Consider the following 118,810-nt stretch of genomic DNA (forward strand, 5'->3'; position numbering starts at 1 on the left):
GAGGGAAACCTGTTTCAGTCTTCCAGAGATTTGAGACTGAGACGGAGGTTCACCTTCCAGCAGGACAATGGCCCTAAGCATACTGCTAAAGCAACACTCAAGTGGTTTAAGGGGAAACATTTAAATGTCTTGGAATGGCCTAGTCAAAACCCAGACCTCAATCCAATTGAGAATCTGTGGTATGACTTAAAGATTGCTGTACACCAGCGGAACCAATCCAACTTGAAGGAGCTGGAGCAGTTTTGCCTTGTAGAATGGGCAGAAATCCCAGTGGCTAGATGTGCCAAGCTTATAGAGACATTCCCCAAGAGACTTGCAGCTGTAATTGCTGCAAAAGGTGGCTCTACAAAGTATTGATTTGGGGGGGGTGAATAGTTATGCACGCTCAAATTCTTATTTCTTGTTTGTTTCACCCCCAAAAATATTTTGCATCTTCAAAGTGGTAGGCATCTTCTGTAAATCAAATGATACAAACCCCCCAAAAATCAATTTTAATTCCAGGTTGTAAGGCAACAAAATAGGAAAAATGCCAAGGGGGGTGAATACTTTCGCAAGCCACTGTAAACACAGATCAAATGCACGCACGCACGCGCACGCACACGCACGCACGCACGCACGCACGCACGCACGCACGCACGCACGCACGCACGCACGCACGCACGCACGCACACACACACACACACACACACACACACACACACACACACACACACACACACACACACACACACAGAGGGGTGCAGGGTGGCGGAGGGGGGTGGCGGAGGGGGGCGGCGGGGTCACAGCTGGGCGTGCAGGATTAGAACAGATCAAAACAAAGTTAATAAGTACTAATGAGGGACTGGGGCCCCGTGGAGACACGCCACTAGTCCACCTCTATCTCTCCTTTTGTCTCTCCATCTTTTCTCTTTTGTCTAGTCGTCTCACTCCATCTCTCCCTTCACTCACGTGGGAGATTTGGGTTTGTGGGTGACTGTAAAAGCTCTTGGTTTAACCTCTAGACAACCTGGTTTCCTCATGGTGGTTGACTCGTAGTCTTTCAACTTGACTCATTCAACCAAACAAGGGCATTTTCCAAAATCACGTCAAAAGTCTTCATGGCAGAAAATAAACCACTTCATCATGTTGCTGTTGTACTGTGTTCAGTTTGTTTTCTTTGAGGGCGTAAGTGGTTATGGTCTGAGGAAGTTCTGTCCTCACTCTGCTCTGCTTGTTATAGAGAGAATGAGCCTGCTTCTTGATTCCTGCCATACTGTCATTCCTGTCATACTGTCATTCCTGCCATACTGTCATTCCTGTCATACTGTCATTCCTGTCATACTGTCATTCCTGTCATACTGTATATTTGATAATGAGAGAAAGAGAACAGACCCATTTTTGTTGTTTATTGAAAATCCACGTGTTATCGTCAAATCACTGACTATACCTTTCTGTATCTCTCTCTTCTCTCTCTCTCCCTCTCTTTTCTCTCTGTTTCACTCTCCACAGTACCCATCTACGTTCCCTTCCTGATCGTGGGCTCTGTATTCGTGGCCTTCGTCCTGGTGGGTTCCGTGGTTGCCGTGTGCTGCTGCCACTGTCTCCGCCCCAAACAGGAACTGTCATCAGGGGGCGGGGGAGGCGGGTCTGGCGGCGGCCATCTCCTTGAGACCATTCCCATGATGGCCAGTGTGGGCACGTCTCGCGGTTCCTCCTCCCGCCAATCAAGCACGGCCACCTCGTCCAGTTCTTCTGCCCCTCCTGCCCAGGCACCTCGCCCGGCTCCCCAGCCCATGATGCGCACCCAGGCCTCCTGCTGTCTGCCTACAGACGCCAGTGTGTTCGTCAACATGCCCACCAACTTCTCTGTGCTCAACTGCCAGCAGGCCACCCAGATCATGCCCCACCAGGCACAGTTCATCCACCCCCAGTACATCGGCTACGCCACCCACCACATGTCCCCACCCCAGGGGGTCTACCTGGACCCCACCCAGGGGGGCTACAGACAGCTGCAGTCCCCCTACCCCCCACCCACCAGTGCCACCAGTGAGCAGAAGTACCCTCCAGTAACAGTTTGAGGAAGGGGCCATTTTGTGGACTGTGTGTAACAGACCTTGTGAGGACTTTGTGGAACTCTGCCAGAAAATCTTAGGGGGATTGCGTGAGAAAGCTTATGGAGATTGCATGAGAAACCTTATGGGGACATTGGGAGCTCGCCAGCTTGGAGAGAGAATGATATGGACTCAGGCTCACACAGAGGACTTGTAAAACCCAAGCTGGGATCTGTGCCTGACCAGCCACAGTGAGTTGTCTGTCTGTCCTACATCCCACTGGGCACACACTGGTTGAATCAACGATGTTTCCACGTCAATTCAATGAAATTACGTTGAACCAACGTGGAATAGACGTTGAATTGACGTCTGTGCCTAGTGGGATATGTATGATATGTAAAGGTTTGGCAAACATTGCCTCAGGGTAATGATTCTGACTGAGTCGACCTCACCCCAAGATAGAGTATGCGAGGACAAGAAAGGGGTATATCTGTCTGGTTGTCCTCATTCAAGAAAACACAATCACATAGAGGGGTGATGCTACTCACCATGGCCAACGACTCTCAGCACGTACGTATGCGTGTTTAACATCGGTGTAGCATTGTTGTATGTGTAAATGAGTGAATGAGTGAATGTGTGTATGTACAGTACAGCACAGTACGGGTGGTGAGGGTGCTGTGTCTAGTGTGTGTGTGTGTGTGTGTGTGTGTGTGTATGTGAACTGTGAATATATGAAGAGTTTATTTCCAAAACGCTATATCAACCAATTTTTCACATTTGTGTTTTTTACAATCAGAAATGATTGCTTATGGGTACCTTCATGTGTGTGTAAAATATTACTGTTCTCATATTTTTCATGAATAGATTTTAGATGCATATGATATATGTTTTTTCTTTTTCTAAACGCTTTATATCCATTGTTTAGCTGGAATGGAATGTTGGTGTGCTGTTTATTTGACTGTGATATGGTTGTCTCACCTAGCTATCTTAAGATGAATTCATTAACTGTAAGTCACAATGGATAAGAGCATCTGCTAAGTGACAAAAATGTCAAATGTAGATGTTTTACATACAGATCTCATATTACTGTATAGATTTTTTTTTATAGATGTATAATTTGTACAGTTCTTATTTTTTAAAATCTAGTTCTTTGTTACATGTGACTGTGTAAAAACTAGCAGTACTACTTATTTCTCTGAGTGAGGTGGATATATAGCATTTGGCCAAAAAAAACATGATTATTTGTCTCTCTGAAATGAAGCCATCAAGTGATAGATTTCAAACAAATACATGTCTGTCACTGAACAACCCCATGCCCTGATTAGATAGTGAAAAAACACACCAATCTCTTTCATAGTTTCTTTAAACAATAAAAGCTAATTTACCAATATTTCAGAAAATGGATAGCGCTTTGGAATTAAACTCTTCATATGTACAGTATGTGCTGTGTGTGCGTGAACACATATGGTGGTGAATGGATGTATGTTAACAGATGTACGTGTGTGAGGATGTGTGTATATGAGTATATGTAGTGTGTAATGGGAAATGCAGGTGGTGGGATGTGAAAAGCAGTCCCTCTCTCCATGTAGACCAGTTAAAGTCCAATGAAGTGAACACAGGAGGACACAGACTGTGACGCTCCACCCCTACCACACACACACACACACACACACACACACAACCTAACCACTGCCCTGAGCAGAAATACACACACGCTCACACACTTGCATATACACAGGAGAACCCACAAAATGAAAATACACAAACACTCACACAAGGACTTGGAAATAAATGTGCCCAAAAGGTGAAAGGAGGTGTGTGAGTGTGTGAACAGGAGTGCCATGCTTTCTCCCTGTGTAGCTGCGATCGGCAGCCTTCTGAAGAATGCTGAGTTAATAATGCAGTAAAAACTGTCTGCCAACTGTTCCCCTTCACTAAGCCTCCCCCCTGTGAAAGAGGTGTGTGTGTCCCTCTGTGCTAACTGAAGGTAGACTGGAGTTGTGCTTGAAGGTTTCAGGGCATTTCCAACATTTTTTGTCAGTTCTTTTCACCTCAGCAGATAAGAAGAATACTTACAAAGTCACGACTGCCCGCCACATTGGGAGCTAATCTTAAAGGTGCCTTTTGTACTCTGGAATCCCTCTTGCCTTGTAGTTTAGAACTGGCTCTGTACTGGGACAGTACACACAACCCAGCCGTAAGTGCCAGTTCATGAAATTGCAGAAGTGCATAAATGTCCCAAAGCGGACTAATCTGACTGTGTGTCATGGATTTTCAAACACAATGTCTGTATGGTCAGCTGTCTGTGCGTGTGTGTATATCCTGAGGTTGAATGTGTACCTGCTCCCTGTGAAACAGGTGTGCCATTTTTCATATGAATTATAATAAATAAATATGAAACAGTGTCCAAACTGTCATGGAGTTATCTGTCCATTCTGCCTGAAGTTCAACTGCTATCATTTAACACGTTTCTAGAATAAGGAAAACACACATTGCTGAGGTTTTGGCTGGCTTAAGAAAGTCTATCTAACCTCACAGTCGTTTGGGCCATATCTGTTCTTAAACCATCCATGTACAGGACCCAAGTTCACACGACACTCATGTTCCATGGTTAGGTTAGAGAGGCGATGTCTGTAGCCATGGTGCTAGTCTTATGGCTGACTCGGTCCTGGCAGGAGCTGTGAGATTTACACACGCTTAGAGGCGAGAACCAGAACAACAGAAACAACACTCCAAGTGTAAAAACTGACAGCCAGCGGGGGCCGAACCACAAAACAGTCTCGGGGAGTGAGCAGCCAACATACACAGTACATATACCACAAACACTCTTACACACACTCTTTGCCTCACACTCTTGATCTTTCTCACATTCTCTTGTTCGTACACACAACATACAAATCATACTTAGTTACCATACCGTAATGCCTATAAACACACTAATTACAGACAGAGACAGCCGTACCACCCAGTGTAGACAACACAAATACCCATCACATCCATCACCAGACACGTTACGTGATAATAACAAACCACAACAATTACAGTCCCTAAACCCCAACTATTTCCTCTGTGCTGGGGAGGTGTATTCTTGGCACTTCTCTATGGAAACTTGGGGACTAGAGGGGGAAGTGGAGTGGAGTGGAGAGAGAGAGAGAGCGAAAGAGAGGGCTGACGGGGAGTCGTTGGAGGAAGGTAAAATGGATCTACAACTCCTGCTGGGGAGGAGAAATGGATTCCCCATATTGGAGCAGAGCGGCTGCAGGCTGCAGGTTGGAGCTGGAGCCAGGCTGCAGGCTGGGAGACATCCAAGAAGGTGGGTGTGGCATCCCCATGCTTCTTCACACTGATCAGGGACGGGAGTTTAATGGTGATGCTAACAGGACTGGCTTGTACAGCATTCACAGCTTACATTTATAATGTACATTCATCACATTCCAGCTCTCTTTGTGAAACAGGCCGTAGGTTTACTATTCTGAGTGTTCATCTCGTTCTCCTTCAACATGCTCTTAGCCTTCATTCACCTTGTGAATTTATTTACTCTACCCTCATGTCACAATGTTCTCGTTGATCAAGTAACCTAAACATGAACCTACACTGCCTAATCTGTCCTGCAGAACACCATTCATTTGTGCATTTTTTAAAGTTCAGATTTAGTAAGAGTTAAGAAGCATTTAAATCACTGATTGATTATATTTAATGATTACATCTGAAATGTAGTAAAATTCCTTGACCCTTGCATTACTTCCCTGAAGTGTCCTTAACACAGTTTACAGACACACCACATTCGCACAGACCATAACACACCACATTGGGTTGAAACCAACTACATTCTGCAGAAGATTTACTGAAATGTTATCTATGTGGACTCCATATACTGCTTATTGATGAAGTCGAAATGGAATTGACCGCAACCCTAATATTAGTGAAGTATATGTAGCACCTGTTATTAGTTCACATCATAGATAATCCCTTTGGCCTCCAGGCAATATAGTCTATAGTCCAGTATGAGAGATTATATATACAGTGGGGGAAAAAAGTATTTAGTCAGCCACCAATTGTGCAAGTTCTCCCACTTAAAAAGATGAGAGAGGCCTGTAATTTTCATCATAGGTACACGTCAACTATGACAGACAAAATTAGAAAATAAAATCCAGAAAATCACATAGTAGGATTTTTAATGAATTTATTTGCAAATTATGGTGGAAAATAAGTATTTGGTCAATAACAAAAGTTTCTCAATACTTTGTTATATACCCTTTGTTGGCAATGACACAGGTCAAACGTTTTCTGTAAGTCTTCACAAGGTTTTCACACACTGTTGCTGGTATTTCTGCCCATTCCTCCATGCAGATCTCCTCTAGAGCAGTGATGTTTTGGGGCTGTCGCTGGGCAACACAGACTTTCAACTCCCTCCAAAGATTTTCTATGGGGTTGAGATCTGGAGACTGGCTAGGCCACTCCAGGACCTTGAAATGCTTCTTACGAAGCCACTCCTTTGTTGCCCGGGCGGTGTGTTTGGGATCATTGTCATGCTGAAAGACCCAGCCACGTTTCATCTTCAATGCCCTTGCTGATGGAAGGAGGTTTTTACTCAAAATCTCACGATACATGGCCCCATTCATTCTTTCCTTTACACAGATCAGTCGTCCTGGTCTCTTTGCAGAAAAACAGCCCCAAAGCATGATGTTTCCACCCCCATGCTTCACAGTAGGTATGGTGTTCTATGGATGCAACTCAGCATTCTTTGTCCTCCAAACACAAAAAGTTATATTTTGGTTTCATCTGACCATATGACATTCTCCCAATCCTCTTCTGGATCATCTAAATGCACTCTAGCAAACTTCAGACGGGCCTGGACATGTACTGGCTTAAGCAGGGGGACACGTCTGGCACTGCAGGATTTGAGTGTGTTACTGATGGTAGGCTTTGTTACTTTGGTCCCAGCTCTCTGCAGGTCATTCACTAGGTCCCCCCGTGTGGTTCTGGGATTTTTGCTTTGTGATCATTTTGACCCCACGGGGTGAGATCTTGCGTGGAGCCCCAGATCGAGGGAGATTATCAGTGGTCTTGTATGTCTTCCATTTCCTAATAATTGTTCCCACAGTTGATTTCTTCAAACCAAGCTGCGCACCTATTGCAGATTCAGTCTTCCCAGCCTGGTGCAGGTCTACAATTTTGTTTCTGGTGTCCTTTGACAGCTCTTTGGTCTTGGCCATAGTGGAGTTTGGAGTGTGAGTGTTTGAGGTTGTGGACAGGTGTCTTTTATACTGATAACAAGTTCAAACAGGTGCCATTAATACAGGTAATGAGTGGAGGACAGAGGAGCCTCTTTAAGAAGAAGTTACAGGTCTGTGAGAGCCAGAAATCTTGCTTGTTTGTAGGTGACCAAATCCTTATTTTCCACCATAATTTGCAAATAAATTCATGAAAAATCATACTATGTGATTTTCTGGAATTTTTTTTCTCAATTTGTCTGTCATAGTTGACGTGTACCTATGATGAAAATTACAGGCCTCTCTCATCTTTTTAAGTGGGAGAACATGCACAATTGGTGGCTGACTAAATACTTTTTTCCCCACTGTATATATAATCTCTCATACTGGACTATAGATTATATTACCTGGAGGCCAAAGGGATTATCTATGATGTGAACTAATAACAGGTGCTACATATACTTCACTAATATTAGGGTTGCGGTCAATTCCATTTCGACTTCATCAATAAGCAGTATATGGAGTCCACATAGATAACATTTCAGTAAATCTTCTGCAGAATGTAGTTGGTTTCAACCCAATGTGGCCTTGAAATACATCCACAGGTACACCTCCAATTGACTCAAATTATGTCAATTAGCCTTTCAGAAGCTTCTAAAGTCATTTTCTGGAATTTTCCAAGCTGTTTAAAGGCACAAGCTGTTTAAAGGTTTAAAGGCACAGTCAACTTAGTGCATGTAAACTTCTGACCCACTGGAATTGTGATACAGTGAATTATAAGTGAAATAATCTGTCTGTAAACAATTGTTGGAAAAATTACTTGTGTCATGCACAAAGTAGATGTCCTAACCGACTTGCCAAAATTATAGTTTGTTAACAAGACATTTGTGGTGGTTGAAAAACGAGTTTTAATGACTCCAACCTATGTGTATGTAAACTTCCGACTTCAACTGTATATATAGTACCAGTCAAAAGTTTGGACACACCTACTCATTCAAGGTTTTTCTTTATTTTTACTATTTTCTACATTGTAGAATAATAGTGAAGACATCGAAACTATGAAATAACACATATGGAATCATGTAGTAACCAAAAAAGTGTTAAACAAATCCAAATATATTTTAGATTCTTCAAAGTAGCCACTCTTTGCCTTGATGACAGCTTTGCACACTCTTGGCATTCTCTCAACCAGCTTCACAGTCGAAGGAGTTCCCACATATGCTGAGCACTTCTTGGCTGCTTTTTCTTCACTCGGCGGTCCAACTCATTCCAAACCATATCAATTGGGTTGAGGTCGGGTGATTGTGGAGGCCAGGCAATCTCATGCAGCACTCCATCACTCAGCCTGGAGGTGTGTTGGGTCATTGTCCTGTTGAAAATTAAATGATAGTTCCACTAAGCCCAAACTAGATGGGATGGCGTATCGCTGCAGAATGCTGTGGTAGCCATGCTGGTTAAGTGTGCCTTGAACTCTAAATAAATCACTGACAGTGTCACCAGCAAAGCACCCCCCACACCAACACCCCCCCACACCATCACATAAAAAGGAGCAGAAACACAGACATTAAAAGTGAAAGACAGAGACACAAGTCAATTTATTCAACAACAAAAGAAGTCCATAGATTAGTTGAGAACCCAACAAACCACTACAAGCCAGGCTGCTGCTAACCCGGCCTCCTGGGGGCGACAGCCGGGATTCGCAGGAATCACAGGAGCGCCGCTATACAACAGAAAACACATTCAGCCGAGCGGGAAGAGGAGATGTGCCGCAGATGAGAAACATGGAGGTCGCTATGCCAGAGAGAGAGAGAGAGAGAGAGAGAGAGAGAGAGAGGTAAGGAGAGAGAGGTAAAGAGCGAGAGAGAGGAGAGAGAGAGGAGAGAAAATGAGAGAAAAGCAGCAAGAGAAGTGAAAGAGAGAGGAGGAGGTGGGGTTTGTAAGGTCCTAGGTGGCGCAGTGGGTGTCCTTGTAGAGTAGTGGTTAGTTTGGGTGGGTGTCCTTGTAGAGTAGTGGTTAGTTTGGGTGGGTGTCCTTGTACAGTAGTGGTTAGTTTGGGTGGGTGTCCTTGTAGAGTAGTGGTTAGTTTGGGTGGGTGTCCTTGTAGAGTAGTGGTTAGTATGGGTGGGTGTCCTTGTAGAGTAGTGGTTAGTTTGTGTGTGTGGGTGTCCTTGTAGAGTAGTGGTTAGATTGGGTGGGTGTCCTTGTAGAGTAGTGGTTAGTTTGTGTGGGTGTCCTTGTAAAGTAGTGGTTAGTATGGGTGGAGGTCCTTGTAGAGTAGTGGTTAGTATGGGTGGGTGTCCTTGTAAAGTAGTGGTTAGTATGGGTGGAGGTCCTTGTAGAGTAGTGGTTAGTATGGGTGGGTGTCCTTGTAGAGTAGTGGTTAGTATGGGTGGGTGTCCTTGTAGAGTAGTGGTTAGTATGGGTGGGTGTCCTTGTAGAGTAGTGGTTAGTATGGGTGGGTGTCCTTGTAGAGTAGCGGTTAGTATGGGTGGGTGTCCTTGTAGAGTACTGGTTAGTTTGGGTGGGTGTCCTAGTAGAGTAGTGGTTAGTATGGGTGGAGGTCCTTGTAGAGTAGTGGTTAGTATGGGTGGGTGTCCTTGTAGAGTAGTGGTTAGTATGGGTGGGTGTCCTTGTAGAGTAGTGGTTAGTATGGGTGGGTGTCCTTGTAGAGTAGTGGTTAGTATGGGTGGGTGTCCTTATAGAGTAGTGGTTAGTATGGGTGGGTGTCCTTGTAGAGTAGTGGTTAGTATGGGTGGGTGTCCTTGTAGCGTACTGGTTAGTTTGGGTGGGTGTCCTTGTAGAGTAGTGGTTAGTATGGGTGGGTGTCCTTATAGAGTAGTGGTTAGTATGGGTGGAGGTCCTTGTAGAGTAGTGGTTAGTATGGGTGGGTGTCCTTGTAGAGTAGTGGTTAGTATGGGTGGGTGTCCTTGTAGAGTAGTGGTTAGTATGGGTGGGTGTCCTTGTAGAGTAGTGGTTAGTATGGGTGGGGGTTCCCCCTCAGTGGCATCTCTGTGATCTTTGGCAATGGGGCTCTCTTCTCTTCAGCTTTCTGAGATGAATTCCTTCTGGGCCAGTGTATGTTCAGTCTTTATTTTAAAGTGCCCCTCCTCCTCCTTCCCCCGTCTCCCATCGTCACGGTGATGACGGATAAGCTAAACCCCGGCTCAGGAGAGGAAGATGAGAGGGAGTGTAGACACACACACACACACACACACACACACACACACACACACACACACACTCACACACGGGCAGATACATACAGTAGCACAGACAAGTGCAGACATACACACGGACAAAGATGAACTGATGCATAAACTAAATCCAGTCCATGCTATAATTAGATACACATTACAGTCTCTGTGGTTGATTTATTATGTCTGTTTGTGTAGTTGTGATTACTTGTGCTTGTGTGTCTGCTCTATGGGTGTGTGTGTGTTTGTGTGTGTGTGTGTGTGTGTGAGTAAGCAAGAGTGGAGACCAGTTTGGACAGTATAGACGGGTCTGGTCCTTTCCCTTTGGTCAGTGTTCCATGCTTAGCAATGGCCTCCATGCCTAGCAACGGCCTCCAGGGCTCAAGGTCAGAGGTCAAAGTATAAGTTCCAATAAGGCCACAGCAGGGGCGGTCACTCAGCATCAGACTGTCTCCGCTGTCGCCTGGGCAACTGTTGTCGCTACCTTGGCAACCGTTGCCAAGAGCCCCGTAGCCAGGTGGGCCGGGGGCGGGATGGTGGAGGGATGGGGGAGCTAGACACTGGGCCGTTGGCGGGTGGTGTCGTAGGATCGACACACCTGGGACTGAGACACCACCCCATGTTCCTCCTGGGAGAAGGCATAGCCATCTATAGAGAGATAGACAGAAGAGAGAGAGAGAGTGTGAGAGAGAGAGAGAGAGAGAGAGAAGGAGAGAGCGTGAGAGAGAGAGAGAGAGCGCGAGCGAGAGAGAAGGAGTGAGCGAGAGAGATACAGTAAGTACACACCTGTATTTGTCTCCTACCTAGAAAGTATATTATATGACCTACAAAAAGTATATTATATTACCTACAAAAAGTATATTAACTGTATACAGGGAATGAATACAAGTAAAGCCGAGGCCAGGCAGGGACAAGGACAGGATACTCACGGGACACGTTACTCTGCTGCGCAGAGTTTTTGCGCCCCACTTTGGAGGGTGTTTTCCTAAAGACCCGGGTCAACAGGTGGGCACGCTCGTTCAGACTGGAGGAGAGGAGCGACAGACAGGTCAGTGCACCAATCACAGAACACACAGACACTCAGTGACAGGTCACAGCACCAACCACAGGGAGACTATGCTACTGACACGACCAACACGATAGGTGGAAGTTCTACTCAGGAGACTAATTGTGACCTAATACTTTCAGAAGCCTTAATTTCCTGAATGTCACTGGCTTGCTACACTAGACGTAGAGTGTGAGATGCTCATATTCATTCAATGAAACCTGGTCATAAGCAGCTCAGCTCTGCTTTGGTTCTATTGGATAATGTGGCTCGCGCTCTGCTCGTGCTGGCCAAAAGTTACTTGTCCAGTCTAACAGGTAAAAAACCTCCTGTGTTCCTGATACCCCAGTGTAGCTCCTACATCAGCCTGTTTGATTACCCCAGTGTAGCTCCTACATCAGCCTGTTTGATTACCCCAGTGTAGCTCCTACATCAGCCTGTTTGATTACCCCAGTGTAGCTCCTACATCAGCCTGTTTGATTACCCCAGTGTAGCTCCTACATCAGCCTGTTTGATTACCCCAGTGTAGCTCCTACATCAGCCTGTTTGATTACCCCAGTGTAGCTCCTACATCTGCCTGTTTGATTACCCCAGTGTAGCTCCTACATCAGCCTGTTTGATTACCCCAGTGTAGCTCCTACATCAGCCTGTTTGATTACCCCAGTGTAGCTCCTACATCAGCCTGTTTGATTACCCCAGTGTAGCTCCTACATCAGCCTGTTTGATTACCCCAGTGTAGCTCCTACATCTGCCTGTTTGATTACCCCAGTGTAGCTCCTACATCAGCCTGTTTGATTACCTCAGTGTAGCTCCTACATCAGCCTGTTTGATTACCCCAGTGTAGCTCCTACGTCAGCCTGTTTGATTACCCCAGTGTAGCTCCTATGTCCGCCTGTGTGCTATCATGCCAACTCCTTGTCACTAATTGTCATGCCAATGACAGCATGGGAGTTGGCACTGGCAAGGGCTCAAACAGATCTGGGACCAGGCTATCATTTCCACATCTCCTTTGTTTTATGGACACATATAGGTGAAAAGACTGGATATGTTTCCACCATATTGTTTAGACCTTTCATACCTTCATATCTGTGGTCTTGAAGGAAAGAGAGAAGGACGTGAGAATGGAGATAATCTAGTCCTGAAATCCCTCCCTGCCTTGACCCCAAGACAAGACAACCTTTTGATGTGACTACCAGAGTCATACCTGATAGGGTAGGGTCTATGACTACCAGAGTCATACCTGATAGGGTAGGGTCTAGGCATTTGTCTTGGCTGGTACTGAAGAGCAGATTGATATTCAGTGAATCCAATCACATCTCATTATGTGACTGCCACTGTTTTTCCAGACAACACGCGTTCATCGCTCCTCTACTCCCATGACCAAAATAACCAGCCCCATTCCTGCCCTTATTAACACACACACACGCATGCATCCACACACACACACACACACACACACACACACACACACACACACACACACACACACACACACACACACACACACACACACACACACACACACACACACACACACACACACACACACACACACACACACACACACACACAACCATCCCCCAGCCTTCCTCTCTCTCAATCCTCCTCATCATGTCTTGTGCATACCCCACAAGACATGTCGGTACCCCCTGTTTATAACCTCCCTACTGTTATTTTATTTTACTACTGCTCTTTAATTATTTGCTTTTTTTATTTTTTTCTTAAACTGCATTGTTGGTTAAGGGCTTGTAAGTAAGCATTTCACTGTAAGGTCTACACCTGTTGTATTCGGCGCATTTGGCAAATACAATTTGATTAGATTAGATTATATTTGATGCCACCAGAGGACTCTTCACAGTCCCCAAGTCCAGAACAGACTATGGGAGGTGCACAGTACTACATAGAGCCATGACTACATGGAACTCTATTCCACATCAGGTAACTGATGCAAGCAGTAGAATCAGATTTTAAAAACTGGTAAGAATACACCTTATGGAACAACAGGGACTGTGAAGAGACTCACACAAGGGTATAGACACATGCATACGCACACATTGTGATATTGTTGTATGGTGGTATTAAACATTTTGTATTGTAGATAGGTAGTGGTGTAATAATGTCATATGATGTACTGTTTTATATTTTGTTTAATATGTAATGTAAGTGCTTTAATATGTTTGGACCCCAGGAAGAGTAGGAGCTGCCTTGGCAGCAGCTAATGGGGATCCCTAATAAATACAAATACAAATCACTAATGGCAACGCTAAACATTCTGATAACAGTCTGTATCCAAACGGAACAGATTGTTTCCTCCTAACAGAATGCTTTTACAGGATGCTTCCCAGATTGTCTGATTCCGCTGTGGAACACGGTAGGTTACTTCTCTAGAACCTGGGGGCGGCAGGTAGCTTAGTGGTTAAGAGCGTTGTGCCAGTAACAGAAAGGTCGCTGGTTCTAATCCCGAGCCGACTAGGTGATACATCTGTCGATGTGCCCTTGAGCAAGGCACTTAACCCTAATTGCTCCTGTAAGTCGCTCTGGATAAGAGCGTCTGCTAAATGACTAAAAATGTAGATCAGGCAGCCAATGAGGCCTTATATCATCACGAGAGGGGTTTCCCTAGCACTGGGCACGGGCCCTGATCCGATCCACAGCAGCTGGGACCCGTCCCTTACGGTACCACAGGGAACCTAGAACCGCCGTGCTTGGCAAAGCATGAAATAAACGTTTTGCAACCGTATCATTCGCCAAAGAAAATTAGGTCTGCTAAATGAATAATAAGGTGAATGATTGAAGAATGAATGGATAGACAAATACATGAATAAATATAGAAATAGCACATCTTTAAACTATGACTGAATCCCGTTGCATGTCCTCCCCCTGTAGTGTCGCTGTCTGGAAGGGCATTGAGACTTCAAACAGTCCAAGGATGTGCCACATCTAAATACTTCCCCTGAGAAACTTTGGTCCTCTACCTTTCCCTCCCCCACCCTCGTCCCAACCTTCTCCCGTTATGAAACACAAATATAGATGTGTGCGTTTCTCCTCTGTTCCTCTCTGAAACTCCTCCTCAGTGTTTTCCATGGTTTTCGCTGGGGCCCCTCCTGGTTCCTACCCATGTCTGGGAGCAGGTTCAGACTAGGACAAGGCTCTCACCTCGGATTAGGGAAGGCTGTGTGCGCCCCCGTCCAAAAACAACGTCCTGCCTCCCCTCCCCTCCCTGTCCCTGAGCACCTCCCCGGCCAAGCTCTGTCCAAGACAGTTCTCTGCTCTGGACTGGATTGTTAGCCGTCTCACTGGATGATTGAGGACTATTGTTCCTGCCCAAAGCCCACCAAAGAGCCCCATCCCCAGCCAATATCCCACATAACAGCCCCTCAAATGGCCAAACCTCAGTCTTACATCTTCCACTCCATTCCTCAACCTAATATTGCCTAATACCTCCAATGTTCTAAACCCCATCTAACGTTTTCCACCCTGAACCGTTCTACTCCTTCTCCTGTGACAGATATGACTAGAAACACACAATACAAACACAAACGGCTCTCTCTAACACACAACCACAGAAGCTACAGTACACCCAGTCCTTACAGCAGTGCAAATCTGTCCACTTCCTGACTTGAGAGAATCAAATGGAGGGACACAAAAAAAGTTGGAGAAAGAAAATAAAAATATATATATGAGACATGAGGGATCACTCCACACACAGATCAGAGGTCAGAGTTCACACAGTGAGACAGGTCAAACCAAGCCAAGGTGCTACCTGTGTGTGTGTCTGTGCCCTGAGCTCTGGAGCTAGGGGACCTCAGCCTTGGCTTTGGCCCTGTGGACAGGTCAACCAGGTTACCAAGAGGTTAGAGGGTCATGGTTACAGCACTGGTCTTCTCTCATACAAACAGTCACATATGGTAAATACTAGATGTGACAACACCCGGACTTAAACACACACATTAATCTTACAGACTTTGTAACAAAATCTTTGAATGGGGATAATTCCTCAGTCCAATGAATTATCATGATCTCTGATATTGATATGGCATGGAAATGACATTAACTATGCCATAGTAAATTCAGTAAAGCTCCTGTCTGTGGCCTCCCAACTGTGATCCCATGATGCAGTGTGTGTGTGTGTGTGTGTGTGTGTGTGTGTGTGTGTGTGTGTGTGTGTGTGACCTGCGTCCGCTGGCATCTCTGAGCACAGCCGCCCCCGGGTCTACAGCCCTGGCCTCCAGCTCCTGAACCTCTTCCAGAAGAGACTTCTTCACAGTGCGACGACCCCTACAACACATTCACAGGGTTATATTGCTTATCAGTCCAACCAGGATTTCAGTTTTTTGTGTGATATCTGATAGCTTGATTGATTGAATCATTTTATGCAGTAAAAGTGTGGTGATTGGTTAAAATTGTGATTCCTCTTTTTGTAGTGCGGTGATCAGACAGTTTTAAGTGGCAATAGTGCAACGATTAGTCAGTTTCACTAGTCCTTGCGGGGAATGGTTGATTTTGCAAAAAGAATCTGCGATCACAGAATCGCAAAATCCTGGAGGGACTGTGTTTATACATACGTGTAGGAGTATTTAAATGTGACATTTGTTGATGTTTATAATATATGCATGTGTGTTTTAGAATGTCTGTGTATTGCTTTGGGTGGTACATACTGTAAGTGTGTTACTCCCTCGTTCACACTGCGACAACCCCTACAACACCGCATTCACATGGTTACATTCGTGTATAAGTATGATTTGCAATGTGAAAAACATACAGTACTTGTTCATATGCATGTATGTATTCATTTGGATGGGACATACAGTGGGGAAAACAAGTATTTAGTCAGCCACCAATTGTGCAAGTTCTCCCACTTAAAAAGATGAGAGAGGCCTGTAATTTTCATCATAGGTACACGTCAACTATGACAGACAAAATGAGAAAAAAAATCCAGAAAATCACATTGTAGGATTTTTAATGAATTTATTTGCAAATTATGGTGGAAAATAAGTATTTGCAATAACAAAAGTTTCTCAATACTTTGTTATATACCCTTTGTTGGCAATGACACAGGTCAAACGTTTTCTGTAAGTCTTCACAAGGTTTTCACACACTGTTGCTGGTATTTTGGCCCATTCCTCCATGCAGATCTCCTCTAGAGCAGTGATGTTATGGGGCTGTCGCTGGGCAACACGGACTTTCAACTCCCTCCAAAGATTTTCTATGGGGTTGAGTTCTGGAGACTGGCTAGGCCACTCCAGGACCTTGAAATGCTTCTTACGAAGCCACTCCTTCGTTGCCCGGGCGGTGTGTTTGGGATCATTGTCATGCTGAAAGACCCAGCCACGTTTCATCTTCAATGCCCTTGCTGATGGAAGGAGGTTTTCACTCAAAATCTCACGATACATGACCCAATTCATTCTTTCCTTTACACGGATCAGTCGTCCTGGTCCCTTTGCAGAAAAACAGCCCCAAAGCATGATGTTTCCACCCCCATGCTTCACAGTAGGTATGGTGTTCTATGGATGCAACTCAGCATTCTTTGTCCTCCAAACACGACGAGTTGAGTTTTTACCAAAAAGTTCTATTTTGGTTTCATCTGACCATATGACATTCTCCCAATCCTCTTCTGGATCATCCAAATGCACTCTAGCAAACTTCAGACGGGCCTGGACATGTACTGGCTTAAGCAGGGGGACACATCTGGCACTGCAGGATTTGAGTCCCTGGCGGTGTAGTGTGTTACTGATGGTAGGCTTTGTTACTTTGTTCCCAGCTCTCTGCAGGTCATTCACTAGGTCCCCCCGTGTGGTTCTGGGATTTTTGCTCACCGTTCTTGTGATCATTTTGACCCCACGGGGTTAGATCTTGCGTGGAGCCCCAGATCGAGGGAGATTATCAGTGGTCTTGTATGTCTTCCATTTCCTAATAATTGCTCCCACAGTTGATTTCTTCAAACCAAGCTGCTTACCTATTGCAGATTCAGTCTTCCCAGCCTGGTGCAGGTCTACAATTTTGTTTCTGGTGTCCTTTGACAGCTCTTTGGTCTTGGCCATAGTGGAGTTTGGAGTGTGACTGTTTGAGGTTGTGGACAGGTGTCTTTTATACTGATAACAAGTTCAAACAGGTGCCATTAATACAGGTAACGAGTGGAGGACAGAGGAGCCTCTTAAAGAAGAAGTTACAGGTCTGTGAGAGCCAGAAATCTTGCTTGTTTGTAGGTGACCAAATACTTTTTTTCCACCATAATTTGCAAATAAATTCATAAAAAATCCTACAATGTGATTTTCTGGATATTTTTTTCTCAATTTGTCTGTCAGAGTTGACGTGTACCTATGATGAAAATTACAGGCCTCTCTCATCTTTTTAAGTGGGAGAACATGCACAATTGGTGGCTGACTAAATACTTTTTTTCCCCACTGTATGCGGTGTAAGTGTGTTACTCACGCATTCCAGGCAAAGTCTTTGAGTAGACAGGCTGAGGGCACCAGGACCAGCCCCAGCCAGAAGTGCCAGCAGTGCATCACCCTGTCAGCCTGCAACAAACACACACAACGTCAACATAACACACACGTCAACATCACACACACACACACACACACACAATATCAACATCACACACACACACATCAACATCACACACACTCACACAAAACATCAACATAACACACACATATGTCAACATCACACAACACACACAACGTCAACACACACAACATCAACATAACACAACACACACAACATCAACATAACACAACACACACAACATCAACATAACACAACACACAACATCAACATAACACAACACACATAACATCAACATAACACAACACACACAACGTCGACATAACACAACGTCAACATTACACAACACCCACAACGTCAACATAACACAACACACACAACGTCAACATTACACAATGTAAGCTTGGCGTCGGGTAAGCTTGGCTTTATACATAGCTTGGGCTTTGTCGAGTAAGGCTTAAACTATGTATTTAGATTGTAGTTAGGTATTGTAGGTTGTTATCGTGGGTTGTTGTATGTAATTATTGTAGGTTAGTATTGTATTCGGCTGTGCCGGGTGTAGCACGAAGCTAGCTAGCTAACCCACCACCTGGACTAGCTGGCGAGTAGCTATTAGCAACGGTATAGTTGTTTCACGCCTGAGAGTGCCTGTAATTACGCCAGCTGGCTGCCTACAATAATTACATACAATAATTGCCTACCATTCAGCTGTTTTCTAACCTCATTGTCTGAACCGTTAACGTTAGGTAGCAAGTGGCTACTGTGCTTGAAATTTAGCTAGCTTGTTGCTACCTGGATAGCTACTAGTAAACAATAGCTGGAACGACCGAGCGAACAGACGCGAACTGGCTGAGTCAATTCAGTGGCTAGCTTTGCACTTGGCTAGCTAACAGTAGCTGCTAGGGGTAAGTCATAACCTACATTTGTGTTTTGTTTTTTTACATATTGATAGCCCGAGTCGTTCAAGGAATTCGGGACATGGGTGACTAGTTAACGTTAGTTTGGCTCTCTCTGTGTGTTCGTGCCGTGAAAGGAGGGGTTCTTCTTTGTCTGAAAGCAATGGCTAGCTAGTTTGCTAACTATTCTAGCTAACTAACTGGCTGAATAAGTTGACGACGGACTCGCTCAAGCTGTCGGGACTAACCCACAACGTTAGACACGGACACGAACGATCTGCTTGCGTGTTGATACACTGGTGGTCTCTTGCTATCTCTCTCAGAATGACCTTCTTGATCCAAACCAGTCAGGTTTCAAGACTGGTCATTCAACTGAGACTGCTCTTCTCTGTGTCACGGAGGCTCTCCGCACTGCTAAAGCTAACTCTCTCTCCTCTGCTCTTGTCCTTCTAGACCTGTCTGCTGCCTTTGATACTGTGAACCATCAGATCCTCCTCTCCACCCTCTCCGAGCTGGGCATCTCCGGCGCGGCTCACTCTTGGATTGCGTCCTACCTGACCGGTCGCTCCTACCAAGTGGCGTGGCGAGAAGCTGTCTCCGCACCACGTGCTTTCACCACTGGTGTCCCCCAGGGCTCAGTTCTAGGCCCTCTCCTATTCTCGCTATACACCAAGTCACTTGGCTCTGTCATATCCTCACATGGCCTCTCCTATCATTGCTACGCTGACGACACACAACTAATCTTCTCCTTTCCCCCTTCTGATAACCAGGTGGCGAATCGCATCTCTGCATGTCTGGCAGACATATCAGTATGGATGACGGATCACCACCTCAAGCTGAACCTTGGCAAGACGGAGCTGCTCTTCCTCCCGGGGAAGGACTGCCTGTTCCATGATCTCGCCATCACGGTTGACAACTCCGTTGTGTCCTCCTCCCAGAGTGTGAAGAGCCTTGGCGTGACCCTGGACAACACCCTGTCGTTCTCCGCTAACATCAATGCGGTGACCCGATCCTGTAGGTTCATGCTCTACAACATTCGGAGAGTACGACCCTGCCTTATACAGGAAGCGGCACAGGTCCTAATCCAGGCACTTGTCATCTCCCGTCTGGATTACTGCAACTCGCTGTTGGCTGGGCTCCCTGCCTGTGCCATTAAACCCCTACAACTCATCCAGAATGCCGCAGCCCGTCTGGGGATCAACCTTCCCAAGTTCTCTCACGTCACCCCGCTCCTCCGCACACTCCACTGGCTTCCAGTTGAAGCTCGCATCTGCTACAAGACCATGGTGCTTGCCTATGGAGCTGTGAGGGGAACGGCACCTCCGTACCTTCAGGCTCTGATCAGTCCCTACACCCAAACGAGGGCATTGCGTTCATCCACCTCTGGCCTGCTGGCTCCCCTACCTCTGCGGAAGCATAGTTCCCGCTCAGCCCAGTCAAAACTGTTCGCTGCTCTGGCACCCCAATGGTGGAACAAGCTCCCTCACGACGCCAGGACAGCGGAGTCACTCACCACCTTCCGGAGACATTTGAAACCCCACCTCTTTAAGGAATACCTGGGATAGGATAAAGTAATCCTTATACCCCCCCCTTACCCAAAACTTTTTTAAATACACAAAAACATTGAAAAAATAAAAAAATAATAATAATAATTGGTAAGTGGTTATAAGGTGAATGCACCTATTTGTAAGTCACTCTGGATAAGAGCGTCTGCTAAATGACGTAAATGTAAATGTAAACATAACACAACGCACACAACGTCAACATAACAACACACACAACGTCAACATAACACAACACACAACGTCAACATAACACAACACACACAACATCAACATAACACAACGTCAACATAACACAACACACACACAACGCCAACATTACACAACACACACAACGTCAACATAACACAACACACACAACGTCAACATAACACAACACACACAACATCAACATAACACAACACACAATGTCAACATAACACAACACACACAACATCAACATAACACACACACACAACATCAACATAACACAACACACACAACGTCAACATAACACAACACACACAACGTCAACATAACACAACACACACAACGTCAACATAACTCAACACACACAACGTCAACATAACACAACACACACACAACGTCAACATTACACAACACACACAACGTCAACATAACACAACATCAACATAACACAACACACACAACATAACACAACACACAACGTCAACATAACACAACACACACACAACGTCAACATAACACAACACACACAACGTCAACATAACACAACACACATACAACGTCAACATTACACAACACACACAACGTCAACATAACACAACACACACAACGTCAACATAACACAACACACACAACGTCAACATAACACAACATCAACATAACACAACACACACAACGTCAACATAACACAACACACAACGTCAACATAACACAACACACACACAACGTCAACATTACACAACACACACAACGTCAACATAACACAACACACACACAACGTCAACATTACACAACGTCAACATAACACAACACACACAACATCAACATAACACAACACACACAACGTCAACATAACACAACACACACACAACGTCAACATTACACAACACACACAACGTCAACATAACACAACACACACAACGTCAACATAACACAACACACACAACGTCAACATAACACAACACACACACAACGTCAACATTACACAACACACACAACGTCAACATAACACAACACACACAACGTCAACATAACACAACACACACAACGTCAACATAACACAACATCAACATAACACAACACACACAACATCAACATAACACAACACACACACAACGTCAACATTACACAACACACACAACGTCAACATAACACAACACACACAACGTCAACATAACACAACACACAACGTCAACATAACACAACACACACACAACGTCAACATTACACAACACACACAACGTCAACATAACACAACACACACACAACGTCAACATTACACAACACACAACGTCAACATAACACAACATCAACATAACACAACATCAACATAAAACACACACACAATGTCGACATAACACAACACACACAACATCAACATAACACAACACACACAACATCAACATAACACAACATCAACATAACACAACATCAACATAACACAACGTCGACATAACACAACGTCAACATAACACAACACACACAATGTCAACATAACACAACACACACAACGTCAACATAACACAACACACACAACATCAACATAACACAACACACACAACGTCAACATAACACAACACACACAACGTCAACATAACACAACACACACAACATCAACATAACACAACACACACAAAATCAACATAACACAACACACAACATCAACATAACACAACATCAACATAACACAACACACACAACATCAACATAACACAACGGCAACATAACACAACATCAACATAACACAACACACACAAAGTCAACATAACACAACACACAACGTCAACATAACACAACATCAACATAACACAACATTATTATTATTATTTATTTATTTTTGTCATTTAGCAGACGCTCTTATCCAGAGCGACTTACAGGAGCAATTAGGGTTAAGTGCCTTGCTCAAGGGCACATCGACAGATTTTTCACCTAGTCCGCTCGGGGATTAGAACCAGCGACCTTTCGGTTACTGGCACAACGCTCTTAACCACTAACACAACATCAACATAACACAACATCAACATAACACAACACACACAACGTCAACATAACACAACACACACAACATCAACATAACACAACGTCAACATAACACACATCGTCAACATAACACAACACACACAACGTCAACATAACACAACACACAACGTCAACAGAACACAACATCAACATAACACAACACACACAACGTCAACATAACACAACACACAACGTCAACATAACACAACGTCAACATAACACAAGATCAACATAACACAACACACACAACGTCAACATAATATTAATAATAATAATAATAATAATAATAATAATAATAATAATAATAATAATAATAAGCCATTTAGCAGACGCTTTTATCCAAAGCGACTTACAGTCATGTGTGCATACTTTTTTACGATCCCGGGGATCGAACCCACTACCCTGCCGTTACAAGCGCCATGCTCTACCAGTTGAGCTACAGAGGACCACATAACACAACATAACACAACACACACAACGTCAACATAACACAACACACCCAACGTCAACATAACACAACATAACACAACATCAACATAACACAACATACACAACATCAACATAACACACACACAACGTCAACACAACATTCCAGCGACAAGTTAGACAGATACTCTTCATTGAGTAACTACAGGAGTCTCCTCCCTCTGTCATCCATCAGCAGTCAGCCTCATTGACCCGACCTCTGACCCTGACTGTCTCTAGGGGTCAATCATCCACTCAACTACTGTCTCTCTAACTCTCTCTCAATCAGCTACATCTCCCTTTCTATCTTTCTATCTCTCCACTCAGATTCTCTCCATCTGTATGTCTTTTTATTTCTCTTGAAGCTTCTGTTTCTTTATTCCTCTCTGCCTGTTGTCCCCCTCTCGCTTTGTCTTTCTACATGGTATCCATTTCTGCCACCATATGCTGAATACCAGTAACACTTTGCTGAATATGACCTGACATATTTTTGGTAACAAAGCCCATCTCTCTACTATACTACATTAATACAACTGGACACCGTGCTGTAGTCTACGTTGTACTGGCTAGCTAGCTACATTCATAGTAATATTAGAGTGTTCCCTTAGTCGCTGTTATGAGGCTGTAGTTCAGAGATATATAGTTTGGGCCAGACACAGCTGACATTCCCAGGAAGATTCTCCGGACTGAATCGGAAACGCATTATGAAACATACCGGTGACAGCTGGAAACTACCAAAGACACTCAGACTACACACACACGCACTCCCTGTCTGTGACACACACCCACAGACAAGCGGACAGACTGTCAGTCTCCGACTAACACCTCCACAAAATAAACACACACACGTATACGTACATACACACAAACATTCTCTGTCTGTCAAAACACTAACACACACAGATACGGTCTCTGACAAACACCCACACAAAAACAATTATTAGAAGCGTTGACACAGAGACCTCAATGAACAGGCAAGTATTCAGTATTCATCCCTTATGGGAAGATGAATGCAGAGATAGGGGGAGCAACGGAGAGGAGGTCAGAATGTGTGAAGGGGCGAATTGAGGGGGCTGAGGGAGAGAGTAGGGTGTGGGGTTGTCTGAGGGGGCTGAGGGAGGGAGGAGGTTGTGGGGTTGTCTGAGGGGGCTGAGGGAGAGAGGAGGGTGTGGGGTTGTCTGAGGGGGCTGAGGGAGGGAGGAGGTTGTGGGGTTGTCTGAGGGGGCTGAGGGAGAGAGGAGGGTGTGGGGTTGTCTGAGGGGGCTGAGGGAGGGAGGAGGGTGTGGGGTTGTCTGAGGGGGCTGAGGGAGGAGGTTGTGGGGTTGTCTGAAGGGGCTGAGGGAGGGAGAAGGTTGTGGGGTTGTCTGAAGGGGCTGAGGGAGAGAGGAGGGTGTGGGGTTGTCTGAAGGGGCTGAGGGAGGAGGTTGTGGGGTTGTCTGAAGGGGCTGAGGGAGGGAGAAGGTTGTGGGGTTGTCTGAAGGGGCTGAGGGAGAGAGGAGGGTGTGGGGTTGTCTGAGGGGGCTGAGGGAGAGAGGAGGGTGTGGGGTTGTCCGAGGGGGCTGAGGGAGTAGGTTGTGGGGTTGTCTGAGGGGGCTGAGGGAGAGATTGGAGACGGGCGAGAGAGGTGGCGTGAGGGAAGGGTGAATGTATCTCCCAGTTCCCCAGTTGGAACGAGCAGCTGCAGGGTTATTGGAGCACATTCTTGATTTCTGACACAAATTGAATTACCGTATTGGTCCGAATATAAGACGACCCTGATTATAAGACGACCCCCCGTTTTTCAACACAAACATTTAGAAAAACAGATTTGCAGACTAGATTTGCCGAACAAAGAACTTCATTTTATTTTAAAATAACAATATTAAAAACACAGTGAATTAAACACAAAGGCAAACTATGTACAGTATGATTCAAAATTAATATCAAGCAATAATAAAGCAACATTTTTAAATAACAGAGAAAATACAGGCCACACATTTAACTAAACTTAACAAAAATTCGCCAAACTTCTCCTCCGATGTCTCTCTATCCCTCACACACGTCCTCTGCCCCGCTGTGTTCGCTCTCGCTGTCATCGCTCCCCAGCTGCTCCGCTTCGTTAGCATCTTTTAGACGTTGTTTTTCTGCTCGCCATCTTCTTACATTACACTCAGTGACCCCGAATGTCTTGGCAGCTTGGCAGTTGTTAGATGACTCTGCCTTATTGACAACCATTATTTTGAAATTGGCATCATAGCTCCTCCGCTGTTGTTTATTGACCTGGCCCACTTTTGAGCCACTTGTCTCTAAATGGTCAGCCTGTCTTTCCATCTTTAAACACCGGTAACGGGCTGGTTGTTAAGGACGCCTCTTCCCTCCGTCCGGAACGAATTTTTGGCGCCATCTGTGCCCGCGAATGTGTATTGACATTTAAAGGGAGCGCCGAAGAAGAGAAACTGCGCTCTGAATACTAGACCCCGAATATAAGACGACCCGACTTTTTTGGACCTATTTCGAGGGGGAAAAAGGCCGTCTTATATTCGGACCAATACGGTAATGGTCTGAAGGGGGTTGAGACTTCCCCCTCCCCCGCACAGTTGGGTACCACCGCACCACCACACTAGCTCCCTAAAAACCCTCAATCAGGGGGTCCCCCATATACACACACCCACCCGTCCTCCCCCAGCCCTGCCCAGCCCGGCTAATCCCACCCGCTATAGAGTCAACACCTCCAGAGCAGGCCGTAAAAGCCTTGGGCTCGGGTGACAGGGCAACAGGTGCAGAGGGCCTGCAGAGTGGGCTCCAGCAGTGCTGACATGGAACACCCAGAAGGCCATATTTACAGCCTGGTCTGAGGCGGTGGTTTTGGGGCTGACCGCACACCTCTACCGGGTACCTCAGCTTTTCAAACCAACAGGGCTCTGTGGACACGGCTTCGTTCAACAGAAGAAGAGATAGTTTGAACCAAGAGGAGAATGAGAGGAGGAGGAGGAGACTTGCCTGGCCCTGCATGTCAGGAGCAATGGGGATGGACGGCCAGAAAGCTGAGTAGACAGTGAAGAAGAGAACCCAGAGAATCATACTGCCCCATACCGCCAGGTGGGAGAACTATAGGGAGAGGAGAGGGGGGTGGAGGGGGTGGGAGAGAGAGAGGAGAAGGAGGGTGGAGAGGGAGGGAGTGGGGTGGAGGAGAGAGGGAGAGAGGGGGGTGGAGGATAGAGGGAGGGAGGGGGGTGGAGGGGAGGGGGTAGAGGGAGGGAGGGGGAGAGGGGGGAGGGAGAGGAGGGTGGAGGGAGGGAGAGAGGAGGGAGGGGGAGAGAGAGAGGGGGTGGAGGGGGGAGGGAAAGGAAGAAGAAAGGAAGGGAATAAAATAGAGGGAGCGAGGTCACATAGTTAGTTACTGTACACAGACTGAATATAGACAACCTTGTCCCTGAGCGTCCCCCCTCCTCTCTGACCCTCTCCCCTCCTCTCCCTCTGTAAGGGGACACTGTGAATCCTATGAGACAGCTGAACGGACAGTGGGAATGACCTGAGATGGCTGTAACACATGGCAAGGAGTGTGTGTGTGTGTGTGTACAGTAAATAAGGGGGGGGGGGGGCTGTCAATCTGTAGGCTGCCATCCATCTGTAGTCTGCCATCCATCTGTAGGCTGCCATCCATCTGTAGGCTACCTTCCATCTGTAGGCTACATTCCATCTGTAGGCTACCATCCATCTGTAGGCTACCATCCATCTGTAGGCTACATTCCATCTGTAGGCTACCATCCATCTGTAGGCTACCATCCATCTGTAGGCTACATTCCATCTGTAGGCTACCATCCATCTGTAGGCTACCTTCCATCTGTAGGCTACCATCCATCTGTAGGCTACCATCCATCTGTAGGCTACCATCCATCTGTAGGCTACCATCCATCTGTAGGCTACCTTCCATCTGTAGGCTACCATCCATCTGTAGGCTACCTTCCATCTGTAGGCTACCATCCATCTGTAGGCTACCATCCATGTGCTACTATATATCACCATGGTACATATAAGCAGTCTATAGGAGTAGTGGAGAGGGAGTGTAATCGTTATGGTAAACCAGACTGTACTCTTACCCTGGTCCAGGCAGTGGTTTCCATACCAGCTTTCAAACACACTGTTACTACCACATACTGCAGAGAGAAAAGAGAGAGAGAGAAAGGGAGAGTGTGGAGAAGGGGGAAGAGAGTGAATGAGGGAGGAGAGAAAGAAAGGGAGAAAGAAAAGAGAGAAGGGGTTAGTTCACAAACGACAGCAGAGATAATAAACATCCATAATGATATACTGTAAACACCTGTTAAAACACTCAGAGTATAACTGCTGCTCTCAGCCATCTAAACACACACACACACACACACACACACAAATAAGCAACAGACACACAACGTGCTGAATTGAAGGAACAGAGTGATAGAGAGAGAAGGTGGGAGAGAAGGGACACTGTCAATGAATGGAGCGATTGCTGAGGACACCATAGACTGACTGCAGTCCCATGAGAGCACTTCATTACTTGTGTAATGGCCAGTCTAACATCTCTGTAGCAGGATCCAAGAAGTGGAATTCACACACACACACACACAGTTTATCAGACTGGGCTTTGCATTAGTGGGATGAGTCCATGTTTATGTTCACAGTGTCAGCACCAACACAGACGAGACACACTGCGAGGGGCTGCAGAGGGACATGTGCTTACCGTGTACACCATGTTCCCCACAAACAGGTAGTCAGTACCATGACCGTTACTGAAAGGAGTGTCTGGGGAGAACACACACATTCTGAAATATTTACTACAAGATGTACAGTTATTGTACGTCCACTTAATTACTGAATGTACAGTTACTTTAAGATGAAGAGTGCATGTGTGTGAGTGAGTGTGTCTAGCAGGGTGTGTGTAGGGACCACTACTTACCATGTTCTACTACTTTGAGTGGAAACCAGAAGAGAACAATGGAATGGATCAGAGCATTTATACAGTGACCCCAAAACACCTAAGAGAGAGAGAGAGAGAGAGAGAGAGCGAGAGAGAGAGAGAGAGAGAGAGAGCGAGAGAGAGCGAGAGAGCGCGAGAGAGAGAGCGAGAGAGAGAGAGCGAGAGAGCAAGAGAGAGAGCGAGAGAGAGAGACAGAGAGAGAGAGAATGAAAGAGAGCGAGATAGAGAATGAAAGAGAAAGAGAGAGAGAGAGAGAGACAGAGAGAATGAAAGAGAGCGAGATAGAGAATGAAAGAGAGAGAGAGAGAGAGAGAGAGAGCAGTAGTAGAGTCAGTACAACAACAGTGTTCAGTAATACAACTACCACTGTGTATTCACCATTGCTACCAACCAACTGCCCCCCCCCCACAGTCTTCTACAACTAACCTTGTGGGGACACACAATGCAGTCCCGTTCAAAATCCTATTTTCCCTAACCCTAACCCGTAACCTTACCCCAACCCAAAATTCTTCCCTTAACCCTAAACCTAACCCTAGCTCCTAACCCTAAAACTAACCCTAGTTCCTAACCCTAATTATAACCCTAACACTAATTCTAACCTTAACCCCCCTAGAAATAGCATTTGACCAAAGTGGGGACTAACAACATGTCCCCAGTTGAAAAAAAAAAAAAAAAGTGTACTAATCTTGTGGGGGCTTCTACACACACACACACACACACACACACCTTCTCCCCCTAAATGAATGACTTCCTTATTCTAGTCCTCTGAATCTCATTAGAGTTGCCATGGGGATGGCCCAGACTCCCTGCCACCTTGCTAACACGTTTCCACTGCTCCAGAGTCCAATGGCGGTGAGCTTTACAACACTCCAGCCGACGCTTGGCATTGTGCATGGTGATCTTAGGCTTGTGTGTGGCTGCTCGGCCATGGAAACCCATTTCATGAAGCTACGAACAGTTCTTGTGCTGACGTTGCTTCCAGAGGCAGTTTGAAACTCGGTAGTGAGTGTTGCAACCGAGGACAGACGATTTTTACGCGCTTCAGCACTCGGCGGTCCCGTTCTCTGAGCTTGTTTGGCCTACCACTTCACAGCTGAGCCGTTGTTGCTCCTAGACGTTTCCACTTCACAATAACAACACTTACAGTTGACCGGGGCAGCTCTAGCAGGGCAGACATTTTACAAACTGACTTGTTGGAAAGGTGGCATCCTATGACGGTGCCACGTTGAAAGTCACTGAGCTCTTCAGTAAGGCCATTATACTGCCAATGTTTGTCTATGGAGATTGCATGGCAGTGGCTGAAATAGCCGAATCCAGTAATTTGAAGGGGTGTCCACATACTTTTGTATATATAGTGTAGCTTCATTTCAGATGATGCAATAAATGTGCATATAGGCCTACAAGTTGTGAAACTCTAAACTAAACTTGAACTCTATCTAAACTCAAATTGTTTCATTCATAGTGTTCAAAGTTCAAAAAGGTTCCATATGCTTGACCATTAATAATTATGGCAGTGTTTGTGTGCACAGTATTTCAATGTGATTGAAAATGTAAAAAAGGGGTGTATGTGCGTGTGTGTGTTTGTTTGGGTGTGTATGTACCTTGGTGTTGAAGCCCTCAGCGTTCTGGGTGATCCTGTATAGCTGGGGGAAGCGGAGCATGTTCTGCTGACTGCACGGCCGGTCAAAGATCCCCAGAGTGAAGGGAGGCAGCGCTGTGAAGATCTGACACACACACACACACACACACAGTACAAAGTCAAACACCCAAACAAACACTATGAATGATTAACTTTCAGAAATTCAGACTTACTCCGTTGGCTGTTTTCTCGGTCGCACAATCAACACAACAATCACAGTGACACAATCAACACAACAATCACAGTGACACAATCAACACAACAATCACCGTGACACAATCAACACAACAATCACAGTGACACAATCAACACAACAATCACCGTGACACAATCAACACAACAATCACAGTGACACAATCAACACAACAATCACAGTGACACAATCAACACAACAATCACAGTGACACAATCAACACAACAATCACAGTGACACAATCAACACAACAATCACAGTGACACAATCAGCAGGAATTCCACCACTTCCAAACATGGTGAGCCTGAGGGTTGGATACATTATCAGTGAGACGTAGCAGCAGAGAGAGGAGAACTGACAGTGTATAGAAGCCCAAACACACTGCTATGGTGATAGGAAGCATAGAACACAGCTCACACAGAGTGGAGACATGGAAAAAAAAGGAGAGTGAAAGAGAGGGAGGGAGGGAGGGAAGGAAGGAGAGAGAGAGATTGAAAGAGAGGGAGGGAGGGAAGGAAGGAGACAGTGAAAGGGAGGGAGAGGGAGAAAGGGTGAAAGAGATAAAAAGATAGAGAACGCGGGGGAGTATAGGACAGATCCAGAGAGTGAAAGAGTAATGGACAGTATGAATAAAAGTGGACACTCACCACATTGTAGAGGCCTATACACCAGCGTTCAAACAGGATCTGTCCAGAGAAGCCGTTCACAAAGGCAAACCACAGCTGGACAAAAGAGAGGGATGATATAGGATGAGTGAAACAAGGATGCAAGGAATAAACGGCTTTATAGGGCTAGATGGAGGATAACCACATGGCCCTTGGTCATACAGCGCCTTCAGAAAGTATTCACCTCTTTACTTTTTCCACATTTTGTTGTGTTACAGCTTGAATTTAAAATTGATTACATTTAGATTTTGTGTCACTGGCCTACACACAATACCCCATAAATGTCATTTTTTAAATTAAATGTTTACAAATTAATAAAGAATGATAAGCTGAAATGTATTGAGTCAATAAGTATTCAACCCCTTTGTTATTGCAAGCCTAAATAAGTTCAAGAGTAAAAATGTGCTTAACAAGTCACATAATAAGTTGCATGGACTCACTCTGTGTGCAATAATAGTGTTTAACATGATTTTTGAATGACTACCTCATCTATGTACCCCACACATAAAATTATCTGTAAGGTCCCTCAGTCGAGCAGTGAATTTCAAACAAAGATTCAACTACAAAAGACCAGGGAGGTTTTCAAATGCCTCGCAAAGAAGGGCATCTATTGGTAGATGGGTAAAAATAAAAAAGCAGACATTGAATTTCCCTTTGAACATGGTGAAGTTATTAATTTTCACTACAAAGACACAGGCGTCCTTCCTAACTCAGTTACCGGAGAGGAAGGAAACCACTCAGGTATTTCACCATGAGGCCAATGGCGACATTAAAACAGTTACAGAGTTTAATGGCCGTGATAGAAGAATACTGAGGATGGATCAACAACACTGTAGATACTCCACAATACTAACCTAATTGACAGAGTGAAAAGAAAGAAGCCTGTACAGAATAAAAATATTCCAAAACATGCATCCTGTTTGCAACAAGGCACTAAAAACAAAAATGTGGCAAAGCAATTCCCTTTTTGTCCTGAATACAAAGTGTTATCTTTGGGATAAATCCAATACAACACATTACTGAGTACCACTCTCAATATTTTCAAGCACAGTGGTGACTGCATCATGTTATGGGTACGCTTGCAAGCAGTGGCGATCCGTCACCTGTTTTGAGCCCCACCTGTTTAGCCCACCTGTTTTACATGTTATTTTGGCATTAATACGTGTTACATAACAGTTTGCAAACAATGTAAAAAAAAAAAAAAAGAACGAAATATCATTGAGTTAATAAAGCCGCATACAAACTTGGTCTCTTTTTTGCTTTCTTGAGTAAGGCAGCTCCAAAATACAGGTGTTTCAGCCTAACTCAGTGCTTTCTGTGGTGGTGGGGCAGCGAGCGGAAAATACAGAGCGTAGGGGTTGGTAATGTTCTCTAGTTGCGCCGTGATTGGCTCAGTGTTCTGTCACTCATGGGGACACTATGTCACCGCAAAATCTATGGGTGGAGCTAAAAAATTCAAGCCCCTTGGGTGCTGCCATAGAGTTACATTAGAGGTGCCCATCCAAGAAGGCTCAAGGTCATTGGCCACAGATAAAATGACATCAAATCACGTTATATCTACAGTAGCTTTGATTGGACTGATCATGTCAACATCATACTTTCAAAATCTTAGCTAGCAAGCTAGCAATCATCATCATGAATCATGAATCAGTCGACAATCTACTGGCAAATCCTTTTCAATCCTTGTCATATGAAGATAAATAATTAAGATACATTATAGATCAAACGTATCGGTGCTAATAGGCCATTGGACATAAACATTACACAAGTTGGAAATCGCAAATTCAACAATGAGTAGTTTGGAAGGAATCAGTTGGTAACTGCAAGCATTGCAAAGCAATCACTAGCCTGCTATTCAGTGGAGTGGATGTGTGGTCCAAGTCTGGGTTTAAGGGTCTCTTTTCCAAGCTTAAAATGATAAACATTCAACATTGGCCATGCTGTCAATCCAGCATGACTTCTGCCGCGCTCAAAACAATTGGAAACTCGGTACTGCGAAATCTCCGTCTTCAGTGAGTTCAAGACAACTGGGAACTCTGAAAAAAACTAGCTCTGACTGGAAAAATACGTTTTGAACTTCCAACTCGGGATTGCAAGTCGGGAACTCGGGCCTCTTTCTAGAGCTCCGACCTGAAGATCACTGACGTCATCATGATGCAACTTTGTTTTTTTCAGAGTTCCCAGTTGAAAGCACCATAAATCCAGAGAATGCCAGACTTTGATGACAAAGTTTGATGACAGAATTTGCCCACGAAGGACAGCTGCGCCACCTTCCTGTTCAAGTGAGCACAGCACAACAAGGTGATTCCAAAAATGTATTGTATGCTGCTGCATAAATGATGTAATATGCCAGGGAGATATGTATACCGTAGCTAAGAAAGTAATACTAAGTGTATGTTGTGTAGTAAGCTGTTAGTCGCCCATGTGCCTCACCCTAATAATTTGGTCTATTTACCCCTCTTAATTTTGACTACTGTTCTAACTTGGTGGTGCACATGTAGCCTATAACCTGTTTTAGAGAAATGTAATCATCGAATATTGTAAGAGCTTTCATTGTCTGCTTATATGCCCCCTTTATTTATCTTACAGTTCTGACTTGGTGTACAGGGAGAATACTGTAAGAACGGCCCATGTTCTGAATTCTGTCGCTGTACATTTCAAAAGTGCTGAACAAATAGTTATATTGACTACGTCAATCCTAGCTCGCTCATTATTTTCTTAATCAAAATTACGGATGGCCTCCGCCCTTATGCCATAGTTTGTACAACTCAACTAATTGTCAGTAGAAAGCAAATCAGCCATATCAGATATGTTTTTTTTTAAGGAAATAAATGAGGCTGAATGAACTGTTTCGCTGCCAGACAAGGCTCTGCTGATAGCCAGGTGTAGCAGTGGTAAAGTGTTGGGACTGCTGTTGGGACTCTGCTGTTGGAACAGCTTTATGTAGGCCCTATAGTGCAATTAATGTATTGTTTAGTGTTGTGTTGTGATGTGTACTGGCTTTGCTGGCACGCATCTATAAAAAAAAAAATCAATTTGCCCCACCAAGATTTACATGCTAAAATCGCTGGTTGAGAGAATGCCAAGAGTGTGCAAAGCTGTCATCAAGGCAAAGGGTGGCTATTTGAAGAATCTCAAATATAAAATATATTTGGATTTGTTTAACACTTTTTTGGTTACTACATGATTCCATATGTGTTATTTCATAGTTTTGATGTCTTCATGATTATTCTACAATGTAAAAAATAGTAAAAATAAAGAAAAACCCTTGAATGAGTAGGTGTATCCAAACTTCTGACTGGTCTTGTATATATCTACATACACTACCGTTCAAATGTTTGGGGTCACTTAGAAATGTCCTTGTTTTCGAAAGAAAAGCAATTTTTTGGTCCATTAAAATAAATCAGAAATACAGTATAGACATTGTTAATGTTGTAAATGGCTATTGTAGCTGGAAACGGCTGATTCAACTGGCAGCTTCATTAAATAGTACCCGCAAAACACCAGTCTCAACGTCAACAGTGAAGAGGCGACTCTGGGATGCTGACCTTCTAGGCAGAGTTGCAAAGAAAAAGCCATATCTCAGACTGCCCATCTTAATCTTTTCTTTTTATTGGCCAGTCTGAGATATGGCTTTTTCTTTGCAACTCTGCCTAGAAGGTCAGCATCCCGGAGTCACTGTTGACGTTGAGACTGGTGTTTTTTTGCGGGTACTATTTAATGAAGCTGCCAGTTGAGGACCTGTGAGGCGTCTGTTTCTCAAACTAGACACTCTAATGTATTTGTCCTCTTGCGCAGTTGTTTAAATTATTTTTTATTTTTTTCACCTTTATTTAACCAGGTAAGCCAGTTGAGAACAAGTTCTCATTTACAACTGCGACCTGGCCAAGATAAAGCAAAGCAGTGCGATAAAAACAACAACACAGAGTTACATATGGGGTAAAAAAAACATAAGGTCATAAAATACAACAGAAAATATATATACAGTGTGTGCAAATGTAGCAAGTTATGGAGGTAAGGCAATAAATAGGCTAGAGTGCAAAATAATTACAATTAGTATTAACACTGGAATGCTAGATGTGCAAGAGATTATGTGCAAATAGAGATACTGGGGTGCAAAAGAGCAAAATAAATAACAATATAGGGATGAGGTAGTTGGGTGGGCTAATTTCAGATGGGCTGTGTACATGTGCAGTGATCGGTAAGGTGCTCTGACAACTGATGCTTAAAGTTAGTGAGGGAGATAAGAGTCTCCAGCTTCAGAGATTTTTGCAATTCGTTCCAGTCATTGGCAGCAGAGAACTGGAAGGAATGGCGGCCAAAGGAGGTGTTGGCTTTGGGAATGACCAGTGAGATATACCTGCTGGAGCGCAGACTACGGGTGGGTGCTGCTATGGTGACCAATGAGCTAAGATAAGGCGGGGATTTGCCTAGCAGTGATTTATAGATGGCCTGGAGCCAGTGGATTTGACGACGAACATGTAGTGAGGACCAGCCAACAAGAGCGTACAGGTCACAGTGGTGGGTAGTGTATGGGGCTTTGGAGACAAAACGGATGGCACTGTGATAGACTACATCCAATTTGCTGAGTAGAGTGTTGGAGGCTATTTTGTAAATGACATCGCCGAAGTCAAGGATCGGTAGGATAGTCAGTTTTACGAGGGCATGTTTGGCAGCATGAGTGAAGGAGGTTTTGTTGCGAAATAGGAAGCCGATTCTAGATGTAACTTTGGATTGGAGATTCTTAATGTGAGTCTGGAAGGAGAGTTTACAGTCTAACCAGACACCTAGGTATTTGTAGTTGTCCACATACTCTAGGTCAGACCCGTCGAGAGTGGTGATTCTAGTCGGGTGGGCGGGTGCCAGCAGCGTTCGTTTGAAGAGCATGCATTTAGTTTTACTAGTGTTTAAGAGCAGTTGGAGGCTACTGAAGGATTGTTGTATGGCATTGAAGCTCGTTTGGAGGTTTGTTAACACAGTGTCCAATGAAGGGCCAGATGTATACAAAATGGTGTCGTCTGCGTAGAGGTGGATCTGAGAGTCACCAGCAGCAAGAGCGACGTCATTGATATACACGGAGAAAAGAGTCGGCCCAAGAATTGAACCATGTGGCACCCCCATAGAGACTGCCATAGGTCCAGACAACAGGCCCTCCGATTTCACACATTGAACTCTATCTGAGAAGTAGTTGGTGAACCAGGCGAGGCAGTCATTTGAGAAACCAAGGCTATTTAGTCTGCCAATAAGAATGCGGTGGTTGACAGAGTCGAAAGCCTTGGCCAGGTCGATGAAGACGGCTGCACAGTACTGTCTATTATCGATTGCGGTTATAATATCGTGCACCGGGGCCTCCCACTCCTCTTTCTATTCTGGTTAGAGACAGTTTGCGCTGTTCTGTGAAGGGAGTAGTACACAGCGTTGTACGAGATCTTCAGTTTCTTGGCAATTTCTCGCATGGAATAGCCTTAATTTCTCAGAACAAGAATAGACTGACGAGTTTCAGAAGAAAGTTATTTGTTTCTGGCCATTTTGAGCCTGCAATCGAACCCACAATTGCTGATGCTCCAGATACTCAACTGGTCTCAAGAAGGCCAGTTTTATTGCTTGCAACACCCCAATGGGCTCGGGAGAGGCGAAGGTCTAGTCATGCGTCCTCCGAAACATGACCCGCCAAACCGTGCTCCTTAACACCCGCCCGCTTAACCCGGAAGCCAGCTGCACCAATGTGTCGGAGGAAACACCGTTCAACTGACGACCTAAGTCAGCCTGTAGGTGCCTCCCCTAACCCGGACGATGCTGGGCCAATTGTGTGACGCCCTATGGGACTCCTGGTCACGGCCGGTTGTGACACAGCCTGGGATCGAACCCGGGTCTGTAGTGACACCTCAAGCAATGCGATGCAGTGCCTTAGAACGCTGCGCTACTCGGGAGGCCCCTGTATTTCATTTTTAATACATTTGCAACAATTTCTAGAAAAATGTTTTCACTTTGTCATTATGTGTGTAGATGGGTGAGAGATAAAAATTATATTGAATCCATTTTGAATTCAGGCTATAACACAACAAAATGTGGAATAAGTCAATGGGTATGAATATTTTCTGAAGGCACTGTAGATTACAGATCTAGGATCAGTTTTCACTACCCAATGCTAAAGGTATCTACAAAGAGTAAAACACTGGAATCTGACTCTGGGTCAGTTGATGAGGAGGAGTTTCCATCCATACAGAGACTCAGACTGATCAGAGTGTGGTGACATTCCTGGAGCATACAGTGGAGCGTCCCCCCCCCCACACACACATACACACCACTCTGTATCTCCGCTTTGTGGACAGAGACCATCTATGCCCCTTGACCTATAGATCTCTGCAGGCAGCCAATCATGTGTGATAATCATAGAAACACACACATCCATAGCCCTGAGTGAGAGGGACAGTGAGGTAGAAGGTAGAGGTTGAGGGTCTGCACCTGCTGGCATCCTTAATGTTAGACAGAGAGGGGGGCCCAGCTGACAAATCACCCTCATGACAGGGGAGGGGCCTTCCAAAATGCCCCTGACCCATCCCACACACACACAGTCCCTGACCGACAGTGTGTGTGTGCACATGCAGTGCGTGTGTGTGTGAGAGACAGAAAGCAGACACCAGAGGAGCACCTCATCCGTCATTGTCAAACATTTCGACAAACAGCTGCGAAATGTCTCTGTTAATGTGTGTGTGTGTGAGAGAGAGAGAGAGAGAGAGAGAGAGAGAGAGAGAGAGAGAGAGAGAGAGAGAGAGAGAGAGAGAGAGAGAGAGAGAAAAGAGATTGGTCTAAGGAGGGAAAGGGAGTTAGTCTCTCTCCAAATGGGTCCAGGTTCTACTAATGTAAAACATAGTTTTTAAACAGTAATACATCTTCAAACATTACTGGATGGCATTTATAAGGTACGGTCTATGTGTGGGAGGGGTGTGAGTTGGGAGGGGTGTGAAGGGGAGGGGCATGAGGGGTGAGGAGTGGGAGGGGTGAGGAGTGGGAGGGGTGAGGTGTGAGAGGGGGAGGGGTGGTAGGTGTGGGTAGGGGAGGTGTGAGGAGTGGGAGGGGTGATGGGGGAGGGGTGGGAGGGGTGAGGAGTGGGAGGGGTGAGGGTTGAGAGTTGAGCGAGGTGAGGGTTGAAGGGTGGGAGAGGTGAGGGTTGAGGGGTGGGAGAGGTGAGGGTTGAGGATTGAGCGAGGTGAGGGTTGAGAGTTGAGCGGTGAGGGTTGAAGGGTGGGACGGGGAGCGGTGAGAGGTGAGGGGTGAGGGGTGAGGGGTGTGTCTTACCTCTATGATGTAGAGAACCACATTCTTATAAAAACAGTAGAGGATACACTTAGTGACACGGTTATAACTCCACGCCCCATGGACCAGCAACAGCTTCTCTAGGTAGGAAAACTAGGAACAGAAAGAGAGGGGAGCGATGAGAGAGAGAGAGAGAGAGAGAGAGAGAGGGGGGAGAGAGAGGTGGGTACAGGGTGAGACAAAGAGATAAGCAGTAGTAGACACCCGAGGGGTAGAGACAGATAAACAGAGAGGGGGGGGGGGGGGGGGGAGACAGATTCCTAGATTCCTCTGGCTCTCACAGAATACTTCAACTAGCTTCTCCCACTCCCCTCCTCCCCCTCCCCCTTCTCCTCCCTGTCCCTTCTCCACCCCCCCCTCTCTGTTTATCTGTCTCTACCCCTCGGGTGTCTACTACTGCTTATCTCTTTGTCTCACCCTGTACCCACCTCTCTCTCCCCCCTCTCTCTCTCTCTCTCTCTCTCTCTCTCATCGCTCTGTGGTGTGTGGGTGTGTGTGTGTTACCTGTGCGATGGAGTAGTCAGAGGAGTTGGTGGCCTGCATGCCCTCGTTGCCACTGATGCCCACCCCTACATGGGCAGTCTGGATCATGCCCACGTCGTTGGCCCCGTCTCCTATGGCCAGAGTGATGGCCTTCACATGCTTCTTCACCATGTCCACTATCTCAGACTTCTGAAGGGGAGACACCCTGGAGAGAGGAGGGAGGGAGAGAGAGATCAGTTCAAAACAAGTTACAACAACGTAAACGACCAAAAGTAAAAGATCTCTGGAGACTGGAATAAACAGACAGGATAAAATACAACCAGGTGGGGAACAGAGAGAGAGAGAGAGAGAGAGAGAGACAGAGAGAGAGAGAGAGAGAGAGAGAGAGAGACACCGAGAGAGAGAGAGACAGAGACAGAGAGAGAGACATATTTCCCACAGATCACACAGACCCACAAAGAATTTGAAAACAAATCAAACATTGATCAACTCCCATATCTGTTAGGCGAAATACCGAAATGTGCAATCACAGCAGCAAGATTTGTGGCCCGTTGCCATGAGAAAAGGGCAACCAGTGGAACACAAACATTGTAAATAAAACCAATATTTATCTGTTTACTTGTCTTCCCCTACTATTCGTACTACAACTATTTGCACATTGTTAAAAACACTACATAGCCGATAATAACATTTGAAACGTCTTTATCCTTTTGAAACCTGTATGAGTGCAATGTTTACTGGACATTTTGGAATGTTTTTTGTTGATGTTGTTTGTTTCTCACAACCTTTGTTTATTGTTTATTTTTGCTTTGGCAATGTAAACATATGTTTCCCATGCTAATAAAACCCATTTGAATTGAAAGAGACCATGCTAATAAATCCCCTTTGAATTGAGAGAGAAAGAGAGAGAGAGAGAGAAAATAACTAACAACATAAATTACAAAACGCATAAAGATCAGAATGATTGGAAATGGAAAATGAGAGCTAAAAAGACAAGTGGGTAAGAGTTGAAGAGAGAAAGAGAGAGAGCAAATGAAAGGAGATGCAGGAAGAGTTGGCAGCGTAATAGTAAGACTCCATGAGGTTTTTGTTTAGTGGTTTCCATCAGGTAGGGTAGCAGCAAACCATGAATCACTGCCGAACTTAAAATAACCAAAATGGCTTCCATTTAGAGCCAATTCCCAAGGTAAGTTTGCCTTAACCACAAATCTAGGATTAGATTTGACTGTCCCAGCTCCGAACCTGAACCATTAAGTGAATAGAAATATCTCTGCCCCTGTATCAATGGTTTAGGCAACTGCTTCCCAGTAATGTACTTATTTACATTTACATTTTAGTCATTTAGCAGACGCTCTTATCCAGAGCGACTTACAGTTAGTGAGTGCATACATTTCCATACTGGCCCCCCGTGGGAAACGAACCCACAACCCTGGCGTTGCAAACGCCATGCTCTACCAACTGAGCTACTTATGTTGCCATTCAGTCATTATGATAGCTGGTTGAGGTACTCCACCCTCTTAACCTGTAACCCTCCCTCCCTCTCTGTCTGTCTGTCTGTCTCCTAAACCGGTTCTGTCTGCACACAGACAATGAGATGAAGAGCCCAGGGGAATTCACAGACTGTGTGTGTGTGTCTTTGTGTGTGTCTCTGTCTGTCTGTCTGTCTCTGTCGGTCTGTCTGTGTCTGTGTCTGTGTGTGTGTCTAAGAGACAGAGTATGCCTGTGGAAGATATGGCTCCTGTTACTATCTGTATGTCCGTTTTGTAGGCCTGTAGTCAGACCAGGACCCACAGTGATTTCAAGCCCCAACAGGGAACAGTCTTTCTGGGACAAGACGAAGCAGGCCTGGGTGGGTATGAAGCAAATCTCTACACCAGCATGTAACCTCTCTCTCTCTCACACACACACACACAACTGTGGCAGGCCAGAGGGAAGCCAACGAGTCATAAAGATGATCTGTGTGTTCTGAGCAGGACCGTGGCCCGGTCAAGCTGAAACCGCAGAGCTGGGTGGTCCACTTAGCATTCTCACACACACACAATATCCGAGGGGAAACCCTCAGAGAGAGTTTTGGCTGGAGAAGTCGATGTTGATAGACGAGCTGAGCCTCTGCTCTCTGAGGTGTGTCTGTCTGTGTGAGACAGAGAAAAAGTGTAAGACAGAGAGTCTCTCTCTCTCTCTCTCTCTCTCTCTCCCTCTCTCCCTCCCTCCCTCCGCAGGAGAGGAGGATCACAGTCGCCTCTACACTGAGAGCGCCTGGGGGGAGTAGGAGGATTACAGTCAAATCTACACTGAGAGCACCTGGGGGGAGCAGAACATTACAGTCAAATCTACCATGAGAGCACCTGGGGGAGCAGTGGGATTACAGTCAAATCTACCATGAGAGCACCTGGGGGAGCAGTGGGATTACAGTCAAATCTACCATGAGAGCACCTGGGGGAGCAGTGGGATTACAGTCAAATCTACCATGAGAGCACCTGGGGGAGCAGTGGGATTACAGTCAAATCTACCATGAGAGCACCTGGGGGGAGCAGAACATTACAGTCAAATCTACCATGAGAGCGCCTGGGGGAGCAGTGGGATTGCAGTCAAATCTACCATGAGAGCACCTGGGGGGAGCAGGGGGATTACAGTCAAATCTACCATAAGAGCGCCTGGGGGGAGCAGGTATTTACAGTCAAATCTACCATGAGAGCGCCTGGGGGGAGTAGGTGGATTACAGTCAAATCTACCATAAGAGCGCCTGGGGGAGCAGAACATTACAGTCAAATCTACCATGAGAGCGCCTGGGGGAGCAGTGGGATTACAGTCAAATCTACCATGAGAGCACCTGGGGGGAGCAGAACATTACAGTCAAATCTACCATGAGAGCGCCTGGGGGGAGCAGTGGGATTACAGTCAAATCTACCATGAGAGCGCCTGGGGGGAGCAGTGGGATTACAGTCAAATCTACCATGAGAGCGCCTGGGGGGAGTAGGTATTACAGTCAAATCTACCATGAGAGCACCTGGGGGGAGCAGAACATTACAGTCAAATCTACCATGAGAGCGCCTGGGGGGAGCAGTGGGATTACAGTCAAATCTACCATGAGAGCGCCTGGGGGGAGCAGTGGGATTACAGTCAAATCTACCATGAGAGCGCCTGGGGGGAGTAGGCTGATTACAGTCAAATCTACCATGAGATAATATTTTTTATTTTATTTAAGAGCGCCTGGGGGAGCAGTGGGATTGCAGTCAAATCTACCATGAGAGCACCTGGGGGGAGCAGGGGGATTACAGTCAAATCTACCATAAGAGCGCCTGGGGGGAGCAGGTATTTACAGTCAAATCTACCATGAGAGCGCCTGGGGGGAGCAGTGGGATTACAGTCAAATCTACCATGAGAGCGCCTGGGGGAGCAGAACATTACAGTCAAATCTACCATGAGAGCGCCTGGGGGGAGCAGGTATTACAGTCAAATCTACCATGAGAGCGCCTGGGGGGAGCAGTGGGATTACAGTCAAATCTACCATGAGAGCGCCTGGGGGGAGCAGTGGGATTACAGTCAAATCTACCATGAGAGCGCCTGGGGGGAGCAGTGGGATTACAGTCAAATCTACCATGAGAGCGCCTGGGGGGAGCAAGTATTACAGTCAAATCTACCATGAGAGCGCCTGGGGGGAGCAGTGGGATTACAGTCAAATCTACCATGAGAGCGCCTGGGGGGAGCAGGTATTACAGTCAAATCTACCATGAGAGCGCCTGGGGGGAGTAGGCTGATTACAGTCAAATCTACCATGAGATAATATTTTTTATTTTATTTAAGAGCGCCTGGGGGAGCAGTGGGATTGCAGTCAAATCTACCATGAGAGCACCTGGGGGGAGCAGGGGGATTACAGTCAAATCTACCATGAGAGTGCCTGGGGGAGCAAACGGATTACAGTCAAATCTACCATGAGAGCGCCTGGGGGGACAGGAGGAACAGAGGAAGAAAGAGGGGGGTCCAGGACAGGGGAGGGAGGAATGGAGCCATTTTGTAAGGCTTTGGAGACCTGAGTCCGGATATGGCTTTCATGCTAGGGAGAGTCAATTACTTCCCTCCTCACACACACACACACACACACACACACACACACACACACACGTAACTGTCACAGCTGGCTTGAGGTGGAAACATGACTAAAAAAGGTAATGTAAATATTCTAGGAGACATTGAGAGTACATTGTATAAATGAAGGGATAGATGGAGGCAGTATCTCTGGGTGTGTGTGTGTGTGTGTGTGTGTTGTGGGATAATAGCAGTAAGTGAGTCATGACTTTGACATTTCCATGCGGTGCGGTGTATTACATGAACCCCTCTGAGATCCATGCCAAGCCTTTATGATCTACAGTCATTTACTAACAACTACTAAATAACAACCAGATCCTTTATAGTCAGCACCAACCCACACCAACCCCAACACACACCAACCCCAACACACACCAACCCCAACCCACACCAACCCCAACCCACACCAACCCCAACACACACCAACCCCAACACACACCAACCCCAACACACACCAACCCCAACACACACCAAGCCCAACCCACACCAACCCCAACACACACCAACCCCAACACACACCAACCCCAACACACACCAACCCCAACACACACCAACCCCAACACACACCAACCCCAACACACACCAACCCCAACCCACACCAACCCCAACACACACCAATCCCAACACACACCAACCCCAACCCCAACACACACCAACCCCAACACACACCAACCCCAACCCACACCAACCCCAACACACACCAAGCCCAACACACATCAACCCCAACACACACCAACCCCAACACACACCAACACACACCAACCCCAACACACACCAAGCCCAACCCACACCAACCCCAACACACACCAACCCCAACACACACCAACCCCAACACACACCAACCCCAACACACACCAACCCCAACACACACCAACCCCAACACACACCAACCCCAACACACACCAACCCCAACACACACCAACCCCAACCCCAACACACACCAACCCCAACCCACACCAACCCCAACCCACACCAACCCCAACACACACCAAGCCCAACACACACCAAGCCCAACACACATCAACCCCAACACACACCAACCCCAACACACACCAAGCCCAACCCACACCAACCCCAACACACACCAACCCCAACACACACCAACCCCAACACACACCAACCCCAACACACACCAACCCCAACACACACCAACCCCAACACACACCAACCCCAACACACACCAACCCCAACCCACACCAACCCCAACCCACACCAACCCCAACACACACCAACCCCAACCCACACCAACCCCAACACACACCAACCCCAACACACACCAACCCCAACACACATCAACCCCAACACACACCAACCCCAACACACACCAAGCCCAACACACATCAACCCCAACACACACCAACCCCAACCCACACCAACCCCAACACACACCAACCCCAACACACACCAACCCCAACACACATCAACCCCAACACACACCAACCCCAACACACACCAAGCCCAACACACACCAACCCCAACCCACACCAACCCCAACACACACCAACCCCAACACACACCAACCCCAACACACACCAAGCCCAACACACATCAACCCCAACACACACCAACCCCAACACACACCAAGCCCAACACACACCAACCCCAACACACACCAACCCCAACACACACCAACCCCAACACACACCAACCCCAACACACATCAACCCCAACCCACACCAACCCCAACACACACCAAGCCCAACACACACCAAGCCCAACACACACCAACCCCAACACACACCAACCCCAACACACACCAAGCCCAACACACACCAAGCCCAACACACACCAACCCCAACCCACACCAACCCCAACACACACCAACCCCAACCCACACCAACCCCAACACACACCAACCCCAACACACAGTCCTACGCTCTCCTTCCTCCGCGTGTGTCCTGCATGAAGCAGATGCAGAACAGGATGTGTGTGTGCGCGTGCGTGCATTAATGTATGTATGCGTGTGTCTCTTACCTGCAGCAGATGACGGCCTTGCAGGACAGGGCGAGGTCTAGGAAGGCTTGGCGGAGCTCGAAGGAGAGGGCGTATTTCAGGGTCTGTCCATCGATGATCAGAGCCAACTCATTCTCTTTCCCCAGAGAGTCACCCAGAGACGTACAGTGGGCTGTCAGGGTGGCACGTGTCGCCTGGTGAGGGCAAGAGAAAGAGGGGGTTCAACTCAACACTTCCACATACAGTGCAGTCAGAAAGTACTCAGACCCCTTGACATTTTTCACTTCTTGTTACGTTACAGCCTTATTCTAAAATGGATTAAATTGTCCCCCCCCCCTCATCAATCTAAGCACAATACCCCATAATGATGAAGCAAAAACAGGTTTGTAGAAAAAATACAAAAACTGAAATAGGACATTTACATAAGTATTCAGACCCTTTACTCAGTACTTTGTTGAAGGACCTTTGGCAGCGATTCTTTGGTTGAGTCTTCTTGGGTATGACGCTACAAGCTTGGCACTCCTGTATTTGGGGAGTTTCTCCCATTCTTCTCTGCAGATCCTCTCAAGCTCTGTCAGGCTGGATGGGGAGCGTCGCTGCACAGCTATTTTCAGGTCTCTCCAGAGATGTTCGATCGGGTTCAAGTCTGGGCTCTGGCTGGGCCACTCAAGGACATTCAGAGACTTTTCCCAAAGCCACTCCTGCATTGTCTTGGCTGTGTGCTTAGGGTCGTTGTCCTGTTGGAAGGTGAACCTTCACCCCAGTCTGCGGTCCTGAGCGCTCTGGAGCAGGTTTTCATCAAGGATCTCTGTGTACTTTGCTCCGTTCATCCTGACTAGTCTCCAAGTCCCTGCTGCTGAAAATAATCCCCACAGCATGATGCTGCCACCACCATGCTTCACTGTACGGATAGTGCCAGGTTTCCTCCAGACGTGACGCTTGGCATTCAGGCCAGAGTTCATTCTTGGTTTCATCAGACCAGATAATGTTGTTTCTCATGGTCTGAGAGTCCTTTAGGTGCCTTTTGGCAAACTCCAAGCGGGCTGTCATGTGCCTTTTACTGAGGAGTGGCTTCTGTCTGACCACTCTACCATAAAGGCCTGATTGGTGGAGTGCTGCAGAGATGGTTGTCCTACTGGAAGGTTCTTCCATCTCCAAAGAGGAACTCTGGAGCTCTGTCAGAGTGACCATTGGGTTCTTGGTCACCTCCTTTACCAAGGCCCTTCTCCCCAGATTGCTCAGTTTGGCCGGGCGGTCAGCTCTAGGAAGAGTCTTGGTGGTTCGAAACTTCTTCAATTTAAGAATGATGGAGGCCACTGTGTTCTTGGGGACCTTCAATGCTGCAGACATGTTTTGGTACCCTTCCCCAGATCTGTGCCTCGACACAATCCTGTCTCGGATCTCTACGGACAATTCCATCGACCTCCTGGCTTGCTTTTTGCTCTGACATGCACTGTCAACTGTGGGGCCTTATATAGACAGGTGTGTGCCTTTCCAAATCATGTCCAATCAATTGAATTTACCACATGTGGACTCCCATCAAGTTGCAGCAACATCTCAAGGATGATCAATGGAAACAGGATGCACCTGAGCTCAATTTCGAGTCTCATAGCAAAGGGCCTGAATACTTCTGTTTTTTATTTTTAATATATTTGCTAAATATGTCAAAAAAACTGTTTTTGCTTTGTCATTATGTGGTATTGTGTGTAGATTGATGAGGAAAACATTTAATTTAATCAATTTTAGAATAAGGCTGTAATGTAACAAAAGGTGGAAAAAGTCAAGGGGTCTGAATACTTTCCGAATGCACTGTATTCTTCATCTACAAGTTTGAAGCAGAAATTGAGATGTAAAGGTATACAGTCAAAAATCAACACACACACACACACACACACACACACACACACACACACACACAATGCAGTATACACACACTTCTTACATGCACATGAACAGGCCGGAGGGAACAGGCAGGAGGGAGTGAGAAAGAGAAAAAAGAGGAGGAGTGAAAGCAGGAGGCACGGAGGAGAGAGAGACAGTAGAGGGAGAGGGGGAGTGAAAGCAGGAGGCACGGAGGAGAGAGAGACAGTAGAGGGAGAGGGGGAGTGAAAGCAGGAGGCACGGAGGAGAGAGAGACAGTAGAGGGAGAGGGGGAGTGAAAGCAGGAGGCACGGAGGAGAGAGAGACAGTAGAGGGAGAGGGGGAGTGAAAGCAGGAGGCACGGAGGAGAGAGAGACAGTAGAGGGAGAGGGGGAGTGAAAGCAGGAGGCACGGAGGAGAGAGAGACAGTAGAGGGAGAGGGGGAGTGAAAGCAGGAGGCACGGAGGAGAGAGAGACAGTAGAGGGAGAGGGGGAGTGAAAGCAGGAAGCACGGAGGAGAGAGAGACAGTAGAGGGAGAGGGGGAGTGAAAGCAGGAGGCACGGAGGAGAGAGAGACAGTAGAGGGAGAGGAGGAGTGAAAGCAGGAGGCACGGAGGAGAGAGAGACAGTAGAGGGAGAAAGATAGCACAGTAAAAGAAAGGGAAGGGCCAAGGGAGGCGAAGGAGGAGGAGGTGGTATCCATATCTTCATAATGAGGTTGCTGCTTGGGGCAATATAAAGCTCTATACATCAGTAGCAACACAAGTCTGATACGCAGACTGAAACACACAGTTAAATACATACACTGATACTCAGGCACAATCAGTTAAATACATACACTGATACTCAGGCACAATCATTCACACACACACACAGTTTATGCGTGCAGATCCTTGTTGTGTTTGTTGGACCTGTTTATAGGGCTGTAGCTTGGGGCAGTTTTGTAGGAGTAGTTGATAATAAAGGAACAGACTAATAGAGAAAACAAACATCCCATAGACTCTAATGAGAACCATGTGGCCAGGCAGGCACGCAACAAACCACCACACACACACACTTACAGGATACACACACACTTACAGGATACACACACACACACACACACACACTTACAAGATACACACTTAATCCATACTCATACTTGAGTAATACAAGACTTAATCCACAAACAAAAACAGATCTACAGAATATTTATACAGAAACACACTTTCACAATGTTCAGTACATAACGTTACAGATAGATGTATTGTAGACATTCAAAACCACAGTCCCAGGCACAAACACAGACACACATACAGTTGAAGTCGGAAGTTTACGTACATCTTAGCCAAATACATTTAAACTCAGTTTTTCACATTTCCTGACATTTAATCCTAGTAAAAATTCCCTGTCTTAGGTAAGTTAGGATCACCACTTTATTTTAAGAATGTGAAATGTCAGAATAATAGTAGAGAGAATTATTTCTTTCAGCTTTTATTTCTTTCATCACATTCCCAGTGGGTCAGAAGTTTACATCCACTCAATTAGTATTTGGTAGCATTGCCTTCAAATTGTTTAACTTGGGTCAAACATTTCGGGTAGCCTTCCACAAGCTTCCCACAATAAGTTGGGTGAATTTTGGCCCATTCCTCCTGACAGAGCTGGTGTAACTGAGTCAGGTTTGTAGGCCTCCTTGCTCGCACATGCTTTTTCAGTTCTGCCTACACATTTTCTATAGGATTGAGGTCAGGGCTTTGTGATGGCCACTCCAATACCTTGACTTTGTTGTTCTTAAGCCATTTTGCCACACCTTTGGAAGTATGCTTGGGGTCATTGTCCATTTGGAAGACCCATTTGCGACCAAGCTTTAACTTCCTGACTGATGTCTTGAGATGTTGCTTCAATATATCCACATAATTTTCCTTCCTCATGATGCCATCTATTTTGTGAAGTGCACCAGTCCCTCCTGCAGCAAAGCACCCCCACAGCATTATTCTGCCACCCCCGTGCTTCACGTTTGGGATGGTGTTCTTCGGCTTGCAAGCGACCCCCTTTTTCCTCCAAACATAACGATAGTCATTATGGCCAAACAGTTCTATTTTTGTTTCATCAGACCAGAGGACATTTCTCCAAAAAGTACGATCTTTGTCCCCTTGTGCAGTTGCAAACCGTTTTATGGCGGTTTTGGAGCAGTGGCTTCTTCCTTGCTGAGCGGCATTTCAGGTTATGTCGATATAGGACTCGTTTTACTGTGGATATAGATACTTTTGTACCGGTTCCTCCAGCATCTTCACAAGGTCCTTTGTGTTGTTCTGGGATTGATTTGCACTTTCCGCACCAAAGTACGTTCATCTCTAGGAGACAGAACGCGTCTCCTTCCTGAGCGGTATGACGGCTGCTTGGTCCCATGGTGTTTATACTTGCGTACTATTGTTTGTACAGATGAACATGGTACCTTAAGGCATTTGGAAATTGCTCCCAAGGATGAACCAGACTTGTGGAGGTCTACAATTTTCTTTCTGAGGGCTTGGCTGGTTTCTTTTGATTTTCCCATGATGTCAAGCAAAGAGGCACTGAGTTTGAAGGTAGGCCTTGAAATACATCCACAGGTACACCTCCAATTGACTCAAATGATGTCAATTAGCCTATCAGAAGCTTCTAATGCCATGAAATCATTTCCTGGAATTTTCCAAGCTGTTTAAAGGCACAGTCAACTTAGTGTATGTAAACTTCTGACCCACTGGAATTGTGATACAGTGAATTATAAGTGAAATAATCTGTCTGTAAACAATTGATGGAAAAATTACTTGTACAAACTGTTACAAAGTAGATGTCCTAACCGACTTGCCAAAACGATAGTTTGTTAACATTAAATTTGTGGTGTGGTTGAAAAATGAGTTTTAATGACTCCAACCTAAGTGTATGTAAACGTCCGACTTCAACTGTACAATACTCATCCTAATATTTATATATTTCTTAATTCCATTCTTTTAGATGTGTGTATCGTTGTGTATTGTTAGGAGCCAGGAACACAAGCATTTCGCTACACCCGCAATAACATCTGCTAAATATGTGAATGCGACCAATACAATTTAATTTGATTTGATTGCACACTTTATGGACACAATGAACCCACAGAGAAGACAGGATTATTTCGAGTCAGATGACCCCAACTCATCCCTGTGATCTGAACTGAGATGACCCCTCTGTCAACTGACCAGAGTGTGGGAGAAACTACACAGTAATCACACACGTTCCTTTTCTTTTGCCCAGACTCACATTCTTTTTGCCCCCTGCTTCTCCTCCAAAATGTGTACACTCACTCAAAACACACGCACACAAAACACATTCCCTCCTAAATTGATCCAGCAGCGTGCTGTCGCTCCTCTCTCTTGAATAATCCCCTCTTTTGTTTTCTCAGCCTTGGACTGTGTTTCTCTTCTATTCCAGAAGTCCTGTTTGCATTTACCTTCTCCCAAACAAGGGGGAGAAAACAAACAGAATTAAAGGATATTACCGGTTGTCAGAGTTCTGCAAATCAAAGTCCCTGTGTGTGTGACTGTGTGAGAATGTGAGTGTGTGCTTGTATGTGCGTGTGCTTGGGGGCACTATCAGATAAAGTCACAATCCCCAGCCATCTGCCACAGCGGAATCTCCTCATTCTGGGAATCAAAGACTAAACACAAACATTACATTTTCTCAAAGTGATTTTTAAAAGATTTCAATAAAATGTACATTTACATTTTAGTAATTTAGTAGATGCTCTAATCCAGAGGGATTTACAGTTACTGCATTCCTAAATGAACACTGTTATTATGAGGTAGGTTGGCGTAGAGGGGCTGTCACACTGTTATTATGAGGTAGGTTGGTATAGAGGGGCTTTCACACTGTTATTATGAGGTAGGTTGGCGTAGAGGGGCTGTCACACTGTTATTATGAGGTAGGTTGGCGTAGAGGGGCTTTCACACTGTTATTATGAGGTAGGTTGGTGTAGAGGGGCTTTCACACTGTTATTATGAGGTAGGTTGGCGTAGAGGGGCTGTCACACTGTTATTATGAGGTAGGTTGGTGTAGAGGGGCTTTCACACTGTTATTATGAGGTAGGTTGGTATAGAAGGGCTGTCACACTGTTATTATGAGGTAGGTTGGTATAGAGGGGCTGTCACACTGTTATTATGAGGTAGTTTGGTGTAGAGGGGCTTTCACACTGTTATTATGAGGTAGGTTGGTATAGAGGGGCTGTCACACTGTTATTATGAGGTAGGTTGGTATAGAGGGGCTGTCACACTGTTATTATGAGGTAGTTTGGTATTGAGGGGCTTTCACACTGTTATTATGAGGTAGGTTGGTGTAAAGGGGCTGTCACAATATCATGATATTACAGCCTACCTACATCATCACAATTACATTCCCCAAGCAATAACCAACACACTGTGCTTCTCTTTCTCACACACACACACACACACACACACACACACCTCAATGAGTCGAAATGGAAGCAAACAGTGTAATGGCCTGACACGTTGCTGCTAATAACCCACAGCTACTTGTCAGAGCAGAGAGACTAGCAAACACTTGCTAACAAGAGCCGAAACTAAGCCCTGATTAGAGATCATTGTCAAACAGTCATTGGTAAAATGTTTGTCAATCATCATACATCATTGGTTTATGTAACTTTTAACACACCATTTCTTTGTTAATGTAAAACTAACCATTTGGATTGTTCTGCATATCTACAGTTAAAGAGATACTGCAAACTGTAAAAGGACCTCTCTGAATTCACTGCATGAATTCCTCCTGCACACAAATACCTCCCTATTTTTGGGGCAATCAAAAGGACTGTACATTTTTCCATGTCACCAAATTACAGATCTCTCAGTAGAAGGAATTTTCAGTTCCAAACAAAATGTTATTTTTTATATGCATCTGTGCTGGGAACAGGCTTGAACACAGATTCACACACACTTGCACATAGGCGCACATATGCACACGCACACACACACACACACACGCACACACACACACAGTAAACCTTGTTCTCAGGCTCTTGTGCGGAATCTTCTCAGGTTTATATTTAGAGCTGGGTAGGAAGGTTCAGATGGTGTGACATATCACAGATCACCTTCTCTCAACACACACAGGCACACACAAACACACACACACACACACACACACAGGGGAGAATGAGGGAGCTGGGTACGGTAGTGAGGTAGTGAGGTAGTGAGGTAGTGAGGTAGTGAGGTGGTGAGGTAGTGAGGTGAGAGGTAGTGAGGTAGTGAGGGGGTGAGGTAGTGAGGTGAGAGGTAGTGAGGTAGTGAGGTAGTGAGGTGAGAGGTAGTGAGGTAGTGAGGTAGTGAGGTAGTGAGGTGAGAGTAGAATGAGTAAGGAGGAGGTTGAAGGGGGAAGGGGTGTATGTGAGGGGGAGGGGTGTACGTGAGGGGGAGGGGTGTACGTGAGGGGGAGGGGTGTACGTGAGGGGGAGGGGTGTACGTGAGGGGGAGGGGTGTACGTGAGGGGGAGGGGTGTATGTGAGGGGGAGGGGTGTACGTGAGGAGAGGGGTGTACGTGAGGGGGAGGGGGTGTACGTGAGGGGGAGGGGGTGTACGTGAGGGGGAAGGGGTGTACGTGAGGTGGAGGGGTGTACGTGAGGGGGAGGGGTGTACTTGAGGGGGAGGGGGTGTACGTGAGGGGAGAGGGGTGTACGTGAGGCGGAGGGTTGTATGTGTGGGGGAGGGGGGTATGTGAGGGGGAGGGGGGTATTTGAGGGGGAGCGGGTTATGTGAGGGGGAGGAGGAATGTGAGGGGGAGGGGTGTATGTGAGGGGGAGGGGTGTACGTGAGGGGGAGGGGTGTACGTGAGGGGGAGGGGTGTACGTGAGGGGGAGGGGTGTACGTGAGGGGGAGGGGTGTACGTGAGGGGGAGGGCTGTATGTGAAGGGGAGGGGGTGTACGTGAGGGGGAGGGGTGTACGTGAGGGGGAGGGGGTGTACGTGAGGGGGAGGGGGTGTACGTGAAGGGGAGGGGGTGTACATGAGGGGGAGGGGGTGTACGTGAGGGGGAAGGGGTGTACGTGAGGGGGAAGGGGTGTACGTGAGGGGGAGGGGATGTACGTGAGGGGGAGAGGGGTACGTGAGGGGGAGGGGTTTACGTGAGGCGGAGGGGTGTGCGTAAGGCGGAGGGGTGTATGTGAGGGGGGGGGTTATTTGAGGGGGGGGGTATGTGAGGGGGAGGGGGGTATGTGAGGGGTGTATGTGAGGGGGAGGGGGGTATTTGAGGGGGAGGGGGGTATGTGAGGGGGGTATGTGAGGGGTGTATGTGAGGGGGAGGGGGTACGTGAGGGGGAGGGGTGTATGTGAGGGGGAGGGAGTGTATGTGAGGAGAGCAGTGTACGTGAGGGGGAGGGGGAGGGGGTGTATGTGAGGAGAGGGGTGTACGTGAGGGGGAGGGGGTGTATGTGAGGGGGAGGGGTGTACGTGAGGGGGAGGGGTGTACGTGAGAGGGTGTACGTGAGGGGGAGGGGGTGTACGTGAGGGGGAGGGGGTGTACGTGAGGGGGAAGGGGTGTACGTGAGGGGGAGGGGATGTACGTGATGGGGAGAGGGGTATGTGAGAGGGAGGGGTTTACGTGAGGCGGAGGGGTGTGCGTGAGGCGGAGGGGTGTATGTGAGGGGGAGGGGGGTATGTGAGGGGGAGGGGGTATTTGAGGGGGAGGGGGGTATGTGAGGGGGAGGGGTGTATGTGAGGGGTGTATGTGAGGGGGAGGGGGTATGTGAGGGGGAGGGGTGTACGTGAGGGGGAGGGGTGTATGTGAGGGGGAGGGGTGTACGTGATGGGGAGGGGTGTACATGAGGGGAGTATGTGAGGGGGAGGTGGGTATATGAGGGGGAGGGGGGTACGTGAGGCAGAGGGGGGTACGTGAGGCAGAGGGGGAGGGGGGTATGTGAGGTGGAGGGGAGTATGTAAGGCGGAGGGGGGTACGTGAGGCGGAGGGGGGTATGTGAGGCGGAGGGGAGTATGTGAGGCGGAGGGGGAGGGGGGTATATGAGGGGGGTATGGTTAGTATGTGGGAGGGTAGGGAGTGAATGAGCAGAAGGGTGAGGGGGAGTGAGACAGAGGGGGAGGAGATAGACACGCTCATATCTGAAGTGCAGATTCTGTCATCAGTGAGATTTAATACAGCGTTTAATTATCAGCCAAGCATCTGTACAAACAAACACCCTCATCCTCCACTGTCTGCCTGACAGACACACACACACACACACACACACACTCCCCCCTGCAACGACACACACAGACATTCACAGACAGAACACACACATCTACACATACAGACAGAAGGCTGGTATAAACTTTGACCATAAATTGTCAGACTACGCAAGTGTCTACATGTCTTTATTAAAGAAAAGTATGTGGACACCCCTTCAAATTAGTGGATCCGGCTATTTCAGCCACACCTGTTGCTGATAGGGATATAAAATCGAGCACACAGCCATGCAATCTCAATAGACAAACATTGGCATTAGAATGGCCCGTACTGAAGAGCTCAGTGACTTTCAACGTGGCACCGTCATAAGATGTCATAAGAAGCCACCTTTCCGACAAGTCAGTTCGTCAAATTTCTGCCCTGCTAGAGCTGCCCCGGTCAACTGTAAGTGTTGTTATTGTGAAATGGAAACGTCTAGGAGTAACAACAGCTAAACCGCGAAGTGGTAGGCCACACAAGCTCACAGAACGGGACCGCCGAGTGCTGAAGCGTGTAGCGCGTAAAAATAGTCTGTCCTCGGTTGCAACACTCACTACCGAGGTCCAAATTGCCTCTGGAAGCAACGTCAGCACAGGAACTGTTCGTCAGGAGCTTCATGAAACGGGTTTCCATGGCCGAGCTGCCACACACAAGCCTAAGATCACCATGCGCAATGCCAAGCGTTGGTTGGTGGGGGGGAAAGCTTGCCGCCATTGGACTCTGGAGCAGTGGAAACGCGTTCTCCGGAGTGATGAATCACGCTTCACCATCTGGGTTTGTCCCAATGCATAGTGCCAACTGTAAAGTTTGGTGGAGGAGGAATAATGGTCTGGGGATGTTTTTCATGGTTCGGGCTAGGCCCCTTAGTTCCAGTGAAGGGAAATCTTAACACTACAGCATACAATGAAATTCTAGACTATTCTGTCCTTCCAACTTTGTGGCAACAGTTTGGGGAAGGCCCGTTCCTGTTTCAGCATGACAATGCCCCCGTGCACAAAGCCAGGTCCATACAGAAATGGTTTGTCGAGATCGGTGTGGAAGAACTTGACTGGCCTGCACAGAGCCCTGACCTCAACCCCATCAAACCCTTTTGGGATGAATTGGAACACTGACTACGAGCCAGGCCTAATCGCCCAACATCAGTGCCCGACCTCACTAATGCTTTTGTGGCTGAATGGAAGCAAGTCCCCGCAGCAATGTTCCAACATTTAGTTGAAAGCCTTCCCAGAAGAGTAGAGGCTGTTATAGCTGCAAAGAAGGGACCAACTCGATATTAATGCCCATGAGTTTGGAATGAGATGTTCGACAAGCAAGTGTCCACATACTTTTGACTATGTAGTGTGTGTGTGTGTGTGTGTGTGTGTGTGTGTGTGTGTGTGTGTGTGTGTGTGTGTGTGATGATTAATGAGCAGCACAGTGAAGAGGTTTGTGTTCAACTTGTAATGCGGGTGGTGTGACAGGACAGAGGGGGCTGTGGGTAAGATTTATGAAATGTATATTCAAGACTATCAGCCTGATATGTACAAGCCACCACCTCTACTGTAAAGACAGGTGTGTGTGTGTGTTTGATATAAAGGTGACAGATGGACCTGTCACCGTGCCACCGTCACAGGCCGCCATGTTTACCCAGGAGGCATTGCTCAGAGGGTATGTTTTGACGAGAGGGAGCGCCAAAAGGAGATCACATTACTCTCCTCACTCATCACCCTCAGACGGCTCCATCGATCCCTCCCTCTATCCATCCCTCCAGTATCTCTCCCTCTATCCGACCCTACAGTACCTCTCCCTCTATCTGTCCCTCCAGTACCTCTCCCTCTATCCGACCCTCCAGTACCTCTCCCTCTATCCGACCCTCCAGTATCTCTCCCTCTATCCCTTTCTCCAGTACCTCTCCCTCTATCATTCAGTACCTCTCACCCTCTATCCCTTTCTCCAGTACCTCTCCCTCTATCCTTCTCTCCAGGACCTCTCACTCTATCCGTCTCTCCAGTACCTCTCCCTCTATCCGTTCCTCCAGTACCTCTCCCTCTATCCTTCTCTCCAGGACCTCTCACTCTATCCGCCTCTCCAGTACCTCTCCCTCTTTCCGTCCCTCCAGTATCTCTCCCTCTATCCGTCCCTCCAGTACCTCTCCATCTATTAGTCCCTCCAGTACCTCTCCCTCTATCCGTCCCTCCAGTATCTCTCCCTCTATCAGTCCCTCTGGCACCTCTCCCTCTATTAGTAACTCCAGTACCTCTCCCTCTATCCCGTTCTACAGTACCTCTCCCTCTATCCGTCCCTCCAGTACCTCTCCCTCTATCCGTCCCTCCAGTCCCTCCAGTACCTCTCCTTCTATCCCGCTCTACAGTACCTCTCCCTCTATCCGTCCCTCCAGTACCTCTCCCTCTATCCCTTTCCCCAGTACCTCTCCCTCTATCCGTCCCTCCAGTACCTCTCCCTCTATCCGTCCCTCCAGTCCCTCCAGTACCTCTCCTTCTATCCCGCTCTACAGTACCTCTCCCTCTATCCGTCCCTCCAGTACCTCTCCTTCTATCCGTTCCTCCTGTATCTCTCCCTCTATCCGTCCCTCCAGTACCTCTCCCTCTATCCCATTCTCCAGTACCTCTCCCTCTATCCCTTTCTCCAGTACCTCTCCCTCTATCCGTCCATCCAGTATCTCTCCCTCTATCCCTTTCCCAGTAACTCTCCCTCTATCCGTCCCTCCAGTATCTCTCCCTCTATCAGTCCCTCCAGTACCTCTCCCTCTATCAGTCCCTGCAGTACCTCTCCTACTATCCCGCTCCACAGTACCTCTCCCTCTATCCGTCCCTCCAGTACCTCTCCTTCTATCCCCTTCTCCAGTACCTCTCCCTCTATCCCTTTCTCCAGTACCTCTCCCTCTATCCGTCCCTCCAGTACCTCTCCCTCTATCCCTTTCTCCAATACCTCTCCCTGTATCCGTCCCTCAAGTACCTCTCACTCTATCCGTCCCTCCAGTATCTCTCCCTCTATCCCTTTCTCCAGTACCTCTCCCTCTATCCGTCCCGCCAGTACCTCTCCCTCTATCCCTTTTTCCAGTATCTCTCCCTCTATCCGTCCCTCCAGTACCTCTCCCTCTATCCGTCCCTCCAGTACCTCTCCTTCTATCCGTCCCTCCAGTACCTCTCCCTCTATCCGTCCCTCCAGTACCTCTCCCTCTATCCCCTTCTCCAGTACCTCTCCCTCTATCCCATTCTCCAGTACCTCTCCCTCTATCCGTCCCTCCAGTACCTCTCCCTCAATCCGTCCCTCCAGTACCTCTCCCTCTATCCGTCCCTCCAGTACCTCTCCCTCTATCCCTTTCTCCAGTACCTCTCCCTGTATCCGTCCCTCAAGTACCTCTCCCTCTATCCGTCCCTCCAGTACCTCTCCCTCTATCTGTACCTCCAGTATCTCTCCCTCTATCCCTTTCTCCAGAACCTCTCCCTCTATCCAACTGTACAGTACCTCTCCCTCTATCCGTCCCGCCAGTACCTCTCCCTCTATCCCTTTCTCCAGTATCTCTCCCTCTATCCGTTCCTCCAGTACCTCTCCCTCTATCAGTCCCTCCAGTACCTCTCCTTTTATCCGTCCCTCCAGTATCATTCCCTCTATCCGTCCCTCCAGTACCTCTCCCTCTATCCTTCCGTCCAGTACCTCTCCTCTATCCGTCCCGTCCAGTACCCCTCCCTCTATCCGTCCCGTCCAGTAACTCTCTATCGATTAGTCCCTCCAGTACCTCTCCCTCTATCCGTCCCTCCAGTATCTCTCCCACTATCAGTCCCTCCAGTACCTCTCCCTCTATCAGTCCCTCCAGTACCTCTCCTTCATCAGTCCCTCCAGTACCTCTCCCTCTATCAGTCCCTCCAGTACCTCTCCTTCTATCCCGCTCTACAGTATCTCTCCCTCAATCCGTCCCTCCAGTACCTCTCCCTCTATCAGTCCCTCCAGTACCTCTCCCTCTATCCCTTTCTCCAGTACCTCTCCCTCTATCCCTTTCTCCAGTACCTCTCCCTATATCCCTTTCTCCAATAACTCTCCCTCTATCCGTCCCTCCAGAATATCTCCCTCTATCCGTCCCTCCAGTACCTCTCCCTCTATCCGCCACTCCAGTACCTCTCCCTCTATCTCTTTCTACAGTACCTCTCCCTCTATCCCTTTATCCAGTACCTCTCACTCTATCCATCACTCCAGTACCTCTCCCTCTATCCCTTTCTCCAGTACCTCTCCCTGTATCCGTCCCTTCAGTACCTCTCCCTTTATCCGTCCCTCCAGTATCTCTCCCTCTATCCCTTTCTCCAGTATCTCTCCCTCTATCCGTCCCTCCAGTACCTCTCCCTCTATCCGTCCCTCCAGTACCTCTCCTTCTATCCGTCCCTCCAGTACCTCTCCCTCTATCCGTCCCTCCAGTACCTCTCCCTCTATCCCCTTCTCCAGTACCTCTCCCTCTATCCCATTCTCCAGTACCTCTCCCTCTATCCGTCCCTCCAGTACCTCTCCCTCTATCCGTCCCTCCAGTACCTCTCCCTCTATCCGTCCCTCCAGTACCTCTCCCTCTATCCCTTTCTCCAGTACCTCTCCCTGTATCCGTCCCTCAAGTACCTCTCCCTCTATCCGTCCCTCCAGTACCTCTCCCTCTATCCGTCCCTCCAGTATCTCTCCCTCTATCCCTTTCTCCAGTACCTCTCCCTCTATCCAACTGTACAGTACCTCTCCCTCTATCCGTCCCGCCAGTACCTCTCCCTCTATCCCTTTCTCCAGTATCTCTCCCTCTATCCGTTCCTCCAGTACCTCTCCCTCTATCAGTCCCTCCAGTACCTCTCCTTTTATCCGTCCCTCCAGTATCATTCCCTCTATCCGTCCCTCCAGTACCTCTCCCTCTATCCTTCCGTCCAGTACCTCTCCCTCTATCCGTCCCGTCCAGTACCCCTCCCTCTATCTGTCCCTCCAGTAACTCTCTATCGATTAGTCCCTCCAATACCTCTCCCTCTATCCGTCCCTCCAGTATCTCTCCCACTATCAGTCCCTCCAGTACCTCTCCCTCTATCAGTCCCTCCAGTACCTCTCCTTCATCAGTCCCTCCAGTACCTCTCCCTCTATCAGTCCCTCCAGTACCTCTCCTTCTATCCCGCTCTACAGTATCTCTCCCTCAATCCGTCCCTCCAGTACCTCTCCCTCTATCAGTCCCTCCAGTACCTCTCCCTCTATCCCTTTCTCCAGTACCTCTCCCTCTATCCCTTTCTCCAGTACCTCTCCCTATATCCCTTTCTCCAATAACTCTCCCTCTATCCGTCCCTCCAGAATATCTCCCTCTATCCGTCCCTCCAGTACCTCTCCCTCTATCCGCCACTCCAGTACCTCTCCCTCTATCTCTTTCTACAGTACCTCTCCCTCTATCCCTTTATCCAGTACCTCTCACTCTATCCATCCCTCCAGTACCTCTCCCTCTATCCCTTTCTCCAGTACCTCTCCCTGTATCCGTCCCTTCAGTACCTCTCCCTTTATCCGTCCCTCCAGTATCTCTCCCTCTCTCCCTTTCTCCAGTACCTCTCCCTGTATCCAACTGTAGAGTACCTCTCCCTCTATCCGTCCCTCCAGTACATCTCCCTCTATCAGTCCCTCCAGTACCTCTCCTTCTATCCCGCTCTACAATACCTCTCCCTCTATCCGTCCCTCCAGTACCTCTCCTTCTATCCGTTCCTCCAGTATCTCTCCCTCTATCCGTCCCTCCAGTACCTCTCCCTCTATCCGTCCCTCCAGTACCCTCTCCCTCTATCCGTCCCTCCAGTACCTCTCCCTCTATCCGTCCCTCAAGTACCCTCTCCCTCTATCCGTCCCTCCAGTATCTCTCCCTCTATCCGTCCCTACAGTACCTCTCCCTCTATCCGTCCCTACAGTACCTCTCCCTCTATCCGTCCCTACAGTACCTCTCCCTCTATCAGTCCCTACAGTACCTCTCCCTCTATCAGTCCCTACAGTACCTCTCCCTCTATCCGTCCCTACAGTACCTCTCCCTCTATCCGTCCCTACAGTACCTCTCCCTCTATCCGTCCCTCCAGTACCTCTCCCTCTATCCGTCCCTCCAGTACCCTCTCCCTCTATCCGTCCCTCCAGTATCTCTCCCTCTATCCGTCCCTCCAGTACCTCTCCCTCTATCCGTCCCTCCAGTACCCTCTCCCTCTATCCGTCCCTCCAGTACCTCTCCCTCTATCCGTCCCTCCAGTACCCTCTCCCTCTATCCGTCCCTCCAGTACCTCTCCCTCTATCCGTCCCTCCAGTACCCTCTCCCTCTATCCGTCCCTCCAGTACCTCTCCCTCTATCAGTCCCTCCAGTACCTCTCCCTATATCCGTCCCTACAGTACCTCTCCCTCTTTCTGTCCCTCCAGTACCTCTCCCTCTAGCTGTCCCTCCAGTACCTCTCCCTCTATCCGTCCCTCCAGAATATCTCCCTCTATCCGTCCCTCCAGTACCTCTCCCTCTATCCGCCACTCCAGTACCTCTCCCTCTATCTCTTTCTACAGTACCTCTCCCTCTATCCCTTTATCCAGTACCTCTCACTCTATCCATCCCTCCAGTACCTCTCCCTCTATCCCTTTCTCCAGTACCTCTCCCTGTATCCGTCCCTTCAGTACCTCTCCCTTTATCCGTCCCTCCAGTATCTCTCCCTCTCTCCCTTTCTCCAGTACCTCTCCCTCTATCCAACTGTAGAGTACCTCTCCCTCTATCCGTCCCTCCAGTACATCTCCCTCTATCAGTCCCTCCAGTACCTCTCCTTCTATCCCGCTCTACAATACCTCTCCCTCTATCCGTCCCTCCAGTACCTCTCCTTCTATCCGTTCCTCCAGTATCTCTCCCTCTATCCGTCCCTCCAGTACCTCTCCCTCTATCAGTCCCTTCAGTACCTCTCCCTTTATCCGTCCCTACAGTATCTCTCCCTCTATCCCTTTCTCCAGTACCTCTCCCTCTATCCAACTGTAGAGTACCTCTCCCTCTATCCGTCCCTCCAGTACCTCTCCCTCTATCAGTCCCTCCAGTACCTCTCCTTCTATCCCGCTCTACAATACCTCTCCCTCTATCCGTCCCTCCAGTACCTCTCCTTCTATCCGTTCCTCCAGTATCTCTCCCTCTATCCGTCCCTCCAGTACCTCTCCCTCTATCCGTCCCTCCAGTACCCTCTCCCTCTATCCGTCCCTCCAGTACCTCTCCCTCTATCCGTCCCTCCAGTACCCTCTCCCTCTATCCGTCCCTCCAGTATCTCTCCCTCTATCCGTCCCTACAGTACCTCTCCCTCTATCCGTCCCTACAGTACCTCTCCCTCTATCAGTCCCTACAGTACCTCTCCCTCTATCAGTCCCTACAGTACCTCTCCCTCTATCCGTCCCTACAGTACCTCTCCCTCTATCCGTCCCTACAGTACCTCTCCCTCTATCCGTCCCTCCAGTACCTCTCCTTCTATCCGTCCCTCCAGTACCTCTCCCTCTATCCGTCCCTCCAGTACCTCTCCCTCTATCCCCTTCTCCAGTACCTCTCCCTCTATCCCATTCTCCAGTACCTCTCCCTCTATCCGTCCCTCCAGTACCTCTCCCTCAATCCGTCCCTCCAGTACCTCTCCCTCTATCCGTCCCTCCAGTACCTCTCCCTCTATCCCTTTCTCCAGTACCTCTCCCTGTATCCGTCCCTCAAGTACCTCTCCCTCTATCCGTCCCTCCAGTACCTCTCCCTCTATCTGTACCTCCAGTATCTCTCCCTCTATCCCTTTCTCCAGAACCTCTCCCTCTATCCAACTGTACAGTACCTCTCCCTCTATCCGTCCCGCCAGTACCTCTCCCTCTATCCCTTTCTCCAGTATCTCTCCCTCTATCCGTTCCTCCAGTACCTCTCCCTCTATCAGTCCCTCCAGTACCTCTCCTTTTATCCGTCCCTCCAGTATCATTCCCTCTATCCGTCCCTCCAGTACCTCTCCCTCTATCCTTCCGTCCAGTACCTCTCCTCTATCCGTCCCGTCCAGTACCCCTCCCTCTATCCGTCCCGTCCAGTAACTCTCTATCGATTAGTCCCTCCAGTACCTCTCCCTCTATCCGTCCCTCCAGTATCTCTCCCACTATCAGTCCCTCCAGTACCTCTCCCTCTATCAGTCCCTCCAGTACCTCTCCTTCATCAGTCCCTCCAGTACCTCTCCCTCTATCAGTCCCTCCAGTACCTCTCCTTCTATCCCGCTCTACAGTATCTCTCCCTCAATCCGTCCCTCCAGTACCTCTCCCTCTATCAGTCCCTCCAGTACCTCTCCCTCTATCCCTTTCTCCAGTACCTCTCCCTCTATCCCTTTCTCCAGTACCTCTCCCTATATCCCTTTCTCCAATAACTCTCCCTCTATCCGTCCCTCCAGAATATCTCCCTCTATCCGTCCCTCCAGTACCTCTCCCTCTATCCGCCACTCCAGTACCTCTCCCTCTATCTCTTTCTACAGTACCTCTCCCTCTATCCCTTTATCCAGTACCTCTCACTCTATCCATCACTCCAGTACCTCTCCCTCTATCCCTTTCTCCAGTACCTCTCCCTGTATCCGTCCCTTCAGTACCTCTCCCTTTATCCGTCCCTCCAGTATCTCTCCCTCTATCCCTTTCTCCAGTATCTCTCCCTCTATCCGTCCCTCCAGTACCTCTCCCTCTATCCGTCCCTCCAGTACCTCTCCTTCTATCCGTCCCTCCAGTACCTCTCCCTCTATCCGTCCCTCCAGTACCTCTCCCTCTATCCCCTTCTCCAGTACCTCTCCCTCTATCCCATTCTCCAGTACCTCTCCCTCTATCCGTCCCTCCAGTACCTCTCCCTCTATCCGTCCCTCCAGTACCTCTCCCTCTATCCGTCCCTCCAGTACCTCTCCCTCTATCCCTTTCTCCAGTACCTCTCCCTGTATCCGTCCCTCAAGTACCTCTCCCTCTATCCGTCCCTCCAGTACCTCTCCCTCTATCCGTCCCTCCAGTATCTCTCCCTCTATCCCTTTCTCCAGTACCTCTCCCTCTATCCAACTGTACAGTACCTCTCCCTCTATCCGTCCCGCCAGTACCTCTCCCTCTATCCCTTTCTCCAGTATCTCTCCCTCTATCCGTTCCTCCAGTACCTCTCCCTCTATCAGTCCCTCCAGTACCTCTCCTTTTATCCGTCCCTCCAGTATCATTCCCTCTATCCGTCCCTCCAGTACCTCTCCCTCTATCCTTCCGTCCAGTACCTCTCCCTCTATCCGTCCCGTCCAGTACCCCTCCCTCTATCTGTCCCTCCAGTAACTCTCTATCGATTAGTCCCTCCAATACCTCTCCCTCTATCCGTCCCTCCAGTATCTCTCCCACTATCAGTCCCTCCAGTACCTCTCCCTCTATCAGTCCCTCCAGTACCTCTCCTTCATCAGTCCCTCCAGTACCTCTCCCTCTATCAGTCCCTCCAGTACCTCTCCTTCTATCCCGCTCTACAGTATCTCTCCCTCAATCCGTCCCTCCAGTACCTCTCCCTCTATCAGTCCCTCCAGTACCTCTCCCTCTATCCCTTTCTCCAGTACCTCTCCCTCTATCCCTTTCTCCAGTACCTCTCCCTATATCCCTTTCTCCAATAACTCTCCCTCTATCCGTCCCTCCAGAATATCTCCCTCTATCCGTCCCTCCAGTACCTCTCCCTCTATCCGCCACTCCAGTACCTCTCCCTCTATCTCTTTCTACAGTACCTCTCCCTCTATCCCTTTATCCAGTACCTCTCACTCTATCCATCCCTCCAGTACCTCTCCCTCTATCCCTTTCTCCAGTACCTCTCCCTGTATCCGTCCCTTCAGTACCTCTCCCTTTATCCGTCCCTCCAGTATCTCTCCCTCTCTCCCTTTCTCCAGTACCTCTCCCTGTATCCAACTGTAGAGTACCTCTCCCTCTATCCGTCCCTCCAGTACATCTCCCTCTATCAGTCCCTCCAGTACCTCTCCTTCTATCCCGCTCTACAATACCTCTCCCTCTATCCGTCCCTCCAGTACCTCTCCTTCTATCCGTTCCTCCAGTATCTCTCCCTCTATCCGTCCCTCCAGTACCTCTCCCTCTATCCGTCCCTCCAGTACCCTCTCCCTCTATCCGTCCCTCCAGTACCTCTCCCTCTATCCGTCCCTCAAGTACCCTCTCCCTCTATCCGTCCCTCCAGTATCTCTCCCTCTATCCGTCCCTACAGTACCTCTCCCTCTATCCGTCCCTACAGTACCTCTCCCTCTATCCGTCCCTACAGTACCTCTCCCTCTATCAGTCCCTACAGTACCTCTCCCTCTATCAGTCCCTACAGTACCTCTCCCTCTATCCGTCCCTACAGTACCTCTCCCTCTATCCGTCCCTACAGTACCTCTCCCTCTATCCGTCCCTCCAGTACCTCTCCCTCTATCCGTCCCTCCAGTACCCTCTCCCTCTATCCGTCCCTCCAGTATCTCTCCCTCTATCCGTCCCTCCAGTACCTCTCCCTCTATCCGTCCCTCCAGTACCCTCTCCCTCTATCCGTCCCTCCAGTACCTCTCCCTCTATCCGTCCCTCCAGTACCCTCTCCCTCTATCCGTCCCTCCAGTACCTCTCCCTCTATCCGTCCCTCCAGTACCCTCTCCCTCTATCCGTCCCTCCAGTACCTCTCCCTCTATCAGTCCCTCCAGTACCTCTCCCTCTATCAGTCCCTCCAGTACCTCTCCCTATATCCGTCCCTACAGTACCTCTCCCTCTTTCTGTCCCTCCAGTACCTCTCCCTCTAGCTGTCCCTCCAGTACCTCTCCCTCTATCCGTCCCTCCAGAATATCTCCCTCTATCCGTCCCTCCAGTACCTCTCCCTCTATCCGCCACTCCAGTACCTCTCCCTCTATCTCTTTCTACAGTACCTCTCCCTCTATCCCTTTATCCAGTACCTCTCACTCTATCCATCCCTCCAGTACCTCTCCCTCTATCCCTTTCTCCAGTACCTCTCCCTGTATCCGTCCCTTCAGTACCTCTCCCTTTATCCGTCCCTCCAGTATCTCTCCCTCTCTCCCTTTCTCCAGTACCTCTCCCTCTATCCAACTGTAGAGTACCTCTCCCTCTATCCGTCCCTCCAGTACATCTCCCTCTATCAGTCCCTCCAGTACCTCTCCTTCTATCCCGCTCTACAATACCTCTCCCTCTATCCGTCCCTCCAGTACCTCTCCTTCTATCCGTTCCTCCAGTATCTCTCCCTCTATCCGTCCCTCCAGTACCTCTCCCTCTATCAGTCCCTTCAGTACCTCTCCCTTTATCCGTCCCTACAGTATCTCTCCCTCTATCCCTTTCTCCAGTACCTCTCCCTCTATCCAACTGTAGAGTACCTCTCCCTCTATCCGTCCCTCCAGTACCTCTCCCTCTATCAGTCCCTCCAGTACCTCTCCTTCTATCCCGCTCTACAATACCTCTCCCTCTATCCGTCCCTCCAGTACCTCTCCTTCTATCCGTTCCTCCAGTATCTCTCCCTCTATCCGTCCCTCCAGTACCTCTCCCTCTATCCGTCCCTCCAGTACCCTCTCCCTCTATCCGTCCCTCCAGTACCTCTCCCTCTATCCGTCCCTCCAGTACCCTCTCCCTCTATCCGTCCCTCCAGTATCTCTCCCTCTATCCGTCCCTACAGTACCTCTCCCTCTATCCGTCCCTACAGTACCTCTCCCTCTATCAGTCCCTACAGTACCTCTCCCTCTATCAGTCCCTACAGTACCTCTCCCTCTATCCGTCCCTACAGTACCTCTCCCTCTATCCGTCCCTACAGTACCTCTCCCTCTATCCGTCCCTCCAGTACCTCTCCCTCTATCCGTCCCTCCAGTACCCTCTCCCTATATCCGTCCCTCCAGTATCTCTCCCTCTATCCGTCCCTCCAGTACCTCTCCCTCTATTCGTCCCTCCAGTACCCTCTCCCTCTATCCGTCCCTCCAGTACCTCTCCCTCTATCCGTCCCTCCAGTACCCTCTCCCTCTATCCGTCCCTCCAGTACCTCTCCCTCTATCCGTCCCTCCAGTACCCTCTCCCTCTATCCGTCCCTCCAGTACCTCTCCCTCTATCCGTCCCTCCAGTACCCTCTCCCTCTATCCGTCCCTCCAGTACCTCTCCCTCTATCAGTCCCTACAGTACCTCTCCCTATATCCGTCCCTACATTACCTCTCCCTCTTTCTGTCCCTCCAGTACCTCTCCCTCTAGCTGTCCCTCCAGTACCTCTCCCTCTATCCGTCCCTCCAGTACCTCTCCCTCTATCCGTCCCTCCAGTATCTCTCCCTCTAGCCGTCCCTACAGTATCTCTCCCTCTAGCCGTCGCTACAGTACCTCTCCCTCTATACGTCCCTACAGTACCGCTCCCTCTATCCGTCCCTACAGTACCTCTCCCTCTTTCTGTCCCTCCAGTACCTCTCCCTCTAGCTGTCCCTCCAGTACCTCTCCCTCTATCCGTCCCTACAGTATTTCTCCCTCTATCAGTCCCTACAGTATCTCTCCCTCTATCATTCCCTACAGTATTTCTCCCTCTATCAGTCCCTACAGTATCTCTCCCTCTATCATTCCCTACAGTATTTCTCCCTCTATCCGTCCCTCCAGTACCTCTCCCTCTATCCGTCCTTACAGTATCTGTCCCTCTATCTGTCCCTCCAGTACCTCTCCCTCTATCCGTCCCTCCAGTACCTCTCCCTCTATCCGTCCCTACAGTATCTCTCCCTTTATCAGTCCCTCCAGTACCTCTCCCTCTATCTGTCCCTCCAGTACCTCTCCCTATATCAGTCCCTCCAGTACCTCTCCCTCTATCTGTCCCTCCAGTACCTCTCCCTATATCAGTCCCTCCAGTATCTCTCCCTCTACCCGTCCCTCCAGTACCTCTCCCTCTAGCCGTCCCTACAGTATCTCTCCCTCTATCAGTCCCTACAGTATTTCTCCCTCTATCCGTTCCTCCAGTACCTCTCCCTCTATCAGTCCCTACAGTATCTCTCCCTCTATTCGTCCCTCCAGTACCTCTCCCTCTATCAGTCCCTCCAGTACCTCTCCCTCTATCCGTCCCTCCAGTACCCTCTCCCTCTATCCGTCCCTCCTGTACCTCTCCCTCTATCCGTCCCTCCAGTACCCTCTCCCTCTATCCGTCCCTCCAGTACCTCTCCCTCTATCAGTCGCTACAGTACCTCTCCCTATATCCGTCCCTACAGTACCTCTCCCTCTTTCTGTCCCTCCAGTACCTCTCCCTCTAGCTGTCCCTCCAGTACCTCTCCCTCTATCCGTCCCTCCAGTACCTCTCCCTCTATCCGTCCCTCCAGTACCTCTCCCTCTAGCCGTCCCTACAGTATCTCTCCCTCTATCCGTCCCTCCAGTACCTCTCCCTCTATCCGTCCCTACAGTACCTCTCCCTCTTTCTGTCCCTCCAGTACCTCTCCCTCTAGCTGTCCCTCCAGTACCTCTCCCTCTATCCGCCCCTCCAGTACCTCTCCCTCTATCCGTCCTTACAGTATCTGTCCCTCTATCTGTCCCTCCAGTACCTCTCCCTCTATCCGTCCCTCCAGTACCCTCTCCCTCTATCCGTCCCTCCAGTACCTCTCCCTCTATCCGTCCCTCCAGTACCCTCTCCCTCTATCCGTCCCTCCAGTACCTCTCCCTCTATCCGTCCCTCCAGTACCCTCTCCCTCTATCCGTCCCTCCAGTACCTCTCCCTCTATCAGTCCCTCCAGTACCTCTCCCTATATCCGTCCCTACAGTACCTCTCCCTCTTTCTGTCCCTCCAGTACCTCTCCCTCTAGCTGTCCCTCCAGTACCTCTCCCTCTATCCGTCCCTCCAGAATATCTCCCTCTATCCGTCCCTCCAGTACCTCTCCCTCTATCCGCCACTCCAGTACCTCTCCCTCTATCTCTTTCTACAGTACCTCTCCCTCTATCCCTTTATCCAGTACCTCTCACTCTATCCATCCCTCCAGTACCTCTCCCTCTATCCCTTTCTCCAGTACCTCTCCCTGTATCCGTCCCTTCAGTACCTCTCCCTTTATCCGTCCCTCCAGTATCTCTCCCTCTCTCCCTTTCTCCAGTACCTCTCCCTCTATCCAACTGTAGAGTACCTCTCCCTCTATCCGTCCCTCCAGTACATCTCCCTCTATCAGTCCCTCCAGTACCTCTCCTTCTATCCCGCTCTACAATACCTCTCCCTCTATCCGTCCCTCCAGTACCTCTCCTTCTATCCGTTCCTCCAGTATCTCTCCCTCTATCCGTCCCTCCAGTACCTCTCCCTCTATCAGTCCCTTCAGTACCTCTCCCTTTATCCGTCCCTACAGTATCTCTCCCTCTATCCCTTTCTCCAGTACCTCTCCCTCTATCCAACTGTAGAGTACCTCTCCCTCTATCCGTCCCTCCAGTACCTCTCCCTCTATCAGTCCCTCCAGTACCTCTCCTTCTATCCCGCTCTACAATACCTCTCCCTCTATCCGTCCCTCCAGTACCTCTCCTTCTATCCGTTCCTCCAGTATCTCTCCCTCTATCCGTCCCTCCAGTACCTCTCCCTCTATCCGTCCCTCCAGTACCCTCTCCCTCTATCCGTCCCTCCAGTACCTCTCCCTCTATCCGTCCCTCCAGTACCCTCTCCCTCTATCCGTCCCTCCAGTATCTCTCCCTCTATCCGTCCCTACAGTACCTCTCCCTCTATCCGTCCCTACAGTACCTCTCCCTCTATCAGTCCCTACAGTACCTCTCCCTCTATCAGTCCCTACAGTACCTCTCCCTCTATCCGTCCCTACAGTACCTCTCCCTCTATCCGTCCCTACAGTACCTCTCCCTCTATCCGTCCCTCCAGTACCTCTCCCTCTATCCGTCCCTCCAGTACCCTCTCCCTATATCCGTCCCTCCAGTATCTCTCCCTCTATCCGTCCCTCCAGTACCTCTCCCTCTATTCGTCCCTCCAGTACCCTCTCCCTCTATCCGTCCCTCCAGTACCTCTCCCTCTATCCGTCCCTCCAGTACCCTCTCCCTCTATCCGTCCCTCCAGTACCTCTCCCTCTATCCGTCCCTCCAGTACCCTCTCCCTCTATCCGTCCCTCCAGTACCTCTCCCTCTATCCGTCCCTCCAGTACCCTCTCCCTCTATCCGTCCCTCCAGTACCTCTCCCTCTATCAGTCCCTACAGTACCTCTCCCTATATCCGTCCCTACATTACCTCTCCCTCTTTCTGTCCCTCCAGTACCTCTCCCTCTAGCTGTCCCTCCAGTACCTCTCCCTCTATCCGTCCCTCCAGTACCTCTCCCTCTATCCGTCCCTCCAGTATCTCTCCCTCTAGCCGTCCCTACAGTATCTCTCCCTCTAGCCGTCGCTACAGTACCTCTCCCTCTATACGTCCCTACAGTACCGCTCCCTCTATCCGTCCCTACAGTACCTTCCCTCTAGCTGTCCCTCCAGTACCTCTCCCTCTATCCGTCCCTACAGTATTTCTCCCTCTATCAGTCCCTACAGTATCTCTCCCTCTATCATTCCCTACAGTATTTCTCCCTCTATCAGTCCCTACAGTATCTCTCCCTCTATCATTCCCTACAGTATTTCTCCCTCTATCCGTCCCTCCAGTACCTCTCCCTCTATCCGTCCTTACAGTATCTGTCCCTCTATCTGTCCCTCCAGTACCTCTCCCTCTATCCGTCCCTCCAGTACCTCTCCCTCTATCCGTCCCTACAGTATCTCTCCCTTTATCAGTCCCTCCAGTACCTCTCCCTCTATCTGTCCCTCCAGTACCTCTCCCTATATCAGTCCCTCCAGTACCTCTCCCTCTATCTGTCCCTCCAGTACCTCTCCCTATATCAGTCCCTCCAGTATCTCTCCCTCTACCCGTCCCTCCAGTACCTCTCCCTCTAGCCGTCCCTACAGTATCTCTCCCTCTATCAGTCCCTACAGTATTTCTCCCTCTATCCGTTCCTCCAGTACCTCTCCCTCTATCAGTCCCTACAGTATCTCTCCCTCTATTCGTCCCTCCAGTACCTCTCCCTCTATCAGTCCCTCCAGTACCTCTCCCTCTATCCGTCCCTCCAGTACCCTCTCCCTCTATCCGTCCCTCCTGTACCTCTCCCTCTATCCGTCCCTCCAGTACCCTCTCCCTCTATCCGTCCCTCCAGTACCTCTCCCTCTATCAGTCGCTACAGTACCTCTCCCTATATCCGTCCCTACAGTACCTCTCCCTCTTTCTGTCCCTCCAGTACCTCTCCCTCTAGCTGTCCCTCCAGTACCTCTCCCTCTATCCGTCCCTCCAGTACCTCTCCCTCTATCCGTCCCTCCAGTACCTCTCCCTCTAGCCGTCCCTACAGTATCTCTCCCTCTATCCGTCCCTCCAGTACCTCTCCCTCTATCCGTCCCTACAGTACCTCTCCCTCTTTCTGTCCCTCCAGTACCTCTCCCTCTAGCTGTCCCTCCAGTACCTCTCCCTCTATCCGCCCCTCCAGTACCTCTCCCTCTATCCGTCCTTACAGTATCTGTCCCTCTATCTGTCCCTCCAGTACCTCTCCCTCTATCCGTCCCTCCAGTACCTCTCCCTCTATCCGTCCCTACAGTATCTCTCCCTTTATCAGTCCCTCCAGTACCTCTCCCTCTATCTGTCCCTCCAGTACCTCTCCCTATATCAGTCCCTCCAGTACCTCTCCCTATATCAGTCCCTCCAGTATCTCTCCCTCTACCCGTCCCTCCAGTACCTCTCCCTCTAGCCGTCCCTACAGTATCTCTCCCTCTATCAGTCCCTACAGTATTTCTCCCTCTATCCGTTCCTCCAGTACCTCTCCCTCTATCAGTCCCTACAGTATCTCTCCCTCTATTCGTCCCTCCAGTACCTCTCCCTCTATCAGTCCCTCCAGTACCCCTCCCTCTATCCGTCCCTCCAGTATCTCTCCCTCTATCCGTCCCTCCAGTACCTCTCCCTCTATCAGTCCCTCCAGTACCTCTCCCTCTATCCGTCCCTCCAGTATCTCTCCCTCTATCCGTCCCTCCAGTACCTCTCCCTCTATCCGTCCCTCCAGTACCTCTCCCTCTAGCCGTCCCTACAGTATCTCTCCCTCTATCAGTCCCTACAGTATTTCTCCCTCTATCCGTTCCTCCAGTACCTCTCCCTCTATCAGTCCCTACAGTATCTCTCCCTCTATTCGTCCCTCCAGTACCTCTCCCTCTATCCGTCCCTCCAGTACCTCTCTCTATATCCGTCCCTACAGTACCTCTCCCTCTAGCTGTCCCTCCAGTACCTCTCCCTCTAGCTGTCCCTCCAGTACCTCTCCCTCTATCCATCCCTACAGTACCTCTCCCTCTAGCTGTCCCTCCAGTACCTCTCCCTCTATCCGTCCCTCCAGTACCTCTCCCTCTATCCGTCCCTCCAGTACCTCTCTCTATATCCGTCCCTACAGTACCTCTCCCTCTAGCTGTCCCTCCAGTACCTCTCCCTCTATCCATCCCTACAGTACCTCTCCCTCTATCCGTCCCTCCAGTACCTCTCCCTCTATCCGTCCCTCCAGTACCTCTCCCTCTAGCCGTCCCTACAGTATCTCTCCCTCTATCAGTCCCTACAGTATTTCTCCCTCTATCCGTTCCTCCAGTACCTCTCCCTCTATCCGTCCCTACAGTACCTCTCCCTCTAGCTGTCCCTCCAGTACCTCTCCCTCTAGCTGTCCCTCCAGTACCTCTCCCTCTATCCATCCCTACAGTACCTCTCCCTCTATCCGTCCCTCCAGTACCTCTCCCTCTATCTGTCCCTCCAGTACCTCTCCCTCTATCCGTCCCTACAGTACCTCTCCCTCTTTCTGTCCCTCCAGTACCTCTCCCTCTAGCTGTCCCTCCAGTACCTCTCCCTCTATCCGTCCCTACAGTACCTCTCCCTCTATCCCTCTTTCTTGCTCCCTCTCTACAGTCCCCTCCCTGTATGCCACTCCCTCTCTCTTAATCTATTTCACTTTTTTTCTTCCATTAACCTCCAGATTTTGTATCTCGCACATAAAACATAATAAAACACCCACCCACCCACACACACCAGTCTCTTCCTGTGCACAGAGGGGTTGCTGACAGATGTATAGATAGCAGCGTGAAGGAGATATGGAAAGGGGGGAGGAGGAGAGGAGGGAGGGAGACATCCGCCTGACTACCAACCACAAGATAAACAGAGATGAGCCTCACCTCCGAAGAACTAAAGAAACGGACTGAAAAAAGCAAGGGAAGGAGAAAAGGAGTGGTAAACTAGGACAAGAGATACACTGCAATGGGGCAACAGGGCACTCCTAGGAATGTTCTTTTTATAATATATACAGTGAGGGAAAAAGTATTTGATGCCCTGCTGATTTTGTACGTTTGTCCACTGACAAAGAAATGATCAGTCTATAATTTTAATGGTAGGTTTATTTGAACAGTGAGAGACAGAATAACAACAACAAAAATCCTGAAAAACGCATGTCAAAAATGTTATATATTGATTTGTCGTGGATGGGTATTCCAGCATGACAATGACCCAAAACACACGACCAAGGCAACAAAGGAGTGGCTCAAGAAGAAGCACATTAAGGTCCTGGAGTGGCCTAGCCAGTCTCCAGACCTTAATCCCATAGAAAATCTGTGGAGGGAGCTGAAGGTTCGAGTTGCCAAACGTCAGCCTCGAAACCTTAATGACTTGGAGAAGATCTGCAATGAGGAGTGGAACAAAATCCCTCCTGAGATGTGTGCAAACCTGGTGGCCAACTACAAGAAACGTCTGACCTCTGTGATTGCCAACAAGGGTTTTGCCACCAAGTACTAAATCATGTTTTGCAGAGGGGTCAAATACTTATTTCCTTCATTAAAATGCAAATCAATTTATAACATTTTTGACATGCGTTTTTCTGGATTATTTTGTTGTTATTCTGTCTCTCACTGTTCAAATAAACCTACCATTAAAATTATAGACTGATCATGTCTTTGTCAGTGGGCAAACGTACAAAATCAGCAGGGGATCAAATACTTTTTTCCCTCACTGTATATATATATATATATCTGCTCCTGCTCTCTCTCACTCACTCTAACTCACACACACACGCACACACGCACACACACACACACACACACACACACACACACACACACACACACACACACACACACACACACACACACACACACACACACACACACACACACACACACACACACACACACACACGGTGGTGGCTCTAAGCTGACCCTCCATCAGTTATTTTAAGTGTGATGTGAGATAAATCTGTCTGCTTTAATCTGTGGTGACCTGTCCTCTCACCACATCTCTCTGGACCTGTCCTCTCACCACAGGTCTCTGGACCTGTCCTCTCACTATATCTCTCTGGACCTGTCCTCTCACCACAGGTCTCTGGACCTGTCCTCTCACCACAGGTCTCTGGACCTGTCCTCTCACTACATCTCTCTGGACCTGTCCTCTCACTATATCTCTCTGGACCTGTCCTCTCACCACAGGTCTCTGGACCTGTCCTCTCACCACAGGTCTCTGGACCTGTCCTCTCACTATATCTCTCTGGACCTGTCCTCTCACTACATCTCTCTGGACCTGTCCTCTCAGCACAGCTCTCTGGACCTGTCCTCTCACTATATCTCTCTGGACCTGTCCTCTCACTATATCTCTCTGGACCTGTCCTCTCACTACATCTCTCTGGACCTGTCCTCTCACCACAGGTCTCTGGACCTGTCCTCTCACTATATCTCTCTGGACCTGTCCTCTCACTACATCTCTCTGGACCTGTCCTCTCAGCACAGCTCTCTGGACCTGTCCTCTCACCACATCTCTCTGGACCTGTCCCCTCACTACATCTCTCTGGACCTGTCCTCTCACCACATCTCTCTGGACCTGTCCTCTCAGCACAGCTCTCTGGACCTGTCCTCTCACTATATCTCTCTGGACCTGTCCTCTCAGCAGTTGGAGAGATGAGATAAAGCTGACTTGTTATTCATTACATTTCAGGGCTACTTCTCCAGTGGGTGACAGGAATGTTACGTTGGAGTGGTCCCTTAACGCCAGTTAAGGTTATAATTGAATAGACTAAGTCTGACTAATTACAGTGCTCCTGAATGGTCTCATTGTCTCACTGTCAAGGAAGGCATTTCACTGTACTTGTGCACGTGACATTAAAACTTGAAACCTGTCTCCCTCTCCCTCTCTTATGGAAGTGTGTACGTCTCCCTAGTCCCTACCTACACTCTACCTATACACTCTCTACCCCCCCCACACACACACACACACACACACACACACACTCTACCTACACAGTCTATCAGTACACATCCCTCTTCGTACACACATTCTGGAGACACAATGGAGTGTACAAGCTGTAACCCTGCCTACTATCTGCAGACTATCTGTCTAACAGACAAATTAACTCCACTAAAGCAAGCAGACTGAGCCACAGTGGTGGAAAAAGTACCCAATTGTCATACTTCAAAGCAAAGATCCTTTAATAGAAAATGACTCAAATAAAAGTGAAAGTCACCCAGTAAAATACTACTTGAGTAAAAGTCTAAAAGTATTTGGTTTTAAATATATTTAAGTATCAACTGTAAAAGTATAAATCATTTCAAATTGCTTATATTAAGCAAACCAGAGGGCACCATTTTCTTGTTTTAATTTATTTATGGATAGCCAGAGGCACACTCCAACACTCAGACATAATTTACAAACTAAGCATGTGTTTAGTGAGTCCACCAGATCAGAGGCAGTAGGGATGACCAGGGATGTTCTCTTGATAAGTGTGTGAATTTGACCATTTTCCTGTCCTGATAAGCATTCAAAATGTAACGAGTACTTTAAGGTGTCAGGGAAAATGTATGGAGAAAATGTATGGAGTAGAAAGTATATTATTTTCATTAGGAATGTAGTGAAAGTAAAATATAAATAGTAAAGTACAGACAGTCAAAAAACTACTTAAGTAGTCCTTTAAAGTATTTTTACATAAGTACTTTACACCACTGGTGAGTCGGAGTGTGTGTGTTCATTCTCACATGACAGTTATCCAGCCTCTTAGAATCTGCAGACACCACATGAAAACAACATAAACACTGACCCTCAACTCAGCCAGCCAAATTCACAGGTTTAAATGTAATCTGACCGCAGCATACTGTGTTCTACAGAGTGTCTCCAAACTGGCACTACATTGGAGTCTGCATTCACACTCAATAATGCTCACAGACATGTAATAAAGACTGACTATGCCAACGTGTGTGTGAGAGAGACAGGGATGAGAGGAGAGATACAGCAGTAGGTGTCTTTCATCTCTTTCTCCAGGAAGACACCAGACACCTTAATTACCTCCACCTGTGAGGAGACAAAGAGACACACCCACCAATCTCTCCTGCACCACACCCCGATTCCCACGGTAACACTCTAGAGCCCACACAGTCCCAACCCCCTGCCCCCCCCCGGATGTGAGGAAGATGTACTCACATCCAGTGAGTCCTCGTTGACGATGAGGAGAGACATGCCGTGGGTCACCAGACGACAGGAGTAACCTAAGACAGAGAATACAATCTCAGATACAGCATAGAAACAGACACACATTAAAAATAAGTAAACTCCCTCTCTCTCTCTCTCTCTCTCTCTCTCTCTCTCTCTCTCTCTCTCTCTCTCTCTCTCTCTCTCTCTCTCTCTCTCTCTCTCTCTCTCTCTCTCTCTCTCTCTCTCTCTCTCTCTCTCTCTCTCTCTCTCTCTCTCTCTCTCTCTCTCTCTCTCTCTCTCTCTCTCTCTCTCTCTCTCTCTCTCTCTCTCTCTCTCTCTCTCTCTCTCTCTCTCTCTCTCTCTCTCTCTCTCTCTCTCTCTCTCTCTCTCTCTCTCTTCATGCCCCTCTCTCTCTCTCACCTATGTTGATGGCGGTCTCCTGTTTGTCTCCAGTGAGGACCCAGATCTTGATGTCGGCCTTCATCAGAGTAGCGATGGTCTCAGGGACCCCTGCCTGGAGACGGTCCTCTATAGCTGTGGCCCCCAACAACAACAGGTCCTATAGACAGAGAGGGAAAGGGAAAGAGGGAGAGAGAGGGGGGAGAGAGAGGGGAGAGAGATGGGGGGAAGGAAGGGGGAGAGAGAAAGGGGAGGGAGGGAAAGGGGGAGAGAGAGTGAGGGGGGGAGAGGGAGAGAGGGGGAGAGGAGGGGGGTAGGAAAGGGGGAGAAAGAGGGGAGAGAGAGAGAGAGAGAGGGGGAGAGGTAGAGAGAAGGAATTTATGAAAGACAATGAGTGGGGTTAGACTAAGAGAGAGGCATACATGTAAATACATTCAGAAAATGCCTTTCTGGACAAAATACAACATGGAGGAGTTTGGTGGTTCATTGTGTTGTGAGGGACCGCTTATAAGCTACAACCAAGTAGAAGAGACAGGCTGGTCAGCAGCAGCATAAGACAGGGTAAGAAAAGGTGGGTATCATGTTAAAACTCTCTATGTGGGTCAAACAGCAGCATGGGGAAAGTCTGTTAATGTTTCCCAAACGTTTATATTGAACTCTATTAAAACACGCAAATACAGTCATATGTACACACACACACACACACACACACACACACACACACACACACACACACACACATAAGGAAACAGTGCGGTGTTGTTGACTCCAGTTTTAAGGGGCTCTTGGCAGACTGGTGAGGGTAATTATCCCTGTGGTTTTTCAGTTTTTCCTCTTCCCTCACTTTTATCCCGTCACCTCTCCTCTCCTCTCCTCTGGGCCGTCTCTCAAAACCCCTCTTTACTGGAGTACTGCCTCACATTACAGCCAAACAAAGGCAGCTGTGGTGTCGATGTTCCATCCTAATGACCAGCCTTAACAGACACACTCTCAGGATGCCTACAGCTGCCATGTCCAGACTATTAGTGACTGCAGACATGATCACGTCCAGATATATACACGTCCAGGTATACTGGAGCTGTCCTCTGGGTTACAGGGTGTCTGTACTGTTGACACCTTAGGAGAGAGACTGACTGGGGTTAGCACGCACACACACACACACACACACACACACACACACACACACACACACACACACACACACACACACACACACACACACACACACACACACACACACACACACACACACACACACACACACACACACACACACACACACACACACATATAGGGGGAGTTTCCTCTGGGGAAAAATGGCTTCTTCAGCACTGAGAGGTCATAATTCTCTACAGTGGATCAGTGGGACCACTGTGCCCTCTGCTGGACAAACCCACCAGCCCAGCAACACACTGACTGAAAGAGATGGGGTGAGGGGTCGTCACCATCTTACCATGCTAGACAGTACAGAGGTATGTATTTTCAGTATCTAACTAGACATGCAATGCTAATCACTAACTGCTAAGCCCAACCTTAACCCTTACCTTCTCCAGCAGTTCGTAGCAGTCTTCTAGTTTCTGGGCCCGGTCTTTGATGATAGTGCTAATCCGGGTGTACTCCTTCAGCCACTCCTGGTACACCCCCTCCTCCAGATCAACATAGCTAAAACACAGAGTCCGCAGACCTGGGGGGGACAAGGTCAACATGTAATACAGTAGAAATAATGTAGTAATAATGTAGATAACAAAAAGGGAGTGAAAGGGAAAAATGAATCTTGCAGAGAAAAATATGGTAAATAGGTAAGAGAACGTAGGAAAAAGTTAGGAGGAACAAATATGACCAAGACCAGGACATTTAAAAAGAGAAAGGCCGTACCCTCGGTGGCGAACTGTTCCAGATGTGCGATGGTCAGCTCTTTGTACTGAGACGCATCAGTGAGACGCTCAAAGATCACATTATCCTGAAACACACAACATGACTAAAATGTAAATGTAAATGACATCATCAACACGCGCCGGTTCATCATCAATATGAGCAATGCCACTAGGGGAATAAACTGTGGGTGCAGTCAATGACTGGGGTTATACTCACTGCTCCCTTGCAGTAAAGACGCAGTTTCCCATCGGGGGTTCGGACCACTACAGACATGCGCTTACGGTTACTGTAGAAAAGGGAATGACTGTTAAGTGTCTGTGAATGTGTGTGTGTGTGTCGTGATTGTGTGTGTGCGTATGTGTATGAGTGTCATTTTACTTACCTTGAAAACTCCAGCACATTCAGCAACTCAAAGCTCTCCTCCTTCCCCCTCTGAAAGACACAAACAAATAGAAAGAATGAAACAGAGAAGAGGATGAGATTTATTTTCTTCAAATGACGCGTCCATCCCCGTGTCTCCAGCCCACACTTACGGCTTCGATGATAACTGAGCCAGGAGTCCTTGCTGTGAAAACGAAGCCCAGACCTTTGGCTCCTTTCACCAGAGCTCCTTCATCTGAGGAAAGGAAAACACACATGCAGTGCACATACTAGTTCATGTTGAGTTGATTAGTACGATTGGCTCTAAGGTGTAGTAGCTTGGATGTGTTTGGTTCTATTGTCTAGTAGCCGAGTTATGATTGACTCTAAGGTATATAAGCTGTGTCGTGATAGGCTGTCTACCTGGCGAGGAGGCCTGATAGATAAGCTGGTCCTCTTCTCTCTCTGGGACCACCGTGTGACACACCGCCATCATCGTCAGGAACTCACAGATCTGAGCAGAGGTCGGCTGGAGAGAGGGAACGGGAGAGAGAGCGAGATCGAGAGCGAGATCGAGAGAGAGACAGAGAGTAGTCATACACTGCCCAGTGTCATTCTCATTCAGTATAATAATTATCACGAGAAGAAGAACTCAGGTGCTCAGGGGAACACCTACATGGTTGTTCTCAATGTTCTGGATGAGAGTGGGGTCATCAAACTCTGTGGAGTTCTGACTGCTGCACGGCAGGGGACTGAGAGAGAAGGAGAGGGACAGAATTAAACACTACTAATCTACACTAATTATATAAAACAAAAGAATAGCACAGCCAAATCACAGCCAAAGGTGAAGAATAAGAGGAGGTCACTGACCTGAAGTCCTCCATGGAACGATCACCATCTAGGTCAGGGAAGTGCCCGTATGTTATTCCAGCGATGGTACACTTCTTGAAGTGCATGACATTACAGGTGAGCGTTCCTGTCTTATCAGAAAACAGATACTTCACCTGGGAGAGAGGGGAAAAAGGAAGGGTATCAGTTCATAACAGGAATCAACTCTGATTGGTTGAGCCCTGATGTGAACATGATAAAGATTGGTGGTGAGTCCATCCTCACCTGGCCCAGTTCTTCGTTGAGATTGGACGTTCGAGCCATGGCGGGTGTGTCTGTCTCCGGGTAGTACATCTCCACATCCTGACACCAAACACAGAGACGTTAGATGAAAGACATCTAAAGACAGCCAAACACTCTCTCAACACACACACACGAGCGTGCGCCCGTCCGTACCCAGTTGATGAAGAGTGCCTGTGTGAACCTGACCACCTCCAGAGTGACCAGCAGGCTGATGGGGATGAGGTTGTTGTAGAGGATGATGAACGTCAGCAGGTTATACCAGAAGTTAGTGGAGATGTCACCTGTAGACACACACACGGTCAAGTGGTTGTATGGAAGAGGGATAAATAACTAACGGGCATGTGTGTGTGTGTGTCCATGGGTGTGTGTCCAAGGGTGTGTGTGTGTGTGTGTGTGTGTGTGTATTCTCACCTGCGCGTGACAGGTACCAGCAGGCCTCCTCAGTGTGTTGCTGGTTCCAGATGGAGGCTCCTATAGAACTCACTAGCGCCATCACCAGCAGAATGCAGAACAGCACCAGAATCTGGACGTTGGTCACCCGCTCCACGTTAGAACGCTTCAGAGGGGCCTTGGTCGAGTTCTGGAAGGAACATTCACCACATTCAAGTGGAACTACAAAACACCCCAAATGGCACAGAGTTTGGGAACACGGAAGGAGGATGAACACCAAACTCTACAGCCTTGTATTAGAGTTTAGATTCGCTTGATTCAAGACTATGATTCAAGTTAGGTTTGCATCCCAATAAAGGCTTGAAATGGCTCACCTGCATCAGTTTGGAGTCATGTCCAGTGTAGACTATAATTCCCACAACCCATTGCGTGTTCCTGAGCTGGGCACCTCGCAGCAGCACCTGGTCAGGACCCAGAGGAACCGCACTGGAGAGTGAGAACAGTGACAATCAGGTGGAGGTTCAAAATGATGCAATCCTATGTTGGGTGTGTGTTGAGAGAGAGAGAGACAGAGTGTGTGTGTGTTCAGTACTTTTGGTTGTCCAGGCGTAGGGTCCCAGTGAAGTCATACAGGTGTCTGTTGGGCTCTTCACATTCCAGACGGCCAGAGAGACCCATCAGCTCCTCCAGAGACTGGAGACCAACTGTGAGAGGGAGACCCTGAAATATACACACACCCTGTTAGAGCAGGTACACACTAACACACACACACACACTAACACACACACACACACACACACACTAACACACACAGTCCCATCACCAGCTCCTCCGGAGGCTGATAAAACATACCGTTGGGGTCATTCCGCACGCGTCTCACCTGTCTGATCTTCAGGTTGGTTTCTCCATCCAGGTTGGAGGTCTCAGTGTAACACATGGCCTGGGGCTCACTGTGGAGAGAGATGGAGTCCAACTTTACCACAACATTTATCTATGCAACGGTCAAATTACAATATTGAATCATTGATCAAACATAATGGTGACAACCCTCAATGCCTCCCCTATTACTAGCTTGACCCTACTGATCAAACACTACTCTTACTAACACTGACCACACAAAAACACAAGACCGCAAACCAACCTGGAGGACACTATGACCATGTCAGCTGGAAGATGCTGCCCATTGGTCACCTTCACTATGTCTCCTACTGCCACCTTGTGGCCAGGACGCAGCAATGCAACAGCGTGAGGTGAGAATGACATTGAAAATGGATGGATGGATGGAGGGAGAGAGAGAGAGGCATGGTGGAGGGAGGGAGAGGGATGGTGGAGGGAGGGAGAGGGATGGAGGGACGGAGGGAGGGGATGGTGGAGGGAGGGAGAGAGAAAGTGACAGTGAGCAGGAAGTAGCTTTACTGTGTATGTTAATACCTGACGCTTCCCTCAGTCAGAGCAAGGTCAGCATTAGATACAGAGGACATTAACCAACATTGAGAAAGATGCCAGAGAACATTCCGGAGAGGTACAGAATGTGCCATGCAGTCTTTATTACTAGGGGCCCAGAGTTTTCCTTCACCATATCACCTGATCAGGAAAAACTCTGGGACCTAGTTACAGGCTGCAACTAGAGTTCAAATCAAATACAATTTTATTGATCACATACAGTGGGGAGAACAAGTATTTGATACACTGCCGATTTTGCAGGTTTTCCTACTTACAAAGCATGTAGAGGTCTGTCATTTTTATCATAGGTACACTTCAACTGTGAGAGACGGAATCTAAAACAAAAATCCAGAAAATCACATTGTATGATTTTTAAGTAATTAATTTGCATTTTATTGCATGACATAATCAATCAATTTTATTTTATATAGCCCTTCTTACATCAGCTAATATCTCGAAGTGCTGTACAGAAACCCAGCCTAAAACCCCAAACAGCTAGTAATGCAGGTGTAGAAGCACGGTGGCTAGGAAAAACTCCCTAGAAAGGCGAAAACCTAGGAAGAAACCTAGAGAGGAACCAGGCTATGAGGGGTGGCCAGTCCTCTTCTGGCTGTGCCGGGTGGAGATTATAACAGAACCATGCCAAGATGTTCAAAAATGTTCATAAGTGACAAGCATGGTCAAATAATAATCAGGAATAAATCTCAGTTGGCTTTTCATAGCCGATCATTAAGAGTTTGAAAACAGCAGGTCTGGGACAGGTAGGGGTTCCATAACCGCAGGCAGAACAGTTTAAACTGGAATAGCAGCAAGGCCAGGCGGACTGGGGACAGCAAGGAGTCACCACGGCCGGTAGTCCCGACGTATGGTCCTAGGGCTCAGGTCTCTCAGTTGGCTTTTCATAGCCGATCATTAAGAGTTGAAAACAGCAGGTCTGGGACAGGTAGGGGTTTCGTAGCCGCAGGCAGAACAGTTGAAACTGGAATAGCAGCAAGGCCAGGCGGACTGGGGACAGCAAGGTGTCATCATGCCCGGTAGTCCTGACGTATGGTCCTAGGGCTCAAGTTCTCAGAGAGAAAGAGAGAACGAGAGAATTAGAGAGAGCATACTTAAATTCACACAGGACACTGGATAAGACAGGAGAAGTACTCCAGGTATAACCAACTAACCCCAGCCCCCCGACACATAAACTACTGCAGCATAAATACTGGAGGCTGAGACAGGAGCGGTCCGGAGACACTGTGGCCCCATCCGAAGAAACCCCCGGACAGGGCCAAACAGGAAGGATATAACCCCACCCACTCCGCCAAAGCACAGCCCCCGCACCACTAGAGGGATATCCCCAACCACCAACTTACAATCCTGAGACAAGGCCGAGTATAGCCCACAGAGGTCTCCACCACAGCACAAACCAAGGGGGGGGCGCCAACCCAGACAGGAAGATCACGTCAGTAACTCAACCCACTCAAGTGACGCACCCCTCCCAGGGACGGCATGAAAGAGCACCAGCAAGCCAGTGACTCAGCCCCTGCAACAGGGTTAGAGGCAGAGAACCCCAGTGGAGAGGGGAACCGGCCTGGCAGAGACAGCAAGGGCTGTTCGTTGCTCCAGCCTTTCCGTTCACCTTCACACTCCTGGGCCAGACTACACTCAATCATATGACCTACTGAAGAGATAAGTCTTCAGTAAAGACTTAAAGGTTGAGACTGAGTCTGCGTCTCTCACATGGGTAGGCAGACTGTTCCATAAAAATGGAGATCTATAGGAGAAAGCCCTGCCTCCCGCTGTTTGCTTAGAAATTCTAGGGACAATTAGGAGGCCTGCGTCTTGTGACCGTAGCGTACGTATTGGTATGTACGGCAGGACCAACTCGGAAAGATAGGTAGGAGCAAGCCCATGTAACGCTTTATAGGTTAACAGTAAAACCTTGAAATCAGCCCTTGCCTTAACAGGAAGCCAGTGTAGGGAAGCTAGCACTGGAGTAATATGATCAAATTTCTTGGTTCTAGTCAGGATTCTAGCAGCCGTATTTAGCACTAACTGAAGTTTATTTAGTGCTTTATCCGGGTAGCCGGAAAATAGAGCATTGCAGTAGTCTAACCTAGAAGTAACAAATGCATGGATTAATTTTTCTGCATCATTTTTGGACAGAAAATTTCTGATTTTTGCAATGTTACGTAGATGGAAAAAAGCTGTCCTTGAAACAGTCTTGATATGTTCGTCAAAAGAGAGATCAGGGTCAAGAGTAACGCCTAGGTCCTTCACAGTTTTATTTGAGACGACTTTACAACCATCAAGATGAATTGTCAGATTTAACAGAAGATCTCTTTGTTTCTTGGGACCTAGAACAAGCATCTCTGTTTTGTCCGAGTTTAAAAGTAAAAAGTTTTCAGCCATCCACTTCCTTATGTCTGAAACACAGGCTTCTAGCGAGGGCAATTTTGGGGCTTCACCATGCTTCATTGAAATGTACAGCTGTGTGTCATCCGCATAGCAGTGAAAGTTAACATTATGTTTTCGAATAACATCCCCAAGAGGTAAAATATATAGTGAAAACAATAGTGGTCCTAAAACGGAACCTTGAGGAACACCGAAATGTACAGTTGATTTGTCGGAGGACAGACCATTCACAGAGACAAACTGATATCTTTCCGACAGGTAGGATCTAAACCAGGCCAGAACTTGTCCGTGTAGACCAATTTGGGTTTCCAGTCTCTCCAAAAGAATGTGGTGATCGATGGTGTCAAAGGCAGCACTAAGGTCTAGTAGCACGAGGACAGATGCAGAGCCTCGGTCTGACGCCATTAAAAGGTCATTTACCACCTTCACAAGTGCAGTCTCAGTGCTATGATGGGGTCTAAAACCAGACTGAAGCATTTCGTATACATTGTTTGTCTTCAGAAAGGCAGTGAGTTGCTGCGCAACAGCTTTTTCTAAAATTTTTGAGAGGAATGGAAGATTCGATATAGGCCGATAGTTTTTTATATTTTCCGGGTCAAGGTTTGGCTTTTTCAAGAGAGGCTTTATCACTGCCACTTTTAGTGAGTTTGGTACACATCCGGTGGATAGAGAGCTGTTTATTATGTTCAACATAGGAGGGCCAAGCACAGGAAGCAGCTCCTTCAGCAGTTTAGTAGGAATAGGATCCAGTATGCAGCTTGAAGGTTTAGAGGCCATGATTATTTTCATCATTGTGTCAAGAGATATAGTACTAAAACACTTAAGTGTCTCTCCCGATCCCAGGCCCTCGCAGAGCTGTGCAGATCCAGGACAGCTAAGCCCTGGAGGAATACGCAGATTCAAAGAGGAGTCCGTAATTTGCTTTCTAATGGTCATGATCTTTTCCTCAAAGAAGTTCATGAATTTATCACTGCTGAAGTGAAAGCCATCCTCTCTTGGGGAATGCTGCTTTTTAGTTAGCTTTGCAACAGTATCAAAAAGAAATTTTGGATTGTTCTTATTTTCCTCGATTAAGTTGGAAAAGTAGGATGATCGAGCAGCAGTGAGGGCTCTTCGGTACTGCACGGTACTGTCTTTCCAAGCTAGTCGGAAGACTTCCAGTTTGGTGTGGCGCCATTTCCGTTCCAATTTCCTGGAAGCTTGCTTCAAAGCTCGGGTATTTTCTGTATACCAGGGAGCTAGTTTCTTATGACAAATGTTTTTCGTTTTTAGGGGTGCAACTGCATCTAGGGTATTGCGCAAGGTTAAATTGAGTTCCTCAGTTAAGTGGTTAACTGATTTTTGTCCTCTGACGTCCTTGGGTAGGCAGAAGGAGTCTGGAAGGGCATCAATGAATTTTTGTGTTGTCTGAGAATTTATAGCACGACTTTTGATGCTCCTTGGTTGGGGTCTGAGCAGATTATTTGTTGCGATTGCAAACGTAATAAAATGGTGGTCCGATAGTCCAGGATTTTGTGGAAAAACATTAAGATCTACAACATTTATTCCATGGGACAAAACTAGGTCCAGAGTATGACTGTGGCAGTGAGTAGGTCCAGAGACATGTTGGACAAAACCCACTGAGTCGATAATGGCTCCGAAAGACTTTTGGAGTGGGTCTGTGGACTTCTCCATGTGAATATTAAAATCACCAAAAATTAGAATATGATCTGCTATGACTACAAGGTCTGATAGGAATTCAGGAAACTCAGAGAGGAACGCTGTATATGGCCCAGGAGGCCTGTAAACAGTAGCTATAAAAAGTGATTGAGTAGGCTGCATAGATTTCATGACTAGAAGCTCAAAAGATGAAAACGCCATTTTTTTTTTTGTAAATTGAAATTTGCTATCGTAAATGTTAGCAACACCTCCGCCTTTGCGGGATGCACGGGGAATATGGTCACTAGTGTAACCAGGAGGTGAGGCCTCATTTAACACAGCAAATTCATCAGGCTTAAGCCATGTTTCAGTCAGGCCAATCACATCAAGATTATGATCAGTGATTAGTTCATTGACTATGACTGCCTTTGAAGTGAGGGATCTAACATTAAGTAACCCTATTTTGAGATGTGAGGTATCACAATCTCTTTCAATAATGGCAGGAATGGAGGAGGTCTTTATCCTAATAAGATTGCTAGGGTGAACACCGCCATGTTTAGTTTTGCCCAACCTAGGTCGAGGCACAGACACAGTCTCAATGGGTATGGCTGAGCTGACTACACTGACTGTGCTATTGGCAGACTCCACTAAGCTGGCAGGTTGGCTAACAGCCTGCTGCCTGGCCTGCACCCTATTTCACTGTGGGGCTAGAGGAGTTAGAGCCCTATCTATGTTGGTAGATAAGAGGAGAGCACCCCTCCAGCTAGGATGGAGTCCGTCACTCCTCAGCAGGTCAGGCTTGATCCTGTTTGTGGGTGAGTCCCAGAAAGAGGGCCAATTATCCACAAATGTTATCTTTTGGGAGGGGCAGAAAACAGTTTTCAACCAGCGATTAAGTGCTGAGACTCTGCTGTAGAGCTCGTCACTTCCCCTAACTGGGAGGGGGCCAGAGACAATTACTCGATGCCGACACATCTTTCTAGCTGATTTACACGCTGAAGCTATGTTGCACTTGGTGACCTCTGACTGTTTCATCCTAACATCGTTGGTGCCGACGTGGATAACAATATCTCTATACTCTCTACACTCGCCAGTTTTAGCTTTAGCCAGCACCATCTTTAGATTAGCCTTAACGTCGGTAGCCCTGCCCCCTGGTAAACAGTGTATGATCGCTGGGTGATTCGTTTTAAGTCTAATACTGCGGGTAATGGAGTCGCCAATGACTAGGGTTTTCAATTTGTCAGAGCTAATGGTGGGAGCCTTCGGAGTCTCAGACCCCGTAACGGGAGGAGTAGAGACTAGAGAAGACTCAGACTCAGACTCCGACTCGCTACATAATGGGGAAAACCGGTTGAAGGTTTCTGTCGGCTGAATGAGCGACACCGGTTGAGCATTCCAACAGTATTTCCCTCCAGAAGCCATGAGAAAGTTGTCCGGCTGCGGGGACTGTGCGGGGGGATTTATACTAACGTTACTGTCTGTACTTACTGGTGGCACAGACGCTGTTTCTTCCTTTCCTACACTGATATTGCCCTTGCCTAACGATTGCGTCTGAAGCTGGGCTTGTAGCACAGCTATTCTCGCCGTAAGGCGAGAATTCTCCTGTATATTATGAGTACAGCGACTGCAATTAGAAGACATCATGTTAATGTTACTACTTAGCTTCGGCTGTTGAAGATGTTGAAGATGTTGATGAACCACGTCCAGATAAAGCGTCCGGAGTGAAAAAGTTGAATAAGGGAAAAAAGTTGCGATGGAAAATAACGTAAAGTTGGCAGCTAAAACGCACAGGAAAATGACTCTTCTGTCTCGGGATAAACGTCCGGGGTGAAAAAGTTTAACGAAAAAAGATGAGTGAGGACAAAACTAAAAAGTTGGTAAATTTGTTGAACACAGAGATTGATTAAACGTTTATTAAAAGTAAAACGTGAATAGTTTGGCAGGTAGCCAAGTAGCAACAAACAGCACAGCAACAACAGCACGGAGACAATGCGGAAGCGAGACATAAGTATTTGATCACCTACCAACCAGTAAGAATTCCGGATCTCACAGACCTGTTAGTTTTTCTTTAAGAAGCCCTCCTGTTCTCCACTTATTACCTGTATTAACTGCACCTGTTTGAACTCGTTACCTGTATAAAAGACACTTGTCCACACACTCAATCAAACAGACTCCAACCTCTCCACAATGGCCAAGACCAGAGAGCTGTGTAAGGACATCAGGGATAAAATTGTAGACCTGCACAAGGCTGGGATGGGCTACAGGACAATAGGCAAGCAGCTTGGTGAGAAGGCAACAACTGTTGGCGCAATTATTAGAAAATGGAAGAAGTTCAAGATGACGGTCAATCACCCTCGGTCTGGGGCGCCATGCAAGATCTCACCTCGTGGGGCATCAATGATCATGGGGAAGGTGAGGGATCAGCCCAGAACTACACGACAGGACCTGGTCAATGACCTGAAGAGAGCTGGGACCACAGTCTCAAAGAAAACCATTAGTAACACACTACGCCGTCATGGATTAAAATCCCCCTGCTCAAGTCAGCGCATGTCCAGGCCCGTTTGAAGTTTACCAATGACCATCTGGATGATCCAGAGGAGGAATGGGAGAAGGTCATGTGGTCTGATGAGACAAAAATTGAGCTTTTTGGTCTAAACTCCACTCGCCGTGTTTGGAGGAAGAAGAAGGATGAGTACAACCCCAAGAACACCATCCCAACCGCGAAGCATGAAGGTGGAAACATCATTCTTTGGGGATGCTTTTCTGCAAAGGGGACAGGACGACTGCACCGTATTAAGGGGAGGATGGATGGGGCCATGTATCGCGAGATCTTGGCCAACAACCTCCTTCCCTCAGTAAGAGCATTGAAGATGGGTCATGGCTGGGTCTTCCAGCATGACAACGACCCGAAACACACAGCCAGGGCAACTAAGGAGTGGCTCCGTAAGAAGCATCTCAAGGTCCTGGAGTGGCCTAGCCAGTCTCCAGACCTGAACCCAATAGAAAATCTTTGGAGGGAGCTGAAAGTCCGTATTGCCCAGCGACAGCCCCGAAACCTGAAGGATCTGGAGAAGGTCTGTATGGAGGAGTGGGCCAAAATCCCTGCTGCAGTGTGTGCAAACCTGGTCAAGACCTACAGGAAACGTATGATCTCTGTAATTGCAAACAAAGGTTTCTGTACCAAATATTAAGTTCTGCTTTTCTGATGTATCAAATACTTATGTCATGCAATAAAATGCAAATTAATTACTTAAAAATCATACAATGTGATTTTCTGGATTTTTGTTTTGGATTCCGTCTCTCACAGTTGAAGTGTACCTATGATAAAAATTACAGACCTCTACATGCTTTGTAAGTAGGAAAACCTGCAAAATCGGCAGTGTATCAAATACTTGTTCTCCCCACTGTACATATATTTAGCAGATGTTATTGCGGGTGTAGCGAAATGCTTGTGCTCCTAGTTAGGAGTTTTTCCATGTTCAGGTCGTGTGTTGTGGAAAGAACTGTCGGCTCCATCTGTAACCACTAGTCAGACTGGCTGTTGAGAGAAGAGGATGAGTGTAATGTTACCTGTTTCCATATGATGGTCTGCCAGGCTCCATTCCTCAGAACTGAGACACAATGACAACAGAGCTGTTAGCCTATACACTTCATATACTGCTGCTCTTTCCTAAAGCACAACTGTCTATTCCTTAAACTAAACTCAGCAAAAAAAGAAACATCCCTTTTTCAGGATCCTGAAAGGGTTTAAACACTGTTTCCCATGCTTGTTCAATGAACCATAAACAATTAATGAACATGCACCTGTGGAACGGTCGTTAAGACACTAACAGCTTACAGACGGTAGGCAATTAAGGTCACAGTTATGAAAACTTAGGACACTAAAGAGGTATTTCTACTGACTCTGAAAAACACCAAAAGAAAGATGCCCAGGGTCCCTGCTCATCTGCGTGAACATGCCTTAGGCATGCTGCAAGGAGGCATGAGGACTGCAGATGTGGCCAGTGCAACAAATTGCAATGTCCGTACTGTGAGACGCCTAAGACAGCGCTACAGGGAGACAGGACGGACAGCTGATCGTCCTCGCAGTGGCAGAACACGTGTAACAACACCTGCACAGGATCGGTACATCTGAACATCACACCTGTGGGACAGGTACAGGATGGCAACAACAACTGCCCGAGTTACACCAGGAACGCACAATCCCTCCATCAGTGCTCAGACTGTCCGCAATAGGCTAAGAGAGGCTGGACTGAGGGCTTGTAGGCCTGTTGTAAGGCAGGTCCTCACCAGACATCACTGGCAACAACGTCGCCTATGGGCACAAACCCACTGTTGCTGGAACAGACAGGACTGGCAAAAAGTGCTCTTCACTGACGAGTTGTGGTTTTGCTCACCAGGGGTGATGGTCGGATTCACGTTTATTGTCGAAGGAATGAGCGTTACACCGAGGCCTGTACTCTGGAGCGGGATCGATTTGGAGGTGGAGGGTCTGTCATGGTCTGGGGCGGTGTGTCACAGCATCATCGGACTGAGCTTGTTGTCATTGCAGGCAATCTCAACGCTGTGCGTTACAGGGAAGACATCCTCCTCCCTCTTGTGGTACCCTTCCTGCAGGCTCATCCTGACCCTTCAGCATGACAATGCCACCAGCCATACTGCTCGTTCTGTGCGTGATTTCCTGCAAGACAGGAATGTCAGCGAAGAGCCCGGATCTCAATCCCATTGAGCACGTCTGGGACCTGTTGGTTCGGAGGGTGAGGGCTAGGGCCATTCCCCCCAGAAATGTCAGGGAACTTGCAGGTGCCTTGGTGGAAGAGTGGGGTAACATCTCACAGCAAGAACTGGTAAATCTGGTGCAGTCCATGAGGAGGAGATGCACTGCAGTACTTAATGCAGCTGGTGGTCACACCAGATACTGACTGTTACTTTTGATTTTGACCCCCCCTTTTGTTCAGGGACACATTACTCCATTTCTGTTAGTCATATGTCTATGGAACTTGTTCAGTTTATGTCTCAGTTGTTGAATCTTGTTATGTTCATACAAATATTTACACATGTTATGTTTGCTGAAAATAAACGCAGTTGACAGTGAGAGGACATTTCTTTTCTTGCTGAGTTTACATGGAATTCACTGATGAAACTGGCTAGCATGGGCACACACGTCCAATACCTGTGGTCTTTTTCTTGTTGACTGTGTTGTCTGCCTTGTGTCTTTGCTGTAAAGAGACAGAGAGGGGGTGTTAGTTCCTTATGAGTCCCCTCCCTTTTTCTGTCACATTAGACGCACAAGAATGGCACAGTGCTGGCTAAGCCATTGTTTTGGAACAGAGGGGGAGATTTAGAAACTCTGCAGGGTGTTGTTCCACAGCGGGGGAGCTGAGCTGTGTCTGTTGAGCTGTGACTGTTGAGCTGTGTCCGTCCTACTTACATAGTCCTCTATGATCTCTTTGATCCCGGCCACAGTGAGGATGAAGATGAGTGGTACCAGGGTGGTGTAGCGACCCGTAGGAGACACATCAGGGATTTGCTGAGAGGAAGAACACAGAGACAATGTTGAGAAAACACTGACGGTTTGGTTAGACACGGTCAGGTTGTCAATGCAGGTTACAGATAGAAATGTAATGGACAGAGCTGATTCGTTTTATAGTTCTACGCGACAGAGAATATTATCTTCTCTAGACAACACATTTGACGTTGCGCCCTCCACCTGTACTGGGCGTGGCCTACCTGCATCAGGGCGATGAAGAGGAAGAAGGCGTTGGCGGCGCGGCGGATCTGCTCATACAGGAAACGAGGCAAGAAGGTGAGCACCCCGTACTTAGTGGTACTGAGGAGAAGTAGAAGGAGGAGAAGGAGGAGGAGGAGGAGGGGGGATACAGGGAAGACACAGGGTTAGTCACCACGGTAATGAAGCACAAATATGCACACCAAAAAAGTAATCCCCCTTGGGCTCTGTATATACTGTAGACAAAAATAGGGAGTTTGATTTTATTTTGCAGAAACTTTCTTGTGGTCTCTAGGGTAACACATATGTAGTCACTAGAGTTAAATCCCTTCTTCAAAACATTCTTTAAAAATCTCCACTAAAATTATCGATGCACATGAAACCCCATTAGAGAGACAATACAATTAGACTCAAAATGTCCTCTGGCGGTGAAACGGGAATATTTAAGATGAATAAAGTTAATATTCAGTTAATAGGTATTAACACAATGCTTAGCATATATTTTTTCCCTTTTCTGTAATGCACATGATTTCCAGTGTTCTATTTGTGACACTCATTTGTGTACTGGTTGATGGTCACTAGACCTGTTACTGATGTTCTGGATTGTTCTTATATCGTTTTACAGTGGCTGAGGACACACTGATTCTTATAGTACTGATGACAATACAGTGGGGAAAAAAGTATTTAGTCAGCCACCAATTGTGCAAGTTCTCCCACTTAAAAAGATGAGAGAGGCCTGCAATTTTCATCATAGGTACACGTCAACTATGACAGACAAAATGAGAATTTAAAAAATCCAGAAAATCACATTGTAGGATTTTTTATGAATTTATTTGCAAATTATGGTGGAAAAATAGGTATTTGGTCAATAACAAAAGTTTCTCAATACTTTGTTATATACCCTTTGTTGGCAATGACACAGGTCAAACGTTTTCTGTAAGTCTTCACAAGGTTTTCACACACTGTTGCTGGTATTTTGGCCCATTCCTCCATGCAGATCTCCTCTAGAGCAGTGATGTTTTGGGGCTGTCGCTGGGCAACACAGACTTTCAACTCCCTCCAAAGATTTTCTATGGGGTTGAGATCTGGAGACTGGCTAGGCCACTCCAGGACCTTGAAATGCTTCTTACGAAGCCACTCCTTCGTTGCCCGGGCGGTGTGTTTGGGATCATTGTCATGCTGAAAGACCCAGCCACGTTTCATCTTCAATGCCCTTGCTGATGGAAGGAGGTTTTTACTCAAAATCTCACGATACATGGCCCCATTCATTCTTTCCTTTACACGGATCAGTCGTCCTGGTCCCTTTGCAGAAAAACAGCCCCAAAGCATGATGTTTCCACCCCCATGCTTCACAGTAGGTATGGTGTTCTTTGGATGCAACTCAGCATTCTTTGTCCTCCAAACACGGCGAGTTGAGTTTTTACCAAAAAGTTATATTTTGGTTTCATCTGACCATATGACATTCTCCCAATCCTCTTCTGGTTCATCCAAATGCACTCTAGCAAACTTCAGACGGGCCTGGACATGTACTGGCTTAAGCAGGGGGACACGTCTGGCACTGCAGGATTTGAGTCCCTGGCGGCGTAGTGTGTTACTGATGGTAGGCTTTGTTACTTTGGTCCCAGCTCTCTGCAGGTCATTCACTAGGTCCCCCCGTGTGGTTCTGGGATTTTTGCTCACCGTTCTTGTGATCATTTTGACCCCACGGGGTGAGATCTTGCGTGGAGCCCCAGATCGAGGGAGATTATCAGTGGTCTTGTATGTCTTCCATTTCCTAATAATTGTTCCCACAGTTGATTTCTTCAAACCAAGCTGCTTACCTATTGCAGATTCAGTCTTCCCAGCCTGGTGCAGGTCTACAATTTTGTTTCTGGTGTCCTTTGACAGCTCTTTGGTCTTGGCCATAGTGGAGTTTGGAGTGTGACTCTTTGAGGTTGTGGACAGGTGACTTTTATACTGATAACAAGTTCAAACAGGTGCCATTAATACAGGTAATGAATGGAGGACAGAGGAGCCTCTTAAAGAAGAAGTTACAGGTCTGTGAGAGCCAGAAATCTTGCTTGTTTGTAGGTGACCAAATACTTATTTTCCACCATAATTTGCAAATAAATTAATTTAAAATCCTACAATGTGATTTTCTGGAATTATTTTTCTCAATTTGTCTGTCATAGTTGACGTGTACCTATGATGAAAATTACAGGCCTCTCTCATCTTTTTAAGTGGGAGAATTTGCACAATTGGTGGCTGACTAAATACTTTTTTCCACACTGTATGAATACTATGTGATTCTGTAGCAGCTGGCAAAGTTACTGCCTTCTGTTTTGACTTCGTACACTCCTCTCAGGCTGATGTTTAGAGAACATTGAGTACTGTCTGATTAGAATTTAAAGGGCCTGTCTCCAAGAGCTGCATGTTGCAACTTGCAATTGAACTGAAATGATTTTGATTGATGTTATCAACGACTACTCTCCCTTTTGTTCAACTGGAAATTCCTGTTACAGGTAGCAAAACATAACCGGATCTGGTAGCACTTTACTTGATATCCAGCGTCATAACCATGTCATACTATGGTCATAAAACTGTCATGAAACATTTAGACCTGTTGTGACATATATTGTGTTATTTTATGGATGGTTATGACACCTACATTAGAGTGTAAAAACCCACAAAACTTACCACACAAGGCAAAACATTCCATTACACCATAGCCTACGTGTCAACAGTATGTTTAAGTTATATAACATTTTCTGAAATGGACCATATTAAATGATCATTGTAATTGAACACACATTGATGTCAGACATGCACCTACCCCAATGCTCTGTTTCTGATGACTGGGATGAATGCAGGGGCAGAACAAGACACCCTCTTTGTGACTGATGACTGACATAATGGCATGTGCCTGGATAGGCCTATCTGGCTTATATGATTATGATGTCATAACGCTTCTTGACAGTGTCATAAAGTGCATTTTCTTAGTCCAAGTAAAGTGACACAGGATGGTCATAACGCTTCTTGACAGTGTCATAAAGTGCATTTTCTTAGTCCAAGTAAAGTGACACAGGATGGTCATAACGCTTCTTGACAGTGTCATAAAGTGCATTTTCTTAGTCCAAGTAAAGTGACACAGGATGGTCATAACGCTTCTTGACAGTGTCATAAAGTGCATTTTCTTAGTCCAAGTAAAGTGACACAGGATGGTCATAATGCCTCTTGACAATGTCATAAAGTGTATTTTCTTAGTCCAAGTTAAATGACACAGGATGGTCATAATGCTTTATCACAGTGCCATAAAGCGTATTTTCTACAAGTTATAAAATAAATAAAAACATGACTGTAAAGAATTCATTACAACAACAACAAAGAACTTAAGAAACAAACTTTCAAACGAAAGGAAACTTCTTGGCAGGGAAAAAATACATTTGAATAAATGTGGGTTTTGACACTCTTATGTAGGTGTCATAACCAGCCATAAAATAATGCAATATGTCACAACATGTGTAAATATATGGGTCATTGACCATTTATGACAGGTTTTGACAAGTTATGTCAGCTGTTATGACATGTTATGACATGGTTATGACCATGGCATAACGCGTTATGATGCTGGGTGTCAAGTAAAGTGTTACCAAGGATCTATTATGGGCTGCACACCTTCACACCCCCGCAAATGGACCGAACCTCACTATTCAAAGCTTTATATTTAGCCAAACCTCCTAAATAGGGGTGTATGATGCCTTGGAAGGCTCACCTTGTCAGTCAATCACCTGTATTGATCAGACAACAGCAATCATTAGCATTGATAATAGCCAGCAGCTATAAGAGCTTTTTGAGAGACAATAATAAATATATCAGCCTTCCCTTCAGGGTCCATCTTTATCCTGGCCAATATAGCTAACTCAAGGGTGTGTTAATGTGTGTTTGTGTGTGTGTGTGTGTGTACGAGAGTATCTAAATCCTCCATCATATGTAAATCTCCTTGGAGACGAGCCCACAGTCACACACAAAGACCAGGATATCAAATACCAGACGTAACAGCAGCTGCTGAACCGGATACACACACATGCACACGTGCACACACACATACACACCTTTTTCTGGTATCTCAGTGTGTTGAGATAAACACATCTGATCCACCCGTTAAAGTTGCTTTTATCTAATCTAACAGACAAATGATACCACAGACACACACTAGTTTTGTCATAAATGAGTTGGTTGCTAGTGTTCGCTGTGTAGACAGGAAATGCAGTTTGAATTGATAATGTGGCCATGTAATTGTGATGGTAATGCTCGTATGATATTAGGGCAGCTTGTGGTTGTGATAATTACAGTATATTGACATGTGACAGAAGCTATGGTGGTTGTCTGAGTGTTACTGCGGTTACTGTGTTTGATAATGAGTTATGATTGCCCCTAGAGGCTGATCTATGGTCAGTTTTTACATTTCTTCCCTAATGGTTAAGGTTAGGAAACTGCCGAGTTTAAGCTGATTCTAGAGCTGTGCCTAGGGACACCATCTACATCAAGTTTTTGTTAATGGTGGTTGTGTTGCTGTGGCGACTGATTGACAGGTGTAGGAGATTTTCACTCATGCACAGGGTCACAGAGACACAGGGACACAGGGACACAGGGACACAGAGACACAGGGACACAGAGACACAGGGACACAGGGACACAGGGACACAGGGACACAGGGACACAGAGACACAGAGACACAGAGACAGGGACACAGAGACAGGGACACAGGACACAGGGACACAGAGACACATAGACAGATAGACACAGGGACACAGGGACACAGAGACACAGGGACACAGAGACAGGGACACAGAGACAGGGACACAGGACACAGAGACACAGAGACACAGGGACACAGAGACACAGAGACACAGGGACACAGAGACAGGGACACAGGGACACAGGGACACAGAGACAGGACCACAGAGACACAGGGACACAGGGACACAGGGATACAGGGACACAGGGACACAGGGACACAGGGCTGTGAATAAAACATGTAGTGAAGGCAGAGAAGAAGTGGTGGAAGAGGAACATAGAAGAGGAGAGGGGATCAGAGCTATAGGAACTTAATCTCAGATTAATCAATAGGAGCAGTGAAGCCATAAAACACAAAGCACAGACATACACATGGCATGTCTCCAGAGCCAGACTGTCCAATCACTGGCCAAGAAAAGGCCTGGTGATCCAATAAGACAAATTGACGAAGGCCCACCTTAATCTCATTAACGGACCTGAAATTGGCCCCTATCAGAGCAGAATGTAATCTCCTGACAGTAAAGACAGATCGATGAGGTGTATTTGCCGACTGACGACAGGCTTCGACGCACGTAACTAGGACCTGATGGATTCTATAGGCGCCAGGGTAATGTTCAGGAGAGCATAGCCTCCTAAATGTTCCAGATAGAGGGGAATAGTAGGGCATATAGAGCAAACATGATGTCCTATTCTACATAAGAGAAGCATAACTATTCTATTTGTATTCTGACATTGCTGCACACCACTGAACTCAACACTATCTCCTCAAGCCAACATAAATACGTTGAGGGGTAATAACAAATGTAAACAATCCATTGGTACCCTGGTGGTGTGAAGTAGAACCAAACCACAATACTACTGGTCTGCAAGGATATACGACTTCACATTTATAGCTCCAGTGTCGTCGTCACCATCGAATATGCAGCCGACAGCTGGGGGAGTGTTTGTAAAAGAGATTCCCCACAGATGGAGATTCCATTTGGGCCCTACCCATAACCCTGCCCATGAGAGATAGCCACACACCAAAACATTCACCAACTGGTTGTGAATGTTGTCGCTTTAGAGACTGGATTTGTTTAGGCTAGATCCCCTGCTTTCCAGGGTTGGGAACAATTACATTTCAATTCCAGTCAATTCAGAAAGTAACCCAAATTCTAATTCCAATTTTTTCCTCATTAAAAAGCATTGAAGATAATTGTTATTGTAATTTCAGTGTACTTCCTGAATTTACTGGAATTTAAATGGAATTGACCCCAACCCTGCTGTTTCCCAGTCTACCAAATTGAAAGTAGGCCTACAATACAAATGTATTGTGTTTAATTGAAGCCAAAACTCTGTCTCCAACTAGGCTTTTGGCATTTCGGAATGAGTATCCATTTTAAAATGTAGTATGAGAAGGTTGTTTGCTTCATCTGGTCAGGACAGCACAGAGTAACATGACCAGTGACCACACTGGGATCATACAGTAGATCTTGTTAGATTTGGGGATATTTTTCCTGAGCAAAACAAATTCCCTTCAAACTTTGGAAACTGTTCTATTCTATTTAATTTCAAGCTAGGCTACTTAATGTCTACCATTACTACCTGAAGCAGTTCTATTAACTCTCTGTAGTTACTTTTCTTTCAGTGCCTGCTTTAAAAATACTGGAGTCATTATTGATTAAAGAGATAGTTCCCCCAAATTACAAAATGACACATTGGTTTCCTTAACCTGTAAGCAGTCTATGGACAAGGTATGACAGCAATTAATGCTTTGGTTTAGTTTCCCTGGCACTGTTTCCATATGCTAACATTTTAGCATTTGTAGCACAAATCCCATTCAAGTCATGGGACCAGTATTAGCATTTTTTGCGCATCATGTCCAAATCAACCGAAAGTATCTAAAATTGATTGTGAAGTTCAACAAAGTCATTTATAGATGTTTTGATATGATGTGCGAAAAATGCTAATATTGTTCACATGACAGTAGCCTAAATGTTCATGTCAAGCACTTTCCCCAGACTCACTAACAGGGGAGTCTTAAAACAACAACCCTTTGATGCCTTTCTCCAGTCATTGAATACATAATTGATGATAATTTACTGTTCCATAAATGGCCCATTATCTCCTATAGCCTATCAATAATTAAAAAATGTATATAATTTAAAAAAAATAAAGTGGTTATCCCACTGGCTATAAGGTGAATGCACCAATTTGTAAGTCGCTCTGGATAAGAGCGTCTGCTAAATGACGTAAATGTAATGTAAATGTATCTCAAAAACTATTTAACAAAAACAAAATGAAAATAAGAAAACAAATTCCTAAAACAATAAACAAACTATATTGTAGGCAATCATAATATCACAAACCGTCTGGAAAGATATTTGAAGTCTCTATTCAGGGACTTGATGATAATGATGCTGTAGCCAGATGAAATCTTACCTGACATGGTTATCACAGAATTTAGTGTTCTGAGGTTGGTTGAGCAGAATCGTCCGCGCCGTGGCATCTATTGGATCCGCCTGAGAAGTAGTCCCGGACATCTCATCATCTGCCTTGCGGTAGCCGGCAGATGAGCAAGAGGGTCCTGCACCGTTCGATTGATGGGAGAAAGGTGAAGGTAAGTAAGTGTGTGTGGGAGACAGAGACATAAGAGACGTGGTTTACAGTTAAAAAGTGGAGGGCAGAAACAACGGGTAGGTAGGGCTAACTGTATGCTGATGTAAGCTGGCGGAGTGGCGGTCGATGTCAATGACGTCCCGTCCCCCCCTCCCCATTCCAAACAGCCCCTCTTCTTTCAGTGCGTTCTCGCCTCGCTCGATGCTATTGCTCCATCACCAATACACACACAAGCCGCTCAACGCCCACGGGACCCCCTATATAGAATGTGCTGAGGGATGCACAATGGTCAAACAAACAACGTGGGTTTGACTCCTTTTATCGTTGCGGAAACCTTGTGTATTTGTTTATCTAACACCAGGGGGACTTGTTACATCGTCCTATGTGCGCACAGAGCACCTGCATTATCACCCAAGAGAACCTGATCCGACGCTGCACTGCTTCCCTACTGGGTCCCCCCTCTTTTGTAGTTTCCTCGTTTAAAATCAAGGCGAAGCTGCGATCAGCACGACTTGCACACACACTGAGCGTCGGAGGAACATTTTCCATCATCGGGCTGCGCTAAATAATGGAGGTGGGAGAGAAAGGCAAGCAGGTCTGGACGTGACGGAATAGTTTACCCAGCTGACACAACGAGCCCCGGCGAGAACAGATGGAGCACGCCAGTCACTCGTCTCCTTTCCCTCGGCCTCGCTGTCGGGTAAGCTCCCGACTCCTGGTTGTGAGAATATCCCAAGCCCACAGACCTCCACCGCCTCCGTTTCATCGGGCCGACTCTAATGGTCTAGAAAAGGCTTTTTCTCGGCGTGGCTCTTAATAATTGTCTCCCTGCAACAAGGTTAGATGATGCTCCTACACCAGACAACGACCCCAGTCTCCGGTGGAGCCTTGACTACGGGTGTTCACATCTAAGGGCGGGCTGAGGGCTTCGGATTTAAAGGGACAGTAGCCCCATGAACGAGGCTGGTATAGTGTCTGCTGTCTGACACTTTTTTGCAGGCTCGTTTTACCAGTTTATATTACGCTTGTAAGGGGACGCGTCATCCATCAAGAGATCACGTTCCTCAGTTTCCCACACTGTTTTCTGGGGCCTTATGAGATTCAGTCACTACATTCACTATTCAGAGAAGGCTATATGAAATCATAGGCACAAACTGCAATATTGGCCCTACTGCAGCTCAATTTCTAACTCACTTCAGGTTCTACTCCAAACTTCACCAGCAATACAATTAGCAATCAATTCTTACAAGATTGGGCCCTGTCTGGATCGCATTGTGGGGCTGAAATTGAAAACATCCATCATTATTCCATCAATAATTCAGAAAAAGAATAAGAGCCAGCAGAGCTTTGGAGGGTCGATGTCCCTCTGTATTGAATCAGTCAGAATAGGGTGTTGGTTTCCCCAGAGAGGCCTATCAATGGGCCACAGCCAACATGGACAGAACCTTGGCCCCTGAGTTCTACAACCATATATTTCAATCTAATAACATTACGAAGTTATTTCTGTATATAGCCTCTGTCAAATGACTAGGCTGAAATGGCCCGGTTGAAAGCAGAACAGCTGTTCATTAAAGCCCCTGATAGCATCACTATTCATGCACATCCTGTTTTCCACTGGAATGGGGACAGAGTAGTGGAGATAACAGTAAGGTCTTGTCAGGCAGATCAGGTAAGCATCCAGCGTGCAGGAAGGGACATTAGAACCACATACAGGTGCCACAGTATGTGCAGGCTTAAAGCCAATTTATCCTTGATCAGTAGATGTGGTCGGAGGCTCCGTATGGAGGGTGTGACGCAATTGTGGAGCCTCCGGAGGCTTGCAGAGGCCAAATTGAGCTCCGTACCACATCGCCTTGCGCCTCCCAAATGTTGTAACAATGCGGAGGGCTCCGTAGAGCTCCGCATTGACATGATTGGTTGACGGTAGGTGGGGTCAGGAGGTCCTGTATAAACACAAACTTACTTCCTTGACAACTTCCTTCACAACAGCTCTGCTCAACAGCTCTACGCTGCACCGTGAAGTGCAATACGTATGAATGCCCTGACTTCTGCAGAGGCCATATCACCGTAAATGCTTCACGGCCAATGCAGATGTCAGATTGACCATGCAGCACCTTTTAGGATACGTTGAATTAGGTGCTAGAGCTGGTCTGGAACAAAATCCTGCACACATAGTGGACATCCAGGGCCAGATTTTCCAACCCCTCATAAAGATTCATGCAGGGAACCTCCTGGTCGTCTGGGGACAGTTCAAGGAGACAGAAGGGGTCAAAGGTCATCTGAGAAAACTGATCACTGTGGTCACGTTCCCCTGCTCAGACGTTGCATGCACCAACCAATGGTTGCGTGCCACGTCATCACCTGTGCCATCGCATATGATGTGGTTAGCTGATACGTAAAATACCTATCCAGGCGTTTTAAGATCTGGCATGTGTCAGCAACACCTGAGCAGAGGAGCGCACCCTGTGTCTCCTCTCTTAGTGGGTTATTACCCAGTAACCAACAGGCCAATAAATCATATATCTCACAGCTCATTGGGGAGAGAGAGGAGGAGAGGAGGTTGTGATCACGTAGGAGTGTACATTTTTAGCTGAGGATGCGCCAAGGTGAAAGACAATGGAGTGAAAACGGAATAAGACAGCTACAGGACTGGTTACATTATGATTAGGGCTGTCCCCGACTAAAAGAAGTATTGGTCGAGTGAAAGTTGTCTGTTCTTTCGACCAGTCGATTGGTTGAAACATTTTAACATGTATTTTTCCATATATAGACACAGCCTATCTGTTTAATAAAATCAACTATGTATGCATTGAGCTTGCCTGATGCTTTAATAAGCGCTCTGTTTGATGAAATAAGACACACATGACTCAAGAGGGATCAAGATAACCAGAAGAAAAAACCTTAACCTGTCCTGACCATCCTCCTCCCGGTCCTACTGGCTTTCATTACTCTCCTACAGATGCCTGTAATAGGTTACACCACGAGTCAGCAAACTTTCTCATGTGGAATGCCAATTTATCTTACCATTTCTACCGAACTGTGTGCCAGTTATGGCTTTCATATGCACATTTTCGTGGAACAGTTTCATTTAATTTATAATAACATCTTCGTATCTCAAAATCATTGTCATGTGGTTAATCAAAATTCAATCCAAATCTAAATGAAAATGACACAAACCTAAAAAGTAACTTCTATTGCCATTGCCAACTACTGTATGTAAAAATTGCCTATAAAGCCAACAAATAAAAAGATTGCAGCCTGCAGGTAGAAAATATCCTGATAAAAATAAATATCCTATAAATCACATTGGCTATGCATGGCCTGTCTGCAACTAACTTGAAACATTATATCAACTATCAACTTGCTCGGGACAGACACAGCTGTATGCTACTTGCACAAGGGATAAGAAGTAATCCTATTTTATGATGTTTCCAATGGATCAGAGCATGACATTTTTCCCTTTTCACGCTGAGTGGTTATCAAAAGGGAGAGAGCTGGAAAGATTTTTCAAATACATTGAGGAACTATTGTCATTCTCAATGGATGTAAAAACAGACTTTGTTTGCTTGCTGTTTGAGGTGAAGAAAACACTACTTTGAGAAGCTCCACAGCTCATTAATGGTGGTGCGTTAAGCCAATCAGAAATACTATCAGATCCCCAAATGGGCACATTTATATGGCTATATTTGCACGCAGGCCAGGTAGCCTATAGGCCTACTTCTATTTGTAATCAGGTGCGCATCCTTACTCAACATTGACAGGAGCGCTCCAAACAAAAGTCAATGACTAAACTGACAAAACTCGTAAATGGAATGAAATAAACCAAAACGTACATCTTACAGGTGTAGCATTGGTTGTGCGCTCTGCAAACAATGTATCCACTCCGACAATGAGAACGTAAAAGACTGGAATAATATTATATTGAATGTATTAACAGACATTACCATAACCAACCAAACAAACATTGTAGATTAGAAATTATAGGAATTAATGGTACATGTACTACTGGTGATATATGTAATGGGGAATTGATAGACTAACAATCAAACACAAACAATTCAAACAATGAAGTTATGAATCAATGAATGTGCACAAATTGGCGGTAGAGAGCGCATTCTGGAGAGAGACGTGCATTGTGCAACCACACTCCCCTTATTCTTGGACTGTGCCATCCCCACGGCCGCCGCAATGGATTAGTTCACTGAGATGGGCGCGAATAAGACAGGTGTGCCATAAAAATAAATAAATAAATAAATATAGGCTGTATATATATATATACACTGCTAAAAAAAATAAAGGGAACACTTAAACAACACATCCTAGTTCTGAATGAATGAAATCATCTTATTAAATACTTTTTTCTTTACATAGTTGAATGTGTTGACAACAAAATCACACAAAAATTATCAATGGAAATCAAATTTATCAACCCATGGAGGTCTGGATTTGGAGTCACCCTCAAAATTAAAGTGGAAAACCACACTACAGGCTGATCCAACTTTGATGTAATGTCCTTAAAACAAGTCAAAATGAGGCTCAGTAGTGTGTGTGGCCTCCACGTGCCTGTATGACCTCACTACAACGCCTGGGCATGCTCCTGATGAGGTGGCGGATGGTCTCCTGAGGGATCTCCTCCCAGACCTGGACTAAAGCATCCGCCAACTCCTGGACAGTCTGTGGTGCAACGTGGCGTTGGTGGATGGAGCGAGACATGATGTCCCAGATGTGCTCAATTGGATTCAGGTCTGGGGAACGGGCGGGCCAGTCCATAGCATCAATGCCTTCCTCTTGCAGGAACTGCTGACACACTCCAGCCACATGAGGTCTAGCATTGTCTTGGTCTGGACACTACGCTGACAGACACAGCAAACCTTCTTGCCACAGCTCGCATTGATGTGCCATCCTGGATGAGCTGCACTACCTGAGCCACTTGTGTGGGTTGTAGACTCCGTCTCATGCTACCACTAGAGTGAAAGCACCGCCAGCATTTAAAAGTGACCAAAACATCAGCCAGGAAGCATAGGAACTGAGAAGTGGTCTGTGGTCACCACCTGCAGAACCACTTCTTTATTGGGGGTGTCTTGCTAATTGCCTATAATTTCCACCTGTTGTCTATTCCATTTGCACAACAGCATGTGAAATTTATTGTCAATCAGTGTTGCTTCCTAAGTGGACAGTTTGATTTCACAGAAGTGTGATTGACTTGGAGTTACATTGTGTTGTTTAAGTGTTCCCTTTATTTTTTTGAGCAGTGTATATATATATATATATATACACACAGTGCATTCTGAAAGTATTCAGACCCCTTGACTTTTTCCACCTTTTGTTACATTACAGCCTTATTCTAAAATTGATTAAATTAAATGTTTTCCTCATCAATCTACACACAATACCACATAATGACAAAGCGAAAACAGGTTTTTATATATTTTTTTTTACATCAGACCCTTTACTTTGAGACTCGAAATTGAGCTCAGGTGCATCCTGTTCCCATTGATCATCCTTGAGATGTTTCTACAACTTGAATGGAGTCCACCTGTTGTAAATTCAATTGATTGGACATGATTTGGAAAGGCACACACCTGGCCTGAATGCCAAGCGTCACGTATATATGCTACTGCGACCCAAAAAAAATTCATCCCCCTCTCTTTGACTTTACTGTATACCTGCACTCTACCTCTCTCTTCCCACTCTCTCTCCCTCTCCTCTCTTCTCCACTCTACCTTTCATTCCTAGCAGTTCGATATTGGCCATCTCAGCAGCCTGTTCCAGCTCTGATTTATCTCTGATGGATCAATAGCTCTGTGTTTCTCCTCCCTGAGCAGATCAATGGCTCTGTGTTCCTTCTCCCTGAGCAGATCAATGGCTCTGTGTTCCTCCCTGAGAAGATCAATGGCTCTGTGTTTCTCCTCCCTGAGCAGATCAATGGCTCTGTGTTCCTCCTCCCTGAGCAGATCAATGGCTCTGTGTTCCTCCTCCCTGAGCAGATCAATAGCTCTGTGTTCCTCCTCCCTGAGCAGATCAATGGCTCTGTGTTCCTCCTCCCTGATGGATCAATGGCTCTGTGTTCCTCCTCCCTGATGGATCAATGGCTCTGTGTTCCTCCTCCCTGAGCAGATCAATGGCTCTGTGTTCCTCCTCCCTGAGCAGATCAATGGCTCTGTGTTCCTCCTCCCTGACGGATCAATGGCTCTGTGTTCCTCCTCCCTGATGGATCAATGGCTCTGTGTTCCTCCTTCCTGAGCAGATCAATGGCTATGTGTTCCTCCTCCCTGATGGATCAATGGCTCTGTGTTCCTCCTTCCTGAGCAGATCAATGGCTATGTGTTCCTCCTCCCTGATGGATCAATGGCTCTGTGTTCCTCCTCCCTGAGCAGATCAATGGCACTGTGTTCCTCCTCCTTGAGCAGATCAATGGCTCTGTGTTCCTCCTCCTTGAGCAGATCAATGGCTCTGTGTTCCTCCTCCCTGATGGATCAATGGCTCTGTGTTCCTCCTCCCTGAGCAGATCAATAGCTCTGTGTTCCTCCTCCCTGAGCAGATCAATAGCTCTGTGTTCCTCCTCCCTGATGGATCAAATGCTCTGTGTTCCTCCTCCCTGATGGATCACAAGCAGAAGCACCGACACCTCCGCAGCTCATTACTGATGCGCCGCGGTTGACTCAGCAGCTAACCCCTCCATGGGCTCAGTCAGTCACGCTATACAGCTACTACGACCAGAGCCTATATACAGCATACTAACCTGGCCCTGGGCTGGTGAAACAGACCAGAGCCCATATAGCATACTAACCTGGCCCTGGGCTGGTGAAACAGACCAGAGCCCCTATACAGCATACTAACCTGGCCCTGGGCAGGTGAAACAGACCAGAGCCCCTATACAGCATACTAACCTGGCCCTGGGCAGGTGAAACAGACCAGAGCCCCTATACAGCATACTAACCTGGCCCTGGGCTGGTGAAACAGACCAGAGCCCATATACAGCATACTAACCTGGCCATGGGCTGGTGAAACAGACCAGAGCCCCTATACAGCATACTATCCTGGCCCTGGGCAGGTGAAACAGACCAGAGCCCCTATACAGCATACTAACCTGGCCCTGGGCTGGTGAAACAGACCAGAGCCCCTATACAGCATACTAACCTGGCCCTGGGCTGGTGAAACATACCAGAGCTCCTATACAGCATACTAACCTGGCCCTGGGCAGGTGAAACAGACCAGAGCCCCTATACAGCATACTAACCTGGCCCTGGGCTGGTGAAACAGACCAGAGCCCCTATACAGCATACTAACCTGGCCCTGGGCTGGTGAAACAGACCAGAGCCCCTATACAGCATACTAACCTGGCCCTGGGCTGGTGAAACATACCAGAGCTCCTATACAGCATACTAACCTGGCCCTGGGCTGGTGAAACAGACCAGAGCCCATATACAGCATACTAACCTGGCCATGGGCTGGTGAAACAGACCAGAGCCCCTATACAGCATACTAACCTGGCCCTGGGCTGGTGAAACAGACCAGAGCCCCTATACAGCATACTAACCTGGCCCTGGGCTGGTGAAACAGACCAGAGCCCCTATACAGCATATTAACCTGGCCCTGGGCTGGTGAAACATACCAGAGCTCCTATACAGCATACTAACCTGGCCCTGGGCTGGTGAAACAGACCAGAGCCCCTATACAGCATACTAACCTGGCCCTGGGCTGGTGAAACAGACCAGAGCCCCTATACAGCATACTAACCTGGCCCTGGGCTGGTGAAACAGACCAGAGCCCCTATACAGCATACTAACCTGGCCCTGGGCAGGTGAAACAGACCAGAGCCCCTATACAGCATACTAACCTGGCCCTGGGCTGGTGAAACAGACCAGAGCCCCTATACAGCATACTAACCTGGCCCTGGGCAGGTGAAACAGACCAGAGCCCCTATACAGCATACTAACCTGGCCCTGGGCTGGTGAAACAGACCAGAGCCCCTATACAGCATACTAACCTGGCCATGGGCTGGTGAAACAGACCAGAGCCCCTATACAGCATACTATCCTGGCCCTGGGCAGGTGAAACAGACCAGAGCCCCTATACAGCATACTAACCTGGCCCTGGGCTGGTGAAACAGACCAGAGCCCCTATACAGCATACTAACCTGGCCCTGGGCTGGTGAAACATACCAGAGCTCCTATACAGCATACTAACCTGGCCCTGGGCAGGTGAAACAGACCAGAGCCCCTATACAGCATACTAACCTGGCCATGGGCTGGTGAAACAGACCAGAGCCCCTATACAGCATACTAACCTGGCCCTGGGCTGGTGAAACAGACCAGAGCCCCTATACAGCATACTAACCTGGCCCTGGGCTGGTGAAACATACCAGAGCTCCTATACAGCATACTAACCTGGCCCTGGGCAGGTGAAACAGACCAGAGCCCCTATACAGCATACTAACCTGGCCCTGGGCTGGTGAAACAGACCAGAGCCCCTATACAGCATACTAACCTGGCCCTGGGCTGGTGAAACATACCAGAGCTCCTATACAGCATACTAACCTGGCCCTGGGCTGGTGAAACAGACCAGAGCCCATATACAGCATACTAACCTGGCCATGGGCTGGTGAAACAGACCAGAGCCCCTATACAGCATACTAACCTGGCCCTGGGCTGGTGAAACAGACCAGAGCCCCTATACAGCATACTAACCTGGCCCTGGGCTGGTGAAACATACCAGAGCTCCTATACAGCATACTAACCTGGCCCTGGGCTGGTGAAACAGACCAGAGCCCATATACAGCATACTAACCTGGCCCTGGGCTGGTGAAACAGACCAGAGCCCCTATACAGCATACTATCCTGGCCCTGGGCAGGTGAAACAGACCAGAGCCCCTATACAGCATACTAACCTGGCCCTGGGCTGGTGAAACAGACCAGAGCCCCTATACAGCATACTAACCTGGCCCTGGGCTGGTGAAACATACCAGAGCTCCTATACAGCATACTAACCTGGCCCTGGGCAGGTGAAACAGACCAGAGCCCCTATACAGCATACTAACCTGGCCCTGGGCTGGTGAAACAGACCAGAGCCCCTATACAGCATACTAACCTGGCCCTGGGCTGGTGAAACAGACCAGAGCCCCTATACAGCATACTAACCTGGCCATGGGCTGGTGAAACAGACCAGAGCCCCTATACAGCCTGAACTCAAAACAAATCATATCAGGCCCGCAAGACCGGTAAAACTTTTCTCATCTTGATATACCCACACATGCAATCAACAATAAATAAAGTCATACCTGGGCAGATAAAGTCATGTCTTATCATCCCAGAAACACATAAATAGCTCAGTCAGACACAGCTAGGCTGTACTATACTGTACCCCTCTGTTCTGCCACCTTTTACCTGGTCCTGTGTTCCCTGGTCCTGTGTTCCCTGGTCCTGTGGTCCCTGGCCCTGTGTTCCCTGGTCCTGTGTTCCCTGGTCCTGTGCCAGCTTTTTATGGCTATAAAGCAAGGCGCTGTTCTGAATAATGGTTTGAGGGAGGCTGCATAATTCATCCTCTCTCTCTCCTGTATGGTTGGTGCCTCTGTGGCGCGGCCTGCCACCTCTCAGCAGACACCCTGCCTCTGTGGTGCGGCCTGCCACCTCTCAGCAGACACCCTGCCTCTGTGGCGCGGCCTGCCACCTCTCAGCAGACACCCTGCCTCTGTGGCGCGGCCTGCCACCTCTCAGCAGACACCCTGCCTCTGTGGTGCGGCCTGCCACCTCTCAGCAGACACCCTGCCTCTGTGGCGCGGCCTGCCACCTCTCAGCAGACACCCTGCCTCTGTGGCGCGGCCTGCCACCTCTCAGCAGACACCCTGCCTCTGTGGCGCGGCCTGCCACCTCTCAGCAGACACCCTGCCTCTGTGGCGCTGCCTGCCACCTCTCAGCAGACACCCTGCCTCTGTGGCGCGGCCTGCCACCTCTCAGCAGACACCCTGCCTCTGTGGCGCGGCCTGCCACCTCTCAGCAGACACCCTGCCTCTGTGGCGCGGCCTGCCACCTCTCAGCAGACACCCTGCCTCTGTGGCGCGGCCTGCCACCTCTCAGCAGACACCCTGCCTCTGTGGCGCGGCCTGCCACCTCTCAGCAGACACCCTGCCTCTGTGGTGCGGCCTGCCACCTCTCAGCAGACACCCTGCCTCTGTGGCGCGGCCTGCCACCTCTCAGCAGACACCCTGCCTCTGTGGCGCGGCCTGCCACCTCTCAGCAGACACCCTGCCTCTGTGGCGCGGCCTGCCACCTCTCAGCAGACAACTCAGATGTCAGACTATAACTGCGGCTCCCTCAGCGCCTATTATACACCAGCAATTAGTCTGGCCCTCGGCTTTGTGTATTAGACATCGCTATTGTGATGTCCACCGATTTAATGTGACAGTCGGATAGCGACGCTCAGTCAAAACCACAAACCAAAACAAGAAAAACAATCTGTACAACAGGCATACAAAGTCAGTCTAAAAACATGCAAACTACAAACTCAGACAGCCCACAAAAAGATCCCACCCTCTGAACACTTCTTGGTGAATCGGCCCCCCAGTCTCCCCGTGTTGATTCTTAGCCCCTCCCATTATGAGGTAAGCAAAGCATTACCTACGGAGGAGCGCCGTCTGACCGTCTGATCCCTACGAGGTGCCATGGCTGTCCCTGTTGCTAAGGTGACCTCTAGCCAGGTCGTTTACTTCCTGGTCAAGGTTGACCTGCAGGTCTGCTGGGGCGGCCAGTGGGTCCAGTTACCAAGGCGATGGAGTGAGCAATGAGTAGGGGAGTGAAAGCCTCTTTCCTACAGGACAAGCGGGGGTAGTAATCCTCTCAGTGTCTGCTCTGCAACTTCCAATACCTGCTAATCCATACACTGATAATCCTACAGGTGAGACCGGAGACTGCATAATACATTTATACCTAATCACATATACTGGACTGTTTACGCATGCACACACACACTTACACTCCCATACACACACTCCCACACACACACACTCCCATACACACACTCCCATACACACATTCACACAAAGCTAAAAACACAGTAGTACCCACTATTACAGTGGCAATGCATTTACACATGCAATGGCCCAACATGCAGTTAACTACACGCCCGCTCACCCTCTCACTCACTCTCCCCCAACCCAACACTCAACCCAAACACATGCATGCATCTTTGTGCATGCTTAACGCTTCGAACACAACGACTGCGTCCTTGCGTTTTGGTACACCAGAAGTACATTCATTTCCAATGGAACGCTGCGTTTGCCTTGCAGCATTGCGTTGCAGAGGCAGTTGCAGTGCGTTCTGTGTGGTGCATACGTTGGATTTATCGAACGTATGTGTCAAACTGTATGCGTAAACAGGTCGACAGAAATGGTAGCAGGAGGTGAATTTTGAACTTTTGTTGCGCACATGAGCAAGATGGCGCCGGAGGGGATGGCTGCCGTTTTATGGACTCTTAACCAACCATGCTATTTTGTATGTTTTTTCGCATTGTTTGTAACTTATTTTGTACATAATGTTGCTGCTACCGTCTTATGACCGAAAAGAGCTTCTGGACTTCAGAACAGTGATTACTCACCTTGAACTGGACTAATAATTTTTATTTAATGAGTCGAACGAGAGGGATTTGCTCCAGACACCCGACAGGGCCCTCATCCCCGTCATTCGCAGTAGAAAGAAAAGGAGATATCGCGGAAGGAGATCGGGGTGCTTGGTAAGGAGCCGGCGACGAGTGGCTAATCTGCCTTTGCCATCGATACTATTGGCCAATTTACAATCGCTTGATAATAAAGTGGACGAACTACAGGCACGAATATCCTACCAACGGGACATTAAACACTGTAATATCTTATGTTTCACAGAGTCGTGGCTGAACGAAGACATGAATAACATACAGCTGGCGGGTTATACACTGTATCGGCAGGATAGAACAGCAGCCTCTGGTAAGACAAGGGGTGGCGGTCTATGTATATTTGTAAACAACAGCTGGTGCACGATATCTAAGGAAGTCTTGAGGTTTTGCTCGCCTGAGGTAGAGTATATCATGATAAGCTGTAGACCACACTATCTACCAAGAGAGTTTTCATCTATATTCTTCATAGCTGTCTATTTACCACCACAAACCGATGCTGGCACTAAGACTGCACTCAATGAACTGTATACGGCCATACGCAAACAGGAAAACGCTCATCCAGAGGTGGAGGCGCTCCTAGTGGCCGGGGACTTTAATGCAGGGAAACTTAAATCCGTTTTACCTCATTTCTACCAGCATGTTAAATGTGCAACCACAGGGAAAAAAACACTAGACCACCTTTACTCCACACACAGAGATGCGTACAAAGCTCTCCCTCTCCCTCCATTTGGCAAATCTGACCATAATTCTATCCTCCTGATTCCTGCTTACAAGCAAAAACTAAAGCAGGAAGCACCAGTGACTCGGTAAAAAAAAAAGTGGTCAGATGAAGCAGATGATAAGCTACAGGACTGTTTTGCTAGCACAGACTGGAATATGTTCCGGGATTCTTCCGATGGCATTGAGGAGTACACCACATCAGTCACTGGCTTCCCCACAGTGACTGTACGTACATACCCCAACCAGAAGCCATGGATTACAGGCAACATCCGCACTGAGCTAAAGGGTAGAGCTGCCGCTTTCAAGGAGCGGGACTATAACACGGACGCTTATAAGAAATCCCGCTATGCCCTCCGATGAACCATCAAACAGGCAAAGCGTCAATACAGGACTAAGGTCGAATCGTACTACACCGGCTCCGACGCTTGTCGGATGTGGCAGGGCTTGCAAACTATTACAGACTACAAAGGGAAGCACAGCCGCGAGCTGCCCAGTGACACAAGCCTACCAGACGAGCTAAATTACTTCTATGCTCACGTCGAGGCAAGTAACACTGAAACATGCATGAGAGCATCAGCTGTTCCAGACGAATGTGTGATCACGCTCTCCGTAGCCGATGTGAGTAAGACCTTTAAACAGGTCAACATTCACAAGGCCGCAGGGCCAGACGGATTACCAGGACGTGTACTGCGAGCATGCGCTGACCAACTGGCAAGTGTCTTCACTGACATTTTCAACCTCTCCCTGTCTGAGTCTGTAATACCAACATGTTTCAAGCAGACCACCATAGTCCCTGTGCCCAAGAACACTAAGGTAACCTGCCTAAATGACTACCGACCCATAGCACTCACATTTGTAGCCATGAAGTGCTTCGAAAGGCTGGTCATGGCTCACATCAACACCATTATCCCAGAAACCCTAGACCCACTCCAATTTGCATACCGCCCCAACAGATCCACAGATGATGCAATCTCTATTGCGCTCCACACTGCCCTTTCACACCTGGACAAAATAAACACCTATGTGAGAATGCTATTCATTGACTACAGCTCAGTGTTCAACACCATAGTGCCCTCAAAGCTCATCACGAAGCTTAGGACCCTGGGTCTAAACACCTCCCTCTGCAACTGGATCCTGGACTTCCTGACAGGCCGCTCCCAGGTGGTAAGGGTAGGTAACAACACATCTGCCACGCTGATCCTCAACACGGGGGCCCCTCAGGGGTGCGTGCTCAGTCACCTCCTGTACTCCCTGTTCACTCATGACTGCATGGCCAGGCACGACTCCAACACCATAATTAAGTTTGCCGATGACACAACAGTGGTAGGCCTGATCACCGACAACGACGAGACAGCCTATAGGGAGGAGGTCAGAGACCTGGCCGTGTGGTGCCAGGACAACAACCTCTCCCTCAACGTGATCAAGACAAAGGAGATGATTGTGGACTACAGGAAAAAGAAGAGGACCGAGCACGCCCCCATTCTCATCGACACGGATGTAGTGGAGCAGGTTGAGAGCTTCAAGTTCCTTGGTGTCCACATCACCAACAAACTATCATGGTCCAAACACACCAAGACAGTCGTGAAGATGGCACGACAAAACCTATTCCCCCTAAGGAGACTGAAAAGATGTGGCATGGGTCCTCAGATCCTCAAAAGGTTCTACAGCTGCACCAACGAGAGCATCCTGACTGGTTGCATCACTGCCTGGTATGGCAACTGCTCGGCCTCCGACCGCAAGGCACTACAGAGGGTAGTGCGTATGGCCCAGTACATCACTGGGGCCAAGCTTCCTGCCATCCAGTACCTCTATACCAGGCAGTGTCAGATGAAGGCCCTAAAAATTGTCAAAGACTCTAGCCACCCTAGTCATAGACTGTTCTCTCTGCTACCACACAGCAAGCGGTACCGGAGCGCCAAGTCTATGTCCAAGAGGCTTCTAAACAGCTTCTACCCCCAAGCCATAAGACACCTGAACATCTAATCAAATGGCTACCCAGACTATTTACATTGCCCTCCCCCCTCTTTTACGCTGCTGCTACTCTCAATTGGCCCAGCGTCGTCCAGGGTAGGGGAGGGAATGGCTGGCAGGGATGTAGCTCAGTTGGTAGAGCATGGCGTTTGCAACGCCAGGGTTGTGGGTTCGATTCCCACGGGGGCCAGTATGAAAAATAAAACAATAATGTATGCGCTCACTAACTGTAAGTCGCTCTGGATAAGAGCGTCTGCTAAATGACTAAAATGTAAAATGTTATCTATGCATAGTCACTTTAATAACTCTACCTACAAGTACATATTACCTCAATTACCTCGACTAACCAGTGCCCCCGCACATTGACTCGGTACCGGTACCCCCTGTATATAACCTCTCTATTGTTCTTTTTACTGCTGCTCTTTAATTATTTGTTACTTTTATTTCGTATTATTTGATATAGTATTGTTTTGTGTATTTTTGTATTTGTTGTATTCTTTCCTAAAACTGCATTGTTGGTTAAGGGCTTGTAAGTAAGCATTTCCCTGTAAGGTCTACACCTGTTGTATTCGGCGCATGTGACAAATAAAATGTGATTTGATTTGATTTGATGCTGCATACTATTTTGCGCAAAGAAGCAGTCGGTGTGTTCAAAGCGTAAGGCATTCCATATGCATATGCATGGGACATAAGTAAGTGTGCTTTATTTACATCTATGTGACCATGTTATTGTGTGTGTTTTGTGTGTCTGTCGATATGTGTACTAGATCTTGCAGAGTGAATACATGGTGGTTAATACAGTGTGTGTATATGTGAAAGTATATCAAGTGTATTTACTACAAGCTCATGCAGTGACTGTACAGACAGGCAGACCAGCCTAGTCCAGCGGTCACCAGCCCTGGTCCTAGTCCAGCGGTCACCAGCCCTGGTCCTAGTTCAGTGGTCACCAGCCCTGGTTCTAGTCCAGTGGTCACCAGCCCTGGTCCTAGTCCAGTGGTCACCAGCCCTGGTTCTAGTCCAGTGGTCACCAGCCCTGGTCCTAGTTCAGTGGTCACCAGCCCTGGTCCTAGTCCAGCGGTCACCAGCCCTGGTCCTAGTCCAGTGGTCACCAGCCTTGTTCTAGTCCAGCGGTCATCAGCCCTGGTTCTAGTCCAGCGGTCACCAGCCCTGGTCCTAGTCCAGTGGTCACCAGCCCTGGTCCTAGTCCAGTCGTCACCAGCCTTGTTCTAGTCCAGCAGTCACCAGCCCTGGTCCTAGTCCAGCGGTCACCAGCCCTGGTTCTAGTCCAGTGGTCACCAGCGCTGGTCCTAGTCCAGTGGTCACCAGCCTTGTCCTAGTCCAGTGGTCACCAGCCTTGTCCTAGTCCAGTGGTCACCAGCCTTGTTCTAGTCCAGCGGTCACCAGCCCTGGTCCAAGTCCAGCGGTCACCAGCCTTGTCCTAGTCCAGCGGTCACCAGCCTTGTCCTAGTCCAATGGTCACCAGCCTTGTTCTAGTCCAGCGGTCACGAGCCCTGGTCCTAGTCCAGCGGTCACCAGCCCTGGTTCTAGTCCAGCGGTCACCAGCCCTGGTCCTAGTCCAGCGGTCATCAGCCCTGGTTCTAGTCCAGCGGTCACCAGCCCTGGTCCTAGTCCAGTGGTCACCAGCCTTGTTCTAGTCCAGCGGTCACCAGCCCTGGTCCTAGTCCAGCGGTCACCAGCCCTGGTCCTAGTTCAGTGGTCACCAGCCCTGGTCCTAGTCCAGCGGTCACCAGCCCTGGTCCTAGTCCAGTGGTCACCAGCCTTGTTCTAGTCCAGCGGTCATCAGCCCTGGTTCTAGTCCAGCGGTCACCAGCCCTGGTCCTAGTCCAGTGGTCACCAGCCCTGGTCCTAGTCCAGTCGTCACCAGCCTTGTTCTAGTCCAGCAGTCACCAGCCCTGGTCCTAGTCCAGCGGTCACCAGCCCTGGTTCTAGTCCAGTGGTCACCAGCGCTGGTCCTAGTCCAGTGGTCACCAGCCTTGTCCTAGTCCAGTGGTCACCAGCCTTGTCCTAGTCCAGTGGTCACCAGCCTTGTTCTAGTCCAGCGGTCACCAGCCCTGGTCCAAGTCCAGCGGTCACCAGCCTTGTCCTAGTCCAGCGGTCACCAGCCTTGTCCTAGTCCAATGGTCACCAGCCTTGTTCTAGTCCAGCGGTCACGAGCCCTGGTCCTAGTCCAGCGGTCACCAGCCCTGGTTCTAGTCCAGCGGTCACCAGCCCTGGTCCTAGTCCAGCGGTCATCAGCCCTGGTTCTAGTCCAGCGGTCACCAGCCCTGGTCCTAGTCCAGTGGTCACCAGCCTTGTTCTAGTCCAGCGGTCACCAGCCCTGGTCCTAGTCCAGCGGTCACCAGCCCTGGTTCTAGTCCAGTGGTCACCAGCGCTGGTCCTAGTCCAGTGGTCACCAGCCTTGTCCTAGTCCAGTGGTCACCAGCCTTGTCCTAGTCCAGTGGTCACCAGCCTTGTTCTAGTCCAGCGGTCACCAGCCCTGGTCCAAGTCCAGCGGTCACCAGCCCTGGTTCTAGTCCAGCGGTCACCAGCCCTGGTCCTAGTCCAGCAGTCACCAGCCCTGGTCCTAGTCCAGCGGTCACCAGCCCTGGTTCAAACCCTGGTCCTAGTCCAGTGGTCACCAGCCTTGTTCTAGTCCAGCGGTCACCAGCCCTGGTCCTAGTCCAGCGGTCACCAGCCCTGGTCCTAGTCCAGTGGTCACCAGCCTTGTCCTAGTCCAATGGTCACCAGCCTTGTTCTAGTCCAGTGGTCACCAGCCTTGTTCAAGTCCAGCGGTCACCAGCCCTGGTCCTAGTCCAGCGGTCACCAGCCCTGGTTCTAGTCCAGCGGTCAACAGCCCTGGTTCTAGTCCAGTGGTCACCAGCCTTGTTCTAGTCCAGCGGTCACCAGCCCTGGTCCTAGTCCAGCGGTCACCAGCCCTGGTTCTAGTCCAGCTGTCACCAGCCCTGGTCCTAGTCCAGCGGTCACCAGCCTTGTCCTAGTCCAGTGGTCACCAGCCTTGTCCTCGTCCAGCGGTCACCATTCCTGGTTCTAGTCCAGTGGTCACCAGCACTGGTCCTAGTCCAGTGGTCACCAGCCTTGTCCTAGTCCAGTGGTCACCAGCCTTGTCCTAGTCCAGTGGTCACCAGCCTTGTCCTAGTCCAGTGGTCACCAGCCTTGTTCTAGTCCAGCGGTCACCAGCCTTGTCTAGTCCAGCGGTCACCAGCCCTGGTCCTAGTCCAGCGGTCACCAGCCCTGGTTCTAGTCCAGCGGTCACCAGCCCTGGTCCTAGTCCAGCAGTCACCAGCCCTGGTCCTAGTCCAGTGGTCACCAGCCCTGGTCCTAGTCCAGCGGTCACCAGCCCTGGTCCTAGTCCAGCGGTCACCAGCCCTGGTCCTAGTCCAGCGGTCACCAGCCCTGGTCCTAGTCCAGCGTCACCAGCCATGGTTCTAGTCCAGCGGTCACCAGCCCTGGTCCTAGTCCAGCGGTCACCAGCCCTGGTCCTAGTCCAGTGGTCACCAGCCCTTGGCCTAGTCCAGCGGTCACCAGCCCTTGGCCTAGTCCAGCGGTCACCAGCCCTGGTTCTAGAGAGTAGTGTGCCTCTAGTATCAGGGTTAATGACCACCACTGTGCTCTAGTCCAGGGTTGAGGTCAAATCTCAATTGAAATTCACTCCTTCAATAGAATTGGCCCCGACCGCTGCTCTATCCGTTATAGGCTACTATTCCAGTGCATGCACCAGTGAACTCTAAGCAGTGGGGAGCACCAGCCAGGCCAGCCTGTGTAAGACAAGACTCCAACTCACTTTTGTCAAACCTGTCAGTGAGGCGGGAGCGCATGGCGGCCAGGCCGACGCCCAGCTCTGGGTCCAGGTGGTCAGGAGACTCCAACTGCCTAATGGGAGTCAACACTAACTGCTCTGTGGGAGACAGAGATCAGGGAGCAAGCCACCAGCCGTGGGATGGGAGAGACAGAGATCAGGGAGCAGGCCACCAGCCGTGGGACGGAAGAGACAGAGATCAGGGAGCAGGCCACCAGCCGTGGGACGGGAGAGAACACAGAGATTCAGTAACGCAATGCCACTATTGGCTGGGCCGGCCACACATAACAACATGCGTGTGAGTAAGTAATCGATGTGTGTGTGTGTAGGAGTTCAGGTGTGAGTCTGGAAGAGGCAATTGACTGTGTGAGTGTGTTTCTACTTGTGTAGTCCTGTGTAGCTCAGTTGGTAGAGCATGGATTTTGCAATGCCAGGGTTGTGGGTTCGATTCCCATGGGGGCCAGTATGATTTTTTAAAATGTATGCACTCACTAACTGTAAGTTGCTCTGGATAAGAGCGTCTGCTAAATGACTAAAATGTAAAAAAATGAATGCTGTTGGAAAGTCGTTGACATTGTCTTGAGTCCCATTAAGGTTGTACAACTGTGGCCAACTGGTCTCATTGCTTTTCTGCAGCTCATTATTTTAGTTCCCTAGACTGACATGTCCATCCATAGAGACCATTAATTCCCCAAATGGTATCCTTAACAACCTTGCAGCCATGACAACCAGGAATTATACACTATATATACAAAAGTATGTGAACACCCCTTCAAATTAGTAGATTTGGCTATTCTAGCCACACCTGTTGCTGACAGGTGTACAAAATCGAGCACACAGCCATGCAATCTCCATAGCCAAACATTGGCAGTAGAATGGCCTTACTGAATAGCTCAGTGACTTTCAACGTGGCACCGTCATAAGATGCCACCTTTCCAACAAGTCAGTTTGTCAAATGTCTGCCCTGCTAGAGCTGCCCTGGTCAACTGGAAGTGCTGTTATTTTGAAGTGGAAACGTCTAGGAGCAACAACAGCTCAGCCGCGAAGTGGTAGGCCACACCTCACAGAACGGGCCCGCTGAGTGCTGAAGTGTGTAGTGCGTAAAAATCGTCTGTCCTCGGTTGCAACACTCACTACCGAGTTCCAAACTGCTTCATGAAATGGGTTTCCATGGCCTAGCAGCCACACACAAGCCTAAGATCACCATGCGCAATGCCAAGCTTTGGCTGGAGTGGTGTAAAGCTCGCCGCCATTGGACTCTGGAGCAGTGAAAATGCGTTCTCTGGAGTGATTAATCACGTTTCACCATCTGGCAGTCCGACTGACAAATCTGGGTTTGGCAGATGCCAGGAGAATGCTACCTGCCCCAATGCAACTGTGCCACAATGCCAACTGTAAAGTTTGGTGGAGGAGGAATAATGGTCTGGGGCTGTTTTTCATGGTTCGGGCTAGGTCCCTTAGTTCCAGTGAAGGGAAATCTTAACGCTACAGCATACAATGATATTCTAGACGATTCTGTGCATCCCACTTTGTGGCAACAGTTTGGGGAAGGTCCTTTCCTGTTTCAGCATGACAATGCCCCCCTGCACAAAGCCAGGTCCATACAGAAATGGTTTGTCGAGATCGGTGTGGAAGAACTTGACTGGCCTGCACAGAGCCCTGACCTCAACCCCATCGAACACCATTGGGATGAATTGGAATGCCACCTCAGACACAGACAATAAACCTGATTTATCTCAATATATCTTTATACATGGTAAACAAACCACACTTCTATGGGGACTGTACACACACAGAATAGTAATGGGGCGACAGGTAGCCTGGCAGCTAGGATCGTTGGGCCAGTAACCGAAAGGGTGCTGGATCGAATCCCAGAGCCTTGAGCAAGGCAATTAACCCTAATTGCTCCAGGGTAGCATATCCCGCATCAGGCAGGATATTCAAAAAACACATTTCCATTTCACACCTCACACCTGTACAGGTTACACACTTGTACATACAGTGAAACAAGACTATATAAGCAACCCCTTATTATTATATAATCGTGAAGAACTGTCAACATCTCACTTAAATGTCACTGGGGGGTCTGTTAATAGGTCTATAGGGATAGTAAGAGTGTTTGTTCCCTGATGCATCTTCCTGTCTTGACTCCTGAGTCCTGACTGTCCTGATTAACCCAGAGTAAAAGTAATTTTCTGTCAATATCAGCTTTCCCTGGAGTCTGGACTGACTAACTCTCTCTCTCGCTCATGCTCTTTCTGGAACCTGTTGGAGGAAAAGCAGTCAGTCACACACACACACACCAGCCACACAATGCACTTGTGCCAGTCACTCATGGTCATTCAGCCACGTGCATACCCTCTTCCAGGACAATCCCTCCAAAGCCCCAACTGGAGCATCGGCAAACACAAACTCATATTTGGCGGCATCACTGCCAAAACTGCCCCAGCGCCAGCTATCTCCCAAAACCCTGACCTCCTCCCTTCTAATCCCTGCAGCCTTGGCCCAAAACCTCCTCTGGCAGTCACTCCCTGACGCAGTCAAAATGCCAATAATCATGCTAGGATTTTCTGTGTGTGCATAGGCTAGAGTCCGTGGCTACAATTATTATGGGCTGTGTGGAGAGTGCTGTGCAAGGATGCTTTCTGCTGTCCCTGTAAACGCTAGAGGGCAAAAGTGCATCTGTGATGCATAGTTTTTTTTCGGGGACAAAAGCGCATTGAGTAGGACCAAGCACTATTCTGCACCAGTATATAGGCCCAGACAACAGTGACTCTATTATGTAGCCTAAACTAGCACAGATTTGGTGTCCAACTGTCTGGGCCCTGCGTGACCTCAACAGGTGAGATGGCCTTCCCGCCAGGGGCTTTGAATAAGATCCCTTAGTCACGTGGCCTATAAATCATGACTGTGTTAAATAACGGGCTCCCACCGTGCCGAACTGTAGCCTACGTGCTGGGAATAAAGTATGTCCTATCCTGACAGTTTGCACCCCTCACACCATTAACCCATCACCCACGGAAAATAAAGCGATTCCGTGG

At 47.9% G+C, this 118,810-nt stretch overlaps 2 protein-coding genes across 2 annotated transcripts in view; one reads left to right on the forward strand and one right to left on the reverse strand.

Annotated features, from left to right (window-relative positions):
• Window positions 1-4,435, forward strand: part of LOC311137369 (protein shisa-2-like) — a 12,153-nt gene extending 7,718 nt beyond the window's left edge. The window contains exon 2 of the mRNA XM_084171817.1: window positions 1,489-4,435. Within this exon, the coding sequence (XP_084027943.1) occupies window positions 1,489-2,057 (569 nt within the window). The 3' untranslated portion in view covers window positions 2,058-4,435. The remainder of the gene's footprint in view (window positions 1-1,488) is intronic.
• Window positions 4,436-10,899: 6,464 nt separating this feature from the next.
• On the reverse strand, window positions 10,900-97,577 carry LOC311101894 (phospholipid-transporting ATPase IB-like). Its single transcript, XM_084143130.1, has 36 exons — window positions 97,439-97,577; window positions 90,244-90,343; window positions 89,945-90,043; window positions 89,687-89,732; window positions 88,084-88,124; window positions 80,174-80,247; window positions 79,913-79,982; window positions 79,625-79,752; window positions 79,407-79,518; window positions 79,054-79,222; window positions 78,796-78,923; window positions 78,625-78,702; window positions 78,382-78,515; window positions 78,188-78,263; window positions 77,935-78,040; window positions 77,685-77,767; window positions 77,534-77,583; window positions 77,368-77,437; window positions 77,152-77,236; window positions 76,821-76,960; window positions 75,298-75,436; window positions 74,887-74,951; window positions 44,411-44,583; window positions 38,372-38,555; window positions 37,850-37,960; window positions 30,533-30,607; window positions 29,655-29,777; window positions 28,033-28,111; window positions 27,817-27,878; window positions 27,200-27,256; window positions 26,100-26,207; window positions 17,915-18,003; window positions 16,141-16,179; window positions 15,656-15,760; window positions 11,367-11,461; window positions 10,900-11,085 (listed from the first exon to the last, which is right to left on the reverse strand). The coding sequence occupies exons 1-36, from the start codon at window positions 97,537-97,539 to the stop codon at window positions 10,991-10,993; spliced, it is 3,489 nt and encodes a 1,162-aa protein (XP_083999256.1). The 5' UTR covers window positions 97,540-97,577; the 3' UTR covers window positions 10,900-10,990.
• Window positions 97,578-118,810: the final 21,233 nt, after the last annotated feature.

Source organism: Coregonus lavaretus (genome assembly GCF_964263955.1).
Source record: "Coregonus lavaretus genome assembly, chromosome: 2".
In the NCBI taxonomy this organism is placed as follows: Eukaryota; Metazoa; Chordata; class Actinopteri; order Salmoniformes; family Salmonidae; genus Coregonus; species Coregonus lavaretus.

Coding starts and splice junctions, on each gene's coding strand:
- LOC311101894 (XM_084143130.1), bottom strand. CDS start 97,539: ATGTCCGGGACTACTTCTCAGGCGGATCCAATAGATGCCACGGCGCGG. Junction 79,519..79,624: donor CTACGCCTGGACAACCAAAA/GTACTGAACACA, acceptor CTCACTCTCCAG/TGCGGTTCCTCTGGGTCCTG. Junction 29,778..30,532: donor GTATAGGCCTCTACAATGTG/GTGAGTGTCCAC, acceptor TGTGTGTGTCAG/ATCTTCACAGCGCTGCCTCC.